This window comes from Centroberyx affinis, unplaced genomic scaffold (assembly GCF_046629955.1).
Source record: "Centroberyx affinis isolate AG114_WGS23_722 - 3 ecotype Tasmania unplaced genomic scaffold, CSIRO-AGI_Caff_v1 ptg000131l_1, whole genome shotgun sequence".
NCBI classification, from domain to species: domain Eukaryota; kingdom Metazoa; phylum Chordata; class Actinopteri; order Beryciformes; family Berycidae; genus Centroberyx; species Centroberyx affinis.
The window spans coordinates 151,143-295,321 of record NW_027278831.1 but is presented as its reverse complement, the minus strand read 5'-3'; the positions used below and the strand labels follow the sequence as shown (position 1 = coordinate 295,321).

Sequence of the window (144,179 nt, the reverse complement as noted above, 5' to 3'; positions counted from 1 at the left end):
GTTTTTCTCTGTAGCCTTTAACAGTTGTTGATTGCTTCCTGCTTGTCCTTCTCATGTAGGGGTCTTTCACCACAAGTTTGGTTTTGTGATGCTGTGCAAACTGTGTGCTTCAGAAGACTTGATGTCATGTCTTCTGCACTCAGAGGATTTGTTGCACCTGCAAACAATTTACAATTGAGAACAATGTTCTTGTCATCCATTCACTCAATAAAATCAACACAGTGGGATTACCACCCGGAGAAAGTTAACTTTTCTGCCATTTTGCATCCAAGCTAGCTCAGTGCATGTCCACATCAACTGAGAAGATAACAACTAAGTGTGACTGAAACTATTTGGAGGATGGGGTGGGATATAGTTTTGGGATGATTCAACTTAAAGGCCCATTCGCATCTAGAACGACACCTATAAAGATAATTATAAGAATAAAAAGATTTAAATTATTCTAAGTAACAATAACTATAAACAGTAGAGACTTTGAGATGGCAATTTCAACTTTTTCCCTTAAAAGATCCTATCTTCATGTAACTACTGCGTGTAACTATGATTGATGAGGATTTCATATCATAAAGATTTATGTCAGCCTACAGAAGTTTGAAACTCTATTCTGTAAATAAAAATGTGGATAAACTGAGGTCAGGTGGGTTTATCCTCCATTCCATCCCTCACTGTCGCCCTGTCCCATGTCCATCTATTTGCAACTGTAAATTGTGCCATTTACTGTATATAATTTAGTCCATGCAAACTGTACTATTATCACTTGTTTTGCAGAATGTCATGATTGACAAAAATGATAAGTTACTTGAGATCCTTTACAATGACTCACTGTTCTCATGATATTGAGGGTATGAATGTGATGAATTGTTCTCATCATGACCGTCTCCTCTTGGCCTTTCTATCCTTACCTTCTCTCTTAGTATGTGAAACAAACCTGTCTGTGCTGTCACGCTGTCTGTGCCTTTGGCCATTTCACTGCTTACTATTGGTTGGTTGCAATATTGTAATGTTGTTGTTAATGGTGATCTGGGAATTTTAGCTTGTTACATCAGTCTGCTAAATGCTGTAGATTGCAAATAGTGTAATTATGCTTTTTTCATTTTTAGTAATAAAACACATTTCTTGCAAATAGGGCACAAAGTGCACTTCTGAACTCAAAAAACGAAACTTCTAAATATGAGTCACATGGATATCTTTTTTTCATTACACTGTGTGAATTGTGCTTTCACCACCAACTGCCTCCCCTTGTGAGTGAGGGGAGGTAGTTGGTGGTGAAAGTGGAAGAGCTGGCTTGTTTCATTCAGACAGGGCTGTTGCTCATTCTGACACACTGTTCCTCCTCTGCACACATGCATGCACATGCACATGCACATGCACATGCACATGCACATGCACATGCACATGCACATGCACGCATGCACACACACACACACACACACACACACACACACACCTGTCACCCCTTGTAGCCTCCTGTACCTTATACCCATCACTGTACTTTCAGGTTAGCCCACATGATTATGGCAGACCATGACGTGTTCCTCTAACCTGCCAACTAACTTCATTTCAAAAAGCTTCAGTGGGGCAAATGGGGGGGCAGAATCACAACTGTAGAAAAGATCAAATTTACACACACCTCGAGGCTTGAGAATTTCCAGCACTGCTCAAACTTGAGACTTGTAGGAATCCCGGATGGTGCAGAAGGCAGAGATGAGGTGGCTTTTTCGAAGGAATGGCTGCCAGAGGCCCTGAGCAAAGAGCACGTTCCAACAAAAACTGTGCTGGAGAGATCCCACAGACTTCTAGGGGGCCCCCACCAGACTCCTCCAATGCCAAACCAAGAATTCTCATTGTAAAAATTTCTAAATCACACAGACAAAATCTGTGTCATGACAGCTGCCCACTCCAAAGCCAAAGTGATGCTTGGAAACCCCCAAGTTCGCTTCTATGCTGACTTCTCCACCGAGGTGGAAAAACAGAGAAAGCAATATGACAACATGACAAAACAGCTCCACAAGTGAAGGATAAAGTTTGACTTCTATTCCCCATAACAATGCACATCGCCTAGAAGGGGAAAACCATTTTCTGTGAAATGGGGAGGTACAAGATTTCATACAGATTTCATCCTCAGTAAGACCCATAGTCAAAACTGGGCTGATATATAGAAACAATGGCTCCAATAGTATCATACATGGAGAAATGGGCACCGGAAGGTAAATGGGACATTTTATTGGCTAACTGTGGACCAATGAGGTAAAGCCCCCATTTGTCTTATTTTCTACTTTTTACTTTAGTTAAATGATAACATGTTCTCCAATGTATATTAACTTATACTAAGCTATATTATTGTTAATATAATGGTTTGTTAGATAATTCCAGTGCGAGAAAATGTTATGTTTATTAGTTTGGTTCATGGACTATATCACACGTATTTTTCTTTGAATCTGTGGTGCACCAGCAACCTGAGTACATGCTGATAGGCTACAATTTACTGCCATATGCACAACTACAACTTTTTAGTTCATAACTGACATTATACAACAGGTAGTTCCGACCAAGCAATCTGATTGGTCAACTAGACATTTAGAACGTGATCAAATCAGCATGACAGCACACCTAGCTCATCACTAAAAATATTACTCCGCCATATATTATTATACAATATATTTAAATATAACTCTGTTCAGCCTTGATGTTACTAGACGCTCTGGCATCCTCCATCAGCTGTGAGTCGGTGACACAGCGACATGGCGCTACTATCTTAAAAATCCATGTGAAGTTCGCGGATGTAGTAGCTAAATCTGTCTATGGAAAATTTTTTTTTTTCAGCAGATATTTTAGTTACAACAAGATTGAGCTAGCAAGGCAGCTTTGTGTTTATATGTGTGGTATTTATTCAGTTTGGGAAATCCCACGATCTCTAGAAAGCATTAGCTCAAGTTGGCTGGCTGACTCAACAGGGACTAGAAATCGTCTCTGTTGCTAGGTCTTTACTAAGGGTCGGCCTACTTGCTGGAGTAGTAAACTAGGTTCCATTACATAGGAGTCTACTGACGTGACTGATTGTTTTCCAGTTATTAGTCAGACCCCATTTCCAGGGAAACGGAGATAACACTAGCAAAAGGTTTTTTTTATTTTGAGAGCGAATTGCCCCACAATATGAATACATTTTGATTATATCGTTTATTTTGTTGGTAACTGTTGTATAATCGCAATATTACACGAGAGGGTGTGCTTTACTGTCATTATTGGCACGACAGTGATGCGGTCTGGACCGAGGCGCTTGTGCCGAGGTCCGTAAGCATCACTGAAGTGTAATATTGCTTAACTATAAGACACAATTTATTTCTCTTTAGTGGTTGCTAACCACAATATTCACCTATCGCAGTAACCGCAAGTTACCAGAGCCTATATCCTTAACCTGGTATGATATATGGATGTGATTTTGACATATATACATAAATAAATCCTGGCCTACAACAGTAAATGTCAGGGGTCTAGGCTAAAAAAGGTTATGACAAAACATTAATTCATTCTTTCTTCAACTTCTTTTCCTGCTTTTTCCTTTTCAAGGTCACAGGGCACTGGATCCTATCCCAGCATGCGCTGGGGAGAAAGGCAGGGAAACACCCTTGACACAAGGGACAAGGGAAAGGTAGGGAAACCCTAACCCTAACCGGACAGGTCGCCAGTCCATCACAGGCCTAACACAGATAAACAGACAATCACACTCACATTCATACCAAGGGGAAATTTAGGGCCTCCAATCCACCTGACTTGCATATCTTTGGAGTGTGGGAAGCAACCGCAGCTCCCAGAGAACATGCAGACTCCATACAGAAAAGGGACCGGGTTGATGAAAGATATCACAGAAATGGGAATAATCAATTCAGACAGCACAATTTAATGAATTGCTAGCAAGCTTGAATAGACTGAAAAGTCCTGATCGAGGGAAGAAGGGAGGGGAAGAGCAATGCGAGAGGACAGTTAATGAGAAAGCCCTCCCACAAGTCCTGGGTGAAAACATTTAAGTGGGAGGATGACCTAGAGCAATTAAGTGCTGCTGCTGACCTGATAAGCTTGCAGAAGGGCTTGACTCATGTTGGAATTGGGAGAGACTGGCAGCCATCAAATTATTGTGATGGTTGCGGAAGTTTGTCACAAGTAAGAAGGGGTGTGAGGAGATGCTACTATCTTTATTTGTATCTGTATTTGTTCAAATTATTTGCATTTGGATCTGTATTGGGATTAAAACCTGAAGTGAGTGGTGCTTACTAAACTGGAAGTTGGTGTGGTTTGAAATATTAAAATTCCCCCAAATTTTGGGGGAATTTTTTGTTGTTGTTGTTTTTGTTGTTGTTTTTCCCTTGTAATCATTGCCATTGCTGTTGAGACATTAAAGCATTAAGCTTATAGTTTTACAATGACCTATCAATAGTAACGATGTATAAAACCAGATAATTAGCCTTTTAAAACTGTAAAACAACCTAGATGTCTAGATGCTATGAAACCACAAATGTTTATTTAAAAACACAGCCATAAACAACCATGAATAACCATTAATACACCCATCTCTCTCCCTCTATCTCCCTTTTTTTCAGCTGTGCGGGTGAAAGGCATAGCAGACTGGGGATCAAGTCAGTCAAGTTATTTTCAAGTGAATATGTTTTCTCCACAACAACAGACAACACATTATTCATGCTTTGCCAAATATGGTATTAGGATTCGGGAACATCCCGACAAGTAAGTAGATTTTTTTTTTTTCTCACAGATGGTAGCTATGTCAGTTTTAGCCACTCTACCCTAACCTAAATTTACCCAAAGTTGTTTTACTTCCCTAAATTTAATCGTTAACCAACCTTTGGGACGTAATTCAATTAATGGCGGAGAAACATTTTTAAATTCATGGTGGAGGAACGTATTTCAATTTGTTGCGGGGGAATCTAATTGATTTCTTGGTGGAGAAACGTTATTTTCCCATAATACGTGTCCACAGCACGTAAATCACCGATCGTGTTCATTTCACGTATTTGTGTGACATCACGTTGGTATTTACTGTGGAACCAGGTAACTAAAAGCTATCTTGATGTTTTCTTTAGACAACGGTAGATTGTTACTTAAGGCTGTGTCCCAATAGTGATGATTAGTGATGATTTGTGTACATTAAGAGTGATGACATCAGCAGTATTTTAAAGGCATGATTTTACGTGAACGTACTCTAACGCGTTACTTTTATAAAGACTAACTTAGTAACGTAACTAGTTACTATTTACGGCAAGTAACAAAGTAAAGTAACTAGTTGATTTCAAAAGTAACTTTCCCCAGCACTGATTAACATTTTGTTTCTGATGGAATCTAGAAGAATCTCAATCTGTTTCCCTTCAAAAACCTCTGTTTCCAAACATAAGGTATTTTAGTCATTATATATGATTGTTAATCATTAAACACTTGAACATTACCTTTATGATATTATGAAAAATCCAGCAGCTGTGGGTGTGCTCTGCACAGATCAATAAGGACCCAATTTTGTGAGTTTGGGATTATAAATTACTATCTGGATGGAGTGCAGCGCTGAGATATTGGGATCAAAGATATCCCATCTGACAAAACTGTTATGTACTGCCATCAAAGTTGCAGTCTTTCTCCACTGTTATTTGTTTTAGCAATAGAACCCTTCGCAGTAGCTGTTAGAACACTTCCTGATATTAGAGAAATCAAAATAGGGAGAGCAAGCTCAACGAGCAAGCTCTCCATGTATGCAGATGATGTGGTGCTTTTTAGATGTTATCTGGAACAGTCAATCCCAGCACTATCAAGTTTATTAAGACTTGCCAAGAATTACTGGGGTATAGCAAAGCAAAGAACAATTCTCTCACTAAACTCTCCTGCTCTCCTCTTGAAAAAAATATATATATACTGTATATATATAAATTTTTTGGTCCATTCTGTAATCATTATTGTTCTTAAATTCCCAGGAGTTGTCCGACGACAAAAGTAGCTTCCTCATGGTACTGATGAGGATATATTTGAAGCATTTTTTATGTATTTATTTATTTATTGGTATGGTGGGTGGATGTAGGTGCAGTATAGGGTTCCCGATGGGTTTTCACATTCTGAAATGTCCGATGGCATTGAAGATGATCAAGTAGTTCTTCAAATAGTGATGGCTCCATAAAGCACCATTAACCTACCAAGAACCTCTTAAGAACTGACTTCTTTTGAAGGGAGCCCCACAGTAAAAGTCCCTCAGAGACACAGTTGACTTCCTGTGCCAGGCACTAGCAAATATAATGGGAGGCCTTCATGTTAACTCTATACATTATCTCCTTTTCTTCTATCTATCTATCTATCTATCTATCTATCTATCTATCTATCTATCTGTCTGTCTGTCTATCCAGCTATCTACCTTGCTCGCTCTGTTTAACATTCTATCCTTCTTTGTATCCTGTTCTTTCTTCCTCTCAACACCTAGAACACATTTTTCTTTCATTTTAAAGGAGTGCTAACAGACACACACACACACACACACACATATATGCACACATACACATGTGCACACATGCAACCACATGCACACACACAGAGTAAAAGCTCTTAACTACAAATTCCCTCACTCCCACATGCCCATTCCTCTCTCTCTGTCTCTCTGTATCTGTCTATTTCTCAGTCTGTCTGTCTCTCTCCATTTCTCTTTCTTTACTAGGTTTATGGGGTCCCTAGGGTCCATGACCTGAGCTCCTCTCACTGATAAATCAGACTCATCTGTCTAAAGAGACCACACAATATACACTTGTATCCCATGGACCCTATGTCCACACATACATATTTACAGTTCAAATTAGAAGACAAATATGACCACTATGTTCTTTGAGAGATAACTTTGGCTAGGGGAGTGGCAATAAACTAACTTGAGAAATAACATTATTGGGATCCTGAGGGTTTGCATGTTGCTAACCTCACCCAGTTCCCACTGAGACTAAAACAAACACACGTGATATGAGGACTACTCAACCTTTCACCTTGGGGATTACAGTGCTCTCCCCCAGTGGGTTGTCGGTTTGAAACCTCATTATATCGTCTCTGATTATGGTTTTAATCCCAACGCTGACACTGACTGGTCCACTGGACCGAGACAAGACATCCGCTGACTCAACAGGAGGGAACTGGATCATAGCCCACTTTCAGTAGGACTGTAGCTTCCTCTTGAATTGAGTTTCTACCTAGTCTCACACTTTACCTGTCAGGATGATAGACAACCATGCTACTGATCAAATTAATTAGTGTGCTTGCTTTAGCAAGAACACTTCAAATTCTTTAATATTATTACCATTCCATCTACACCTTTAGATGCTAATGTGGTTTTAATTTATATGGAACATTAGTTGGCCATATAAATTAATGAAAGTCTAAAGGGCCTGAAAAAAGGGATCTATCAAAATAAAACATTACTTTTGACCTTCTTGTTGCATAGGAACTTGTTATAAAATTCCACAATTCAGTTCTGAGTGTAAGGCCGCAGCCACACTGATCAGTCAGACAATGGACAGAATTACTAACGGATAGATTTCTGTCCGTTGGGCTGTTTTGGAACGTCAACGCTATTTAAAAAAAAAAAAAACGCCTCTGATTTGCGGTGACGAATCCGTCCGTCCAGAAAAAGTTCAACTGGGTTGAATCTGACAGAGATGGACGCACCATCAGCGCTGCCCGGACAACGGACAGCTCTCATTGAAAATGAATTGAAATGAATGGAGACAGACAGACACAACGGATCAGTGTGGCAGCGGCTTAAAGATGGATGCCCAGGGTTTGTAGCAAAGTCAAACTTAACGCTCCTAGGTGAAACATTCGTGGACGGAGGTTAAAGCAGGAGAGAGCATGCAGACTTGGGAACAAAGTTGCTAAAGTACCGTAAGTACCCTTGAGTGCTTGGTGGTATATTGTTTGTTAGTAGTAGGTTTGCTAGTATAGTAGTATATTGATTTAGTAGCGTAACTTTATTCTTAACTCTCCCCTGTTTGTTAGCTGAATATTTGCCTGTTGGCAGCATAGTGGATCAGCGGTTAGCACTGTCACCTCACAGCAAGAAGGACTTGGATTCAATTTGGTTTCTTCTCCATTCCCTAAACACTTAAATCAAGTAGATCGGAGACTCTAAATGGTCTATAGATATGAATGAGAGTGTGAGTGATTGTCTGTCTATGTTAGCCTTGTGATGGTGACCTGTCTGGGTTGTTTCCCTGCTTTTCAGCTGGGATAGGCTCCAGCGCCTGTGACCCTGAAAAGGAATAAGCGAGGAAGGAAAATGAATGAATGTTTTCTTGTGACTAAGACAGGAGTTATATATCATATGATAGTATTGCTACAGTAGCTGGAGTGGGTAGTCATGCTACACAAGTCTCATCTCTTGGCATAAATGTCTTACATAACTAAGCTTACTGCTGATACAATTTTTTTCCTGAACTGCTGAGTGGGCTCTTTCAAGCCAGCAGGGTCAGTTTTTGCATTGGCCTATAGCTGTTGAGGCCAATGGTGATACATGCATGTGTGAATTATTGGGTAATGTTGGGAACTATAGCTGTTATTTGGTGTTGAGAGTGGGTATCACATCCCATCTATTCGTAAATGTCTACTGTAACTGAATGGGATAAAGATGATCTTAGATGGGGCATTTGGGAAACTAGCCCTCTGATACATAAAGATGTTGACACGTGCGTCCTATAAATTGTCAGAGCCTTGAACAAAACTTGCAGACATTTTTAAAGATAGAGTTAAACACGTCTGTTTTTGAATTTTGAAAAACTAATCTTTTTGAATATTTGTTAAAATTTTCAAAATGATCTCAAGTGAGGTACTATTAAAGACAACAATGCACATCAAGTTTCATTCGAGGAGCTATTTAGGTGTAAAAACCCTTGAAAATTAAAACACTTAAAATATCAGGAGCAGCTACACAAATACATTTCTTAACATTTTCTAGGTGAGACATTTCCATTCACTTTTGAGTTGCATTTAAAATGAATGTGTTGTTAGCCTTGAGTGCAGCCCATTAAAGCCATGTAACAGCCAATGTCAGTCAAGCCTCAATTTCATTATGTATGGACTTCCAGCAGTAGACAATCTTCTGGCCATGCCAGCCCCATTAGGAAAGAGTGACGCGACATGTCACAGGGACTGGTTGACAATTTAAAATAGTGTTCCTGTCAACCCACATTATCTATCTGTCTATTTGTCGGTCTGGCTTTCTGCCTGAGTCCGTTTGTCTATCATTATTTTTCTTTCTTTCTTTCTCTATCTCTCTCTCTCTCTCTCTCTCTTTCTCTCTCTCTCTCACACACATACACACACAGATATATGCACGCAATCATCAGTTAATACCATTTTATTTGGACAATGCAAATAATATTAATAGTATTATTTGCATTATCCAATTCTAGACTCAGGTCTGTCCAAAACTCAAGTTCCCAGCATGCTAATCTGTTCCACTGTTAACCCAGCAGATGCTTGTCTTTTATGTCAGTGATCCTTGCGGTGGTAAATCCGTCAATATGTCTGACGTTATATATGTCTGTCCACACATCCAGCATATCCAGCCACTAGCGTGAAATCAAGAGGAGTCTACTTGATGTTGGGAGGTGGAAAAAGGGCAGCGGGGATATGATATACTCAGCTTGTGATGGAGGGAAGGGTGGGTTCTTTGGCCTGAGAATAGCCTGAAAACCAGCTGAAACTGGAATCCATTGTTTGTTTTACTGGTAATTACCACACACACACATTGGCAGAATGACTGCTAATGCTACATGAATATTCTCACAAAAATCAATCAGTCAAACGGGCAGCCACATGTTTCATAGCTTATATACTGTGTGAATTCAACTTTAACTTAAATCAAATTTGAAACATGTTGCAGTTGCCCCTATGGCTAATTCAATTTCTCAGGACAAAGATTCATCTAAATATTACATAAAATAGGAATTAAACTTAAAGTAGTAAGGGATGGTGGGGAAAGTGGTGGATAGTGATATACTGAGAAAAGCTTCGAGTTAGGTAAGCTTTTGGAAGTTACACTTTATGTGGGGAGGAGGGGGAGTATGGAGTGGGGCGGGGGCAGGGAAGGTGGGCTGTGATATATACAACAAGGGCTGATGTCATGAAGCCAATTTTTCTGGGAGATAAAGAGAAGAGGTGAGTCTGTTATCCAAGAAAGATGGAGAGAGAAAGAGAGGGAGAGGTTAAATGTAACAAAAATACATCTCCAATAAGAGATTCAATATAGAGCTTTAGGAGTGAACTTATGTACTGGTTAAAGTGTTTGGTTTATTATGCATTGGCTCATTTATACTATCATACAAAGAAAGTTCTTGATGGTGTTGCAATACTACAGTTCTGTTCCATTTCTTACTTTGTCACTCCCTTGCAGACCAGAGAGACCTTGTAAAAGTCCAGCTGTGAAGACGAATTCCAGAGCTTCCAGGAAAAATGCTATCAGACAGCATTAGCCCAAATAACATTGTTGATTAATCATTTACTAACAGGCTCTGACGTCGCTTCATATGAGAGACATCCAAAGGCTGAGCATTACTCACACTGCCTGGTGTTTCTGGTCACACACACACAGATGCACGCGCGCACACACACACACACACATGCAGCAGACACACACATACACAGAACCATGCATGCACACACGCACTGCTTACAATGCTTATATGTGTGCATAACTCTCTCAGGCTCCCTTGGCCTTATTACCTGACTGAAGCTTGCAGACCAACTTTGGTTTGTAACTCAAGCTCTCTCTCCTCCTCCGTACATCTGACATCCAAAGCTCCAGCAGGTGACAGAGACAGAGAACATGAAGTGGAGGAAAAGATAATTTGAGGTGTTTTTCCAGCAATAAATGAACCCTAGTCAGATAAACGCTGATTAATTTAACTGATCAGAACCACATGGTTAAACTGCTGTAGGGCCTGATGAGAGTTGAACCCAAGGGCCCGATACTCTAGATCTTATTCATTACTGTAAGTACATGTAGATGAATTGCCTCAACAACATCAATGGATCAAAGCAATATCAGCATATTGGATTACCGAACTTACAGTAATGATGATTGCTTTTTACAGAGAGCGAGAGAGAGGGAGAGAAAGAGGCAGCGAGAGAGAGAAGATAAAAAAAAGAAAATTTGATATCTATTTCTCAGTAATCCTTTGTGTGATGACAACATTATTTTCATGTTGGTGTTTCTCTCATTACAGTAAACCAGAACATATGTACATGGTGTCGTTTGTTTGCGCTTGTAATTAAAGACCCGTCATTTAAAGACAGCAAGGTCTCCCAAGGCCAAGACACACACAAAGAAAAATGTCTGTTCTGTAAAAACGAAATGAATCATTATAATTATTCTCAGATGTGGGCGAAAAGGCCAACATCAGTGTCATTTAAGCGCGGCTATAGTGGTAATTGAAAAACTGAGTATATTTGGATGTGGGTATATCAAAAATAGCAACTGAAAAAAAGCGCTCTAGATAGGAGTGTCCAGCAAATTGCAAATACAGAATAGTATGAGCTCAATAGTAACTACGCTGATAGTGGTTTCTATGAGAATCTAAATATTTGGTGGTATACTTGCTATATAATATATCACTTCAGACACCAAGAAAGCAAAGTGATAATGGTTCATAATTACACATGTTAACAGGTGAAACAGTAGTGGAAGAGTCTCTTCAAAGATGTAAAAAAAAAAAAACCAGGACAAGGCTGAGTTTGATTCAGCTAATCTTACAAATGATATTTCCACTCTTAGGTGCTTCGGCTGAATAAAATATATTTACTCAGGTCTGCTGCACAACCATCTGTCTACTCCAGGGCCCCGGGCCAGAGGAGAGTAATCAATTTCAGGTGAAATAACATGAATGGAACTTGAATCAATGGAAAAATTCAAATGATGATTGAAAATTTGTATTGGAAATTTTGAGCAATGTTTTGGACTGTTGTTCTGAGGTGGGCCTACGAGCCACCTCTCACGAAAGTGTTCTGTTTGTCTGGATTGAAGTATACTGTACTCACTAATGTGACTCGGTTTCTTGCATTCAGGAATTACCATCTGCCACTGTGCGCCATTTTCCATTGTCCCGACCTTGTAATTGCAGATTACATGTGAATGTAATCCATTTAACACATACACAATAATGTGTGTGTGTAGGTAGCAGTGGTCTGATGAATAGGAAAACATCCATAAAATATGAGTCCACCAATAACAAATCTTACTGTTAGTATGACTTTGAGAAGCCTAATTAATTAAACAGGAAATTTACTGAACAACATACAAATTCAATATAAATAAATGTTTAGTGTGTCCTCCTCTTTATACTGGCCGAAATGTAGTTTCTCTTCTGGGAGAGGGTCATGCGTACCCATGAGAGAGTGGCACATTGAAAAGACTATGAAAAATGGAGCCAATTATTCCTAATGCAGTTTTCGAGCCCCTTAATGTTTTGCTGAACCGCTGCCTAACTGGAGTTGGTGAGTATTTGCCCAGGCTGTAGATTCTGTGTCAGCATACCCGCATTAGCCAGGGAAGGTCATGCCTCTTTGAGCTTGCAAATGTCTCTGATTTTAAGGTTTTTTCAGTTGCCAATGTAAGCGGGGAAAGTGAACAAATAATGAATGAATGAATGAATGAATAAATAAAGTTTTCATTCCAACCAAACACACCTTCTTGCCAGGGACCTCTGAAAAAATAAACAAATGCATTCTTGCACAGTGCAGATTAGTAAATAAAATAACAACAATATGTAATAATTCTGGGACAGTCAAAGCCACAGTGGGTCCCTGAGCCGTACTTTCAAATCCACCATATCGTTGTCGTCGGGTGAAAACCTCATAAGCCAGTTTTGGTGATTTTCGTGTTTTAACTTAAATTGAAGGATTACATGGTCATCTATGGGTTGAGAAAGTTCCATGACCCTTGGATCTATGAAACCCTTTAAAAAGCCACTGCATCAACTGAAAAATGCATGGTCCTCAAGCTAAAAACCAGGCTGCTTTTCTTAGTTCCTGAAAAGTTGACATTTTGAAGATGTAAGGTTTTCTCCGGACGACGGCAATATCAAGAGAATGTGAACCCACTTAGAGACTCCTCTGACTCTGGAGTGTTTAGTCTGAGAGCTCCACTCCGCCATCTGTTTCACAGCTGCCCTTTAGAGGATCTAATTAGAACAATGATAATGTCCAATCATCTATGCTACATTAACCTAACATCTAACACAACCGATCAGGAGGTCAGGGAACACAGGCTCAAAGCTCATGAGAGGAACTGTTACTGTCAAAGAGTTAAACAGATAGTTGGTCAAGGTTCATAACATGTTGGTCACCATGTTGACCCCTACAAAATAATTTCACTCAGTAACATTGTTTTGTTTCTTATTTAAGAGAGTTGTTTTTGCGGTTTTTAATGTTTCCCCAGGGATTTGCTAAGCGGGTCCAGCACTGATAAATATTAATCTGGTGACCAGAATGTACTTAGTATCTTGTGTGTGATGTGTCTTGCCTGTACAAGTACTGTATCTGGTAAATTAAATTAATATTAATATATAGATATATATGTAGATAGATAGATAGATAGATCGATATACTGTATATACATCGCCTGGGTATATATCTTCTTTCATTTTTAGTGTAAGTCCTGACAACTATAATGAATATTCTAGACAGTTGCTGACAAAACAGCAACAAGATGTGAAGTGCCACCTCTTCTCTATTTTAACATCTTTATTCTCCACAACCTCTTTTGTCTCACTACGTTCCTGCTCCTCCTCCTCAACCCACCCATCCCTCAATTCACACCATTCCTAATTCTCCTTCTCATTGTTCCTGCCCCCCCCTCTCCCACACACACACACACACACACACCTTCCTCCTCCTTTTCTTTCACTTCTTCTCTCACCTCAACATGTCGCTTAACACCTCATATCTCTGACACTAGCTGCTCCTGTGTCCTGTCCTGTCTTCCTCCTCCAATCCTCTGCCTACTTTCCCCCTTCTATTCCCCTTAGCCCCAACATCAGTCATCTTTTTCTTATGCCCTCTCTTCCTCCTCCTCTTCCTCTTCATCCTTTCTCCCTCCTATGCCCCTTAGCCCTGACACCAGCCTCCCTTTGAAGTCCTCTTTTAAGAGCACAATTAACCCCCTCCTCCAGACACTGCACTCACTTCTCACCTTTTTAATAAGGCACTCATAGACAAGTGTCAGACTTTTTTTTCTTTCTCTCACACACTGTCACACACGTGCAAGCTCAAACACACATGTGCAGACATGTCCGTGTGTATACACACACACACACACACACACAGGCTTAATTCTGCAGGACCTTACCACATGCCTGTAAATTCTTTGTCACTTGGCTGCAAACTCGGAGACCCCATGAATGCGGTACTGTACACACACGTGTGTGTGTGTGTGTGTGTGTGTGAGAGAGAGAGAGAGAGAGACAGGGAGCCTTCTAGTGGTTTGACTCAGTGTGAATGTTGCTTCCGGTGCTTTTATAACAAAGTGAATCAGTGGTGACTGGGGGTGAAAGAAGCCATTAGGAAAGAAGACCACCTAATTGTTGCTTTGGCATTTCGGTCAGGCATTTAAATAGATGTTTTGTTTAGGTGAACTCTATGTGTGTGTGTGTGTGTGTGTGTGTGTGTGTGTGTGTGTGTGTGTATCCTTTATGGGAGGTGAGCATTTTGCACCAACCTGCATCTCCTGAACGGTAGACGGTGTGGATCAGAGTTCAGCAGCTTCAAGAGGAGGGGCATGGGGCTAAGCCTACTGAGTATTGAGTTAGATTGAGAGGATATTCCATATGCAAACACAGACGCGCTGCCTTCCTATAATAACTTCCTCAGAAGCGACAGCAGCTCAGTGTTGAGCTATTTAAGACCAGCAAGCCTTTGAGGAGAGAGGATTTTCCTTCTCTCTCTCTTTTTCTCTCTCTCTCCCTCTCGCACTCTCTCTCTGTCATTAATAATATGATATTGTCCCATCTGTCGGGAGAGCCAGCGTGGAGCACGTGTTTCCAGTTAGCCTCATCAGAACCTGATGTGGGGAGGCCGGAGTGAATGAGAGGGACTGGGACTGGGAAACCTGGCCTAGAATGGGAATGGCGGGATAGGGCAAGGTAATTAAATCACTGGTTCTCCACCATCTCAGTGCCTGGGTATACACTTCATTGATATATGAGAATTCAGGCAGTGCGACTGCGTGTCCATGATGTCCACGATGTCTCTGGATTGAAAACTGTTTCTGATATATTATGTAAAATCTAATGTAAACTGCAAAAAAATATTCTCCAACCTCAAGGTATTTCACAATAAATAGGCTATAATGAAATAAAGTTGGTGTTTTTCTGCTGCTGTCATCACTTTCACATGATTTAACATAAAGGCATGCAAAGAGCAAAGCGAAGAGCTCTTTTTTTTTTTTTTTTTTGCTTCACATTCATTTGTTTCATGACTTCCTGCCTAAAGTGTTTACATGTGCATGTTTTTCACTATATACAAGTGTGTGATCATATAATTCTATTAAGTTATATCAGTGGTTCCCAAAGTCAGGTCTAGGTTGTCTGAGTCCGAGAAAAAGCGGCAACTAAGTAGATTTTACTGTTAATACATTTATAAGATGGCATAATGCAATACTATAATGAGAAAATAATATGATCAAAGGCCTTGTTCTCCCTACTGCTATTACCCCACAGCAATCACTCTGTGCTAAATCAGATGCAGAAATAAACATCTCTCGGGTTTGGATACATGGCCAAAATACTGTCAGATCGTGGTCCTCCTCCAACTACACATCTATACAGAGGTCCTTGGCATGAAAGAAGTTGAGGACTTTTGATCTGTGATGCAGCATTTCTGATTGACAATGAACTATTGATTAGGGCTTGAATATTAAAATCATCCATACACCTACAGTAGTGGGTGATTTGTACACAATAAAACTTTTAGATTTCTGTTTTTCTCACATTTTCCCTAATACTGAAGATGCATTGAATAGTTTTTGTGAAGGATAAGGATACTGTTTCCCTTAATCTAACCTCAAACCGCCCCCTTAGTCTAGGTAGTAGGATTTCCCAAACACCCTGTCTTTTAGTTTGTTCATTAGTTGCAGCCTCTAATCTTCCCAGTGTCACCAAATCAATAGAAATACACAGATGTACACATTACAGATCTACAGACATGAATACAGTGTAATCATGGGCCATTGAGACAGTTTAATGTCTCCTACTTGCCCTGTCTGTGTGCAGGCTACACTGGAGAACCTCTCTGTGGTCTGCCGTATTGTGGTCTCACAGAGCCAGTGAGTGTAACTATATCTCGGTGACCTGGGTTACCGCCGCCAGCAGAGCTGCAGTCAGTGCTATGATGTCAGGGTGTGTATCACTGTGCCCAGAGATGGTGTAGTGGTTGTAGGGGAATACCACTCAATTTAGGAAATCACATCTGCTATCATTATGGCATAGGACCGTCAAATCAGTTTTTAGGAGCATGAATAGCTTTCTCCCAAAGCAAGAAACCAGAGAACCTAGACTGTAATCTGTGATGTCATCCTGTGCAGCCTGGAGCTGCTCCACTGACAATCAAGATGAGACTGAATTTTGTGAACTCATGACAAATTTGTCTGATCTTTTAGTGATGTTAGATTTAGTTCTGAACCATAAAATGCACCCTTTCCCGTAGGAAATCTTACGGTTACAGTCACCTTTTCCAACTTCCTCAATTGATTCTCTATGGACCTGTACTTCGGTCACAGATTCTTTCTCGTTTCTGACTCTGAGAGACGGCAGTGAATGTTCACTGATACGGATCAAACCATCCTAGAAATAACATATTGCAACACAGGAATTCAGTGGTGTTCCCTGTGAATTGAAGACTCTTGCCATGAGGAACACTTCCTCATGCTAGACTAAGATCAAATCATGTCATAGCCTTCTCTCCTGTGTCTCTCCTTTGCTATCTTTTTCTATCCTCATCATTCCTATTCAATAAAGCAAAGGCTTCGTAGGCTTCTACCAAGGGCCACATGTAGGTTACCCAAAAACATCTTTGCATTAATATCATCTTTTATCCGTTAGACTATGGTTCAAACATGATGCTAAGATGCCTTAAGGACACAACCCGTATTCTGAATCATTTCGATTGATTCCATTTGGTTTGGTTAAGAAAGACCTTTTGAATGTTCTCCATCAAAGGGCAGCCTTGTAGTAGAATTAAAACCTTGTTTTTCACCAGCAAACAAACAAAAAATGTGTCTATGAAGTTTGGGCCAGTGCCGCTATACAGACTAGAAATCCAGCCATGTTGTATTACAGTAATACACACAGAGCAGAGTTTGTGTTTTCTTTCCTGTATGTATGTGTACGTAAGAGATGTTTGATTGTGTGCGCGTGTGTGTGTGTTTGAGTGCGTGTGTGCACGTGTGTGTGTGATTATGTGTGTGTGTGTGTGATTATGTGTGTGTGTGTGTATGCCTTCATGTGCACGTGTGCATAATTGTCTGTGTGTGTATGCGCGTGCGCGCGCGTGTGTGTGTGTGCGTGTGTGTGTGCGTGTGTTTCTGTGTGTGTGTTTGTGGGCCACAGTAGGCTGCAGGCGAGGTTACATCTTGCAGCAATTATGCTGCATGCGTCTCTTACGCCCCTCCATTCGTCTACTGCAGGGTCTTGTTTCAAGGCCAGCCTGTATTAGACAAACTGAGAGCGTTTGATGGCTTGGTAGCTAGGGGTGGATGGATGAACACAGTAACAACATGTTGCAGACATCAGTTAATCACTTGACAATCAAATGTGGTTGTATTAGATGGAACACAAGCATGTAAACAACGCTGACAAGCCATAGAGATCTGGAGCAAAGGGAAGGGATAAAAAGAAGTGGGGAGAGGAAAAGATGGGGAGAGGGAGAGAAGGGGAAAGAGGGATAGGGAGAGTGAGGGATGGGGATGGGGTGAAGGCCACAGTGGAAGGATAGTTGCTGAGAAATAGGGACCAGGAAAAGGAGGAATGAGGAAGGAAGTGATGAGAAAAGAGATGGGCCTAGCAGGTTTTAGATGGATAATTTCACATTTTTTTACATTTAACGCCAGGAAACGGAAGTTATTCTCAGCAAAGATTTTAATTTGAAAAAATGTCAAACAATGTATTTTATTTCTCTCTTGCATTCCTCTACTTTCAGAGCGTTCATAACCATCAGACCTCCGTCAAAATACATATCTAAACATCCCTGTGGTCTCAATGTTCTGCCAAGAGGAGAGAGCCGCGGATCAGTGAGAATCACTCTGTTTTACTGCCGTAGAGTTCCCTGATGACAGCATGACTGAAACCATGCAACCGGTTATCATGCAGAGATAACTTACATACCAAAACCTTCCCCTGTTTATGTGAACCTGGCTGGATGTAGCCAATAGCCAGTTTTCCACAGCACTGCTGAGAGCTGCTTGCCACGGCCAAGCCTACAAAATACACTTAGTGCATACTATAGGTCAGCTGACAAATCATCTTTTTTGGCAAGAAGATGCAAAAGAGTCCCATAAATGTTGTTTGTCAAGACACAGAAACATACTGAAAATGCCCTGGGAAGCTCTGTTTGGCCTTGTAGTGGAAACTTGGGTGTAGCTGGATCTACACTGCCCCTAGGTGGAGGCTGCAAGAAGTTCAGTTATGAGTTATGAGAATATTATACTTAATAAAGGGTTGTTTTTCGATACTCTTAAATCCACTGAAGTCATGAAGGGAAGGTGGACAGTGAGAGTTAGAGAATGAGTCTGAAGCCTGGAGATAATTGAGATATAGATGTGCGCAGAACGTCAATTTTTTTTCCCATTAAAGTTGCATGGCCTACTGTGGGTGCAGTAGAGTGGGAGCGCATAAGTTAATACATTACACTTGTTGTACCATGAGCTGGGTTTGAATGCATGAGGACACACTATTGGATTTGGAATATATATACACCTATATACACCTTATCCACTCAGCCATCCAAGATGTCATGTTACTGCTACTCGCTTGGCATTGTCCATTATACAGTAAATGTGGGAAATTTGTAAATTTACACTGGTTGGCATGGTAACCTATTCATAGTTTTCCCATGATGTCACATGCATTTCCTACCAATATGGCGCTTTACAATACACACAGCTTTTATTACAGTAACAGATGACAATCTGTAGATTTCCCATGGTGGGTGGAAAATGCTAACCACAGTGGTGTGATGTTCTTTCACAGTCTTGATGTTACCACGTTTTGTTGTGGGTACGGCTAACCACAGTTTGATCAGTCACAGGGCAGAGTGCAACTGTGGCCCAGATATTTCTGGAGTTGCCAGCAGGCAAGAGAACATCAGTAGAGGTTGAGTTTTAAAGCTTCAGATTTTTGCTGGGTGAGACAGTTCTAAATCAACTGTCAGGACAAGTGAGGTCCTCTGTAGTCCCTGGCCCGATGTCATTAGTGGCTACCTAGAATTAATAACAAATAATTAATTAACAAAAAAAAGGAAAAAAGGACATAAGACGACATGCAGCAGAATATTGGTGACAGGACTACGCTATAACACTAGATAACACATAAGGAGACAGGCCTGCTCACGCAAGCACACAGACCATGACGCACATTAGTGAAAAGCCACAGGACAATATTTACTAAGCACACAGACCTTGATTAGTAGGATACACACAGAGTATATACAAACAGTTAGCAAAGACATGGACAGAGAAGTTGAAAGACTTTTTAAAAGTTTGTTAAAAGTCTTAAAATGGCATCAGAAACAGCTGCCCTAATTTAGTACTGGAATGTTTGATTGTTAGTGAGCCAAGATCTTAACTAACTAGGAAATCGACCTCTTGATCAATATATCTTGCTCTCCTCTCTCTTCTTTTCTTACTCAGTCTGTTCCCATTATGGAATTGGCAGCTTTCCTTTCCTTGATACAGGTTGTACTATTCCAGGAGATTCTCTTGGTTGCAGATGGCCTCGTCTGTCCAGTGATTCAACATATGCGCTCCTGATCTGCTACTCTTCCCTCTCCGCACATTTTCTCTTGGCTAGTTGCTCTTCTCCTTTCCTCCCCAAATGGCCTCTTTCAGCTGCAATCATTTTCTCTTGGTCCTTGACCTTCTGTTTCAACATCTTTTGACATCACCTACAGTCTCTGCATCTCTCTCAGCTCTCCATCTCCATAGCATCTTTTTTTGTTTGCTTCTAAAAGGCCAGCACTTCAGGCTATTCATCATTTTCTTGATGGCCCTTCTTCCCACAGTCACTCTATCATCATGTAGGGGTCGGGGATGTTTGAGAATCGGCCAGATATTTTTTTCACTTTAAATGCAGATCTTGCTTCTCAGTGTAGACAGCATTTTCGGCATATTCTATTAACACACACTACATATACAGTATATTTCTAGGTGCAGTAGCTAATATTGACATATTTTAAGTGTGTCCTGCCTTTTCCTCCTCCATTGTCTCCTCACTCTCTCCACCAGAATCACTCTCTTTTTCCACAGCCATTTCCACATTTCTTCCTGACTATTTCATATTCTATTGACCTACCCTCTCCCCTCTACTCGTGTCCGGCTGTCCCCACCTGCCCCATGGCTGTTTTAAATGAATCAGCGGCCAAGAGAAACTGTGACTCAAATCTCGTGTCAGATGACCTGTCCCACCTCCAATCTCCTTGAATCTCCTTCAAGTCAGCTAGAGTTACTCCACTTCTCAATTAGCAAACCAGCAGTTCATCTGATGTCAACAGCCTACACACCAGTAGCACTCCTTTCATTGTTTTTTCCCAAAACTCTTGAACATGGCACCTTTAACCTACTCTCAATATTTCTCAGAGCACAACTTAATGGACACCATCAGTCTGGCTTCAGGGCAGCCCACTCTACTGAGACTGTGCTCCTTCCTGTCACCACTAGAGGTCCTTTTCTCTCCTCAGATCTTCCTGGACCTCTCTACTTCCTTCAGCACTGTGAAGTGTGAACCACCAGATGCTCTTTACTTCTCTTCCAAACCTTGGGATTTCAGAATCTGCTCTTTCATGCTTTACATCCTACTGGAATAACATTCTCCTGTAAGAAATGGAAAAAAAGAGGGTCTCTTTCTTGTGTGTTGTTGTGGAGACAATGTAACTTATCCACTGGGGTTCCTCAGGGCTCAGTTCTGGGTCCCCTCTTCTTTCTCTGCACTAAATCTTCCAGCTCTCTCATCATATCCCACAACTTTTTCAACCAATGCTATACTCTGAGTATAATCTACCTTCTTTTCTTTCTTGGCTGTCTTGCTGCCACTTCACCACCACATCAGTTGTCTAGGTGCTGTGATTTTGGTCCCAAAAACATGAGCTAAATGCATAAAATCTAAAAGGTCCTGCTCGGATGATAAACAAATAGAATCCAATCCAATTATCTTCAATATGTGACTGATTAGATATTTAATCACAGCAAAAACATAGAAGTTCATCCAAATTATGGAGGGATTAGACAAGATGTGTCTTCTGTGAGCTGTATATTATAGTACAGTCTAGCTTGCCTGAAATCTGAATATATTGCCATACCTCTGTGTGATACAAAACTGAATGAAAAATATTCAAAAAGAGCAATTCCTTCAATTTCCAAACCACTATTCACCATAATTTGGATCAAATTACTGATCTGATGCTGTACAGTATGGACAAAACTTATCCATCCATCCATTTTTCATAGCCGCTTATTCCTCTTCAGGGTCAGGGGGAAACACAGAAAGGACCGGGGCCAAAAATTTGAACCCAGAACCTCTTTGCTGTGAAGTGACAATGCAAACTACTGATCCACCGTATACTGCACTGACAAAATGCACTTCAAAATTCTTTCAATATCAGAACATGTGCACTATTGAATGCTAAATGAATGAGTCTATTCATACTCAGTATACAGTAACACAACATCCTGGATTGCTGGGTGAGTCCAGGGGTTAAAAAAAAAAAGCTGAGTTCAGCCTGCCACTCAAAGACTCCAGACTTTGCGATTTAACTGTAGCCTGGGATGCTTGACAAATATGGGCCCTAGCTGGATTAGGATCACAGCACTAGATCTCTCTCTTTTGACCCCCATGGCCTGAAGGCAGAACATGTGGGAATGTAAGATTGGAGGGAAGTTGTCGTGTAAAGGCAGAAGTGGAAGGTTTGTGTGTGTGTGTGTGTGTGTGTGTGTGTGTGTGTGTGTTTGCCCAGTGGGCAGAACATAGGGCCAGCGGAGGAAACTAAATGGTTGTGCCACCGGTTAGAGGAAACAGAACAGCAGATAAATTACCCAGAGTTGGGCTGGCAGGACATCTGAAAGCCTGACAGAGTGGACATGGGGGAAGACAGAGTGTTGACATGGAAGACGGTGTGCCTGGCCCGGCACACCAGGACAGGAAAACAAACAATGCATTTACAATTTTTCCCAGTATTGCAAATATTGAGGTCCACTTGATTTAAACTGAAGGTGCACTGGATTAACTTTCTCACTCTGAACCCGGAAGGTTACACATTATATAATTAAAAATCAGGAAAAAAGGTTTAGGACGGCAACATGTTCCTGAACCTTTTTTCCTGTTTTCAGGACTGAGCACCCCTTTAGCGGTCAACTGTGTGTTTTTTTAAATATCTGTGATGGATGGTGGAAGCGCTAGCACATCATAATATATTATATAATTTTGCAAACTCTGACAAACAAAACTGCTGTCCTCAGTATACTGTACAGTTCACTGGAAGGACTAAATGCATGTGCCTAGAAAATGAGGAGAGAAACACTGAGAGAGAGAATGGAAGATATATAATGTTATGTATATGTATATAATGCACTATACGTATGTGTGTAAGCAAGGAAGAGAATGAGGGAGCAAGGGGTCCATTTTAGGTTCAGGTTGCCATCTAGTGGTCTGTTATTGCCTCTTAGATCATACCTTGGACCTCCTACTAGCGACAAATTAGGTAAACTTGAGTGAACAAAGAAACCTCCTGGCCTATTTTCGGCTACCAGAGGAGCAGCTCCTGCCTCTGCTTCAAAGGGTATAATGACTTAAATTCATGAATTTAAAAGTTTAAGAGTCCTGTCATCATCTCTATCTCTCATAGCACTTCTAATTGCATATATCTAACAATGCTATTAAGCTTCTAAAAATGTTTAAATAACATCACCTTTCCACCATTACTATGCGTGTTTGTGATAGAATATGGGAATATGGGAAACAAGAAACCAAAGAGACGCAAAGAAATAGCTTCAAAATTTATTTAACGTGGGCAAAAAAGCAATTGGCAAACAAACAATTTTCCATTTCACTACAAAACCATTGATAAAGAAACAACCAACAGCAGACAGAGAGTTGTTTCCTTCTTATCCCTTTCTTGATAGAAGATATTTCAGACAAGGCCTATTTATCTCTCTGCATCTCTGAGAGAGAAGTCAGCATTTGATATACTACAACCTATTTAAAAAAAAAAGGACAGGCTCAAAGACAGGCTAAGCCTCTACTCAGGATCTAATGAATCTTAGGTGTCATTTATGTTCAGTAATTAGTTCCTGAGTGAGAAATAAGGGGAGGGGGGTAAAAATCAATCAGATACAAATTCATTTAATCTGACCGATTTAATCCGGGTCCAGTTTAAGAGCTTTAGTGTCATGCGCATTCTGAATAATCTCAAATACTGTTCAGAAGAAAAGTGGGTTCTGGATATACTGAACATCTCAAAGTAGTAAGGCAAAGGAGGTTGGAGTGAAAACAGTTCAGAAGCCTCTAGAACACTCACATGTTAAAAGAAATGCATTTGTAATGTATTCCCAAATATTGTACAGTGTAATTCAGTACCTATACAAATTGACATTGAAACAGGTGGAAGTATCCCAGAAATAAGACAGGAAAACCATTAGTGGTATAAATGAATAGGTTGGTATGAGAAAGCCTGGTGAAATGACAGGCCATGTCCACTGCGAACTTAAAACAGACACCGTCAGTGACAATGATATCGTATTTTAAACATGCTAGAGCCAGAAAAATACTGTCTGGTCACTAATTGTACTCAGTGCAGGCACATGATAGGAGACAGAATGATGGTTTTCAAGAGAGCATTATGCAAAACACTGTGTTTTGCTTTCAACAGACAAGTGTTGTTTGCTTTTCAAGTAACTAACTGCTGAACAAAAGACCAAAATGAAAGACTGGACAAGGAGATGAAATGTAAGAACTAAGATTCTTGCCACCGACTGTCCTGATAGTGAGTCAAAAAGAAAAAAAAAAAAAAGATGCTGAGCCCATACGGTTAGGTACTGTTAGAACTGAAATGTATTTTTTTTTTTTATTATTATTATGTTAAATCAGTTATATTCAGCCCTGTATATAAATGTGAATATGGTGGACAATAAAGGAAAAACAAACTAAACATTCAGGTGACACTTGACATCATAGTGCGTTAATATACTTAAGGAAAAGCATCTCATTCATACAAAAAAACAAACAAACAAACAAACCACAAAACAAGGCCATCAAAAATACAGCTATCAAACCTCTTCATTGTTCTTTTCTTACAAGTACAGTAACTTGGAAAAACGACATGGTAATACAATTCAATAAAATACATTTTTATAAATGTTTGTGCTATAGGAAAATATTGATAAAAACAGTATCATGCTTTTCTTCATAGAAGTGCGGCCAAAAAAAACATTTCTTTGTGATTTTTGGGCTGGCTTTGAGCAAAGTCACATGCAGTGTTATCAGGTCGCAAATAATTTAGATTGTATCAGGAAAATGTGGACAACAATGAAACATTTTGACAACAAGTAAAATAAAACTAACACTGTTGATTCATAAAAATAGATACTATTACCAGCAGCGGCATGTGAGTCTTTTATTGCTCCAGACGGACTTTGTAACAGAGACAAACCAAATCAAACTCACTCGTTTTCACTGTTGACTGATCAGTGTGCGTTTATGTGTTTATGTCTGAGTGCACATGTATGTTTGCATTATCTGCCTGTGGTTTAGGGATACTGCACATTTACAGTGTAGTGTTAATGTGAACATACTTGGCCTAATCAGATTACGATACGTTTGGCTGGTACACCCAAGATGGCCGCCTGGATCACCCATTCATTACCTGTTACCTGAATGGTCAGTTGACTGATGTACAGTATCTGTATGTTGGCTGACGGTGCTGGGCTGGGGTTTCCCAAAAGCATCTTAGTGTTAAGACCATCTTTGTCCCATTGTAAATTAATGGATGACTTACATCAGCAAGTCAATGAACAGCAATGCGCTCATATGACGGACGGGCATTTGATTGTAAACCTACCAGCCCACAGGTTTTTCCAGAGCATAATTTGTTGTCAGACTTGCTTGTAATCGGCACCAGGGACTTGTGAGTTTGGGTGAAAGAACACAGCTGACTGGAGCAGATCACTTCTGCTTCAGTGATAACATGTTTTTGGGAAACCGGGCCCAGTGCGTCTCAGCAGGCTTCCTTGGCTTGGCTTGGCATCTTGCACATCATCAGGATCTGCTTCAAGGCTTTCTGGACGTCCTCATCCATCTGACCCTGTGGCACACAGAACAGGTTTAGCTGATTTAACTTCAACAAAATACATGAATCCACTGATTTTAATCTACTGCAAATAAAATTCAAAATTCCATGTTAACTTTAAGTAATTTAAAACTCAAATAATTATAGAAAATAAAGTGATAGAGTGGATGGATGTACCTGGACAGCATAGAGGAGGTGCATCCTGTAGACTGAGACTATCTCATGGTGCTGCTTCTTGGACTCCTAGACAAACAAATAAGTAAGGTAAATAAGAATCTCTATTATTAAAGTATATCAAAGGTGTTCAAACAGAAGCACTCTCTTTCCTGTCAAAACATTCAAGTACATAGTATTTTAATACCATATCCTGTGTATCAGAATGGGAATTATTGTGTATTCTATTCTATTTAAAAATAAGGCACGCTGTTTAAGGATGTTGCATTTAAAACACATCTTACTGCTAGCTGGTACTGTAGTTGTTTGATTTGTTGCTGCATCGTCTCCAACTGCTGGCTTTGCTGCTGCCTCTTGGAGGCAGAACCAGAACTGTAGGACAGCTGTGATAGGCTGTTTAAGGCATCCTTCAACTTCCCCACCTCCCGCGACAGGTCGTCTATCTGATAGGGGAAAGATAGAAGAAGAAGATGACGAAGACAAAGAAGAGAGTAGTTTTTTTCTCCAAAAAGGGATGAGATTTCTAATTTCGATTGGACTTGTGGGGAATTTTCTGATGTACAGATATTGTTGTAAAGTACTGAGTACTAAAGTAAGTAGGCAGGGTGATGGGACATCTACAGTGGCTACCAGCGCATCACCCACCCTCTTGTTCTTCTCTCTCTCTGAGCTAACGTGATTCTCCACCAGCTGTTTGAGCTGAGAGACGGCGTCCTGGGACTCAGCCAGCCTGGAGGTCAGCGTCTGGTTCTCCTTCTCCTTGGACATCAGCAGCTCCTGCAACGCCTCCCGCTCTGCACGACTCTCCCGCGCCTGACGGGTGGATAGGAGGATGGAAAAGTAAGGATTGAGGAATTCATGATATAACAGGATAAATGGGGATAGAGGAATAATAGAGAGTCAACAGTTGAGAGTTCTTTATCCTCCACTTTGGACATCATCTGCTGCTGCCAGCACCTCCCACTCATGTTTCCCCTATAATTTCTTTTGTGGTGGTGAGTGAAGGTAATTTGGTTTGTCTAGTTTAACATCTGGCCATATTTTTCCCCAGTTTTGGCTATAATGGTGGATCTTTGGTGGATCTTAATGACATTGCAAACATAAGCCCTGTCTTTGTTTTGGAGGCGTAGGGTATTTTATTTATTTCCTTTAGCAACAGATAAGAGATGCTACTCTTGCTTGACCTCTTGAATCACTAAACTATCTACGCCTTTAGCAGCAGATTGGTGGCAATCTGCTGTTGAATAAAAAGCCCTCACACTCCTGTGAGAACACAGACAATAATAAAATATGGGCTGCGGGATTTGACAGAATAATGGGATTTCACCAAAAAAGTGCTAAAAAAGAAGTAAGAATAAGGAAGACATGAAATATTCAACTGTATAGGAACTCCTTCAACTACTTCCTCTTTCCATCTTCTTATCTCTTCTCTCTCCTCTCATCCCTTCCTAATCTCTTCATACCCTATATTATAAAATCCTACTGGTCCTTCTCTCCTCCTCTTTCTCCTCATCTCCTGCTCCTCTTTTCCGTATCACATCCCTGCTCCCACTTACCTTCTGCCATGCATCAGCAGCCTCCAGAGCCATCTCGTCCTGCTTCCTGAGGGCCCCCTGGAGGAGCTGCGTCAGGTGGTTCACCTCGCCCTCCAGTCCCTCTCTCATGGTCTCATGCTCCAGACGGGACACTGAATCATCCGGGGGGGTGATGTCTTTCTCCGCTGTCAGCCTTTTTGCGGAATAAGCACAAGAACCGCATGGTGACTACCAGTGATTTACAGCAAAAGACATAAGCTTTAAAGTAAAACCGCCAAACAACTTAGCATAATCAGTTTTGAAGGTCAAGAAAATTATACATCAATCTAGAGAGAGCTTCTCATAGTGATCAAACGGCTTTTCCATTTCTGAGACTATTTGATTGTCTTCTTTATAGATGCTACAAGTTGGAAGCCAGGAGAAGTGGCAATTATCACAGAGAGATCACTTTTCCATCCCTTACTAAAAACTTTTGGTTGCAACAGAATTCTCGTAAAGACTCTCATGAAAACTCCCAGAACAATGTGGGTGGACATCACAGTTTCCTGGATTACAAACTGCCTCACGAACATGCTGATGTTTTCCTGCCTCTAGAGCCGTGTGTCGGCTGTGCTGTAGATTAGCACGGGGGAACCCAAGAGACTGCACTATTCATTTTTTTGTTCACTCTACACCTCTGACTTTGAATTCAACTCTGGGTCATGCCGCCTCTAGAAGTTCTCTGATGACTCCTCTATTGTGGGATGCACCAGTGAGAGAAAGATGGAGGACTATAGGACCCTGGTGTAGTGTTTGGTCAGGTGGTACAAGGAGAACCATCTGCAGCTCAACGTCAGTAAGATGGAGGTGGAAGTAGATTTGACAGAGCAAGTCCCATATTGTTTCTAGATTTTGCTGATTGGGCGTTAATGAACAAGATGTATTAGTTGTCCCATTGAGTGGTTCAAATTCATGGTGTACTTAGCAGTCTCTAAACTGTATCTAGACTGTTGGGTGTGAAGCCTATAGTGTTATCAATTTGTGTATTGCATTGTTGTGACAATATTACCATGACATAGTGTTGTCCTATATCTATTCATATATGCAGACTTTAAGGGACTTAATAATATTACTAATAGCAGAGGTAATGGTGGTAGTAGTACTAATAAAATAAAAGTGGGAGTAGCAGCATCTACCAAGCACATCTTATTTTCCAGACTTGTATTATCTATCTGATTTCTTTTTCTCACCTGTTCTGAAGAGCATCCACCTGCATGGTCTTCTGGGATAGCTGCTGTTTCAGCACTTCTGATTGGCTCTCCAGCTCTTTGATGGCATTTCCTAGTGATGACACCACCTGAGTGTGATCGGCCAGGGCCACAGAACCCTGCGCCTGTGCTTCTGCCTCCTGCCTCAGGTCTGAAATCTCCTGCTGAGCGGCAGAGTGCTTCTTCTCCGTCTCAGCTAACAGTGTCTGTAGCTCCTCCACGCTGCTCTTTAGCAGCTGTACCTGCTGTTGCTGCTGCTGCTGCTCTGAGGAAGGAGAGGAGGCTGCACTGCTCTCATCTCGGGCCTCAGCCAGCTGCTTTTGCGTGGCGCTGAGCTGGCTCTTGGTGTCACTGTAGGAGTGTGAGAGTTCCAGCAGGCGGCGCTGCAGCCCAGCAGTTACCTCGTTCATCTCAGCCTTCATCTCCTCAAAGTCTTTGGCTGCCGCTTCCACAGGTACTGTACCCCTCAGAGCCTCCTACAGCAGGAAGGAATAAATTAAGATGTGAGTGCGTGAAATTAAAGGAAAGAAATTAAAAGTGAATGAGAAAAAGTAGGGAACATGTAAATGGATGGAACAAGTTGTTTGCACAAGTTAACTGAAGTAAATAAATGAGTGATTTAATCACTCTTTCACTAGGGATGGGACGATAAGCTTATGTCATGATACGATGCGATACATTATATGGTTCACGATTCAATAAAACCAAGATACAACGTAATAAATAGAAGTTTAACGACAACAAAGTCTGACTGTGCAGAATTATGTTTATTTCTGAGACACAAATCTTTCTAGCATTGGCATTGGCTTGCCAGAATGTAAACAACAATTTAAAAATGTCATTACAAAGTGCAAATAATATTTGCACTTTGTAATGACATGACTGTGATTACCACAGCAGAATAAAATGTTGCTAATATCATGATTCATTGTTCTGCCCCACAATACGTATTGTCATTCTTTTGCATTGCAATATATTGAATTTCGATATATTGTCCCATCCCCATGACAAAGTTGGGCAAAAATTAAGAAAGTCAATACATAAACAGAGAGAGAATGAATGTTGAAGCTGTTTATGTGTGTTTTTCTTATTCAGTCATACAGTAATTCAGAGATTTTGTGAAGGAAGGAGCCATTATTTACCTGGAGCATCCTAATCTCCTCCTGTGCCTCCTTGTATAGCTCCTCAACTTGTGCCGTCCTTCGCTCCTGTTCTTTCCCCTTTACACTCTCTCTTTCCTCCTCTGCCCTCCTCAGCGCCTCCTCCAGCTGTTTGATTCGCTGAGTTGCTTTCTCTTGCTCAGATCCTGATTGGACAAGCTGGGCCTTCAACTGTTTTACTTCATGTTCACTTCCTCGCTCTCCTCCTCCTCCTACCCTCCCGATCTGCGTTCTGAACTCCTGCACCTCCTCCACAGCTTGGTGGTATCTCTCCTGAGTCTCTGTCAGCTTAGCCTGAAGCTCTGCTAGACTCTCCAGCAACTCTTCCTCTCTTCCCCTCTCCCTTGCTCTTTCATCTTCTTCTCTTTCTCTACCTCTCTCAGAGACAACGCCAGGTTTCAGCTGAGCTTGTAGTGAACGGTTTTCCTTTCGGCTTTCTAGTAGTTTAGTCTGAACACTCTCTAGGGCCTGTCTCAATAGTCTGATCTCCTCTTTGCTCCCTTCCCTCCCTCCTTCACTCTCTTCCTCCTCAACTATGTCTTCCTGTCTGAGGGAAACACTTCCCGAAACATCTGATCCTTCTACTTCCACTGGCCTGGTGGAAGGGGCTTGTGTCAGCAAATCAAAATCATCCTGGGTGGAGTGGAAAGAGGAGTTGGAGGCCATGCTGTTTGGACGACTGGTCTCCCTCAGGTCCTCACTTCCCTGGAGGGACGGCCGTTTCTACGAGGTGAGGGAAAAATTGAGCGGGGGAGCAGGATGAAAGTGGGTAAGGATGAAAAAAAAAAAAGCACATACCACTTATATGAGTAACTAATTTGCAGCCCTACCACAAAGTCTCTATCCATGAATTTGCTAAATGCTACTGTGCTGTAGGTTCCTTAGTAAGATAGTAAGACAGATGTTTGAGTACTTAGCTTCTCACATGGAGCATGTACAGTAGTTGCTTGAAATGAAGTGTGCTCTCTCCTGTGTAGTGCCCTTACTTTGAGTATGTATGTTTGTTTGTGGATTAACTTGTTTATCTTAAGCGTGTATATGGGCAGTGCTGTTTGGTTAGCTAGCTTGTGCACCGGGTGGTGACCTCACCTTGAGTATGTTACTGAGTTGCTGGTTCTCCAAAAGAGAGAGCAGTAACCTTGGCTTGCAGGGCAGAAACCAGAGCTGAAGCTGCTGTAAAGCTGTGCTCAATCTATTCACACATATACACATACACCACACACACATATTCACAGTCGCACGCACAGGCACACACAGAGGCATAAAAGCAATGATCAGGACCACTAGCTACCTACTGAAAAACAAAACGAGTTGTAACATGTCTTAAGCTTAGGTTAGACCTCCTTCAAGAATGCCTAAGGTGAAGAAGTTCAGCGGTACTGAGCTGTCTGTTGTCAGCGCATAGCACTGATTTTAGGAAAGCAGTGTTGATTTGAACACCAGAAGAGACCTTAAGCAAACTTGTGGTGCTGTAAAGTGTAAGTTGAATCAAAAGTCCAGGGAGGAACCATATCACAATGTGTATTATTCTATTCTGCACTGTTGCTCTTATGCACAATGTTTTAGATCCATCTCATCTATGTACTGCTTCACTGACAGTCTTTCACATCTTAAAAATGTATTAAATCAAAATCCAAAAAAAAGAATCTCACATAAATATCTCAGATAAGAGTAACCAGCCTGGCCCCTATTTGAATGAATCAGTGATTTTTCTGTAAACAGTTCATCCAATTCAGAAATCTGATTTGGGTAGATGATCCATTTGCAGCCTGCAAGTAAACAGATTCAATACCTCTGCTATACTTCACTGTCTTTTAATGCTCTACTTTTCTAAGTTTGTGTCTCTGACTTTACTTATTTAGATTTTGTCTTATTTTGTGGCCAAGTCACCACAGTCTACTCTAAAACCCTCATCACACAGAAGTAGCTCACCTTTGTATCTGGCTCAGGACCAGGCAAGGCCGCCTGCTCCACGATCTGCTTCAAGTCTTCGATTGTCTCAAGCAACATGCTTTTCTCCTCCTGCAGCTTCTCAACCTCCTCTCTCAGTGCCGCTCCTCTAACCTCATCCTCCTTGGAAATAAGGAAGGGGAGGAGAGAGGAGTGGGTGGGTGGGTGGCAGGAGAGGAATGGGAGGAGAGCAGAAGAGGGACAAGGGACAAGAGAGGGAAGAGAGAGTGAGGGTGAGGGTGGGAGGAGATAGGGGGCAGAAGAGGGGAATGAAAAAGAGGGAAAACAGAAAGGGGAGGGCAAAATTGAGCGGAAGAGAGTGCCAAAGAGGGTGAAGGTGGAAGGCAGGGGTTTAGCTCATTGGTGCTTGGCATGCTACTGTATGTTAAAGTTAACTTCATATATAAATTGTTTTTTTTTGCACATTGGCCCAGCAGCGGCATTTCTGTACTATCTTCATTACAAGTTTTCAAACAAACTCCAGCAAGCGAGGACACATTTGCACTAACCTGGACAGAAAAATATTAGCCAAGGGCTACATGAAAATGTTTCTCCCCTAACTTTTATGTGGCAGTTAAATTGCCCATATAGAATGGTGGCTATGTGTTAAGTGCTTTACTTTAGTATAGTCAACAGATATAATAGTGTTTAAAATCTTATTCTATTTTTATTATATTACCCTTTACCATTAATTCTTATTCTTTTAGATCTATATTGTTCTTTATATTTTGAGTAATCAATAAAGTTGTTTTTAATTATATTGATGTGGTCAGTACATGAATTTAGGCAACATGGTTTAGACTGCTTTGCGCCTTCTAGAAAGTCAGTATGGGTAGAAAAGGGTTAAAGCCCTGAGCTATCCCTCCAGGCTCAAGAACATTTAGTTTTAGTTTAATTTAGTAAGTTGAGTGGGTAACAGCTTGTTGTGAGGCTGGGGAAGCATTTAAATGACTTAAGTTTATGCTCTGAGTTTGATATTTGTAGTAGCCTGGGACTGAATCTTTATTTTTTTCATAAACCACATTTTTTGTTAATAAAACCACAACCTGTTTTTGCATCAGACCTCTGCCTCAAGACTCCCTTCTTCAATACACCAACATCCTTTTGAAGTTTTTCCAGTGCCAATCAGCCACACTAGCATCCCTATTAATTAGTGATACAGGCAGTAACACTATAGGCTAGTACAGTTTCCACCCATGCTGTTAATGCTTGTAAGGTGACTTTTTATCTTTTAATTACCTTGTAGTTGAATCTCTTGGGGGTGTCACTCTTACTGGACACAGGGGTCCCAGTGGGGATAATGTATGAAGGAGAGGAATGCCCAGAATTCTGCAGAGGAGGATAGAGATATTGTATTTTATATTTTATATTTTAGTAGTTTTCTTCACAATGCATTGCCACATTTGAGGGGAAAAATCCACAGTTGGTTAGCAATGTTAAGATTATTACTCAAAACCAAGGGGTGCAGAATGCAAACAAGCTGTTGGTACACAAACGTTTTACCAATAATGTGAAAAGTCTGACGAAGAAGAGGAATAACAGATGAAGATTATAAATGTTGATGTATGGTAAGGTAAGGCAAACTAAGGTAAGGTAGGTAAGGTAATAGGACATTACTGCCCCAGACGCTTACATGAAGTACAATTTTTAACTCTTCACATTGGGAAACAAAAGATAGATGAATACATACATTAATATATAGAATAAATGAATGTACAGAAATACAGCACTATTATTTATATTGTGTCAAACCATAAACCGACTTGCAGATAGGCCTGGTGAGAAAAGACTGACTGACAGACATGCTGAGAGAAATGAGACAGAAAATGACTGCCAGACACACACATACACACACACACACACACACACAAACACACACACACACACACACACAAACACACACACACTGTTGATATACTGCAGATAGACAGACATGCTCTATAGAACAGCACACCGAGACAAGCAGACAGACAGGCACACAGACAGACATGCATTTACCTGCAGTGGGCTAATAGGAGGTGGAGGTGCTTTTCGTTTTTTGGGAGTTGTGATCCGTTCATCACTTAGCTTAGCTACTTGATCATGCTGAGGAGCCAGCAAAGGAGACAGAGAAGGAAGGAGGTAAAAAAAAAAACAGAGAGAAGAATAGAGAAAGAAAGGTAGATTTTAGTTTTGGTTAGTAAAAGGGAAGGATAGTCAACCAGTGAGTGCTGAGACCAAAGTTTTGTTTTCCAAATATTAGCAGTTGAAAGATTTTTTTCCAAGCTGAGAGATCTGATATTGACACAGTAGAAATGCTGATGACATATTGTAATGCTTGAGATGCAGCTAAACAACACAAATTTACACGTAATTTTAAGCTTTTGTCCAATATTGTTATCATTTCCACACTGGTGTTAATGATTGATTGAGTCCTGTGTCAAATTGGTGAAATACGTTATAGAAGTTTCACATTGGGTGTTTAGATGTTTTAGTAGTTTAGAGTGCCTAATGATCAATTTTATGGGCCCAGGTACTAACTACCTCTATGTAAGTAGGGCCGGTTTATAAGAATACTTAAAATATTTGTAAGGGAAGTTGAGTTCTTACCTGAGGACTTCTAGGAGACTTGGCATCTGTCAGTGGAAACAGAAAGAAAATCAAAAACAGATAGCATGTCAGAAAAAAAACAACTTCTTTTCAACGGGGAGTGAGAATTTCACCCTCATTCTGCATTATTTTAACATTTTTCTACTATTGTTAAAGATGGAGATCATCTCATTCACAGACAATAACTTACAAATAATACAAAAAACTTATAACAGGGAAACTCCTACAGATGGCAGTGTTGACTGTGATGAAACACTGGACCGGTGTACTACAACTCTCCACCACACAAAGGAGATAAATAAACTGGATTAGTAAAGGTGAAACAGACACCCACAGGTTCTCAGGGCAATCCCGAATCCAGATTGTGTATGTGTGTGTGTGTGTGTGTGTGTGTGTGTGTGTGTGTGTGTGTATGTGTGATCAACAGAGACCAATATAGTGACAGAGAAAAAGAAAGACAGTTGTACAGCGTGAGAATCAGAGAAGCAGAGAAAGAGAGAGGGGAAGAGAAGGAGTGCAAAAAAAAAGTCCAATGCTGCCTGTGTGTGTGTGTGTGTGTGTGTGTGTGAGTGATTGTGTGGGTATGACTTAAGTCACTTTCAGGGTAGGGCTGGGCAATATATCAATATTATATCGATATTGTGATATGAGACTAGATATCTTCTTAGATTTTGGATATCGTAATATCGTGATATGGCATAAGTGTTGTCTTTTCCTGGTTTTAAAGGCTGCATTACAGTAAAGTGATGTAATTTTCTGAACTTACCAGACTGTTCTAGCTGTTCTATTATTTGCCTTTACCCACTTAGTCATTATACCCCCATTACTGATGATTATTTATCAAAAATCTCATTGTGTAAATATTTTGTGAAAGCACCAATAGTCATCCCTACAATATTGTCGCAATATCGATATTGAGGTATTTGTGTGTGTGTGTGTGTGATTGCATAAATCTCACCTGGGTCTTGCTGTCTGGGCAGGGCGGCAGTGAGGGCGGTTTTGACCTCAGAGCTGCCTGACAGCTTGGCGTAGTGCAGGGCATCGTGGCCTTGGGAGTCCACAGCCCACAGGTCTGCTCCTCTGCGAACCAGGACTTCAACCACAGACACACTGTTGGACTCGCTGGCCAGCATCAAGGGCGTCCTGTAACACAGACCCACCACAAGCTTGTCAGGAGTGAACACAGTGGCACGCAAGGAAGCAGACAGTTATACACAGAAACTTACCAATAATCATCATCGCAACATCTATTCGTGTGTTATCACCACTCTCCCACATACAGCTGCTAAAATAATTGGTCTCCCTACCCGCGATCTGCACAACCTCACCTCCTCAGCCCGAACACAGACAATTATAAACGACCCTGAGCGCCCCCTCCGCTACTCCCGCACCCTCCTTCCCTCAGGGCGCAGGTACAGGACGCTCAGACGCAGAAGGGCTCGCTTCGGCAAAAGCTTTGTTCCCTCTGCCATACACGCACTAAACCAGTGGTTCTCAACCTTTTTCATATCAAGGACCCCTAATTTAGTCCACATTAGGGCCACAGACCCCCATTTGATGAGATTGTGTCTCTAGAACCCAAATCTGAGAATAGTTTTATTGTTAAATACAACTTTGTCCAGAATCCCATGACTATCTGTATTGTAGGTAGAGAAAACAGTGAAACTATGATCAAAATAGTCTTTCTTCTACATTCTCTAATTGCGTTAACTTATTGTAAATGAAATAATGGTGATGTTTAACAATTCATCAATTTGCTGGGAACCCCCTCAAGGACCCCTAGTGGTTCTGGGATCCCACGTTGAGAACCATTACACTAAACAACTGTTGGAAATGTTGGAAGTGTTTGTATGTTTGTAATTTATGTTTGTATTTCTCTGTTTGTATGGAATGGTGTGTTATATTTTCTTAAATGTACATGTGTTCGCTGCACCTGACTGTCATGTTTAAAATATAATTTGCGCTACACTTATTCTTAGAAACCTTGTATGTACATGTACTTCTTACAGTTTCATTCTGCTGATCTTTTAATTTCCAAGCAGTCCAGCTAATTATTGCAAGCATGAATTAATAAAATCAAAGTCAAAGAATTTGCTACCTATTCTCAGTCACACATACCATTCCTGAATTTTGTGTGTGTGCGTTTATGTGTGTGTGTGTGTGTGTGTGTGTGTGTGCGCCTGCGCCTGTGTCCTTACCTGCCATTGTTATCAGACACATTGATTTCAGCACCCCAGTCCAGCAAAGTGCTACATACTTCAGCATGAGCATGTCTGGCTGACAGCAGCAGGGGACTGAGGCCGTCCTGTGGGACAAAACAAAGACAGGGTAAACATTAGATATGACTGAAAATCACTCTATGGCGGGACCACAGGTCACACACACACAAATAGTAACTACTGGAGAGAGAAGCTCATTTATCTGAGCACACACACACACAGACAATGAACAAACACACACACACACAGACACCTAACTTGTGTCTTGCGTGACATCATGACATACAGCTAGACGTATGGTCAGTGTCTGTGTGGTGAGAGAAATCACAGACGGGTGAGAAAAACAAAGTGAAGTCTCTCAGCAGATAAACAGAACAACTGGGCTTGCTTCACTTCCCGGTGTGGTATATGGTTTATGTTGAGTGAAATATGAGCGAGGGAATAACCCAAAAATGTCATGATTTATTTATAGTTCTGAATGAATGGGTTCCGACTGTTTGTGGGGAATTAGCAGGAATGTTAATGAGCTGTGTGAGCTGACAGAGAGCTATGAATGTAAAAGTATGTTCAAATTTGAAGCTAAATACAGTAAATCAGCACAAGCAAAGAAAAAAAACCCTCCAAAACTAAAGATGGGGAGTTCAGGATTAAACTCTGAGAATAGAGACATCTCCATGGACAGACATTTATGCTGTTAAACACGAAACAAGAAGTCATGTTCACGAAAAACAGAAACCCACTTGAAAATGCAGAGGAATCTCACGGCACAGTAAAACGTGTCAGCATAACTCTGTGTTTTATATTACAAGGCTACTGCTGCCACACACCACAGAGTACAAAACTATGTTGTGGGTTCCTCTGAGCTCTGCTAAAGACTTTAGCAGACTTCAGTCTGTCTGCTGAGTAGTTTTTATTTAGAGTCTGAAAGACAGAAATAAATTTCTCTTCTCAGGCTCGTTTGACTAACTGACTGACTGAGTGTGTGTGTTGTGTGTGTGTGTGTGTGTGTGTGTGTGTGTGTATGTACATACATGTGCACAGATATGTGAGTGAACATGAACAGATACACATGTTCATATGTTCATGTGTATCTGTGTGTGTGCATATAGAGACAGATGCATACCCGCAGGCCCATGTGTGTGTGTGTGTGTGTGGGGGGGGGGGGGGGGGGGGGGGGGTCATGTGAATGAATGTTTAATAGGTAGAGCATATGACAGACAACTTTAGAGAGTGTGTGTTTTCATACCACCTCTGTGTGGTGAAAAATGACAGAAGAAGTATGTGAATTAGTCATTGTATCTAAACAACTTTATAGGTGTTGTTGCAACTAAGAGAATCGCTGAGCAAAACATTTAATTCATGCGTTGGCTTAGCCACTACAGTTAGAAAACCTACTTCCTGGTATGTGGACATACAGGGCACCAACGTAGAGCTGGCTCGTGCTTGTATGACTCCTACCGTACCACCTAGTGTACGAGCGCACACTATATTTCCCTTGTGTCGGCTCTGCTCTGCACAGCCTCAAGAGCGCATATTGTAATTCCCCTTAGCACTGCGCATTGTAAAAAGCATTCTGCACGAACGAACAAATGAACCAACAAACACACAGAGCCTGGCTCGTATAGAGGTGCTCCTCTCAAATATCTAATAAAGCTACAGTGTAACTTTCATCATATCATTTCTAAGCAAAAAGCAAAGCAGCACTCAAGGTGCTCAACATTCTGAGTAGTGTTTAGTGTCTTCAGTCTGACTGTATAGTAGCAGTTTAAATGATGCTATATTACAGAGTTTCAGCAGTTTAGATGGTTCTATTTTATACCTATTCTATTCAGTTTATTGCGATATTGTATTGTGTTGTACTGTATTGCATTGTATTCTAGGTTCTGTAGCATTTGGCTGTAGCAGTTGCATGATTCTCTATAGTAGGGTAAAGTTGTATATTCCAATTTGTCCCATCTGTAGAAGTGTTCCATGACCCTTGGACCTACTCAAACTGAAAGCATGGATGCCAGTGAAATACCAAGCCACATCTGTGAATCCAGACTATATTGTGTAAAGGTTGGCTTTAGGGAGGTGTAATTTAAGTTGTTGGGAGTATGATTTTTTTCTCTAAGTAAGCTTTTATGGTACATAGTACCGCTGTTTCTGATCAGAATTTAAATTGACATGTACCTGATATTACGTAAACATTCTCCTTTATCCAACTGTGCAAATGCAAAACCTGGCAATCACAGATGGTCCTCTCTTTGTTTCTATATCTGTGTGTTTATTTAAGTCAGATACATAGATATAGTATGTTGTAGGCATGACGTATGCCTGGGGCTAACAAGCTGGTTTTTCCTCTCTTGTTCTGCTCTGCACAGTCAGAAACACAGCAATGTGTACCAGATGGCTTTGTGGTTCACTGTCTACATGTCAACTAACCGCTGCAGCCGACAAGACTCCTCAATTGTGTATCCAGCTATCAAGCTTGTACATGTGTAAGCACACACATGCACACGTGTTCACACATACAAAACTCACACGCACTTGGAGATGAGGACAGCTGGCAAAGTATATGCTGTTCGATGGAACAGACATCACACATCATACTCATGTCAACACAAAACATCAGCACCGCCTTTCAACAGACTCCAGTATTGTATATAATATTGTCTGACTCTTTGTCAAACATTCCTTTATAAAACCTGAGATGTGGATGGGCAGGAAATTCCCAATTTCTTTTAAGGGTGGAAAGAAATTGGAATTTTGCAGTTATATTTTCAGTGAAATGTCTAAATTGCCCATGTTGTATACCCAGTTTCCCAAAAGTGTCGTACCAAGAAGATCCTTTTTGTTTTGGCTTAATGATATTGGAATTGAAATGGAATTTTTGGACAACCCAACTTGGCTAATTGAGTTTTGCTATGCCACCGTAATAGTCTTACAAAGAAATGGCTATTTCAGCTGCCTCTCCACATGCAAAAAAAGAACACTTTATTTAACATTTGACGTTCACGTTTATCCCAATGTGCCATAGAAAATAAAATACATACAGTATCTGGTGGGGTCTGCACCCACAGTGCCAAGATTCATTAGAGAAACCTGATACTGTAGAGCTTAAAGTTCCTATACCCAGTGGCAAATTGGCAGCTTGTTACTGGTTTAGAAAACCACAAGATACAACTCCTCCCACACTTAAACAAGCATGAGGCTGTAATAAATGTTAATTGGAAATAACATAACATCTTTATATGTAGGGTGAGAGACCTTTTGTATGTGTTTGTCTCCAATAGGGCAGCTGTGGCGTGACACTATATATGAAAAGGAAAATAAAAGGGAATCACTTTTTCTCTTTTTCTTTTACTTTTCTCTCTTTCTCTCTCGCTACTTTCTTTTACACACACCCATACACACACATACACACACACACGCTCATACACCCCAGTTGGGTAGAAACCACAGGCATGGAACGTCACTCCAATGGAGACCACATGTCTGCGGCTGGAGAGCAGAGTTCCCACAGTATAGTGACCCTCCACCACACATACACACACACACACACACACACACACACACACACACACACACACACACACACACACACACACACACACACACACACACACACACACACACTATTAATCAATATTAAAACAGGGAAGGACAAGCGAGAGGAAATTCCTGTATTAATGAAATTCCTTCATATCATAAGAGCTTTACAGCTGTGAATGACTACTATGAATTTAAGTCTCATAGCAAAGTTATCATTGCTTTTCCTCTGCTCTCTTCATAGACTTGAAGAGAAGTAACACTCATAAAGGGATGCAGACAGCATTATAATGAGGGATGGGAGATATTTGACAGGAGATAAATGCAGATGGTATCCCCTTGTGAATACAGAGGAGAAAGACAGGTAAATCTAACGTGTGCAAACAACAATTTACCTGCCTTCAATCCCCCTGAACAAATAACCCTTTGGAAATAACACAGAAGAAAGCAATATGATTGGGACTTAATGGAGCATTTTTGTGGTCTTAATTCTGTTTCAGAGGCCTTTCCACGCTGCCAGGAAAAACATAAGTCTGGGGGAAAAACAGTAGAAGTAAACGTCAAAGTACATACTGCATCTCTCAGGTTGATGGGACTCTTGTGTTCACACAGCAGTTGGACAGTCTGGATGTTCCCGCTGACAGCTGAGGACACAACAAAACAACAGTCAAACAATGTCACAGAGCACAGGCAGGTGCCCACAGATAGCAGCGCGGCAAAGTTTGGTGGATCTGGCGACACGTGTGCTCCTTCTGGCTCAGGATTGGTCAGCCAATTTTCTCTCCTTTGTCCATCTGTCTGTTTTTCAACTGTCCAAATATATAAAAAACTGTAGAACAGAACAGCACAAAACACAGTCGACCCCAAAATACAATAGTAAAAATTGAAAAATAGTTTTGTTCTATTCATAACTTAATATAACTTGATATTTACAGTAAACACTTACCCGCATGATGCAGCGCAGTCTTCCCTGAGCTGTCTACAGCATCAACTGCACATTTACTCTGGAGAGGAAACAGAAAAAACTTAGAGGTGCAAATTCATCATGTTAGACACAAATTATGAGTTTCATTTAAGGGAAATTCTACCCTTGGATACTCTCTATCATCAATCTGTCATGTGCAATGCATTCCAGGAGTTATTCTGTGATGAAGTGTTGTAATTTACCATTTTGGTGAACTCACTTTCCCTCAACCTGCCTTGTCTACTTCTACTTCAGGTAGTGATTTCCTAAATTTCCCAGAATGCCTCTTGACAACCCCCAGAGAACGTGCCTGAGTTTTTCCAGTCTACAAAAACTTGTGTCAGGTCCCTTCCTTAAAACACAACATGTTTTGTGGTTGCATTGTATTCTGGTCTACTGAGGCTACTGTCTGTGGAGCAATTGGTCTCTCTGCCTCTTCTACGGTGGATTTCTCCCTGTATGATTGTTGAAAGTTGGTACAAAATGGCAGCTTGAGAAAGAAGCCCTTGCTCTTTGATTCTGAAGGACTGACACCAAAACCTGACAGTTTACAGCTGATGTTTTAGATAAGATAGTTAAAATTGTTCTGCTAATAAAACTCCATTCTAGCTGCATTGGAAATATCTTGGCATAACGTCCTCTTACAAAACTGAGATGTTTGCAGCAAACTTAATACAAATTTGTCACGCATTTGCAGCAAATTATATCATTTGCCACAAAATTGGCAAACTTTGGCAGTGTTTGCCAGTTGTGGTGAAGCTGCTGCATACTTCTGGCAACAATGTCATTATTTGCTGCTAGTGGTAAACAGTTGGCCAGAATTGTAAGTCTGGTGACCAATATTACAAAATATTGTCAGAACCTAACCATGCAGATAATATCTGGGAACTACATGAATCCAAAAAGGTCAAGAGCATTACCATTGTGTCTTTCACTATGGGTATATGCAAACTTGCATGCATGTGTGTTCAGGCAGGTGTGTATTGCCGAGATGCTGCTGACTGTCAGGAGTTAGTTAGGTCAGCAGATTAGAGCAGCAAGTGTGTGTGTGTGTGTGTGTGTGTGTGTGTGTGGGTCAGCAGATCTCAGTGGGAGCAGAGAATCAGCAGACTGAATAAATGAAGCAGCAAGACAGATTGATTTCAGGCATCTCACAGAATAGTGAGACTATTCAGACTATTACTTACAGCACATGCTTCTGCTTTCACACATTATTTACTTGCTACACCAACTAAAGGTCACTTAGGTCAGTAAAGCACCCAAGACTAAGTTCTGCCGGGTGATTCGTGGATTTGCTGCCATAAAAAAATATTAATTCTAAATGTTTCATGATGCATTATACACATTTCTTGTGTATAATGCATCATGAAAACATTTCACTAAAAATACCACCATAGTATCTTATCACCACTAAAACACCATAGGACCATATTATTTATCAATGGCTACACCTTGTGTAAATAAATACCTAGCTTGATATGGTTCAGCATGTTGTTAAATTATTAGGCCTGGATTGATTTACTGGGTTGAAATACAACTCAAGTGAACTCAGTGATCAAGCTTGCCTGGCCAAAGCTTTAAATTTAAAACTTTAGACAGATAGGTCAGCGCTAAAGTGTGTCTGGCAGTGCAGGTAGAAAAAGTAATGCACTTTTGGGGACATAAATCACAATTCATCACTTTTCTAAGCCTCCTCCACTCTCTCCACTTTACCTGAATGAGCTTTTTGGAACACTCCACATGGTTGTTTTTGGCAGCCAGGTGTAAAGCAGTGAAACCTGAACAGAAATCAAGAAATAGTCTAGTTAAGATCTTAGTAAAATCAAAGATCTTAATCACTAACTGTGGTATTTTAGTCTATGTATCTTTCTATATGCTGCTTAATCAAATATAACTGAAACAATGTACACTTTACTGTTGTTGCATAAACTAAAGGGTAGGAAATGAAAGAAAGCTTGTTTCAAGGAATGGGACTACAGAGGGTAAAAAAGACAACATTTTTAGGCATAACAGTATCTACATACCTGCAGCATCAGTGACTGACAGGTCAGCTCCATGGGCCATGATGACAGATAGGCAGTCTGTCTGGCCGCGTGTGGCTGCTACATGAAGACTACACACACAAGACACACACACAAACATACAACAAGAACAAAACATTTAAAACAGATTAAATATTAAACATTAAAAAAACACATTAAACATAAAAAAGCAACAGACAGACGAAAACTATTCTTTCCATACTAGTTTTCAGAGTAAGGTCTAGGATGTTCCCAAAGGATTGTGGGTAGCACCATTGGATAGCTGCACACAGTATAGACATATTATAGACATATTTTATATCTTCAGGTTTCAGAATTCAACTTGTCCATGAAACAGTTTTATTCTAAGTGTCTATGGCATAGGAGGATTTCAGGTAAAGTATTTCCTTTGTGTGCAAAAGAATGCCATAAGCCAACATCTCACATCTCAACCTGTATGCAAAAAAAAAAGCCCATTCTCTCCTTTTTGTTTGTGTTTGTGTTTGTGTCTGTGGTAGGCAATCAATACAACCCTTTTCAGCTCGCCAAGCAGAATAAAAAAAAGGCACAGACACGCACAACCTTCTCTTAGTATGTGAGTAGGACACACACACACTCTGACACACACACACACACACACACGCAACCATGCCCACATGCCTTTCTATCAGGTTTTATCACCATAGAGACACTGTAGACTCCTCCTTTGTGGGTCCTGAAAAGATTGGAGCGTTGAGATCCCAAACCACCACATCCATCATGATTTACAAAGGCTGTGTGCGTGTGTGTGTGTGTGTGTTTGTGTGTGTGTGTGTGTGTATGAGCCCACGCATGCATGTGTGTGTGCGTGTATGTGTCCACACCAAGGGAAGGTCAAGGATGTGAACTACTGGTGAAATAAAAAGCCTGTGTGTGCCAATGTGTGTGTGTGTTCCCGTGTGTGAGCACACACACGCATACATTTGTCCCTGCATGTGTGCATGTGAGTGGATGTTATTGGCTCGGCGTGAGCTGCTGAACACATTGAGGTCAGTGGGTGTTGTGTTTCAGAAAAGAAAGAGGTCAAATATTAACACTGAGCCTCTGTGTTATCAACAATCTCAACCAGTGGGGCAAAGAGCTCTGCTGCCTCCAGACACAAAGAACCTGGCTCTCAAAACAGAGGATCTCACAGAGGCTGCTCAATGACTTTAAAGGGTTGCAAAATGATTGAAATTATAATAAAACTAATACATTATCATGTTTATGAGCTTTGTGCTTTTTTTTCTCATGAAATCGTCAATATTTGCTGCCTCTAGGCTTTTTTTTTTCAGTAATTAATCAAGCCAGAAGGGTAAGCTGTCCCATGAGCCTACTATTGTTCAGACCAGTAGCAAGCTTAGAAATGACTGGGAAATGTGAAGTAGGCTAAAGTGTAGATATAGGGTAGCATAAAGGTGTTTAGGTGTTTTCCCAAAATGGTACAAAGGATAATCGCATCATATCCTGTGTATTGGTATGTGAAGCCTATCCTGAAAGAGGAAATACAAATCATCGTCTGCACGCCTATGAGAATTACATGCCATAAAAACTGAGAACCACACTGTTCTGTGTTCGGCTTTGCCTCATGGCCTGGAACCCACTGGAATGATGTGAAGGCACAGCAAATCCTACATTTAATAAAGCCTCTATTGTTGGGAAAGTTGTTTGCTTCATAAGCATGCATGACTAGAGCACTGTATAACTAGAAAAAGCACGCCTTAACCTCTCGACAAGCAAAAACTGTCGTTGTGTGCTGCATGCTCACTGCAAGGTGGAGTGCCGATAATTAAAGAGAATGGACAGGTGGACGAGGAGGAAGATGAACAGGACTTTGTACCTCTAGACTGGTGATGCAAGGCACAGAAAGGGAGAGGGAATTCAGGATTTTTTTCCTCATGACCACTTTTTGACAATGACCTACTCCAAAATGGAAAAATAATGTATACTTCTCTTATTCCCAATAAAGAAATAGCCACGGCTCTTAAAATTGAACTTTGGTCAAAACACTGATTTCCCAGTAGAGATGTTGCCCTTTTTTATGATGACAAGTTGTAATGAAACTTCAGCTTGGCAGTCTATGATATATTTTGGGTATTTTTTTTATAACTTAACCTCCTTTAAGTTATTTTATTGAGTATGTCAGGCACATTTTTAGAACTTCAGCCAATAAAACTGAGCACCTTCCATTTTATAAAACGCATACAGTCAGCCTTTGGTGTGATATCATATACTTTTTCTACTTGTCATGAGGAAGCCAATGCAGACTATTCTCTCTATTATTCTAAAATAATAATTCCTCTGCAGGAATGATTTGCAGCAGTAGGCACGCACTAAAAAGTGAGATTTCTGTGTTGGCTAAATGTGTTCAAAACCCACTTGTTTTGTCCTTTTGTACTTACGCTGATTTGCCCTCACTGTCAAGCTTGACAGCGCTGGCACCTTTCTTGGCGAGGAGCGATGCCACCTTCTCCACCTCGCCATGCTCCACCGCAGCGAGCAGACGCTCATCATTCTTGTTCCACTCATGGGCCTACAGGGGGTGGTAGGGAAGAGGGAGAGACAGAGAGAGAGAGGGAGAGGGAGAGGGAGAGAGAGAGAGAGAGAGAGAGAGAGAGAAGCAAGGAATAGATATGAAAAATGATCAAAAAGAATGGGGAGAGAGAAGGGGAAGAAAATAAGAGAATGTGTTATTTATGTATTGCATAAAAAATGTATGTATTTCAAATTAAGAATCACAGATTAAAAGCATCAAAGTGCAATGAGAACAATGAAATTACTCCTCAGCAGTCGGAATAGTTTTACAGATACTTATATTATTACTGTGTGTATCTATGATTCTTATTACAAAGAAAATATTTTACATCAGCCCCTCCCCCTCTCTCTAATCATGATGTATACATTCCTTCCAATAAAACCCAGTAAAAATGGCTGAGATGCTCTGAATGTGAGTAATGTTCCTCAGGAGGAGAGAGTGTTATTTTGGCTCTGCTATGGTCCACACAAAAACAAGTGTGCCTTTTTTGCACGCACACGCACACGCACACGCACACACACACACACACACACACACACACACACACACACAGACAAACACACACCAGCACACGCACATATTCCCATGTGGACACACACACATACACACACGCAGTCAAACACACATACATATTCATGCTAACACACGTGGAAATTTAAATGCAAAGTTGTAAATTGGTCGCATATGTGTGTGTTAGCGCGCACAGACACAGGCACACACAGAGCAAATGGCCCCACATTAGTTTTGTTGACAGCTTGTTCAGATAGAGAGAAGTCAGCTATTGGAGAGCTTCAAGCATGACCTCATACAAAGGCAATCTTGCTACATTGCAGTCTGATGGCACACAACACAGCACAGCAAAGCTTTAAGAGCTGTCCGCCACAGCACTTTGTCTTGCCAAAAACACAACTAAACACTGAAAACCATAAGGAAAACACATCTACTGTAACCATATGGAAAAGCACAGGAATGGACACACAAATTATAACAAACCATAATCAGGCATGCCAAACCAGGAAAGAACAACCATGACCATAACCTAAACATATGGCCGACCATTTAGGCTTTTTGAAGGAGAGTGGACAGCTCATCTTCCTTCAGCGTTTTATCTGTTTTTCATACATTGCAGTGAAGATAGATAGGAAAGGGATGGAAAATGCACTGGATGTAAATAAATTCTATTCCTTAACCTGACAGCATAGTATGAGGGAGATTTGAAATCATGCAGTCAAAACATATGGGCAGTTTAAAGTCCATTAGTCGACTCAGTCATCAGGGAAACCCCCTTCTACCACAACCTGTACATATTAGGATGTGGTACAGTATTAGATTTGACCTGATAGCCCACTGACCTACACATGATAAGGGGGTGAACTCTCTGACTCCCTAAATAGTTGTGGTGGCAAACTGTATCCTATTTTAAGGAAGCAATAAGCCAACATAGCGATACATGGTGTAAATAGCCTCTGTGGCATACACCCAAATGCTATCACTGCAGTACATTTTGCACAGCTGGTGGAAAAATGCTAGGCTATAAAAATCCCTTCCAGCCGCTAGCAAGAGCACTGAGCTATGGAGCAATAGAACCAGGAAGTAGGACCAATGAGGGAGTAAAGAGAATAAATTATTGGTGGCGTTCTGGATGTGAAATATAGAAGAAACTGTACGCCTAAGCAGTGTAATTTTTTTCACCCTTTTCATACAAAAGGCGATGGAATTTTGTTTCTCATCCTTATATTCTATACCAATGTCCCACACAAATTATATCAATGGCTCCTCATTTTCTAGTTTTCATATCACTAAACCAGGAGGTAAGATACTATTTAGGAGGTGCTGTAAGAGGAGACAGTTGACAGGCTGGGAATAACACACTGGGTATAAACACACTCAGCTGAGCACATCTGACACCCAGGGAGAACTTATGGAAAAAGACATTTGAAACGGCAATCGTGCCCGCAGAATATATATCACAGTCATGCACACATACATGTCAGATGGCAACACAAGCATGCGTGCACATGCAACAGCACAGAGCGGAAAAGAAGAGGGAAGGTTACATTTCAGCGTTTGAGAAGTGGACCTTAGCTGCTGTAGGTGTTGTTTTCTATGTTTTTCCATTGTACTGCTCTACTGTATACTGTGTGTGTGTGTGTGTGTGTGTGTGTGTGTGTGTGTACATGGGGGCAAGTGAAAGTGGAACAGAGAAGTGAGACAACGTGAGGCTCTTAGTGTCTGTCACTATGATTGGCTTGCAGTGAAATATGACACAGCAGCAGATAGCTGAAGCTAGAATAGACACATCGCATATGGTCTGGCGGTTAGGATTCCCTGTTTTCACTTAGGTGGCCTGGGTTCGCCGACCGGCATTCCGGTATGGGAATGGGATGATGGTCTCATGATTTTCATAAGTCATGCGTCAGAGCAAGGCAGTGAATAAACCACCGCAATCAAATACTAAAAGATGGATATACTCAAGAGATGATAGAAGGAAGGAAAAGAAAACAGAGAGAGAGAGAAACGGGACATAGCAGAAGAAAATGGAAAAGAAAATGTCTAAGAAATTAAACAAAGCACTCAAAGTTGTGACTTGCTTCTTTCCAAGTGTGTTGAGTGAGCAGGAATTAAAGCTGAGACAGAGGTAATTTTGAATGTTCCCTGTGCTTCGGCCACCCTAGTTTTACCATTTTTTTTAAAGACAACATGAAATGGCACTTTGAGAGTGGTTTGCTTCCATTATTCAACGTACTTCCAGTTGAAACAGTGACTGAACTTGTTTAAGGGCACCCAGTACCTTTCCTGGGGCCTCATTTACAAACACTGCATATGCACAAATCGGGGCTAGAAAGATGCGTACACCACTTTCCACACAAAAGTGTGGATTTATAAAAACCAAACTCGATGTGACAATGTGCTTACCTGTATGGAAACTTTGACCCATTTGTTCACACATTTTGGAATGGCGACTCTGATGTCAAAGCAGTGAAATAAAATAAAATGCCCTAATAACACTTTCAATCACTTCTTTAGGCTCGATATTAAATTACACAGACTTCTAGTAATCATATCTCCACTGGCACTGACACTGATGTGCAGCACGATTCTTGGCGTCAGCCTTTATATTGGACCATTTCTTTTTAAAAGGATCCGGTTCTCAGAGCTGGCAGCATTAACTGCTGCTGTGACATGTTGCCACTCAAACTTTTTATGGTTGGTGATACTCGAACTGAGGCCACCAAACACTTCTGGCCTCTTCTCAACCTCCCAACAAGCATTTAATTTCACTCTCTGTGAAAGTTCTCTTTTTAGTCTTCCGCACCATTTTCTCACACAAAGAGAACAGAATGACAAGTACATTTATTTGCATATCAGTATTCATGAAGGCCGTTTCATTAACCACTTATGGGTAATTGTGGAAGTCAACATGGTGGGACGTGAGGCTCGGTCACAGGATTTATAAAGCGTACACATAGGGCTGGGTGATATGGTTGAAATCAATATCATGATAATCATAAGGATTTTTCTCGATATCAATATATATCACAATATGGTTCATGTATGCAAAATCACGTTAAATAATCAAATTAATGTTCATCTCATTGAACCGAATGGTAATGTTAGGTGTGATGTCAAACAAAACTGAAATTTTCAAATAATATTCCTACCATACCTCATTTTATCAGAGTTTTTAAGTAAAATTTTCTTGTCATCATCAATTTAGACAGCAGAAATGTGTGTCACAATATTAAAATATCTTCATATCATCACGATACGATTCCACTGAAAGACGATAAACAATAATATTGAATTATCGCCCAGCCCTACGTACTGTACACACAGTTTTATAAATCAGATATTTTTTTGTTGTACGCACCTGTCCTCTTTAGTACATACGTAACCTTTTAGTGTGGGATATACGCACAGTTTTATAAATGAGGCCCCTGGTCACGTGACAGGTGGACACCAGGACAGGTGGAATATACTGCCACGCAGTTTTGCCATGGCAGCAGTGGCAAAACAAACACGCCCCTAAACATGACAGATCAAGTAAGAGAGGCAGTCATATTTTCAATCATTGATGGTGCGCTGTCATTGAATGTGGTTTAATTCAGTTGTCAGTCTAGTTTAGACTCCCAAAAAGTCTGGGGAACTGGTTTAAAGTGGTCGCAAACAGCTCTGTAATGTACAGTTGTAGGTAACGTGTATTGATATGTTTGGCTTTGGCATTCGGTTTGTGCTGCATGCCTAAACCAGGAAGAAACATGTAATGCAAAAGAGTAAAGTCACACAGAATTCCATCTAAGCTAAAATAGCCCCATGCAAACCAGACACCTTCTGTTTTGACTGGGTGCATTCATTTGGAGTGAATGCACCCATGGTACTGGAAGGTGCTTTGGATTAAGGGTGTTCATCAAATGGCATAGGTAGAGTGTCAAATATTTTGTTGAGTGTCTTTCTTTTTTCAATAAGCTTTTGTTGCCCTAGTAAGCTACTTTCATTCAAATAAGCTACTGACCACACATGACTGTCTTAATGTTAGCCAAAAACAATGTTGCATATGTTTCCACGTTTCCATATTTTGCATATGCAAAACTAATATGGAACCTTATGCAACGTGTCAGACATTGTTGTGACATTTCTTATTGACTATCTAGCTAAAACATATACAATGAACATATAATGGACTTAGTGGGCAGTTATATACTTTGTCAATTGTGATCCATTGTTGTATCAAATAAAACACTGGCAATCAACTTTTGTTACTGTTCATGGTGTCTGCATGTACAAGTTCTTACCCTCTAGCTGATGCATATTCCTGTAGGAATAGATGGACTTGTATCTACTCATTTCCAATATCTTTGCCAAAGCAAATTTATTGGTTGTGTTAACAAGCCAGACCCGCTACCTTTACTGGAAACGAAACAATTTATGCCTGCAGCAAGTTCATATACTGAATGTGCTCCTTGTGCTGTATCAACACTGTACTTTTGTTGAAGAAGACTCCCACACAATAAATCAAGGGAGACAACAGGACAGGAATAAGAATATTCACTATGATCTAACCGTTTGTGTTCTTGGTGTTCACTCATGCAGCAAAGGTGCAACCTGCGGTATGAAATGCTCATGACTTTCAGAGTTGTTCAATCAGCAGAGCGTGTCAAACATGACACGGATGGATATCAAAAAAGACCTAATCCTGGTACAACGCAGCCGGATGGAAGTGCACTCAGTTCAGCTTTAGGAAGGATGATGGGAATAATGTAGGTTGCACATAGTTGTTCACAGATAAAAGATGAAGGCTTTTGCAACAGGCCTTACAACGAAACCACTAGCACAGCTCAACCTTGAAATTCACCCACCCAAGATTTGCATAGAGAAACCTAGAGGAGACAGAGCAGAACTGAATGTGGTCAACCACACAACCCTGTCAGATCGTCTGTAGGGCAGTAAGAGGACAAACCTGGTAATTAGAAATTAGTGCAGTTTTAGTGAGAAGGGCAATCACACATATTTTATGAAAGCAGAAATAAGGTATGGACTAGTGCAGTGTTTTGAAACTAAAATCCAGGGATATGGGTAAATGTTTTGGTTCAGAGCTGTGTACTACAATTAAAAAAAGCTCAATATAAAAGCACACAGTAACATCCTGGGTGCCCACAAAGTCAGACTCCCATTTGTCAACTATTGGGTCTCATACTAGCTTTGGGAAAGAGTTGTTCATGTTGTCATTGCCTTGTCAGCTGCCCTCTATAAGAAACTGAAGGATACTTAGGCCAAAAGAAAAGGGCAGGAAGGCAGCCACTGACCCTGCCCATCCTCACAGCCATGTCTTCTAAAAACTGTCCTGTGGGAAACCATATCAGTCCAAGACCACCCATCTCCTCAAAGGCTTCTTCCCAAGTGCTGTCACCCCTCCTAAGACTCACCCCCTGCAACCCTCCTCCACAAACTCTGGACTCCTCCTCACTATCAAACAGAAATGTCTACTGTTACAATTTGTTACCATGCAATTTGTCATGTTTTGTGTAACAGGGAAGTCATTACTTACAGTGTCTGCACAACTCTGTGTACTTCAGACCCTTTGACACTTTTGTGTGTCAGGATGGAATGCAGGTTCTCCAGTGGTCAAGATAAATGTAATTAATGTCATTATATTCAGTAGAGCTTTCTCTTGGTACACTGAAGCATCACACTACTGAACACGCAATGCATTTCACTCTACAGCAGCAAGAATCAAAAGTAGAACAACTTGCACACCTTCTAACTTGTTCAAAAAAGCCTCAGTGAATCAATCCTTATGCTGGGATAGATGCTAAATCCATATTTTAATTAGACATAGGTGCACAAACTTGAGTTAAAAAGCGGCAAACATTTCAGTCCTCAGACTATCATCGGTGCTACTGATTCATTGAGGCTTTTTGCCCATGGCGGATAGTGTGTGGGTTTCTCTACAGTATTCTGCACAGTATTCCTCAACTGATGCACCCAAGGAAACCCTCTGAATTCTTACTCCTACCATAGGTGCAGTATTAAAGTGTTTTAGCTACTATTCTACAGCAGCTGTACAGTATATACTTGTCATATCTTTGCACAAATGTCCCCAAAACAAAATACTCTTCATTTATTGTACTTTGCAATTAAAGCGATTCTGAGTCTGAGATTCACAAATAATGAATGAAATATCCAAGATCATAGGAATAACGTGAATTCTGCTTCTGAGGGTTTTCCTTATAAAAATACTGGTTTCAACAATTAAAAATAGAATGAGAGATAGATGAGATAAGACTACCTGACTATAATGTAAGGTAAGAATCCCCTCCTCTGGAACTTGGAGTATCACACATGTCGAGTGCCTTTTACCATAACCTGACAGATACTTACAATTTAGTGATAAAATGTGTAACCTTTAAAAAAAAAAAACATGAACAAACATTTATGCATATAAAGAAAACAGCCACTATTGATATAGAAAATGTGAAATAAAAGTATCCCAATAACAACAATTTTAACACTTCAACAAAACTACTAAGTGGGAAAAAAATGGAAAGAAAAAACCCCCCCAAAAATTGGAATGGACTTGGACCCCAAAACAAAACACCCCCAACCACGAAGCTGCAAGAAGAAATTACAGGAGAGACACTGATGTACTGTATAGCATGATCCTGCCTAATGGCCTATGTGATTTTAATAGGCTGACCTAAACTGAAGGGCCATCTCGATGGAGCGGAGTGACACTGATAGCATTAGGCTACATTCTAATGGACAGGTTTAAGTGGAGCGGAATGCGCTGCTCCAGTTTCGATCCCATACACAACATCGCAGAGAGGCTGGTGAAAAAAATCATGTGCCGACAGAGGAGGTACAAAATCAGTGCAGAAAAAGTGATTGGACAAAGTGTTTTCTGAGCCAAAAGGGGGTAGCCTATAACGCCGGAGGGGGATTTTGCCTGTTTCTGGAGAGTGCGCCAACATGTGTTAGTAGTAGACCCCTTTGTGAGTGCAGGCGTGCACTGGTGGGGAAAATAAAATCTTCAAAATGAATCATCATTTTTCAGGTGTCTCCTGATCTACATAAGAAGACATATTCAAAAAACCTACCACTAAGATTCAAAGTTCACCTACAGGTCCTCATTCTGGGGAAATAACTGATGTATTTTTTTTATTTGATTAATTTTTTATTAAATGATTTCTGTCACGGTTTACTAGCATTCATGAGTCCATGCAATGCAAAATATGCTGTATATCTGGTAGCTGCAAGATAGCAGATTAGTGCAAAAGAAACATGGTAAACTCAATTGAGTACTTGTGTCCTCACGGGAAAAGGGTTGTAAACCACTGAGCAAGGAGGAAAAAACAAGGTGGAGTCACTCACATGACAAGATTCAGAAATTGGTGCACAGTGTATGAGCGGTAAAGATTTTCATCAATTTGGTCATTTCATCTTTTGCATACTCAGAGGGTGGAAATACCTGTACACAAGCAGAAAACTTGAAAACCTGTAATGAAAATCAACATTTTGGAGCTGATGTATTCTGTTAATTTTTCATACTGTAAAACTAATATCAATACCCAAAATCAATGACACCAGCCCGAGCTCCTGGCATCTGAAAAACCCTTTAACTCCTCCTACTGCAGCATCTGGCCACAGCAGAGCACAAAGCACATCAGTTACTGTATGAGGCGATTTGGCCCCAAATCGCGGGGTGACAGCTAAGCCAGCACACAAGGCATGAACTCTAAATGCCTTTGGACAATATCTGCTTGTGCTGGGTTCTGTGGGCTTAGCCTACATTGGCTTGCACTGGACAGCATGGGTTTAGCCCACATGGGGTTGCACCAGCAATAAGTAATGGGTCACTAATCAGGAGATTATAAACCAGTAAGACCACTATCATTATGTATGTACAACTGAGCAGTTAAATGGATCTCTCTCTCTCTCTCTCTCTCTCTCTCTCTCTCTCTCTCTCTCTCCCCAACCACCCCCATTCTCTCTCTGGTTCTGTCTGTCTGCCTCTCTTTCAGTTTCTCCCTCTCTCTCCGTCTCTTGTTCAGTGATAAGAGTGTTTACAGTGGGATCAGGGTGTGGACGGTAGTGTTTGTTCCCACTCTGTCTTTAGCCTGACACTCATTAAGACACACAGAGAGACTGCTGATAACACTAAGTGTTTCCTGTTTGTCCACGCCAGAGGCTGGTTGCAAGGACAAGGACAAGAGTGCAGGGGGGGAAAAGAGAGAGAGAAAGAGGTACAAAGATAGGGAACAGGGTAAGGGACAATGAATTGGTAGAGAGACATGCAGAGAGAGAGAGGGGGGGGGGGGGTTAGGATAGATATCAATCAGCATTTCACTATATTAAAAAGTCTATTTTTAATTGCTCTAAGTATTGCTATAATTTATTAATAATATAGTGACTCTCTCACCTCTTATTCCTTCTTCCTTACTTCCTTACTTCCCTCCTAATACCAGATGGAAATTACACCCGTGTCTTACAGGTATACATTTCTTTCTTTGTATGTATGGAAATGTGTCTTCCAACTTCAAAGCATCACTACAAGCCTGGAGTAGAATCTAAAGAAAACAGATGCTCATCAAGTACATCAAGCGTTCATCAATCTAATGGTTTCTGCATAAACATGTCTCCAGAATGGCTTTCCTGTTCCTCTGAACCTCCTCAGTTCTCTGAAGGAAAAACAAACCAAGACCGGAAAACAGCAATTCCTACATTACATTCTGTATGTTTATAGAGTTTAGCCACTTAAGAGGATATGGCAGTTCAATAGAAAAACATTTACCTTAGAAAACCCTCTACATTTCCTTCCAAAGCGGACAAAATCACATCTTTGCTGATCTACAGATTAAAAGGTGTTTGTTCTTCTTTGATTTTATTCTGGACAGAGAGACTATGTGTGTGACTTCTGTCAACATCCTGCAGCTTTTGAATCCACCTGTCCCCTCTTCCACACTTCACTCTCCTGTTTGTCTTCACTACTTTCTAAAATACTAACAAAATGCTGAAAGAAGGAAAAGGGATGCTACAGAAACAAAAAGCCTATATGGAGAAACGCCTAAATACTACGTATAAAGAGGTAAACATGTTAGTACAAAACAAACAGGGAACAAGGTCACTGCCATACTTATAAACTCCATGCAATTTGTGTGCATATGCGTGTGTTTGTGTGTGTCTGTAGAGTAAGAAGAAAGTAAGGGTATTCTCTAAGAATTCGCTACGGGGGCTCTACTGAAGTATCAGACAGTGAGCTACACAGGTGGGTTGAAAGCAGACAGGAGCTGCAGACAGACAGTTGAATAGAGACAAAAGACCAACAAACATGCAGAAGGAGATTTTGCAGAGTGTGGTTGCACTAGTGTGATTGTGTAACTGCATGAACATGAACCAGGTATGTTAGCATGTATGTTAAACAAATTCTTTCCCGGGATATCTAAAGGTTAAAGAAATAAAATAAAACCTGAATACAGTGAAAGGGAACAGACATAAAGAACAGTCAGAGTGACGGAGGGTTAAAAAGATAGAGACACAGATAGAAAAACTGATAGATGGAAAGGCAGGCAAGCGACAAAAATTGGTCAGGTAGAAGAGATGAAAGAGAGAGGAAGGCAAAGACAATAAAGCAGCACAAGCAAAATACTGAGACTGTACAAAAATCTTTCTTTCTTCTACTTTTCTTCCTCTTAGCCTCAGACGAGTGCACTGACTGAACATAACACGAAGCACATAAGACCACCTACTGCCCCAGTTCACTCACACCGAATCATACCCATTGTTCCCCTACGTAAAAGAGAGTTGTAATCTCTATGGGATTACCTGCAGAGATGAGAGATAAATCTAAATAAATGCAGAAGGAAAAGTAGGTTAGGTGGGAAGGAAGACACACAAACACACAGACTTTCTTCCAATGGGGAATTCCCACTGTAAAGGTTACAAAATGGATATATTGTATATTTGAGAGAGGGATTGAGAGACAGGGGGGGGCGGTACAGAGGGGGGGGGGCGGTACAGACGGGAAGCAAAAAAGAGGATGGAAGAGTGAACATTATACAGAAAAGAGGAAAAGAAACAGTGGAAGAAAGACCGAGAGTGACACATCTACAATATATAAGCCCTTTGATCAGCAATGGCTGTAAACTTCAAACCTCTTATCTACAACAAAGCAGATGCTCAAATGTCCCCAAACAATACATCCTTTCTCTCGGGCCGCAGCTGAAACTGCTTACTGCCCTCTCCAGTACAAACACACACACACATGTACATGCGCGTACACCTAACACACACACACACACACCACAATAGTTTACTGGCCTCTGAAACTCTAACCCAGAATAAGAGCGTTAGTAGACAGGACTGTTAAACAAAGACCAGATGGTTGCTCTCATAATGAAAGGATGCTGCCGCAGAATATCACATGTATTTCACAATACTGGCGAATCTGTCCTGCACATAAAGACAAAAAAATATATATATATATATGAAAACAATTCAGCCATTTGACCAACTTTATTTTAATTTCAATCTAATTTCACCCACATTACCCTCTCCTTTAACTCCCAAAACATTCCCCCTCTACCTCTCTCATTAGCTCTTATATTATTGCTGTTGTTATTGTTATTGTTGTTATTGCACAGATTGTTCCGTGGTTACAGGAACACTGTCAGCGCACCATGGCTCTAGGATCCAAAGCCTTTTTTACTCAGTGTAAGTTGCTCTGGATAGGAGCGTCAGCTAAATGCCTACGATGAAAACAAAGTAAAAATGTTATTTCAGATATTGTGACAATATCATATAGGCCTATATAATGCTTAGTATGCTTAGTGTATTATATCTGCCCTCTCCCTTGAAGATGTGTAAATGTACATTGTCTCACAACTGGAATTGTTTCAATGAGACCTATTGCTTGAATTTTATTTGTTTTTGTTGTTTTTTTCAAATATAATCATTCGTAGTACTTGAATGCGATCCAGGGTGTTCAAATAAGTTCAAGTTCAAATAAGGCTGAATTCCTGGAGAAAAACACAGCTGAAAAGAGCACAACCCTGATTGGGGAAGTGCAGGGACTTCTATCTTAAAATTAAAATTACCCTGCCTGGTAAATGTCTGACAGTGCTTATTGGTCATTTTAAAGTTGAAGTATCGATGCAGAAGTCCAAGATAGGGCATTTATGGGGGCTTGAAGGCCTCCAGTAAAAAATAGTCCTCATGCAACACTTCCTGCTGACACAAATAGCCTTTCCTGCCCTATAAATAAACAGCGCAGGACTTGGAAAGCACCCAGCCTCGTAACACCCGAGGCCTGTTCATAAAGTCAGCGGAGTGGGGTAAAAATATACCTCTCCATCACTTCCACACAGTATATGCACATTCTGTACTCACTCATACACACACAATTCATGTGTGCACATGTCAGTGTAACATGACTCAAATTTGAAAAAATAAAGTAACACTGTCTCATTCATCATTCTATCAAGCTCCAAGGACTAAATGTTGGGTAACAAACCTGATAAAGGAAGCAGTAATAGGCCCGACTAGTCGCTTTAAAGCTATAGCCATAAAACCTGTCTGTCATTTCTGTCACTTAAATCACTGGAGGCTAAAACAGAACTAAAAAACATATTTGACAAATGTTTGCAAGTAAAAACAGTTCTCGGAAGTAAGCAGCAAATCAAACAACTTAATGCTAGAAGTCTCTCATAAAGAAACATTCTCATAGTTTTTTCAGGTGAACTAGGCCTAACCCTCCCTCCATCCATCTCCCAGCATGGATATTGTTCCAGTTGTTCAGTGCAGGCCAAACTAAACAACCCCTCTGAACCAAACTTGGGGTTGGGGGGGTTAGAGGGGGGTTGCTGACTTGGCCTTCTCCTTCGAACAGGGTTTTTCTGCTGTTCACTTTCTTCCCCATCATCCCTCTCTCTTTATATCCCTTATCCTTATCTCTTCATCCCCATCATCATTCTCTCTCTATCAATTCTCATTCCCTCACAAATTCCCTCTTCTCTGCCTCTCTCTTTTCTCTCTTCATTCTTCACACTCCGACTTAGGGCTGCACGATATATCGTTTCAGCATCGACATCGCGATGTGCGCATGTGCAATAGTCACATTGCAGGACGCGCGATGTCAAGTAAGGCAAATTAACTCATCATCATGTCAAGTCCCCTGGGGCAACTCAGACTAAATTAACTCAAACACGTCATGCTACAACTTCTTTGCTGCTTGATACAAAAGGAAAACTCGCAAGGTTCTCATTTTCCATGACTAATCTACAAGAAAATTCTGTCTGATATTAGATAATTTAGTCTGATTTAAGGGTTCTTCGGTACACAGAGTTTGATCAGTTCCCAATGTGCTCTGGTGAAGGGGTGCACTTTATCAATTTATCAAAAGCAGGCCCCACTAGTCACCTACCACAACCTGAAAATGAGCGCTGCCTGTTTTGGTTGTTTGACAACCTCATCAAGTGCATGCAGAGTCTGCGTATCACCTGCCTGTAAACACGCACACAACGTGGCTACTGTCACAGATAATGTCGCCTGGATGCTAGAGGCAGGCGTTCAGTTATGTGAGGCGGCTTTTGAGTGCGTGTATTCCCGTTATCAGCGGCACCTTGTCCCGGTGCTGGTTAAAAGTTAAAAAGTTACTGTCACGGGGCTGGTCTATGCCCTAATGTAAGAAACGCTTAACACACACAACACACACACACAAAACTTGCAGTATCCAGATCTATCTGTACTTGTCCATTTGTAAAGTTTATTAAGAAACATGTGTTGTTTTTCCCAAATACGTCTCCACCTGTTCTCTCTCCACTCCTTGTAGTGGAGGAGTCCAAGCTGATTTCTGGAGGGGTGGCAGAGGGCTGAACCAGGTGTGGTAGAAGTATGGGGGGGGTTTATTTTGTTAGAAGAGGATAGACTTTTAAAGTACCCAAATGATGAAAGTTATGATTGTCAATTGTATATCTGTACATGAATAACACACTGCATGTATCTGGTGAAATTTCCTGTATTTTTTCGATATCGCAATGTCAGTTTTTTCCAATATCGTGCAGCCCTACTCTGACTCCATCTGTCTTTCCCTCCTCCCTCCTTTCCACAACCTTTCATCTTCTTCCTACTGATCTGATCTGTCTCTCTCTCTGGGGCCGTTGTCGTTATCAGTGATTAGTGATTAGCCTTGGCCCTTGTCTAGCTCCCTGACTTTATCTAGCTGTGAACCTTGCCAACAGCCGTGCCAGTGAGGCAAGCTACACTGCAAGTACTGCCACACAAATTCCTCAGGACCTTCAAACCCACACAACCATACCTCTGCACAGAAAAATATCTGCACATAGAAGCATGTTCACACATACATACAAACATATGAGTGCATGTACAAAACACACACACACACACACACATAAACACATGCACACGCACACAAGACACACACACAAACACAGAGGCAGGCAAGCACCAACATACATGCACACACGGATGTGCGCTTACACCCACACTGCCACAACAAACAAGCACATGCACAGACACAGGCCCGCAAAGGTGCAAAGACACACACCCACACACACATACATGAACGAGCAAACACATGCACAGACACAGATCACAACCAACTCCCTTTACCATCCTCAGTCCTTCATGTGTTTGCTGACTAGCAGGTTTCCCTGGCTGTATGTCTGTAGTTCATGTAAACAGGCGATAAGGAATAAAGAGACAGCATGGGCTGTTCCTGCTTTAATTAGATCCATGTCTAAACAGGCCCTAAGCCATTTTCCTTTGCCTTTCCTTGGATTACTGTGAACGATAGTCTGTGAGTCTAGTCTGTATTTTGCACATCCTCATGGAAGCCCATGCGGTCAAAACCAGGGGTGGAAGCACAAGATTATAAGAACAGTAGCTTGTGCAATTAACAGTTAACTAACCAGTAGCTGAGCAAGCGGCATAGGTGAAGCTCCAGAGTTTTCCCTGTGGGCCAGTTGACCTACGGGCCGGCAGGGAGCTAAGCAAGACTGATACAAGAAAAAAAAAAAAGTCCCTTGCTGTTAAGTTAGCCTACATAGTACCTGTCACAGTGACAATGACTGTACTGACAAACTTTGTCCATCAATTGTGACCTAACAAATGAACATGGAGAAGCAGCAGACCGAAACCACAAAGGTGGGGCTGAAAAATTAAAGAAGAAAAAAGAGCAAATGTCACTGCTACAAATTGATTTATTTATTGTGTAGCACTACAACTAACATCAGCGTGCATCAGTTTTACTAACATCAACTCACAGGAATATTATGTTGCCACTTGGTGTTCTAGCTATTTTGAAGCCTTCAAATGCTGTCGGAAATGTCATTATTATGAGCTGAGCGCACGTGAGATACTAACAAGGTCGTAACAAGGCTGATTACATGCCTGACTCACATTCTCTCCTGTTCATTCTCCCGCTGCAGCTGGCAGTGGCTCGGTGCCATATCATTTGCCAAGTTATCGACAAAGACTGAACACACATCACGGGATCTTTCTTTGATGTTAAGATTTCATTCATTACTTTGACGGCTTGGCTAGGTCTGGTCCTATCTACACCTCAGCTGTTTTAACCCACAATGTGCCAAAACACAGTCTGAGATCCTCAAGTAAGGGCCTCTTTGCCATTCAATGGTCTATCCCACAGACCAAAGGGGATCACTGCTAGTGGAGGAGCTTAGCCTGGAAAAATCAGTGTCATCTTATAAATCACAGATTTTAATATGTTTTGTTTTTGCATAATTAATTCTCATTACATTTATTTTCTTGCTTTTCTATGCAACCCTGTTTTTAATTCAAGTCTGGCATTTCTACCGTTTATGTTATTGTTTTTTTTATTATATATATTTTTTGATTTATTGGTTTACTTGTAACACTGAATGAAAAACCCAAATATATATTTTAGTTTTAGTTTAGTTTTATTTTAGTGAATAATAATTGTGATAATCATTAGCTGAAAAACACACTGTGTCACTTTAAAGTTAAAATTAAAACATTTGCCTCCATAGCATTACACTATAAATGGTGAATTGTGTCTTCATCATTCATACTGTGCCCTCATATCACAGTATTAGGGCTAACTCATAGACACCCCTTGGACTGCTCAGCTACCTCCTGCTGTCAGCTACCAACACACATGCACACACGCACACACACACACACACACACACACACACACACACACACACACACACACACACAGAACACAGACAGCCCTCCTCAAACACACACACACTCCCTGCTCCCACCACCTCCCTCAGATTAAAGCTCTGCTGTTCCAGATGGTTTACTGTCACTCTCAGTACTAATACCCTTTTACTACGCCCGGCCAGACCAAACCATTCCATGCCAAACCAAGTCAAGCCGGGCCAAATCAAACAGAGCCAAGTGGAGATACTTCAGGCTGTGCTTCAGTTACAAGGAGACCCACTATAATTGAAGGGTTTCTATTCTAACATGCCGCGTTATCATTTTATTATTGCATGATTTTCATTTTTTACATTTTTATCTTGTGAGTGAAGATCTAATTTTCCATAATGTTTTCAACTTCCATGGCAACGTTAATTTTGTCAGAGATGGTGAAATCAAACTCTTCACCTTTTCCCTGTTGTACTGAGAATCTGGAGAAATAATACGGTTTTATGGGTTCAGCCAGTCATTTGTTTCATTATAGTTATGTGTGGTAGACATGTTTTCAGATGTAACAACATAGGAGATGGTGAGCATGTTATTTAGCTCATAGAGGCCGCATTTAATAACTACCGGAAATAATCCATTCTTGTAATATTTTCCCCACCAAATATGTAGGATATATAAAATTAAAATCCTATACATTCTGAAAGTGCCAGAATACAGTAAACAGTAATTTACACAGTTTTGTCTCCTGTGTAATGTGTTCCAGATGAATGTAAGCCATGAAAACAGCTGTGTTTGGAGTGAGAGAGGAGACAGCATAATCCACACATCAATTAGACACAGTTTGAGAGGAGACTGGATGATAAGGGGAGAGTGTGTATGTGTGTGTGTGTGTGTGTGTGTGTGTGTGTGTGTGTGTGTGTGTGTGTGTGTGTGTGTGTGTGTGTGTGTGTGGAAGCCTTTGTAATCCCTCTTAGTCTAGCAGCTGTGGAGCAGGTTTAAGTAGTGTGACCGGTGGACCAGGACCACTGTCAACAATGGAATACACAGATAATACGCTGTGCAGGATAATAGTTAGGGTCCAAGTGTATGAGTGCGCGCATGTGTGTGTGTGTCCATCCGTGTGTGTCCCAGTGTGTGTGTGTGTGTGTGTGTGTGTGTGTGCATGCAACAACAGTCCACAGGTAATGTGCTTGGGGGATGATAGTAAGGGTGGGAGAGTAGTATAATAGCCTAAGTAAATGAACTACTGAGTATGGCTCTGTGCAGATAGCAGGAACAGAGTTGATAGAGTTGATAAAAAAAAGGTTGATGTACACTAAAAGAGCTCATTAAGATTTCTTGAACTATTGAAACATCCAGGTTTTTTTCACATTAGGGTGCTTCTAGAGGCACTCAAGACAACGTTGACGGGTTTTCATAATGATTTTCTATATTTGTGTTGAATGGTTTAAATTAGGCTTACAGTAATCTTGTCAATATCTATTTTTAGCTTGTGTTCACTCCATGTAAAATTAAACAACAATTATCATGCCCGAATAAAATAGAGATTGTACTATGTTTTTCCCAAGTGACAAAGAAATATCACTGCTATTACTACAGAGGCATGACTGAGTCTTATTTACATTCTTACATAAATTTATTTTAATTTACATATGTCATTTAGCTAGATATAAGCCTGATCCATAGTGGAGTGTCCCCTTCAATCCCTTTATGGGGAATCTGAGTTCCTTCCCTCTGGCAGTCTAACAGTGTTTTATTTCAGCATTAAGTTTTTTATTTAACTAGCTTAACTGTGGTTAATTTATTTCTGAGAAGACAGCCATGTGGACATTGTTACTACTGTCTATTTTAACACTGTTCTGTGGATGATGCTGCTCTTAATTTATGTCTTGTGCTATGGTGTGTCTATTTTTGCTTATTTATGTTACATGTTTTTATGCTTGTTGTTATGCATCTGACTGCAAGGAGAATTTCCCCTTAGGGACAATCAAGTTGAATTGATTGAATTGACTGAATTGAATTTACGTGAACAAAATAAGTTATAGTTTGTACGCAACAAAGAGAACCTTTCTTATTGACATTATCTGAACAGAGAACAGCAAACCCATTCCTTATTGGTGACTGTGCCCCAGCTGACTGTGCAGACATAGCTGAAGGAGCCAGCTATATCAGAATGCCTGTAAGACTTTCTGTGGCTGTTAGCCAAACCCATTCCCAGAAACCAGATTACACCGTCTGCCTACCTTAAACACTGCTCACACACACACTCACAGCACCTCTCTCATTATACTGACTGGTTGGCCAAACAGGCTTAGCCCAAAGTGATCCACAAGTGAAGCCCAAAATGTCAACAATGTATTCCAAAGACACATTCAGGCAGACATAGACAAACACCAACAAGACTGAAGCACAGACTTACACAGAGGCAAGCAGAGACACAAAAGCATTTCAGCACACACAGGCCTCACATGCACACACCCACACACACACATGCACACACACACACACTTGAAAGAATTCCTCTGATTCACTGTGACCTTGCATTACTACACACCTGCTTATAGTGTCTGATAAAACAAGACCAGTGTTACTCTCCCTTCTAGGCAAATCCAAAAGTTCTGCAATACTACAGAACTTCTGGATATCCAAAGTGGTTTTTGCACTGTGGTTGTTGGACTCCACTCTGGTTCTTATCAATGGATCTTTATTATTTTACTGTATTACTTTATGGTATGTCTAACATGTTTTATTGCTGACTTGCTATGATGTCTTAGATGTTTTTTACTGTTGGTTACTGTTGTCTTTTATTATCTTTTAAGATGTAACGGATGTTGAGCGATGCCTACTTGTTTGGCAAATAAATTTCCCTCCTGGGACAATAAAGTTTGATTGATTCATTCATTGATTAGGTTTTGGCATGCATACAATTTCAGGGGAAAACTTTTGTGCAAAAATCAATACACTATACAACTGTGCTGATTCCGGTGCAGAATAAATGTTATTAGCACTGGAACTGCACATATTTAGTTCATCTTTTGTGCAACATCTATACAGTTTGATATTAAGGTTGGAACTGTATGAGCACCTTTAACGTAGGCGGCATTTTCACACTACTTAGCCTTACAGGGCATTCACAGTGCAGCATTTGAACAAGCCAATCCACTCAGTCTGGTGACACATTCTGCTGAGTCTACCCGGCTGTGCAATTCTAGCTAGTTTGCATGGTATTTTCTACAGCCAAACATATTTTTCAACAGCAAAACATAATGGAAAGTTCCAAAATGATCACACTAAAACTCAAACATAACATCACAGGAGACTCTAGGTTTTTGTCCTATACTTAAAAGATGAAAAAAGAATTTTGAGCTGCTCAACATCTAGTCAGAGAAGTCATAATGGATGTTGATATATTCAACTTTTACAGTAGCTCACTCAGGCACCAGCATCATCTCACTGAAAATGTATGATATATTTAAGTCTACTGTCCCAATCATCCCCTACATTACACTGACAGCAGGAATTACCTGAGTCAGCACAGTACAAGTGCAAATTGCCTGTGTGTGTCCATGTGGGTGCATGTATGCAATGAATGCGTGTGTGTGTGTGTGTGTGTGTGTGTGCGCGTGTGTGTGCGTGCATGCATGTGTGTAGTCTCAGCGGACCAGACTGATGTCACCACTATCAGTCTCAGTATATCAGTATCAATCACCTTTAGTACTGTAGTTGATACAATCCAGTACGGTAGCCTAGTCAAGAATGCAGCACCTCACAACATCATCTGGCTGAATACAGACTAACTCAGAGTGATCAGACATCACAGTGAAGTATTGCCACTTGGGATCTAGCATCTGCCGAATATCAAATTTCGAATCAAAAATCACATAATATTCTCTCCTCCAGTTGAAGTTTCTACCTTATTTAGGCCTCACGTTCTAGAGATGTTTGAGCACAGGCTCGGCTGCCTGTTGCATTCAGCCCACAAGGCTGGAGGAGGATCCTGAGAGTGAAACATTTAGCGAAGATTTGACACTACTTAATACCCCTGAAACCCAGCTAAAATAGTGATTCCATTACAAATGATCTGGCAACGGTCTGACTTCATAAAAAAGCTATTTATGTAGGCATTCTGCTTCTCTTATTTTGTTGAAGAATGGACCGCTGGCTTTGGGGGAGAACATTCCTGTGCAATCTGTCACTGACACACAAAGCCTAAAATAGAATCAAGGAGATATTTTCTTTCTATTGCCCTTGATTAGGGGGTCTATAAAAAGCAATGGAATGGCTATTGGCTCAGAGGTTAAACATGCTGTCCTGTCAGGAAAAAGATGATCCACAATTGTTTTGTATATGTTAAACATGACCATTAATTTCAATCGCTATGTGTACACTATAACATTGGCACTTTTTTTATCCAATATTATTCTGCATAACATGTGAATGTGTACTTCAATACTGTTACCATGTACTTTACACAAAGTTACTTATATGTAAAAGTATCTGTGACGCTTTTATTTAATCAAAATATGGTGTTACTGTCTACTCTAATCTCAGACAATAGTTGGTTACAACATTGTTTTTTCAAGAACACGGTTCCACAGAGTTACTGTGGGACATTGATTTCAATACATAATCAATATACACACCATGACACACATACAGTGAGGGTGTAACTAGGACAATCGGTACAGCTATGGCAACATGAAATGCACAGTTTGCAAACCTAGAATGAATTCTGTCATGTTGTTTCAGTCAAATTTACTTTAATATAAGAGAACAGTTACTCGAACAAAACACTAATGCATTACTTACTGTAATTTTCTTACATAACTAGATTTAGTTCAAAAGACAAAATTTTTGTACGTTTTTTGACAGCAAGTTTTCAATTGCAGTTCCAGTTTCAAAATTTGTACTTCAAGTGTATATGTAAACATATTATATACATATTACAACATTGTACTCTTTTCAAAATGCAGTACTGTTTTTTCTCAAACTATGCCGTATCAGAGCACAGAGAGATATGAAAGATGGGGATTATTACAGTTGAAAGACAATTGAATTAAAAAATTAAAAATATATGAAAATGATCAGATTTCAAAGCGATCAAAGCGTGAAAAGGTGTGTGGGAGTGAGGAATGTGCAGACATGTATGGCTGCAAAAGGCTTCAGTCTTGTTCCTAAGCAACATTCACATCCATCTCTCTTCCCTCTCTCACAACGCCCACGATTGGCTATTTTAGTGAAAAACAGAATTTTACTCGAAAGCATCTATTTCACACGATTGAAAACTCTTACAGCATCTATGCTGGTTATGAACTAAAACTGCTACCAACAGGATGACAGTTTAAAAAATATATATATATTATCGATAGAGGCAGAGAGTTTTGGCCCGGGAAAAGGCCTGCAGTAGTAAAGGTGAGACATTCACTTACTCAGAAACTGAGGAGGAACTATTGTGACATCCTGCACATAACCCAATCCTGCACATCATTTGTTTTCTGGAACAATACACTCTTTTGTACTCCCCCAGTGAAGTTGTGATAATTGAAAATATGCCTTTAGGCCCATGTGTAGGGGTACGTTGCAAAAGCGGAAACTTCTACAAAATAGGGAGGAGAGGTGACATCATCAGTATCCTGCACAAATCTCTGACCTCCAAGGTTTTAACTTAAAAATTTTCCCATTGGCACTGATGTTTTGGGATGTTTTACATTCCTTATCAATAGTTTAATTGCTAATTTCAAGGTTATTAAAGATGTTCTACGCGTGGGAGGTAATGTCACTGTGAAATGCTTTTCTCTCTTGGCAGGAAGGAATTGACTTTGCTCTCCACTAGTAGAAGTCCTGGTTCCCTACACTCCCATGCCATAGAGTTATGTCTGTTACAGTATGCTGAGGCTGTAATCAAGGAAAGCAGGGATGTGCTCCACCACGCTCTTCCTCTCCAGCACTGTCTATTTCAACAGATCATGTCATTTAACATCCTGCTCCACCATACTCTCTAACTTAACTCTTACTCTTCACTCCATTCACCACACACTCCACCTCTCTGACACTCCCTCCATCCCCTAAAAATTATCCCGTTCAGCCGGTACCCCGCTAGACTGACACTTCCCGTCTGGCACTTGCCTCTATGTCATTACGGTCACCGTGACAACAGATGAGTCACACACTGCTCAGGCGCCTCACTTCCTGTGAGGGTATCTTACTCCGTGACTGAATGGCTGACTGTCCCAACATTAAAAAAATTCCTCCCAAAGTACTGATTCATAGTGAACAGGATCAAATCCATGTCTGGAACAGTTCCGAGTCAGACTAACTCCAGATATAAGTGGTCTTACTAAACTCAACCAAAAGAATTCACTCTGATCTGTAGAGTGTGGAGTCACCTCCCAAAATGACTCAACATGGATAGTGTGAGTAAGTGTGTGTGTGTGTGTGTGTGTGTGTGTGTGTGTGTGTGTGTTGTCTGTCTGTGTGTCTATGTCATTAGCTGTGACTACTGCATGTGTGTTACTGTTTGTCTATGTCAGTGTGTGCATGTGTTTTAACTCAGAATACAATGGCAATAACACCATATATCGTCCCAAACAGCTCAAGCCACACACACACACACACACACACACACACACACACACACACACACACTCACACATAGACACAGACAAACTCATACATAGCCATGCACATATGTTACAGTACTTACATCGGTTTTTCTAAACTTGGCTTTGAGGCTCTTCATGTTCAGTCTGGTCCATGCAGTCTCTCACTCGCTCGCTCAGTAAAGGCTGTGAGGAAAATAACACTGATAGTTCAACTTCAGTGATCTTGGCATCCCATTCAAATTTAGCTGAGTGTTTCTGAAAAAAAAGTTTTGTGAGACTATCTCTCCACAAGTTACACTTCCAGTCAAAATGCGGTGTGGATGTGCAGCAGGGATTCAGGGTGAGAATCCACATCGGTACCTATTTCAGAATTGTGTCGTGTTACAAGAGGTGCAGGATTCAAGACCGATCTCTGGGCACCTCTGGTATCATCCAAGCCTTTCAGTTCCACCTCTAAAGTTACCAGGTCATGAGGCAGTTATTCATATTCAGGCGACCCAAGGTGAGATTTAAATGATTCCCACAAGATAAATGGCACCAAGTTGTATTAAGTGTGCTAAAAGTTACTTTAACTACAACTGTTAATAGCAAGTGTAACACTGGCATGTGATGATCATTTCTATACCATGTTAATGATACACAAAGATTACATCATTTCCAAAAATCAACCGAGATATTTTACAAATATGCTGTCTGAAGCTCCACTTACAGAGGGAACTGTGACTGAAGACCACATCAAAGTTTACTCCAGAATCCACCAGTCACCACAGGCAATACAACTATATGCTTTCTATTAAAGCACGAATCTGAAGTAAAACAGAAGTCTGGCAACGGGCAACCATTAATAAACAAGGAACGCATAGTTTATCAAGCATCACCTCTGCATATTTGCATACTTCCCCGAGAGCCACGGCCAAACAGTGGAAGCCATTCATGGAAACACAAATAAACTTGAGTGAAGTTGCAGCTCTCTTTTAGCACAAAGTAGCGAAATGCGCGCGATGTACATCAGTGTAACAACGTCCGAGAATCAGACCGAGATCCCGCTGTGTTAAACGCGTCGTTAACTGCGCCGTGGGACCGGACAGAAACTGTGCTTGTTTGATTTATCACGGGAGACTGACAAACAGCTAAAAGGCTGTTCAAACAGTAACTAGCGATCATTTCGCTCAACATCAACTTTCAGATATGAATGTACACACTTACCCTGTTAAAAGTTGGAGTCGCAGGAGGACTAGAGACATAAAGAGGCTAATACACAACCGATTTTTTTGCCCAAAAAATAGATTACCAAACCGGTAAAACAGCGAGCCGGTGTTATCTTATGGGATATGGTCGAATGGAAGAATGCATGAAGGAGAACAAAACAGTGCGTCGGTACACACTGGTCTGAGTCGGCCCGCATACATTAAAAGTTGAGCTATTCAAGAAGCCCTGTCTTTTGCTCGGGACTCGGGAGCTCAGCGACTGTTGCCCGGTTTAGGAAAGTGACGTCACTCCCCCAAATGCCCCCGTGACCGAGCCGAGCGAGCTCTCTTCTGTTCTCCATGTCCCCCCCATTCATGTTATGATTAAAGGGGTATTTCGCCCAAAACAAACCACACACACACACATGCAGTTTTACTAGAATACAACAGAGCAGAATAGAATAGAACACAATAGAATAGGAGGGAGAGGAGAGGAGGGAAAGAAGAGAAGAGAAGAGATTCCTATAGGCTACTTGTTCCCGAAATCAGACGGATTTTGTTATCCCTAAACTTTAGTGAGACAAGTCATGTTGAAATTAGATTATGTTGCAACAGCACTCCTCAAAGAAATATATAATGCAGGTAAGAACCTGTCTGGGCTGTAGTGCTGTAAGGTTGTAATGCTGATGCCATCTGGTGTGGTGAGTCGCTGATTCACCTCTGTCCATTTTTCATGCAAATACACATAAAAAGTATCTATCTATCTATCTATCTATCTATCTGTCTATCTATCTATCTATCTATCTATCTATCATTCAATGTTTAATCTGTATGTTGTAACTTTCCCTATATTCAGATATTCAGTCCCATGCCCAAAAGAATCTGTACAGCAGTTTTTTAAAGGCAATATATATGGAATTTCTGTCTTGTCAGACATTATTGAAGAGAGGGAATACAAAGATGGGAGAGAGAGAGCGAGAGAGAGAGAGAGAGAGAGAGAGAGAGAGAGAGAGAGAGAGAGAGAGAGAGAGAGAGAGAGAGAGAGAGAAGGGATGGTCTGTCTTTGTTTTGTGAGCTTTTTCATTCAGTAAATGTTACATGCACGTTAGTCTGCTTAGCCAAGGTGTGTCCCTTTATATCACCTTTTGACTCAACAGGAACTATTGAGTGTAGTTTGTAATTTCAAGCCTGTATGTGAGGAAAGGTCAAAGGAGGTAGAGTGGAGCCTGAATAAGCCTCTAGACAGTGACATCTACTGGAGAACTGTGATTTATCACTCCAAAGTTGGCGGTTGTTTTGTGAATGTGTGTGTGTTCATGAATATGTGCATGCAGTTTGTGCTGAAACACAATGGATATTGCAAGCACACACAGAATGACACAGATTTTCTTACAAATGTCACATTGTGTGCATTTGGGTTTCAGTCTTCATTAATGGAAATTACAGTGTTTTGCTGTGCAATGAGAGAGTTAAGATTTAAATTATAACTTGTATGGCATCACCCAGAGCTAGAGCTCTTAGCTCATTCATTCACTGGGCGGAGAGCGGGGAAACACCCTGGAGAGGCTGCCAGTCCATCACATGGCAAACACAGAAAGACAGACAGTCACACTTGCCATTCTGTTCTACTTATCATTCACATTGGTATTTTTAGAGTCTCCAAACCACCTGAGTGCCGCCGTCATCAGAGTGTCCTGATGACTGCTACCAAGGTTACCTGTAGGAAATCAAAGTGTCCTTTGAACTTTAATGGCATGACTTGGGATCAGCTTCCTTGCCAAATCTTAGCCTCACCCATTAATGGAGGAAACTGCAAGACAGACCCTAGACAACTGTTAAGGGACAACTCCACACTACACCAATTAACACTTTTAACATGAGTGGCAGGAGATACAATATCAGTCCAGTTGCACTGGACCTCATGTCTGAACTGGAACTGTGTTCAATATGAAGACTCTTCAGCACAAAATCATGGTTCTTTCCATTCTTCAGTCTCTGGTCTGCACCCTTCAGGCAGGATAATGATGCCTCTAACATTATCTTAGATTTTAAAAGGGTTTTCTCTATCAACTTGTTACTAATAGTGTGTGACACGGGTTTTGGATCTTACTGAAGTTACAATATGTTATTATCATCATGTAGCAGCAGATCACAAAGTTACTGCATAAGTATGGGTGATAACACAATTAGTTTGCATCACTCTGCCTAGGTTTAGGGATTGGTCTATGAAACTATGAAATTTGACTTCACATGTTATGAGACAATTACACAACTTACTCTGGACCACAGGTCAAGGAATATGCACCACAAATGTTGAATACTTATTTAGTGCGTCTTCATCCATGTCACTAAAGTTACATTAAATTGCACCTGCAATGTACCTGTATAGCAACAGTGAAGACCATGTATGACACCTAGGCAATGGGAAAAGGGTTATTTTGCCAAGAAATAGAATGACCCACAGTTTGTAATGATAGATTTGATCTTTAGAGTTGCCATGCTAGCCATTGATTCTGACCCTGTTACCAATTATTATCCTTGATGCTTGCAATATGGCCCATCTCCATTAATTAAAAAAGAATACTTGGTACTCTGTGGATCAGTGGGCTGACGGCACGTGCACATGGCATCGTGGATTTAAGTATGGCTCTCAAAAAGTCATCCTGCCCTGTCAAAATGTAAGTAAAATATACCTCTGCATGGGATAAAATGCAGTAAAAAGTCACTTATGTAATAAATTGATGGATAATGAAATAACATCACATTATTACATAAACTGATTGTTACTTTACAAAGGATGTAACATGCATTTAATTGATGATGTAATAATAATATTGACCAATAATGTACTAATTAAGTATTAACTTTGCAGCAAAAATATGTGTTCCTCTTGTGTATTCTCTAGTTACACACACACACACACACACACATAACAAATACCGGTAGTCTTTAGTTTTAGTTGCAAGTGTAACAAAGACAACATCAAGGCTAACTGTCAAAGTTGTGCATTTTTATTGAGGAAGATTATATCAATTACATGTTATTATATTATTATATGTTAAAAATGACATACCTTTTTTGTTTTTGTTTTAGGTATTAAGAGGTGTCGGCCAGGAAGAGTGTATTCATATTTCTTCAGGGTCAGTGATCTTCAGCTTTCTCTGTTTCCTGCTGACGAGCACAGCCACGTATCCATTCTTTTTTTGCTGTGGGAGAGAGAAAGAGATTATCACCACAACTTAAATACAAATATAAGTTAGAAATCTTAAAGCTTAAAATATCCCATCTGTCTGTAACTGAAGCTGTGCCGCTGCTCTTTTCTCCTCCTTCAGCAGTAAGATGTTTTCGTTCATCTCTGCCTCCTGTTTCTTCCACTCAGCCTTCATCTCATCCATCTTCAGCTGGCTGGCTTCTTTCCACTGGAGAAGGGTGTTGATTTAATTTTTCTCAGAGTTGTCCCTTTTGGACAGTTTTTCCTTGAGGAGTTCAGCGTCTCGGGCCAGGAGATTGGTTTCTGCATTCCACTGGATGTGGTAGTTGGCCAGCTGATCTTTAATCTCATTTCTGCTTTTCTCCACATCCTGAAGAGCAGCTTTGACTTTGGTCAACTCTTTGGTCAGCTGAGCCTGGCCCTCAAGAGCATTGTCCTTCTTGAGCCTGAGAGAACGTAGAACTCTTTTTTGCTCATGCCATAAAGGCTAATGATGTCATAATACTGCCAAAGAACTCTTAACCATACAGCTATATCTATCTATCTATCTATCTATCTATCTATCTATCTATCTATCTATCTATCTATCTATCTATCTATCCTTCTATTAATATGATAAATAAATGGATTTTATATTTGGAATGATACAATAGCTATTTTGAAACACGTTATACATTTGGATTTTCTATGGGCTCAAGGGTTCAGGTTTGCAAATGGTGGGTTCACAACCACAAAATGAAAAGGTGTTAAGGGTGCCCACAAATCAATTACATAGACCTGGGTTAGTCCTGCATACTCCCCATCCCCAGTTGCATCACAGGGGACAGTTATGATCCCGGCCTGCACCTTGCCTTCAGTCCAAACTACATGAATTAGGCAGCAGAGTGGCATAGTGATTCAACTGGAAAGCCCAGGGTCAAACCCCCATAACACCTTTGATCAAGATGCTGAATGCCTTCAAGCTCCTGCAGTGCTGTTCTGTAGATAATCTCAATGTGGAGGAGGGCAAGCAAAAAGAGAATACCTCCTTAGGGAATAAATACAGTGTCACACAATACAGGTACCAAGAGGGTTCTCCAGCAGGCAGGACCAGCCAATGAGATAGCACTGGCGCCCTCTGAAGCTGGTTTAGTTGTAGGAAAATGGGAGGAAACCAGGGGGCGTGTCTTTGAAGCCAAGTCTCAGGCATGACAATGTTGAAGGAGTGTGAAGGCCCAACACATGCTAATGGAAATGTAATGCCAGTAGAGGTGTAAATGAGTGAGTTACTTTGGCTATCATTTGCAAATTCAGTTAGAGACTTGAGCCTGAGATACCCCCAGCGCTTTAGTCAGTCAATTAAAATTCTAATCTTTTTAAACCCTAGTGGAGCATTTGGCACAGTACATCTATTGTCTCAAATGCTCCACTAGGGTATAAAAAGATTAGAATTGATCTACAGCATCAGATGTTAAGAAGGGCTGGCTCTCTGCTATTTAATGGTCTTGTGTTTTTAAAACAAATAGAATTAAAAGTAGCTATGGCTATACTTTTCTAAAACTTTATAAAATGGCAGTTTGATAGTCCTAAACTTACTAAGAATTTAGGAATCTAGGCTTGGAGAGGTTGAACTATTGCATGCTTATAAATATAAAACAATGAATTGCTATGGTCTAATTGTATCAAATAGATGTTTGAGGAATTTTGTGGGGATAACATCTATTGGTCAAGTAGAGCACCTCATATTTGAGACCGTTTGCTTTAAAAACAAGCAGCTCACAGTAGCCTAAAATTTTCTGACATAAAGGATCAGGCTGGTGGATTAAGTTTCATATTTTTTTTTACCTTTTTACATTTGCCATTACACAGGATATGATGTAACTATCCTTTGTGTTATTTTGGGAGAGTGTGTATGTCACTGGGGTAAGGTGGCACCTCCCATTACAGATGTTTTGTTGAATCAGGCCCGCGGCTCCTTAGAAGGTTCAACAGTACAAAGAATAAGCTTGTCAGTTTCTGGAGTGAAACTATACATGAAGCAACACTGATTTGTCATTGTAGTCTACAATAGATAAGCTGTTGATAAGAATTCTTGTCGTCTTGAAACCAATGCTGCTGTTCCGAATGACCAAAATGTTTTATTCCTAAGATTACTGAATGATATCAATCAGATTTACTCTGAATTTGAATCTGTCAAAAAGAAGTATAATTCATGGTTAAAAAGATCATTCTTCAGGAAAGGGTGCTTTCACTATAGATCACTTTCCTTTCTTGACTATTGATATTTTAAGTCAATATGCAATGACATGGATAAGATATTGTTTAACTCACTCTGGACAAATTAATCTGTAAGATTAGAAAAGATGTTGCCAATAAACTCTGTGATTTCCACTCTTTATTCCACTCCATTTAAATAAACCATATTAAAAGATACCTTAAAATTACCTTACTTTACATTTAAGAGGTTTTAGCTTTTTTTTATTACAGTAATATACTATGGGCAAACTTCCTGTAAAACTTAAATCCTTACAACTTACACACAAATACTTGACATGGAGCAATAGGAACTTACAGCACTGGTAGGTTCAGAATTTAGCAACCATATAGTTCTTTTAGTCAGCCAGCTCATCAGGCCATCTCCATGGGCATTTTCGTCTTATTAAAGAAGTGCTCATTGAGAGAGACTTTCCTCTATTAATAACAATAATAAGGTTCACATAATTAAGGTTTTAGATGAATCTTAGAAGATGAAAATTATGAAAAAGAAACCCCTGTTAACAGTTGTCGAATTTTTTTTGTATGATATGAAGCTCAAAGGTGAAAATGGCCAATGTCTGTGTTATTTTTCTGCTTATAGTTCATGTCTGCAAACCCCCTGCTTGTCTGTGAACTGAATATTCTTATTGTTTTGTCTGTACACTAAAAGGAAAGAAAGAAAGAATACAAACTTCACCAGGGATGGCAATGTCTACACCAACAGGTCTTACATGAATGACGCGTGTGCCATGTGATTACTAACAAAGAGTGTTCATCTACTAAGATTGAAACTTTTCTCTGCGTTTCGATTTCAGCCACTAATGACGGCAAAATGATGCCCACTACCTAATGAATGACAGTGCCAGCGCCCCAGCACTGTCAGTACTCTAGTAATGTCAAATTTAACACAATTCTATCTGTTTTAATCCGATAATTTTTAACTACGTTAGTATTTAATCGTTGGGGCGGGTCTATGACTCTGTCGACGTTGGGCGAAAACGGAAGTGGGAGTGGTGCATATCTTATTCAAGTTGTGTTGCTCTTGGTTTCCATCTAGTCGGTTCTCGAGATATCAAAACAAACAGGGCAGACACAAGTTAGCTAATGTCACCGTAAGCTGCCGCTGCTAACGTACGCAAACGTTAGTTGTTTATCTGTCGTGTAAACATGCTGTTGAAATCATGTTGCATCTACAGCATTGGAATATTTTCTATATTAATTTTAATTGCGGGAATCTCGTTGGTCTTGTCTAATGTTTTTCCAAATTTCCTGCACTCCATGGTTAAAAAGGTAAGCAAAAGCCAATTTCCCTCTCAAACTAACTTACTCACTGCTAAATGTTTTGGCGATAGCTAATGTTAGCTAGCTTGATTTGACAGAACAACAGCAGAGCCTGACACGTTCTGCCACCGAATTAGCTTGTTTAGATCGTAGTTGACAGCTGTTCGCTTTTTTACGTAAAGCTGACTCTCTGAAGTTGCATGATGACTCAGCTGATGATTGATTAAAATGAGGTTGTTGAAAATGTGCTATTTCCACTGAGTCATAGGTCTTGTACGCTGCTTGTATGTTGTAACGTCATTATCTGCCAGTTCTTGGAAAAATATTGCGTTTTCGTAGAATAATCATGTAGTGCAAAATAATCTGGAACAATTTATAATTAGTCAGCTTTCTGAACTAACTCGTCCACTGTTGTTCAGGTTCATTTAACGTGAAAAGAAAGGGAGAGGACATAACATGAGTGGTTATTTCACCATTGCATTGGCAGAAGGCATCTGCAGAACTGGGAGTGTTTGTCATATGATGTGACTGAGGCCAGCTCACTCATCTGTGTGGGATGAGTAACCGCTGCCCTTTGTCCCCAATAGGAAATGGTTTTGAAGAATGACACAGAGGCATTTAGGGTCTGGGAGAATCCACCCCCACCTGTCTACATGCAGTTCTACTTCTTCAATCTGACCAATCCGCTGGAGGTGATGGATGGGGACAGGCCCGCTGTGGTGGAGATTGGACCGTACACCTACAGGTGACAGGAGTAGGAGAAGGGCAAAACAAACAATAGCCTACATTATTTAAATCCATTAAGCTACCACAAATCCCTGCAGAATGTTTAAATATTTCTTTTTTTTTTAACTATAATCTTGACATGACAGATCAATGACCCTTGTCTTTGAGAAAGTTACTAAGTTAGTTGAAAGAAAAGGTAGTTAAGACACTATAAACAAAATTCCAATAGTACATTTAGGCCTATATAATCAAAATACCTACAGTACTATGTTGTTTGGAAAACTTCCAAACGGACCAGGCTTTTTGATAGAGTATACCTCTAAAAGCATTAAAGCTGCCAGTCAGACTCTTGACAGCATTCCAAAGTGTGTTTGGTTGCACATTTATTTTGAAAAAGCTATGATCTAAAATTAAATTCACTTAAATATTCCAAGCACTTCACTCTGCAGAATGACATCTGCTCCCAGGGAATTAATATAAATAAAATTCCTAACATATATTCTAACAAAAAAACTGTTGTTTCAGTCCAGAAATCAGTAGGGTCTTCCCTGTTAGTTATGGATTCACGTGGACTGCATGAACCTGAATGAAATGTACAGAAGTCTTAAACAACAGAAAAGGGGTTGATGTAAACCCGCCATAGAATAGGACAGAGGTGCACTGATACCAGTTTTTGAGAACCTGAGTACTGAGTACTTTATTATGGTAGACTGGTGGATATGAGTACCAATCCGAGTACCACTCAACTAACCTTCATTCATGGTACCTAGCACTGGCCTGTTATAAAACAATTACAGGAACAAGTGTGTCATTTGCACTGAACGTTGTATAACAGTCCTCAACCAAATAAATAATAATAAAATAGAAAATTAGCAGAATGTTCTTTTTCTCAAACGACATTTCAGGTTTTTTCCATTGTTTCGCCTAACAATGTCAAGCCAGCCAGAATAAAAAATAATGCCTTCTGATCAAAATATCAGAATAAAACCCATATTAATTAACATGTTTTGCAGTTTTCAGTAATACAAAGTACCTAAGTGAATATATTTAAGTGGGACACTATAGTCAGTTAAAATTTAAATCCTGTTCACACCATATATTTATACCAACATTACCTTATTATTGTGTTTCAGAAGTGGGTTTTTCAAATTTCATGCTTTTCTTATGAAGGCAGCTTCAGGGAGCTGCTTTGCCTCTCCACTCTCAGCACTGCCAGACACCTCAGCTTGGCACGACTGGCAGTTTGCTTCACTGAGATCAAAGAATCGCCCCACTGCAGACATTTTTCCTCCCGCCGTAAAAGTATTCTAATGCGGCCAAGCACAGCTCATTAAAGTATTGGTAGAGGGACAGCTTCATTTGCCGATCTGAGTAGGAGTACTTAGCTGGATTGGCTCTGATACTACAGATGCTGTTGGTGCAGAGTAGGAGTTCTCAAACCTTTTTTGGTCCGGGATGCAAAGGAGAAATTGAATGCCTCACCCTGACTGGGCTTATGAAAACATTTTGCTACTCTTGTTACATGGAGAGCCCACTAGAAATAAGCCTGTGATCCATTTATTGTCCCAATTCATAGTTGTAGAAATTACCCTGTAGAAGCTCATAGAGATGGTTCTCTCAGTTGGAAATTTGGTCTGTTTTAAAAGAAGCACCAAAGAGAGCACAAAGTTACTGTGTTAAGCTTACATTAAGTCAATATATTTTACAATTATTTTAAGTTTTATCTTTGGGGATAGAGAAGACACGTAAGAGTTAGAACTTTCAGAATTCCTGGTAAGTGGCTCAAAACAGCTGTAGGCATTGCACAACAACCGCAATGATGTGGTTTTTGTCACGTTATTCAGTGAGGAAGGAAAATGAACTCAAATAGAACTCACACAGCCACTGTACTTTATTCTTTGAACCCCTCTTACACTTTAAAATTCATGAAGCCTAATGTGACTTTTTATCAGAGATTATAAAATAACAGCCATCATTTCCTCAGTCAGAGGTGTAAATGTATAATTGCAAGGTTCTGGGGATAGGGTTAGGGTTAGTTTCCATGAAGTTTCCATGGGAAACTGCGTAAAGGCTGTGCGTTCTGAAAAACAGTGATTTTCATCCTAACAATAATAGCCCAACTATAAACAAGTGGACTTTTGAGCTTTTAAAAATTTCAATAACTATGTAATCCTTGACCAAACTAGCTTGACATTTTGAGTGGGACCTGTGGTAGCTGATGGGATATAATGTAAGTTTGTAATTTTAACCACTGTGCCCCAAAGTTACGATATCACACTAACCTTAGGTACCCGCACGTTCACCCATATAATGAAGACTCATAGGAGTATACCTATCTGTCACTGATATAGTCTGGTTTATAAAATAGAAAGAGGCTTTTGTCAATCCATGGTTCCATGATCTCATACTAGGAGTGGGCAGATGCAACAAAATTGTGATCAAATTTAGAACCTATTAAGTCATCCTACACAAACTCACTTAGGTTAACCTCCTATCTCACATCATATTTTTTCTCTAAAAATGTTTCTCAGCACTCTGACCTAGAAAACGTGTGTGGGTTGGTTTGAAAAATCTTGTCACCTCTAAACTATCCAAAATTAACTTGATTCAACTTTACTCCAGTTGACTGTCATGTTTTCTTTCACAGGGAGTACCGGCCTATGGAGCAAGTCAACTTCCTGGATAATGGCACCAAAGTAGCAGCTGTCAACACTAAAACCTACATATTCCAGCCTAACATGTCCCGAGGCCCAGAGAGCGACCTCATCAGGACAGTTAACATCCCCGCCATGGTGCGTCACAGAAAGTGATCAACAAATAACCAGGGCTGAGTGGTAGACTGTTACTGAATCACAGTGATATTGCCCAGTAACAAGTAGTGTAACGCATTACTGTTGAAATTTTAGTAATAATATAACTATTTCCAATCAAAAAAAAAAGTATTCGTAAATGTTTGTTAACGACTTACCCTGATTTGTCATAGTTAGTCATGGTCTTCTCAGTCTTCGCAGGCGCACACTGAGGTAGCCCAGATGATAAATGGCAGAAAAGTTTACTTTGTTCAGACTGAATTATTCTCCCTACTTTGATCTTATTGAGCAACAACATTGGATATCACCGATATTTGGTTTCCCTGAGTATTCACTCACTCATTATGAGATGATTTTTGGCAAGACACGAGACAATAAAAGGAATGTCAAAAATAATATGTCTAATATATTATGTTCATTATGTTTAGCTATCTGACATATTTATCATCTTTGTGATGCATGTTTTTAATATTTTCAACCAGGATTCCACCAGTAATTAATGAAATAACCTGAAAAGGGAAAATAAGTCATTTAATGTTACAGTTCATAATTTTGTTGTTATCTAATAATCCTCTGTTCATCGTAGTATTTATATTTGTTGTACATTATGCAATCTGTACAACTCCCTTTTTACTGCTATAATAATCTATCAATAACAAATCTAGCACAACATTGTTTCTACTTCTGTAATATGTGTGCTGTCATATAGGTTTTTTTCGATGGTACTATGAAAGTAAATGATTTCTCTTATTCCCTGATCCCTTTAAGGAACTCATGAGATATATTGCTTTACACAGGGTTTTTATTTATTTATTTTTTGTTTGCTTTTGTCTAACATCCCTTCCTTCCTCCTTCCTGGTAGACGGTGATGGAGAGATTCAAGGACCAGCCTTTTATGGCCAATCTGATCTCTGCCTACATGAGGTCCAGTGATGAAGGCCTGTTCACCACCCGGACAGCGGGAGAGCTGCTGTGGGGATACGAGGACGCCCTCCTCAAGGCTCTTAAAGTCCTCCAACCTGACCTAGATGATGTCTTTGGGCTCTTCTACAAGGTCTCATTTACACAAATACATGCAAATACATGCAAATACATGCAAATACATGCAAATACTGTGAACAGGCTGGAAGATTCAGAGTCATGATGGCATGATGTTTGTGCTGGTCAAAAGATTGTATGACTAAAATAAGTAGAAATTTGGGGGTACATTTTATTTTACCAGTCCATTCAGATTTCTGCAGTTTTGTTGTAAATCTTGATTTTGTAAAAACACTATTTTATCATTTACTGTATTAAATTTTTTGAATTAGACCTTATCTTTAATTGACTGCGGATTTATGGTTTATAAGCCAAAATGTACTTTACACAGAAAATGGTACAAAAGAAACAGTCAGGTAAATTTTATAGAAACCATTCTAAAATAAAAGAAAGTTTCAGAGAGAGTTTCAGATTTAATGTATCAGGTTGGGCATACACCACAATTTTCTTTTGCTTTGTTATGAGAGAGCTGTTTGTTCACATTGTTTCTGTTCTTGTTTCTTACAGGCCAACGCTACCAACGATGGAAATTATGTGTTCTTCACTGGCCAGCAAAACTACAAGGACTTTGCTAGAGTGGATACATGGAATGGTGAAAGGTAATTGTGTCAGAGACTTTTGAAATCTCCACTCCCCCCCCCCCCCCACCAACACAAAGTGATATCACCGATCTCTTGTTTTGTAAATCCAATCAGTGGGAATCATTGATCAATCAATTTAAATGGATAAGGGCTGGCTAACACAAACGATTCTAGGGAGTGGGTAATGTGAAGTAGTAATATGATCAGCGCTTGTTTCATCATGCTTGATAACCTTGATCAAGGTGTTGAAGATGTAGGACAATGGCTAAGGGAAAATGATTACGGGGGCGTTCGGGCTTCTAAATGCCTGACACGGAGGTAGTAAATCACTGGACCAGGGTAATGAATGATAAATTAATGTAAAATATATGCATTCATATTGTCTGTATCTTTTTTTCTTTATGCATGCAGGTCAGTGAACTGGTGGACGACTGATGAGTGTAATATGATCAATGGAACCAACGGAGCTTCTTTCCATCCGGTCATCAACAAGAACGAGACGCTCTACATGTTCTCCTCTGATCTATGCAGGTGGGTGGAGGAGCGAACTGTTCCCCTGAGGGCTGAGACCCACGCTGCGGGATGATAAAATGAGTCCACAAAGTTTTCTAGAGAAGCAGCAAATGTATATGTTTATGTTCAGAATTAGATTTATTTTCACCAGGTACATTTTCACATACTAGGAATTTGACTTGGTGAGGTTGGTGCAGTGCAATATACAGACATTTAGACAGACAAACAAGCAGCAATCAAGCTTTACAAGTTGAATTTAAATATAAGAAGTAAAGAAAGAAGAGATTCCTGAAAATATATACAGCATATACAATACAGTATTATTATTGTTATTATATTATTGTTATAAATATGTTTATATGAAGCTACAGGCAGTGTCATGCTGATATAACATTTACAAATCTGCCTGATAGACTAGTAGTTTAACAACTCAAAAAAACGGTGGCACATGAGCCTCTATATTTGTCCACAGAATTAGTTTGGGTCTTGTGTAAGTTCTTTTTACAATGTGGGTCACCAGAGAAAAGACACTGCAAACTGCTGGTGTGGGGTCAAGCCCCTTTAAGCTGATGTGGGGTTGTTTTGCATTTCCATTCACTAATGTCTAAGGTTAAGAATTTAGCTCTGAAAACTGTATTCTATTCAATGGCAACTTTGCACAACAGCATATTAACTAGGTAAAATCAGCTATATAAAAGTTGTTCTGGACACACTTTTGTTTGGTTTGCTTGTTGAACACAGTTGGTAAACACATGAAACTACTATAGTTGCAGTTTGGTGTGATTTGCTGCTTCCTCTTTCACTGACCATTGTTTTTTTCCGGTCTGAGCTACATGGCTTGAGTTGGCTGGAGAAACCGATATCCCCTTAATCATCATAAGAATGTCTTCCTAAGCCTTTCCCTCAGCATTATTCAGGTCTGGATAGGATACCGATTTAGCCTGGCTGGTTACATGACTAGCTAGTGTTAGCCTCTTGAATGAGGCCAATGTTAGCTTACTACTTGTTTAGTGCTTCAAACAACTTCAGTTCTCTGGTTGTTCATACATCAGAACAGATCATAAAACTTTAAGCTAAAGTCCAAGTAAATGCTGAGTGATGTAGTGAAAAGGTTGAAAGCAAACGTTTATGAAGCGTTTATGAGGCTGTTTCATGTCAAAGTGTTTGTGCCATGCAGGTGTTCAATTAATAAGCTTACCACTAAGCTCATGTACAAGATTGATGTGAACCCTCCATCTCACAGACTGCTTTTTAAACTTTACAGTTTTGTTACACATTCAGCTTTACAGAATTGATTTGTCCCCTGGCTCCACTAAATGAAACCCTAGCAATAAGAGAAAATGTGCAACCCTTAGGATCCTTTAGATAAGAGAGCCAGGGAAAAAAGGCTCCACCATCTCAATATTAAAACCATGATTTATTACAAAATAGTTTAAAGTGCAGCACATTGGTCTGATAAGAGTCTTAACTCTTTCAAAAAAACCTGTGTTCATTTAAGGTTATTGCACTCGTCTTTCCCCATTTTCCACTTGCAGAACAGATTGGTGTTAACACTGACCGCAATAAGACATCTCTGTAAAGTTAAGGGGCTTGCAATAAAATGTAATTACATTTTTAGGAATGGGAATAGGCTGACTAGGCCTAGAACTAGGTGAGTAGGGTATGTGTGTCGTTTGCAACATGGCTTGATCTAGGCCATGCCATTGACTCAGTGACCCCATGAATTGCAAAATGTCCCACTGTACTTTACTAGATCAGCCACATGCAAGGGGCAGCACCGTAGTGCCATGACAATATGCCTGTGACCTTAGAATGATCATTTAAGATAGAAATATAAGAAAAAGAAATGGTAAGTAACAGTTAAGAAGAGGAAGTTTTGTTTTAAATTCAGGATGAGAGCACATTGGTGGGACTAGAGGAGAAATATATGGGAGTAGGGACAAGGCAAGGTGAGGAAGAGATGGGTTTAGAGACATTGTGGGTTGTGTTGACCAAGCCTAGCAATCCAATATAAAGAAAGAACAGAACAGGCTCCAGACTGACACCCTGGGGACCCCAGTGGAGAGGGTGCACAATGATCACTGTGTCCTCTTCCATGAAGAGTGCAGCCTGAGAGATCTCCAGGTCAGCGGTGGCATAGAGCATCAGGTGGTAAAGGCAGAAGACAGTTGTAGGAGAATGAAGACTGAAGAGAGACAAGCAGCTCTAGTGGAACAGAGTGCTTCCATGACAACGACCATGCAAAGTCTCAGTAGAACGGGACTGTCCTGAAGCCAGACTGGTTGGTGTCCAACAGTCTATTTTGAAAGAATTGATACAGCTAGTTAGAGGCAGCAAGAGTTTTTGGAATAAAAGGAAGGCATAATACTGGTCTTCTTTGTGTTTTGACATCAGATTGGTCGAAGGTAGGTTTCTTGAGAAATGGAATAGCTACAACTGACTTAAAGGCAGAGGGTAGTCAGGAAACAGTGATGGTCTAGAAGAGGGGCTAGCGTATGGGGTTGAGTGGACAGGAGGTAGATGTCTAGTAGGTGTCCAGATTTTTCTGTCTGATTTAGCAGAGATTAACCTGCATATCCAACTCTATTTCCAAGGTCGCTGTATGCGCTGTATGAGGAGGATGTGAGTGTGAAGGGCATCCCCGGCTACCGCTTCGTTCCCCCCAGCAAGGTGTTTGCCAATCTGACTGTGAACCCAGACAACGCAGGCTTCTGTGTCCCTGCTGGAAACTGCCTGGGGTCTGGCCTGCTCAACGTCAGTGGATGCAAACAAGGTGGGCAGTTGATTAAGCAGTTGCTACTTATTAAGACACATTTTTTAAATCAGTTTTGTATTGTATCACAATTGCAAATGGTCTTTGGCAGTGTTGGGAATACCGTTACAAAGTAACGCGTTACTGTAATTCCACTACTTTTGGCGGTAACTAGTAATGTAACTAATTACTTTTTCAAATTAAATAACACAATTACAATTACTGAAATTTAAATGGGCTCATTACTCGTTACTTTACGTGAAAATAGTGGACAAGTTCAGAGGATTATCCGGTTTATGATCATCCGACCTTACGGTGGTGCAAGTGAATCGAAAGACTACCAGTCCGGTAACTTAGCCCAAACAATGGCCGACAGTTCAGGCGCAAGCTTACTGCGATACTGCGATAGCAAATCCATCAATGATATCCTCCTCCTGAGAGCTGGACTCGCGTCTCTTCCTCCAGGGGGGACGCGGGGCTCTGGCGGCGGCTGCGGGGTGCAGAGCCTTTGCTGGGCAGGGAGGTGGCGTCCCTCCCCGGACTGTGTCCCTCCCTGTCGGAGCAGGAGGAGTTGGGGTCGGGGCTGCGGGCGTCTCTGCTCCCTGCCTCCCGCAACCTCCGCACCCTCTCCCGCTTGGACGGGCATCTCCGACCCTGCTTAAATTTCCCATCCATGTTGTTATAAAAGGGTTGCAATGTCAGAAAAGATGTGTGTATATGTGTGTGTGTGTGTGTGTGTGTATCACTCCACAGTGTATGCTCGCCTAAATGGTCGCTGCACCCTGTAATAACAAATACACACTGGACTGAGAATTGTAGCCTGCGCTATAACGAGAAGATAGGGGTGTGTGTGTGTGTGCGTGCGTGCGTGCGTGCGCGTGTGTGTGTGACATTTAAAAGTAACGCAAAAGTTACTTTCCCTAGTAACTAATTACTTTTATTATGCAGTAATTGGTAAAGTAATTAAATTACTTTTTGAGAGAAGTAACTAGTAACTGTAACTAATTACTAATTTTCAGTTTTTCTCTTTATGAACCTGCTCTGCGTAATATCTTCCATAGTATTATCTTAACTGTATCTTTTGTCTGTTTAGGTGCGCCCATCATAATGTCCTCACCACATTTCTACCAGGCAGATGAGAAATATGTTCAGGATATATTTGGCATGAAGCCTAACAAGGAGCAGCACCAGACTACCATTGACATCAACCCGGTAGGACTTATGAATTTTATGCTTAAACATACTGTAGTTCTGTGGTGACTGTATTGGTGGGTGTGGCACTCTCAAGCCTTCCTTAGAATACTCTCTTCCCTCTTCTCTTCTCATGTATCTTAGCTATTTTTGTAGACAAAGTATATTGAACAGATGTGTTCTCAGTAGTTTTCTTCCCCCAGATAGTTTGCCAACTGATGTTTTCTCTTCTGATCATTTTAGGATAAAATTTAGACTACATTTAATTTTAATGTTATCATTTTACTGTTAAGTTTTACTTTATTCCCTCATTTGGTTTGTATTTTCAATACTTAACATGTAGAAAATTGAGTGACCATGTGGGGAGCAGTTTTTAAGACAAAGTGTATAACCTTTCTGGTCAGGGAGACAGTTGGCTTTCACGTTTACCACTAGATGGTGAACTATCCCAACATTGCAACAGCTAGCTTAATGGTAATAGATGAAGGCAGAGGGTTTTTTACACCGTAGTTAAAAGTTAAAGCAGTGGTATGTAGTACAGAGCAGACACCAAAGATAACAGCTCTAAGAGCTGTTATCATGTAATAATATCTTGTAACCTGGGTTGAGCCTGGGGTCAACTTGTGATAAAGAGGAGCATAGTGAAAAACTACTGATTTCAGAGACACAATTAAGGCCCAGATATCTGTACACCCCATAGGAATTAGTGGATAGTTGAGAATTTTTATATGTAATTCTGTGAATATCAGGATGTGTGGTTACCATTTGGAGAGTAATTCCTGCAGATATAGGCTACCTGTTATTAAGTAGCAAATTTGTACTGCAAAAGAGCCGTAGAGCCATTTTTTCTTGATTCAGCATCTACTTTAATAGACGACCCACCTCTGGTTTTGTTAAGTTATGTAATGTTTTGTGTTGGTAGTGGTTGCATTTCTGCATTGCCTATTTGCATTCCAAAAGCATAGACCTAATTACATGCAAAAACATAAAACTACTCAGGCATTTTTCAAGTTTATGGAAGATGTTTTTCATACCACACGAAAATTAATGGCAGTGAATGGCTTCTAGAACAACAAAAGAGAGTGTGCAGATACCGATAAGAATTATGTAAAAGACAGTTAGAAACAATTAGCACAAACTTAAATATATCGAAATATGTGTTAACTTGGAAGTGCTGAACATCGTCACTGGTAAAAAAAATAATATAAAATACCAAAATTTACCATGACAAGGAGATTTTGGACATTGTGATATATTATAGTAAAAATGCATGTAAATATATGTAAAAATGTATGGCCAATAATATTTTGTCCACCCGGACGTGCAACTTGTCACACACACCACTTACTTCACTTACACCATATACTGGTGGTGGCATCATAAGTTGAAAGCAGTCTTTGAACCCAGTAGACGGTACTGTTTTTGTCTTTGCACCTTCCTTCTATAATTTATTGTCACCTCCACATCTCCACTGTCTGAGATTATTGATACTGGTCGAAGTCCTTTGACTTCTTACCATCATAAAACCTGCTGCAGGTTACTGTGGTCTTTTATAACTCGGGATGGATAGAGAGCCACTAAAACTGCCAGGGTCTGTTTTGATTCTCACTTGGGCCACCCATACTAAAAATGCATGCATTTATGTTTTCTAAGAGTGTCCAATAAAAGGTATGTGTAGGTTGGTATGAGAAGCTTTCAGATCATTTCTGCAAACCAGGCTCATACATACTTTTACTGCACAGTGACTGAGTTTGAATGATCAAAATACATTGGAGCATGCAGATCTTGAACATATCATGCAGAGTCTTGATATCATATGATGCTGGTGCTGAATATGCCAAATAATCATTGTAGGCTAAAATGGGCTAATCATGTTATTAAGTGAGGTGTCAACACTGTTAGTTTATAGACTGTTCCTAACATAGTTGTATTTCTGTGTTCCAGCTGACAGGGATAGTTCTGCAAGCAGCCAAGAGGCTCCAGGTCAATGTCTATGTCGAGCAAATCCCCACCTTCAGGTAATCAGCTCTTGACCTAATCAGTCGCTTATTAAAGACTATTCATTGTTTAGAGCTACTGTTCAGTCACTGATGTTCTTCGATTGAAAATGTCTCCTCTGTGTATTGAAAAAATGCTCATTTCATTTTGTTTATAATATATGATTCTTTTTTTTTTGTTGTTTTAGGTTAAATAGGGTAAACAATCTTTCCTTTACTGCCACTACGCTGCAATGTCATTATGCTGCAACAGCATTTGCAGTAAATGCTATTGTGACTTTTTTTGTTTTTTGGAAACCATAATATGTCATCACACTGGGTTACTGGTAAAATTAAGCTGCAATTACTGTAAGACTACTGAACTCTGAGGTGGATGACTGTAACAGAATTGTAAATCAGTTATGCTGTCGTCACCATTATTGCTGGACTTTTGGACAGTCCAGCTCCCTTGTTATGTTTATAGTGGGCATTCTAAATGATAAATATAACAAGCTAATCTTAGGTCTGGATCTAACAATACAGCTGTCACTACCTGTCCTTGCTACCAGTGTGACTTGGAACTATTTGTACACACGGTCATTTAAAGAAAAACAAAAACAAAAAAATATTCTACAAATGCTACTTATTCCTGTTAAAAGCTGAGCTGATGAAGACTGTGATATACAGTTTGTTTGACTGCTGTTGACAAAATGCACTTATTGTAAGTCACTTTGGACAAAAGCGTTTGCTAAATGATGTAATGTAATGTAATGTAATGTAATGTACACTGCATGAAACCACTCCACCATATGCCCAAAATGTTTTAGGTGTTACACAGATGATCTGTTTTAAACTGGTGATAACCGGTGCTGTTATTACTGTATGAACATTCCTCTGTCTCTCTTTGCCATTTATTCACTGATTCATAATAATAATCAACATAAGAATGAAATAAGAAAATCAGTATGAATAATTCTGTTTCCTTTCAGCCAAACAGGAAACGTGAGGACAGTGGTCTTCCCTGTGCTTTATCTCAATGAGGTACATACGTTTTACACACACACACCATTGTTGTCCAGCTTGTCACAACTTGCTACGTTATCAGTAATCTTCTGAACTCTGGCTTGCAGATCATAAACTCCCCTCAGTGCACCGCATCCAAAGCCAGATCACTTGCCATAATAAAACGGGGAAAGAAGATTATTCATTTTTGAAGGGGTTTCCTGTACTTAAAGGAGAGGATCAGTGTCATTTAGAGTTAGAGCCCATTTACTTCTGTCAACGTCTAGTTTAAGTTTCCCCCAATCATTTTTCAATGCATGCTGTATGTAATTAGAGTTTTGGAACATTTATACATTTTGTCTTTTTGGAAATATAAACTTTACAGCGTCAAACCTAGCTTGAAATTAACTGCTGTCCCAGCTAACAAAGACGGCCCAAATAAAAAAAACATGGATGTGAAAGTAAAGTTTGTAAGGTGACATGGTTTGAAGGATTATTTCCTGGCAGGGACTTTCATTTCTTCCTGTAGGCGTCAGTTTATTGACAGTAAGCAAAGCGAAACATAATGTGCGCATTGATATGAAAACACTCAACTCGGACCCAATGAAATGATGATGACACAGAAACTTCATGTTTACTGTGATGGATTATCTAGCTTGGGCGATTTTCCGGTCTGTGGAAGTTGTTTTTCATACTCTACAAGTACGAATGACAGCAAATGGCTTCTTCTGAAAGGAGGAAAACAAGCCCTGTTATCTCCAACTATACTGAGTGTAGACAGCAGCAGGAATAATGTAAAGCAGAGGATAGACCAGTGGCACAAAAGTAAAACAACACCGGTATTATCCTTTTAAATTCTGTGTTTGAACAGCACCTCTAACCTCGCTCTCCTGCCGTCTTTTCAGAGCGTTGTCATCGACGACGAGTCGGTCAAGAAGCTGCAGGTGGTCGTTGCTGAGGCGAACATCGTGGTGAACATTCCGTTCATGCTGATTGGTCTAGGCATCCTTCTAGGAGGAGTCTTCATGCTTCTGATGTGTCGACAGAAGGTCCCTGAGGTGAGAGCTCGAGATGTAACTGAATGGGTTCGTCTGGTCATGGAAAATGCGGAAGAGTCGTGATGTTTTTCAGTCATGGAAAAGTTATGAAAAATACACGTCCAGACAGTTTTGCACATAGCTTGGAAATTTGTTGATTAATGTAACTGGTTAAAAGTTAAACACTAAGCTTCTTCTGGTAGATGTACTGTAGGTATAGGTATTTTCAGTACATCTTTAGAATACCTTAGCATTTATTTACATGCTTATTAGATGATATTTCAATCTGGATATTTTGTTTTTCACAAACAGGTTCATACTGAGTGTTAATTTGCGGTCAGTGACAAGACCAAACAGAATCAGTTGTGTTAATCTTTTGTTTATATAAAAGCACGTATTGTAGGAGTCTGCAAATTCCTTTTGAGCCATTAGGCCACTGAACACACAGCTGGGTCAGGCTCTTTATCTTGTATAACGTGTGCTGGGGTTTATCAGTTTCTTAACACTAGCATTGTTTGTTCTATCGTAAATTGATGACAACAACAAACAAAGGGCATAATAAAGATCATTTTATTGCCCAATTGATATTGGGAAACAAAGACCATTTGTCAGCTGGCAACTCACCTCTGGGTTTTTGTTGAATAAACTCTATGCATCTATTTTTAGAGTTGTTTTTAAAGAATGTTTTGATTTAACATTTATGTTGTGTCTGGTCTCGTTTCTCAGAGCACCGCTGCTGAACGACAGCCGCTGCTCAGATCGTAGCACCGAACAGCATGTGGAATTCTGGGAGAAGAGGAAGAGGACCGCCATGCACGCATCGTAACTCATACAAATTCAGTGTGTCAAGGGTTCAATGAATCAGCAACTCTAACCTCCAACTCCAAGTACCAGTTTCCTTTCATAATCACATTTGCACCTTTTAATCTGGCTTTTAATCCACTGTTTTAGGAAGAAAAGTGCAAAGGACGGTGTCTTCTCTTTATTTTGTTTGTTACAGGGTTGAGGTTAGTGCTCTCTATTCAAGTCAGATGTAATGAGGTTGGAATTCCTGTTTTTATTACTAATGGTTTAACAGGATTTTAATTTCTGAAATATGGGGTTTTGAATCAAAATAACCGCCTGAATTGAGTTAAAGCTGTAACTTAACTGGCCTAACAAAACTTTTTTGGATTGTTGGACTTTGGATTTTGGAGAGTCAGCTCTGAACTAGTGTGACTGTGTGAGTGAGTGAGTGAGTGAGTGAGTGAGTGAGTGAGTGAGTGAGTGAGTGAGTGAGTGTGAGTGTGAGTGTGAGTGTGAGTGTGAGTGTGAGTGTGAGTGTGAGTGTGAGTGTGAGTGTGTGTGTGTGTGTGTGTGTGTGTGTGTGTAGGCGTGAGAGTGGGCGTAAAACTTATCACTAAGACTGTCCACACAGACCCCAACAAGTGATGAAGGAATGAATGATTGTAAAACTAACTAACCCAACTAGCCCGATTAATTGTATTTGGTGTGGTTTGATGCATAAGACTGAGATATATCAGTGCATCAATAAGAAGAAACCAAACCATTTTATAGCCAAATTTCCTCTATAGTCATCAGCTTTTTACATATTTTCTCCCAGTGTGAAGAATGAGTTGCTTGAATGATATTTGTGTGTAATGATGAGACCGTACTACTTTAATGTTATGTAATTCAGGTGTTTTCACCACTCATGATGAATATTTTGCTTTTATCACCAGGACAGTTAAAATATTCTTTCAAGTAAATCATGAGCGCATATTATATGCAGATTAACAGAAATGAATCAAATGGCCCTATTGTGTCAACAACATATCAGCAGCTGATCATATTATTTGTTCCTATGAGACAACAGATATGGTTTGAGGACTGTCACTTTTAGAATTAATTTCAGGAATAAGAAATGAGTGAGATTATTTTAACAGGTGTTGACAACATTAATAACAAAATCAGGTTGTGCGAAATGACTGCAGGTAGAATGTTTTTTTTTTCTGTCAATGTAATTAGTGTTATTGATTTCTTATTCACATCCAACAGTTCTGTTCATTCACTTCTAAAGGTTCTTTATAACCTTTTAGTGTCATAATCTGCAAGAAAGGAGCATTTAGACCCATTTCCACTGGCTAAAATTTGTCATTTTTTGTCTAGAAATGTTGCTCAGAAAAATGTTTTTTAAAGGTTTTGATATCTAGCAACAATTTCACAATTTCAAGTCTACACACAGTTTTCAGAATGTCACATTTGATTGCTTTTGTTTAGACTTTACTCTCAATCTCTCGGGTTAGATGCGGCTCTGAGTCAATGGTGTAATGGAATAGCCTCATTTTAAACAGCCAAATAGTATTTGTGTATTTTCTCCCTTTTTAGTCAGTTCTGTAATGTAAATTTTAGCTAACTGGCAAACTCAACAGTAGCAGTATAAAGGGAAACTTTTTACAGAGTGAGGCACAGACCACAGTGCAGTATTAGCTTGTTTTATATTTGAAAGCACAGATCTTGCCCAAATGTAGTCTGTCTGCACTAATGATGATACTTTACCTTTAATCTGTGATTTTTATTGACCTCTGCAATTCTCATCAAGTCTAATCAAGTCACACTTTTCAGTCTATGTATACTATTATGTTTTTGACACTATTGATACATATTATCCCAAATAGAAAGTTGTGAAACACTGTTATTCAATCTACCACTAGGATTGCTGTTATACATTATGTTTTGTATAAATTCTGCAACTCTAAACAGCATTTCACCAGCTTATTGTAGCAGTTAAAAAAAGGTTTCTGGAAAATAACTTTTTATTGGGATAGAGCTGATTATATTACTGATTCTTAAAATGCTATGGATTTCTTACTCAGCAATATACATAATGTCATTATGTCATGTCATTTTGCTTTTTCAGTATGCAATGTTCTTCAGATATCACTGTTTTCCCATATGTTATTGTTCTGGCCATTGTTTTATATGTAAAAGAGAATAATATGTGTGCAGTACCACTTCCAGAAAGTAAAAACAGCACTGCATATTTAAACACTGTTTACAAACTCTCCAATAGGTCACATATTTATAAATAACTGCATAATTTTTAAATGCACACTACATTCTCATTTGCTACTGCTTATCAATAAACTTGGTGTGCTTAACATTATTTGAAGGCGTGTTTGTATTTCCTTCATCACACATTTGTGAACAAATTGATAAAGTATCTCCAATAAACTATCTAAAACACTCTCCCCATGACTCAGAGAAGTCATAATTGCCTTATGACCGTAAATTAAGTGGTTGATGTCAGTTACTTTATTGTTACCAGAAGTGTCCAGAGGTTTTGAAACTTCTCTATTAACAGCTGCGCCCCTCTTGATTTCAACAGATTGTTAATTATTATCTAGTAAATCAAATAGTTGTGGTGCAATCTAGGTATCTTGAAAACGCAATAAATTGTGAAACCTTGTTATGTGTGTTTTATAAAACTATTTGAATAAAGATTTTTTTAAAACCTCCCTAAATTTTGACCTTGTAGCAATCACCTTAATGTGGCTTGAACTGTGATTGCACTCCCCATGCTTGCCCATTTTCAGCACAGCATAGATATAGTTAGGTAGAAATTTAAAATTCAGATTATGATCTTGCTATATGGTGGGCCGCTACGGTAGAATACATCATAAAAACACTGGTGGCTATAATTTGAAAGCGCAAAATTAGTTTTTTGTTTGTTTTTCAACCTTTATTTATTCAGGAGAGGGTTTTGTTAAGTATGTATGCTCTTTTTTCACAGCAGTGTAACCACTGTCTTCTACTGTTGGCCAATGAGCAGCAGAAGGGGAAGTACTACTGCAGTGATGAAGCTCTGTTGAAATGGCTCTTTAGTGAAGAAGAAGTGTGTGTGTGTGTGTGTGTGTGTAAGTAAATATAGGGATTTCTTTCAGTATGATAGTGCTGGAACATATTGCAGTTTGTTGTGTAATAAATCTTATATGCTTTCAATGTGCTGAATGCTTGCCAGATGAATAGTGTCCTGTGATACTTTATGGGCTGGGCATCCTGAAAGGTGCACGACACTTTAATAAAATAAGAATGGAATGGACTGTTGAAGGAGGGATGAGCATCATTCACTTTTAGTTCCCAGATTTTCCTGCCAATATGGGGATCCAAACCAGCTAATGGCCTACAGACGTATAGAAGCATGTACAATTGTTGCCAGCTGTGCTTGCTTAACTATTTTAAATTATGTTTTGTAGTCTGCATTTTTCTTAGGAATGCTGTGCAAACTATGTGCAGGTGGAAATTATATTTATAGCCCATCATCAAGTTCCTTTTAATGGTGATGCTGCACTCTTAGCTTAGAAAATAACCCTTCATAAGTCACTCTGTCAAGACCACAAGCTTTAGTCTTTGATGTTGTAAGCAGCAACTGTTAACAACAGAATTCTCAGGCTTTACTCGAACTATATCATTTGCCATAATAGAGATTTGGACAAATGGATAATCAACACTGAAAATGTAGGGGGTTTATATGGATTCACTTATTTGTGGCTACTAAAACATATTCATTCTTAGTGTTTTTATAGAACATGTTACACATTTTTGGATTGTATATTCTGTATTTCCATTTGAAACAAATATGACTCCTCATGACAACACACATCTACGTGTCAACATGACTAACACATAAGGTGTCACTGCCTCTTACGTGGAATTGTCCTCATTTACAAGGGTAAAGTGTTATTTGAATTCTTGTGGGTAACCTTTGACCTCGGTAGGCATTATCAAACTGATAAGCAACACTGCAAGAAGAGGTTTTGTTTGTTGGCGCTGACTTCAGATCAGCTTAGCCGCCAAACGTTAAGGTCAGTCATTAATTGAGGAAATTGCCAACTTACTCCTAGATAACCGTTGAGGAGCAGCTCCACCCAACCCCAATTAAGACCTTTAAGTGTCAGGGGAAAGCACAGCAGCCCAGTTGCACTCCCATATTCTGTCTCGAACTGCAATATTGTGTTCAGCATGAGGACTCTTCAGCAAAAAATCATTGTTCTTTCCATTTTTCTGTCTCTGATCTGTATCTTCCAGGTAAGATAATATTACCTCTGCCATTGTCTTGCATGTGAGATAGAGTTTGCTGTGTCTTATGTGCTAATAGAGAATGACATGGGGTTTTTAATCTTGTTGGATTTACGGTATTTTATTTTACCACCATGTATCAGCAGATTACAAAGTTACTTCCTAAGGATGTTAGTAGCAGGATTACTTTGCGTCCCTCTGCTAGGGTTGAGGGGTTTGTGATCTTGTTATGTTTGAGGGACACTTTGAAGATAATAACATGTAACAACATGTGCACCAGTGTGGATTTAGGTCCAGCTCTCAGTATGTGTAGCATGTCATCCCATGCTCTCATACAATATTGTAAATCTCTCTGTAATTACCTTTCCAGGTCCATTCGTTGCCTTTACCTGGAGAGTGGAATGGTCTGATCCAGCGGACCAAGCGCTCTCTGCTGTGGCGCTGGAACACCCTGAAGCCTGTAGGTGCCAGCTGCAGGGAGCATGCAGAGTGTGGCACTAAATACTGCAGGTACAGTATAGCTTGTCAGAGGGTTTGAATCTTAATTCTTCAATGAAATTCTAATTTAGGAATCCCACAATTTACCTTGCAATTTACCTCCAGTAGTAGGGAATGGTAGGGAGAGCATGTTTGAAGAATAAACATAAGCACAGGACTAGCCAAATGTTTCAATGTTGCAAGCCTGGAACACAGTCTGAAGATCTAATGTAAATTAATAAAACCATTTGCATTCCTTCAAATCATATTATATAATGTTAGATATATACTGTATAATGTTCCTTTTATTCCCCACGTGTCATTTCAACTATGCATTTGTGTGTAGTGCTGTGCATGTGCATTTTGCATTCCTTGAACAAAGTCATTGTGTAATGCACTGCAATAAATTTGCTCCTTATCTTTACAGGAAAAATATGTGTTCCTTCTGGGTATCCACCACCTGATTATAGACAAGATATTCACAAACACCCTGCAGCTGCGTGACTCACTACAACAAAAACATCTGCTTTATAAGCTCTCTCTCTCAAAATAGAATCTACCCAACATGAAATCCCTTCTCTGATAATCTGACTCGAACTGAAGACCTGCTGGAAGTTTATCAGACTCTTACTCTATACTGGAATTAGATAACAAAGTAATCTGATAATCTGGCGCTGTACTGCAGCAAAACAGCTATAAATGTTATAGGTAAACATGTTGAGGTTCAGTAACTGCCATGAACTAATCAAATGACTCCATTTGTGGATAATTGGTTAAAAATCTTGATCTGACGAGTTAGCCCCAATAAGGCCATCTCAAACAATTTGTAAGATTAGGCTGAAAACTGGTTGACTGCTCAACAATTTTACCACTTAATTTCCTTAAAATGCAAGACATAATGTAGTGTCTCCCCTCCCCAACCTTAGACAGACAATGTGTGAATGTGATCATCAATGTCTGATGAAAGAAATACAAATATGCATGCAAAGAATGTGAGGTGCACTGAGTTTATTGATAAGCACTGGTAGATGACAAATCAGTGAATATGTTTATGGATCATGTATTTATTTGTACATATTGTAAACAATGTAAATATTCAAATATACATTTTTTTTCAAGAAGTGGTATTGCACACATTTTGTCTGCTTTAAAATGTAAATCAAGGCCAGAACAAAGAAAAACATTTCTTACAACTACTGCTGTTCTTTTTATGCAACGAAAAAACATGAAAAAACTGTAATGTTTGTAAAACATTTGACTGTTAAACTGAGCTGCAGTGACATGTGTAGTACTGGGTAAGAAACCCATTGGGTTCCATAAGAAATACTTGGTATAATAAGCACTATCCTCAGATAAAGTACTTAAAATCTTAAATTGAAGTGATAAAAAACTGTCATCATGGTCCAGTATTATTGCCTTTAAAAAAATCCAATATTTTAATCTGTGCACAGGTATACTGGCATATTAATGTCACACATCCTTAATTAACCAACAAGTTATGGGAAAATCAGAAGATTCCCTTGTTAGAGGCCCCTTGAAGCCTTTAGAAACTGAATGAGAAGTATTTTATTTGTCAAGCGCATGACAATTACAAGAAATCTGATTTGGTGTAGTTGGTGGTTAAAAACAAGTTAACAAGGGTTAACTTGGGTTGGAACAAGGGCTGTCACACATCAAGACCATCAGCAACAGACTGGAGTTAACATATGGTGCAAAACATGAATGAAATAATCTAATATTTGGCAGAGGGAATAAGTATGTGTCCATTGTCTTATTATTTTTTACATAAAATAGAGAAACAGACAGAGCAGTTTGACTTTTCTTTAGAAAAAGTGAAATATACCTTAAGAGGTTCAAGTGAATGTTTTTACAAGAGATGGAATCTTATTTTCTCTTACAGATGTTTTTACCTTCCAAGGTTGTGATTTGTTTTCCCATTCCTTCCAGAGGAACTGATGGCAGCAGTGGATGATAAGCACCAAAACATGTACAGTATTTTATTAGATTTGTACTGGCTCTTTTGGGATTCTCCTTATGGTTTGGTTTGCCAAGATAAAAACAATAGCACTTTGTAAATCCAGGAGACATTTTCAGTACCAATATTCAGTGCAAAGTAAATATTCACCTCAGTGCAGCAACATAAACCATTTAAATGTACCAATGAACCATTTAGCTCTGCTGTGGTAAACTAATTGTGAGGACATCCATTATTGGACTAATAGGGCTTGGGAGAAGATGAGAAGAAGCACTTACAAAGATAATTCAATTTCCTTTGATCTATGCTGGCTGCAATTTCCTTTAGTCTTATTTTGGTTTGGCTCCTATAATTTTTTTTGAAAAAGAGACTGGACTGCATGTGGCAATATTAAAATAAAAATAAGTTATTTAAAAGTTACTAAGTTGTTATTGTTGTTAAATTCTTCTTCCCACTGTCTGAACACAAGATGGCAGTGGTGAGTGCATTAAGTTGCCTGAGTCTAAACACAATCTTCGCCAGACAAATAAATTACACACACACACACACACACACACACACACACACATTGCATATGCACATGTGCATGCATGCAAGTGTGCACGTGTGTACACACACACACAAAAATTATACACATAATTATCTTGGTGTATATTGTATTAATTTCAAAGTGAACATGTTGGCCCGTGTGTGCGTAGTGTAGTATTGGTACAATTCATTTTGTGCTGACTGGACCGTTTGAAACCAGCAAGGTCAACCATCCCTTTAGCCCATTGTTGCTGAGATTCATGATGAGGTCAGACATTATGGGACCGGGTGTTATGTAAGTGTGGGAAGCAATGTCACGTAGTGCAGGTGCACTGTAGTTCAGGTCTGTGTTGAGAGTGGGTGTTCAGTTGGGTGGTTCTGGCACCAGAACATATTATTCAGCCCTCTGGGGGTGTTACAGGTCTAATTCAAACAAACATCTGTGATGGGAGGTGCTCCCTTGATAACCTCATTACACAATAACTTTCCTGCTCTCACCTACCTTCCATTCCTTTAACATCCAAGTTAGGTTTCTGGGATAGTTACATCAGATCCTGTGCATTGGTTCATGTGCACCTGAAAGTCAGCTACTAGTTTAATTTGTCAGTATCTTCATTTATTTTCATATGCAAAAGGCTTGTTTATTTCTTCTTCATTGCAGCATTGCAATATATGCATAACATATCTCGGATTCAGAGTAGGTGAGCAGTTCTACATCTGTGACGATTCATCTTGCCTTTTGCATTGAGTGTGTGTTTTCTGAGCTGAAAATATGGTGTATTATCACTGAGGGGGGGAACCTCTATTGCAAATCAGGTGATTGACGTGGTGAATATGAACAAGATTCCAGTCAAAGCATCAGACTCCAGAGGAGAGATATCTTAATTCAAACTGATATTTATCTGCATGAAGTGCAATGGGCAGTTAGGAGCAGTACATCTGCAGTTTGGTTGTGAAGTGCCAAGTGTGGCTAGCTATGAGGATATATGTGTTTGTGGTCTGTAAGAAATAAAAGAACAATAACTAGAAAATAAATACGGATGGCAATAGCTTACAGTTGCCAAACCACACTTCCATATCTTTTTTGAAGATTAAAGGAATAGTTCACCCAAAAATGAAAAATCTGTCATATTCTACTCCCTCTCATGCCAGTTGAAACACAGGTGAAGTTTGTTAGCCCATAAAACAAAGGGAGGCTGCAGCACAACTCCTGTTGCAGCCTTCTCCAAAACAACTAAATTAACACAAATATAGGCTTGGTTTGGCAGCTACTCAGTTAAACAACGCTTAACCGAGCCTATGTGTTCATTTATTGCTTTGAATAGCAAATAAACTATTTGATTTGTGCATTATACGGTTTCCAATCTTTTCGATTTTATGTTCTCTGATTCATTGGGAACCGATTTTTCCACTGCCTTTTTGTGTGTATTCCTTAACATAAGTTATACCATAGTTTATACTGCCAGGTGTTTGGAAGCTTTGAGCGGCACGCACTGCTCTCCTCCCATAGGTTAAAACCATCGTGACGCAATAGCTCCGGCTGACCCGTCCAGCCAGCCTCAGCGGTGCTGAAGGAGCGGCGCGTGGACCACCTGTCCGGACCTCAGCACCGGAGCGGTCTGACCATCAGATTATACTTACAAATTGCCACGTTAGCCAATTAATTATAGTGTCATAAAGCGAATTACAGAGCTGACATGTTTAGCCTTTTTAATGTGCCTTTGACGTCAGAATACTGCGCTGAACACTCGCATGATTTTTTAATTCAGTTGATTTTGTGATTTTGGACTGAAATGCCTATTTCTAAGAACGCTGCAAATGAAAATATCTCCTCTAGAAGCCGCATGGAAGAAGACGATGGGTATTCAGCTTTGACTGTCGGTTCTTCTCAAGTAGGTGTTATTGTAGGGTGTTTGGAGATGCGCTAGTGATGCCGCAAATGCACGCGCTCTTGTTTGTCTGTGCTTTATATTGCCCAATGCTCAATTATTCAATTCCGTCTTAATTATAGCATTCTTTGGATTACTTTATCTGGCGTTATTGTGTCTTTCGTGTGTGTGTGTGTGTGTGTGTGTGTGTGTGTGTGTGTGTGTGTGTGTGTGTGTGTGTGTGTGTGTGTGAATCTGTGTCTGTGTCTGTATCTGTGTCTGTGTCTGAGAGAGAGGGAGAGAGAGAGAGAGAGAGAGAGAGAGAGAGATATTGCTTTGTCATGGATTGATCTTTTAGCATGCCTGCACACCTAAAACTTAAAATCAATTCCACTGTCGGTCAACTTGACCTAGTTCCATCACTTTCAGCAGTTCAGTGTCATTATGAGAACCAATGCTCGCTCCTGCTTAGGAGACTGACCACACTGTCCAGCTCCCATCTATGACCTTCTTCTCCTTCTACTGTCTTATTTTTTTTTACTGAGATTCACTCTAACATCACATGATTATTTGAGTCATTACAAAAAGTTCTCCTAACATGATTATAGGCCAATAGTAGTTGTAATGATGTTGTCTATCCATCCCTCTGCTCATTAGGGGAGGGAAGTTTCTGATAACAAGCAGCATCATGATCTGAGTCTGTTGCCAATGCAGCAGCAAGCGGGCAACATTGGGCTTTTTAGTCTTGCTTCACTTTACCACAATCACCTCTGTCATGTGAGCTGGCTGACTTGATCTGACAGAAATGCCCAATGCACTCGTTGGGCTAATCACATTCATACCGATGTGCTCCAGTGTTCGGAGCACAGAGATGTTTGGCATATATGTATCTGTGTATTAGAAGTTGTAGGGGCTTGGCAGGGGAGCCACCACAGACGAGTCATATCTCCTGTGTAGTGCAATGGTTAGTCATCTGCAAAGACACCCAGTCCGTCACACTGGCCTACTTTCCTCTGGTATTGAACTCAAGACAAGACAAGACAAGATAAGATAAGATAAGAAAACATAAGATAAGATAAGAAAATGACTTTTCTCACAGACAGCACAGGGTTCCACTGCTCCCCACACCCACTTTTAATATTGATCAAACCTATACTAACCTATGTTATACCTACACTACCCTGAAATCACACAGGTCTATGTTTCTTACCCTTAGCCCAAAGCATCTCAACCAATAATTTCCAAACTCATCATCAGTCTGACCAACAGTGGGTTAATGGGTTAGGCAGTATTAGATGGCTGACCATAATGGCTTGACACAGCCCGTGTAACGGTTCAGAAAGTGCACTGTACCATCAATCAGAGAGTGAAGGAAAGGCTGCTCCTTCTGGTTTGAAAGAGCGACCACGACAGCTACGTTGTACCAACAATCAGAGACTATGGGACGATGGCGCTCTGGCTTAAAGCAGCCTGTTCAGCAGTTCAGAAACCAAATTCTACCAGCATTCACTGGCAAGAGGGATCTCCTGGCTTGAAATGTGAATTGTATCAGCACATAATAAATATCCCAAAAAATGTGTAATTACACTGTAAAATTCTAAATTGCCCCTTGATTCTGTTGTTTTTAGTGGTAACATTCTGCCACAAATATGGATTAACGAACCCAATTTATTAGGGAGCTCTAATGATATTTGTGATCAGCAGGTAATGGATGTTACTGCAGTTGGGCATGTTAATGGCATGTTTATTTTGCAGTGGTAAGGATGTTGTTTATTGTAGCATTGTGAGGATAAAGAGGATTACCCCTGCCTCTTCCTGGTCATCTGCAGCAGATGTCGCTTAGATTGTTTACAGATTACGCCCAGACAGAGTAGTTCAACAGCTGAACTGATGTCTGTGTGATGTATCACACAAAGGCCCAAACACTGCCTTCAGTTTGACATATGGCAGTGCAGAATGCTGGAGCCATTTACATACCATCTATTTTTGTGTAGCCTAATAATAAAAAACAAGAAAGGCATATTTGGATGGTTTGAATATTTTATTGCAGATGGGTTTTAATTGTGAAATGATGCCATATGCAGCTATTTCAAGCATAGACAACAACAATATTATGAATTTACAGCATGCTCTCTCCACAGTTTGTATCTTCTCATCCACACCCATACATACCCATACACCCAGACTTACACACATGCATGGTAGATGCATACTTAATGTGAATGTGTGCCCAGTCATACCTACCCCAATCCACACACACACACACACGCACACGCACACGCACACGCACACGCACACACACACACACACACACGCACACAAACACATACACACACACACACACACACACACAGAAAGCTTGTGAAGGTTGTTAAAAAAAAAAAAAAAAATTGATTTCATGAACAGGAAGGATTTTTCAGTTGAATTTCCCTTCACAACAGCACAAACACCACATTACTGTACTGTCCATTGCTGATATTTCAAATTAATGATTTTTTTTTTATATCTCTAATCAGTTTTGTCTGTCTTCTGTATGCTTCAGTATCATGGTATTGTTATCTGCTTGCTGATATTTTAATTTCTTATATGCTGAATTTGCAGATCCTTTGCAATTATTTTTCTACTTAGTAAAAATAGCACTAACAGTAGGCTACTTGTAATGGTACTTCATGAAGGGATGATGATCATTATCCTTGTGTACAATTCATGTGTTTCAAGCTCTATGACACTGAATAATCAAGGGAAAATTGTGTTAATGAATAATTTGCATTAAATAAAGTGATATGGAAATGTATTTACACTCAGCAGTGCCAACAGAGCATCTCTGCAGTGCAGCTGCCCTAGTTACAGTGCAGACAGCTGAGTAACTGTGAATGACTGTGGTTGGCCTAGGCAGGGAGAGGAGGGGGTGGTTAACGGTTGATTGAATTATGGAGGATAGGCCATGCTGAGGGCTGGAAGCAGACAATACAGTAGGACTTTGACTAGAGGGCCAGTGCTAGTGTGAAGTGGGGGAAACTGTCTGACTGTATTAGCAGGCTGTTTTCCATTTGATGTTTTTAGTGTCTCCACCTATTCTGCTTAGATGCTTTTACTCCTACATTAAAGATGTAGATTTTTTTTCCTGAGACCCACTTGGCAATTCTGAGCATGCATTTATTTAAAGGATGCCAACCTACAGACAGAAATTGAAGTCAGCCAGACATATCCATACCACAATCTGTAGGTGGACCTCCAAGGCAGTTGACGAGCTCAGCACTACAGATTGGGAGGACATCCGATAAATTTAACACCTACACAGACAATGTCTGCTCCTATATGTCTACATATGAGGATGTCTGCTTTGAGAAGAAAACCAGTGAACCCAGGAACCTGAGGAAAGTCAGGCCCGCAGGGAAATCAACATAACTAGTTATTGTGCAGTAACCAGCTGAACAAAGCTATTAGAGGAAAGTTCCTATCTGATTCAAATCTTGGTGACATGCTTCTTTTGGACACTTTTATCTAAAGCATCTTTGCCCCCTTTTACACCACGTGTTGACATGTATCTCATATCCACATTATAACTAGATTTAGACAGATTTACACCTGGCATTATAATTAGTCTCCAGTGTCCAATTGTGCAAAAATATGTTTTCACTCAAAAACTGCAGATTGCCACACATCTTGTTACCTAGCTCTTGATATTTATATCCTTTAGAAAGATTGCAAGCCCTCGGGAACTCAGATTAGTACTGCACATCTCAAAACATTCCAAAACAGAGGGAGAACTTGTTTTAGGGATACCATAGGCAATAGCTTACAAGAAGGGAGTTTTATGCAGCTGTTGTCATTACTATTTATAGTTTCATCAGACCAAATTGACAGCTGATGTTGAGTCTCATTTGTTCCCTCTCCATGCATATCTAGACGATACATTTTGATTTGTTACTATTTAAATTTCTATCACCTGCTTACTGCCTCTGTGCCTTCTTTGTTGAATCCACATGTGAATGTGTATTTCTGTTATTGTTGCTGTTTGTGGATTGGAGACATAACTGAATTTACACTTTCACCCTCTTTACACCTGGCAGTAACATGTTATATTAAAATGCATGTACTCACGATACATTAAGAGTATGCATTTTCAGGAAACTGTCTGAACGTTGCCCCTTCAATCTGTGAGTGGTCAACAGACAACCAACGACCTGTTCCAAAAACTCTGGGAGATTTTATTTGTCCATTAAAACCAAGACAACCAGCCATCCTACAGCTTCTCACCCTACTCAGTGAGCTGTCTAAGACTCAACCCCCATACTCCCCCTTACCTTCCCTTATGGAACTGACTCTACTGTTACAGTATTGTTTGCATAATTTTGTACTATTGATAATGTCTGCACATCTTTGCACACTACACCACTTTACCCTGAGGGATTATGTCTATGTTCCATAGTACTCATAATTTATTTAGTGTATTCCATCCTAATTATATACTCATGGAGCACATTCAATGCATTTTAGGAGACAAATCATCCCTCCCTACAGCCAAACTCTATGCAGACTGAATACACATTGCGATTGAATGTTGAACGCATTTTGTAGATTGATATGTGTAATCTACTGTTTCTTGTATGTGTGGCACTGCCCCCCTTGCAATTAATGTCAGGGCCTGCTGACATTTAATAATGTGTACCAGGATTGTGTGTATTTGTGTTACTAAATTAGTTGCCAAAATGTTTGTATTGCATATTTATTGTACTTAGAAATGATTCAATTCCATTCTATTCTATTCTATTCTATTCTATTCTATCTATGCTATGTTATGCTATGCTATGCTATGCTATGCTATTCTCTTTACTACTATAATGCACTTAAAATTGTCTTTTCCTTGCCTTTCAGGATTTCTTTTTCGAGTAACATGGAGACAGTTGCCATCATCCAACCTCGTGCTAGAAAATGATCAGGGCCTCCAGTCTGTCGGGGGACACCCTGATAGCATGCCACTTCCCCGTGGTCCAGCTTCCTCCTTGGCAGCTTCCTGTCCAGGCCCTGTGCAGTTCTGCCAAGAGGCCTGGTCGCCTGTGCTCTGTGGGACTGACCCGAGCTGTCTCCCTCCCAGAGCAAGACTCGCTCCACAGAGAGCCTGCCTTCACCAGCGGCCGAAGACATATCTCCAGCAGCTACAGTAGTCTCAAAGAGGACCGAGCGGAGGAGGAGGGGGCCAGTGACAGCAGCGGGAGGTATGACTCCACCTCCTCGCCAGAGGAGGCGCCTCCGCAGACCAGTTCCCATATGAAGGAGGAGGGCTCTGGAACTAGAGGTAGTCTACGGTCACACAACTCATTCCTTCCCAGCACAGAACTAGATGAGGATGAGGATGATGAAGATGGTGATGGAGATAATCTACACAGGTATCATGAGGACTCCTCCTTTGTGTTGCATGGGAATTCCAACTGGCCACTAAGTAATGGTGTCAAAAATTCTAAAATGCCCCATGGGGACATGGACAGTGTGTGGGGCAAGGAGGGGGCCATATTGGATACCGAGAGTGACAGAGAATGGCTCTCCAACCAGCCCAACCAGCTGGACTCACTGCAGATGGAATGCCAATGCTTTAACATCAGCAGATCTAGCATCATGTTGATGGACTGTGGAGAGCAGGACTCCGCCAGACAGAAGGATAACATGTCCTGCTTCACCCACAGCCAGCCCAAATGTTCCCCAGAGGTGTCCTCCAATGGTCAGGTGGAGTTTGTCAGTGACTCGTCCTGTAACAGTTCTGATGGCGTCCTGGTTAACTTCTGCACGATCTATAACAGGAGCAACAACCCTGCCACGCCTCATGACCTCAGCAGCCCCACAGTTCAACCTTCTCAGTCAGCAGAGGGATCTGTGTTCCTCCACCTCCAGCCTGTTCCCCAGACTCCCACGAGGGACCTCCAACATGAGGACCCGACAGTTTCCTCTCCCCCACAAGACGAGGTCGAGGTGACGCCCTCCGCTCCCCGCTGGTCTCCTCAGGGCCTCGACTCCAATTGCAATCTTTACTCCCTGGAGCCGCTGTCCCAGGGTCTGTCCTCTCTGGAGGTATCAGACCTGACGGCCTGTCTCCAGAGCCAGGCCACGCTGGTCATAGGGACCAACCAGAAGTACTACAAGCTTGTGACCTGTGACCTTCCCTCCCAGACTCCCAGCCCAGCCTGGTCCAGCCTCACCAGCTGCCCCGAGGGTCAGAGCAGAAGCAGCCCCTTCCTCCCTCTGAGCACCTCTTTTTCAGTAATAGGAAAGAAGTGCAGCAAAAAGAGGACAAGAAGGTAATGTTAGTATAAAACAGTAGAACAATGTCCTCCTTTATTTTAATACTGAATTCTTAGATGATGGGTATGCTAATTCAATACATTTTCACTCGTATCGGTAAAATGCATAAAAAAGTAATAAGATTCTCCTTATGGAAGCAAAAAATTAAAATAAGATAAACATTTAGAACGAACAAGCAGAAAAAAGAAAAACAATAAATAAAATACACCAACAAAGGCATGGTACATCAAAATAATAAAAACTGTTAAAATTCATATGCAGTATTAATATGGCAACTCTTACAAGCTTAGAATATCCCTTGTAAAACTGCATGTGTATTTTTTGTGTGTGATTTGGGTGTGTAAACTGAAGTAGTCCTATCTTTCCTTTATCCCCAGCAGGAAAAAGAGGATCAGCAAAAGGAAAGGAGGAGGTCTTCCCCAGCACAGTGCAGCACTGGGTTTGACTGCCCTCGGTGTTGGAGCCGTGATTTCCAGGCTGCCTGCTCCTCCACTGAGAAAGCACATACAGAAAACATTCAATACCACTCCCGCACTTCCAGTTCCCTGTGTCCCATCCAGGATTCAGTTTCTCTGAGCCAGTGTAGCACACAAAGCAGTAAATGCCAAGGTACAAGCGCTGTGTCCATCCAGCCATCTGTGATTTTGGACCAGGAGCACTGTGACACTGATGCCGAGGAGATGGGTAAGGCAATGGGTTAGAGACAAATAGAGTTATTCATTTTGTTTATTTTTTTTAGCTAGCTTTAATAGTTGCAAAAGTAAAATGGCAAAAGAGAAGACACAATACCAGAAAAAATGAAAGAACAGGAAAAGAATAAGATAAGTTATGTAAGAAGATGGAAATTTCGTAAGCTGAATCTAACATCTCTTCCTCCTCTTCTCCCTCATCCTCTGCCTCCATCTCAGGAGCATGTTCATTGGCAACTCCAGTGGTGCGCTACAGCAAGGCGCAGAGGCCCACCTCACTGCCCATCCAGCCCTTTGTTCTGCTGCCCCCAGGCAAACCCCAGTCCCAGCACTTGGGCTGTCTTCTGGAGCAGTACATAAGTCACAGGAGCAGCAAGTCCAGTAGCTCCCAACTAGGCGCCAAGTTTAAGGGCAAAGGCAGCCAATGCCTTACCAACCTTCAGCCCTCCCCACTGGGCAGCCATGGACCCATCCTCCTAGAGGCTCCTTCCAGCTCTGATACCTGCTCCACCTGCACGCCCAGCCCAGAGTGCTTCAGCCGCAGACGCATGTGGAGCCACACCAGCACAGGCCAAGGACACATCAGTCCATGCAGATCCCAAACCACCCTAGGTCCAACTCACACCAGCCCAAAGCTCAAATTGGTTCCGGCACAAGATAAAACAAGCCCATACTCTGACAAATCTCAGACCAACACTTTTTTTAATCCAATCAGCATCAACCCCAACCTGACTACATTTACTCCAGCCCAAAATCAGTCCAGCCTCGTGAGAGTTGTCACCTGCCAGGACCTCATCAACCTAACTCCCCAGCAGAGCCATGCCAGCACTGAACCCAAAAATCTAAGTTCAATCCAGTCCGAGACCCATAATACCTACCATTCAATATTGTCTCATACACCACCCACTTTACCCCCAACCAGTCACACCCATCATCCAACCCTACAGGTATCCGTCTCTCCTCCCACACCCCCACAACCTCAGAAGAGGTTACCACAATATCCAGCTGCACCTGCAGCTGAGTCTGGCTTCTTCCACAGTAGTCTTACAGCTGCCCTCTCTTCAGTTGGCCCTCTCTCCTCTTTGACTTCTCTGCTGTCTTTGGCCGGCTCTGGGCTGCATCCACAGCAGACACAGGACTCTGCAGGGCTCAGTGGGAAGCAGAGCCAGAGTCAACAGAGTGAATCTCTGATCCTGAGTGACAGGCCACCCATGGAGTTCTGCCTCTCACCCGATGCCTCCTACGAGTCCATGTCTATCAGCCATCTTCAGAGAAGAGGTGAGGGTCAGCTGATGAGTGGAGGGATGAATGTATAAATATATATATTAAGGTTCTCATAGGCTGTATTGATTTTGTATAAAACATGGCACGCAAATATATGCCAAATATTGAAATCTGAATCAAAATGGAGAACAAAACAATTATAAATGACTGCATTCCTCCACTGTTAGATTCTCTATCCAGTGATGAGCTGTTTTAAAGAGCAGCAGTAAGAACTCACTGTACTGTAGCAGCGCCTTCAATACCCTGAAGGGGCTTTCTCTCAAACATGACCTATTTTTAACTCTCCCTGCACAGGATTGGCTGAGCCTTCTGCTCTGTAGCCTATGTGAGTGTGCCTGCAAGCTCCAATGAGACCGAGAGAGAGGAAGAGAGAGAATGTTGCAGTAGATACAGCGCTTATGATTTATAATACACCTAATCATGTTATTTTAGTGCTACGGCACGGGCCATATGGTTGAAAATTAACAATATAAAAGTCCACCTATTGGGATGGATAATCAGCAGTGGAGACATTTGCAGCAGCAGTGAACACTGGGGTGCAGCACTGCAGGCGGCTTCAATACGCATAAAGAATTTACCATGACATTTGCAGAGGGAAGCTGGTATGAGATGGGGAAAGAAAGGCAGGGAAGAGAAGTCAGTGAGGAACACTGCTGCAATGGAGCACTCTTTCATCTTCAGTTCTCATTCACCTTTGCATCCTACAATATGAAAATGAACTGTGAAAGCATTCCCATATGTTTCTATGTATTGATCCAATCTGTGTGGTGAAGTATTAATAATCTATATAAATATAGCAACAGTGTTTTCTTTCATCCCAAAGAGTATATGAAGCATTGATTACAAGTTGAGTATTAAATCACTCATTAGCTCACACATCTGTCTAAACTGTTTGCCTGTCCATTGTCTCTAGGTTTGCTGAGGTCTGTGAGCATGGCAGTGGATTTGATCATGGCTCATTTTGGCAGTAGCAGAGACCCTGAAGAAAAGGTATTGAATCCCATGGCTAAGTAGGACAGTCAGCTGAAAAGACACCTTGAAAGATCTTTCTGTCAAAATGGAAAAGTGCCAAAATGAAGTCCCTTACTTGCATCCTGGGACTGGAGTCAAATTACTCACTTTAGCTGGGGAAAAAAGCATGTAATTAATACAGATACAATATTTTATTCTTCCTATTCCCACAGATGCGTCTGGGTAACAGCTCTCGCAGTCCCACGATCGCCGGTCTGGTCCTGGAACACTTTTGTCCAACAATCCAGAACATTTTAGAGGACGGTCTTAGGGATCACAAACTGGATCTCATCATCGGACAGCGCCGCAACCACTCCTGGAACGTGGTGGAAGTCTCTACTAAGACAGGTAAATGTAAATAATACAGTATAATTTAGTGATCATGATTAAGAGGAACTGTTATGAATGTACTTCTGAATCAGTTCACCTAGCATTGTACTGTGGGACATTGTAGGCTTGTTGGTGAACTCTTTGTCTTTGTCCAACTCCACTATAGGTCCATCTACCAGAGTCCTTCACAGCCTGGTCTCCAAAATCAGGCAATGTCCCCAGCTCACCAGCCACTGCATGAGACTGAGAGCCTTCATCATGGGCCTGCTCAAGTGAGTACCAACCAATATAAATGACCTTTTCTGACTACTAATACTAATGCAATTACTGCAAGTAGAAGCAACACCAGTTGAACAACTAATCCTTTTACTCTCTTTCAGTTTGAGAGCTTTGGAATTCTGGTTAAGTCACCTTCAGAGCCAAAAAGGTGATTGGATAGTCAATTTGATGTACTTTTTTTTTCGAAATAATTGTTAAATATCATCCATTAATGTCAACAAAACATAGTTTATTTTGGATCTAAAGTATTTATCCTCTTACCTTCTCCATAGATGTGGTGACAGCATACTACCATTCTTGGGGTTTCTTGTCCATGTCCCAGGGACGGTGTCAGCCACTGTTCCAGGAGCTGCTACTTCTGCTGCAGCCGCTCTCTGTGTTGCCCTTTGACCTCAACCTGCTGCTGGAGCCCCGACTGTTACATAACAGACAGCTGTGTTCTGAGGAGCAGGGAATCCCTCCACTTCCACCTTGCTCTGCCCTCTTAATGACCAGCTGGCCGCTACTGCAAGCCGACAGAAAGGTGGATGCTAGTCACAACAGCAAGCAAACTAGGGTTTCACACCAGACGGATCTGCATCTGCACCCAGTGTCTTCTCAGAAGTCAAGTTGCCACCAGCAGGAATGCACAGAGAAGCATGCTGAGTCGGCCAACAGGAGTCCATGGTCAGCCCCTGTTCAAGGGTGGCGGCCGAAACAACCCACCCTTGTGGATGGTGTCGTTGAAGGGGAGGACTGTAGCCGGAATTATGCAGACGCTTGGTCTCAAAGAGGTATGGACAGGAGGCAGGAAGAGAGGAGGGGAGAGAGAGAGACAGGGAACCCAAGGGCATCATCACAGCTTCATGTCCAGGATGAGAGTCCTCCTCAGGGTGGGCTGCGCTGGGCCAAACTGTTTGGAGCAGCTGTATATGCTTCCACCAGGACACAGAGGGTATCTCAGAGCCACAGTAGGACACAACCCAAAAGGTAAGCACAGTACAGTAGATTTCATTCTTTGATTTTTACAGTTCTTTAAACTGTGTGTCTCCTTAACCGCAGGTCTAGCTTTCATTTAGTGTCAGTGTTTACTGTAACTCTCTTTCCCTTACAGGTGTAGGCGACCATCACAGTGGCTGCATTTGGACAGATCACAGCTTGGACTGTTGGCCCAATCCGTGTGGTCAGTGAAGCTAGGTGAAGCTCACACCGACAAAGACTAGGATCACAGTAACCTAAGGGTGGAAGACCGAGTAGAGACTATTTACTCTGCCCAAAAAAAATAAAAAATCTTAATTGCATGACAATTAGTTTATATTACTGCAAAGCACAGTGCTCAATCACATTGGCTTACTGGTCAGAAAGCACATACAGTAAAATACATGTAGGAGGTTTTCATATTAACAGCTGAGCATGAGTGAAAGCTTTCACTGTGTCCCTATATGCATTTACACTCTCTGGAATAACCAAGTGGAAGTGCTTATTTCTCTCCTCTGCATTTCTCCTATAGGCACATTTCAATCAAACAATGTCAGTGAAAATTGACCTGCCTTAGACTGTGACCTACCATTCTTGTGGTGCAAAACTATCCATATCTTACATATATCTGTCAGTCTCTTCCACTGCTGTACCTTTCGTCTAGTTGATATAAGAAAAAAGCAAGCAATACGCTCTTACTAGTGCCAAATATGCCATGCACCAGCCTCTTGTAGTGGATTGTGGTTGATGTATTCCGTTCTAGTAACTTGTTTTTGAGCTAATTCCCAGCATGGTTTTATGTGCATGAGTTAAAAAATAGTAGGTGCTACAATATTTACTCGAGTAAGTGCTGGAATTCACCTCTTAAGTTCCATGTTTTTATGCCTGTATAGTTAGGTTTTGGAAATTTTCTGGCAGTTGAATTTTAGATGTGTGGACAGATGTGTACAGTATGTCTCCCGGTGAAGTATGTTCAATTGCACAAATATAAGCCATCATGTGGTTGTTTCAGGTATATAGATGTGTGTCAGGTATATTTTGATAGACTGGTAGTAAGCTACAAAAGGAAAGGGGAAAGAAAAATAATTCTTTGCCTTTGTTTAATAGGGGTTTTTAATGTACTGCAATAATGTGAAGTCTGTGAAATTATTACACCCAGCTTCATTTTCCCTTCAACCTTTGAATGCTTCCTCCAATGCCCAGTGACAATCAACCTCTGTGAATAAAGACTTAACATATTGAATTGTCTTGTTTCAATATTGTAGAATCTACAGCAAGTACAAGTGTTTACTGGTGTACCACATCATTTAATATAAATCAGCCCACAAAAGCATGCAACTATTATTGTTACAGAGGGATCTGCAATACATGTAGTCCATGTGATATGCTTTCGTCAAACAGTCATTCGATGAATTCATTTGGAGCCCAGCACAAATGATTTCCATAGGGATGCAAGGACTTTCTGATAACTTCATAAATATGACTCATTTCATAACTTCATGCCAGTAATTACATGGACCTTTAATTGATCTGTACGATGGTCTGCTGGCCTTTTTCCTCTATGATTTTCCCCCAAGCTTCCTCTTGATGTCGCTCATCTCTAGTGCATTGTGGGTAAGTTGGCCAAAGGTATGTCCGTACCTAAATTTATATCCTGTAGGATGGTACAGAGTTAGACATGCTTCAACTTTAAGTTTTCCTGTGATAGAGTGATTGTTGAGTTTCTGTGTGAAATATTAAGTCAGTTCAGTGACTATTATAAGTAATCTGATCAAGAGGCACTAGATTGTGTGATGTGCTGCTTAGATCGAGACGGACCTGGGACGTGTCCTGTGTATGACGGCATCAGGCCCCGGTTTGAGGGGTAGATAGTGGGGATGGGAGGCAGAGTGCTGCCCGTCTCCCCCGGGACACCTCGGGGAGTGGCGTCACTCTGCACCTGCTTCCCAAACTGGATCAGAGCCTTATTGGTAGTGACCGGGTAACTTGTGCCAATTAGGTAACGAGATTTCGGCACATACCCTGTGAAACCTGGACAAAGACATCAACTGGTGAGCTACTAGAACATCTTACTAATACTTTGGCATGCTCATGTAAGAAAAAAAGCTTTTAAAGCCTACTGTCTGCACCCAACAGAAAACAACTATCCAAGTCCTCTGTATTGTACCTGAGATAAAGTACTTGTGTGGGCTTTCATCGTCCATGAAGTATGGTGATTCCAAGGGCTTCCAGGAGTCCAAGGACTTGTAGGAGGTCAGTTTTTTGGAGATGGCTGTCAGAGGGGTGTTCAGTTTCTGGGCCTTAAGTGGATAGAGACCCACAAACACATAATGCTTGATGCAGAGAATACAACCTACTGACCATTCTTACAATTTACAATTTACAATTTCCCATTTGGCAGACGCTTTTATCCAAAGCGACGTACACATGAGATTTTAATACAACACAAGCAAGGATACAAGCAAGGATCTTCCAGCAAACCTGTTCACAAATCTGAACAGCAGAAAGGTTATAAAGGAACATAAAAATATAGATGTTATACAAAAAGCACAGGTTATGCAAACATGGTTTAAAGTTACAAAAGCATATTTAAAACCTATACAGTAAAAATGACATAGGCAACTTTGTCTCTGGAGGTAAATTAAAAATTGTCTTCTAAGAAAATTGATTACGCATCTAAGATGGTATACACATGTTGTTGAGATTTCCACTCAGTCTCCCAACAAGAAAGGATAATGAGTGTGACTTTCAGAGATATAATTGATCAATCTGTGGGTGGTTTTATTGGAAAACTCTCCATGACTGCTGCTTTTTACGTAAAGTGGAGTGCATTACAATGAACTGACACTGGATCTCCAACATGGATTATTAAACATGGGTGACCCTGTTCAGGGGTGTCAAGTCAACACGTGTGTATTTGTGGCCGTGTGTGTGTGCGCGTGTGTGTGTGTGATAGAGATTGAGAAAGACACTGATAGAGACAGAGCGTGTGTGAGTGTGTGTGTGTGAGAGAGGGAAAGAGAGAGGGAGAGAGAGGTTACTTTAAACTGTGTGTTAGTGTAGTTGCTGACAACTGGCAGGTCTGTTGATTGCAGATGAACCCTCATACTCTGGTCTCGGTCAAACTCACAGAGTGCTTCATGACACGTTTCAGTGTAGGTACGTGCAAAATAGTTCTGCCTTTTGGGAATAAAGCCTGTAAAAGCAACAAGCAATGAACATTAAAATGCATTGTAAAGGTGTAGTCAATGATTGTGCAGCGAGACACTTGTGAGACATATGTGTGCGTGATACCTGTGTATCCTGGTATCATCCTCTCCAAGCTCCTCTGCTTGCCATGGCTGCTCCTCCAGATCACGTCCCGTGGCCCGGTGTCAGACTCTGTGGAGGGGAACCGACCCGTGTGGAGCACCATGCGCTTGGCGTGTATCACCTCCGGACTGGTGAGCAGCTGGGCGGTGAGCTGGCCGTAGGTCTTACCCAGGTGGTACTTCAGCTGTGGGCAGTATCCTGCGTATCTGACAGCAGAGAGTTAGTGGTGATAATGACAGAGTCCAGCATCTACACAAAAAAATAAAGGGGCCAAGTGGAACTGAAAATGGTTCTTGGGAGTGATGCCACAACCATTTCTGGTTCCACAAAGCACCTTTCAGACCAAGGTTCTTTAAAGAACCATGTCTGCACTCCTTTTAGACACCTGCAGTGTGTTTTTGTTCAACTGTATAGCCTTGTATAGGCTCAATATGTATCGGCTAGTCAACAGTTAATGGTTATTTTCCAAACGTATGCCATCACCCAATTTCCAATAACTAAGAATTATGAAGCTTTTAATATCCCAAAGAACCATATGAGGAACGTGACGACCTATCCATTGAATGAAGTGTTTCTTCAGTAGGTGATGGTTCTTCGTGGAACCACACAGCCTTTTACAGAACCAGTTAAGAGCCATTATTTTTCTGTGTGTCTCAATAGTGGCACTCTGATCAGAAATATGTCAAGAAATTGTAGGCTATCATTTCAAGAGCTTCAGATTCACAGACGCCTCCTAAGATAAGGAGGATTCTCTAAATCAGCTTAATTTACATATATTTTGCTAATTTACATATATTTTAATGTTTCAGCATTAATAACGAGCTGAGGCCACTGACATTTGGGTCGTTGAACACTGCGCTTTAAATACCCTTTTTTTTCTTTTAAATATAAATAGACTGTTATTATTTCTTAGAGTTTCAGGAGGCAGACTTACCCTGGTATGTAATGTGGATCAGGTGTCACCAGAACTTTGCTAAATTTAGGGGGGAATTCCTCCATACTGACCCACGCAAAAGGCTGAACCAGCTCGCCCTGCTGCACTGTTTACTGGTTGCTAGAGGGAATCAAGCACAAACACATCTGACATATCGAAGCTCCATTATTGGGTCACAGTTCTATAACTTATGCAGCCTAAACACCGAAACGTTCTCCCATACGAAAAATACTACAATATTCCTATAATATTCCTATAGGGACTTAAAGTGTGTTTGTGGTAGTGAGTTTATAGCTGTATCATACTTTATGGTATTTCTTTCTTCCTATTGTCTCACCATAATATTCCAATAATATTCCCACAGGGATTTTAAGTGTGGCTGCGGTACTCCTCCAAGTGACTCCATCGCACTTTATGGTATTTCTTTTTATCTCCCGCGGTGTTGCTGTAATATCCCTATAATATTACCATAGGGACTTATTGTTTTGATGTTTTATTTGTATAGTTTCTTTCTAAAACGTATTGTAGCTACGGTTTTTATAGGCTAGTTCTTTTCGTAGAGGTCCCAAGAGGAAGCAGAGGCTCTTCCGCAGCCCTTTGAAGCCCTGTAAAGAGACTTTACTATAGCCATAACACCTGGGATGAGCGACAGTCGGAGATATATTGCTTGATATGTAGATTCAAAATCAAACGATTCACCTGCAACATCTTTTTGTATAGTAGCAAACTGTTTAAAAGATAGTATCTAGCTAAACTGTGAAATAGAAAAATTAAGCCATGACGCTGCGCAACAATACTCAGATCAACTTTGGAATTTATTGTCTTATTAATTGGGTCTTATATATAGAAATAAATGAATCAATGTAGCCTACATAGTGAGAGAATCTTAAGAAATGTCAATGACGACACCTAGCGACATCCAGCGGTAGCTTAGTAGCCTAATTGACTTAACATACAAACATAAACAAAAGGCAAATAAATCAATCAATCTATGTCTAGCTCTGTTTGCACAGTTTCGCAACTGAAGATAATTTAACTTATTAAAATAGCAAATAAAATAAAACAACTGGAAACAGGAGATTCAAACCTCTACCATGCATGGAGGAATAGTTAAATGACACCCAATAGGGCAATGACAATAACTGCTTTTGCAACGGGCAGACTATGTACTAGCTCAAAATAACTAGGAGGCAAAGTGACAGCTACTCTTCTTTTGTGCCATGAATGAATCTGTGTTGCTTTGCTGACCTGGTGAGCCATGCCTTCACTATTCACCTGGGGAATGTAGATCCTTATCAGCAGACAGGAATGTCCATTCTACACATTCCACAAAGTCCAGGAACCTCAGATATCTCTTGGTCTTACAGTGACGAAATAAAGTTTAGTGTTTCAGTCTCTACTTGCAATTCCACTATACTCACACAGATATCACTATCCTTACTTATATCCATACAATAAGTCCAGCATCTATGTTACCTGTCTCATATTTGTACTCATTCTGAATAAATGGGTCATGCTAAGAAATATGGGTCATAGAAGTGATTTCCTTGTTTCTGTCTGAATGTTGTTGTTGTTTTATCAGCAGTCCTCAGATTTACTGCACAAAGTGGAATCTATCTGTATGGCCATGTCATGACTTGTACCTGTTATGGCTGGATTTTATAACGTTGAGGTGTGGAGGGGGACTCAAACTTTTCAAATGGTGTTCCAGGTGAGTCATTTTCTCCCCGGAATTACAGCAACAGGAAAGAGCAAGTATCAACAAGCAGCTCCATGCCGTCTGTGACAGGACAGGTGATGGGGAGGTGTGGTGAACGAACATAGAGGCAGAACAGTGGGGATGTTTTGCATTCTACATCACCAGCTAACCTCAGTTAATCATTGTGTGGGTTGTCTAAAGGAGTGACTTGGTTCTCTGTGCGGTTGTCATTGCCATTCAGCAGCAGCAGAGGTGTGAGGAGAAGCGGGGACCTTTGACGATGAATCTATACAGGAGCTTTGGGAACCTTTTGGAGACTTGGGTAACTGAAGGAGTCCCATGCTCAGACCCGGAGCAGGACAAGTGGCTCGGCGGTGACTGTGGAAATTCTCTTACAGCTCCTCCTGACATGGGACCGAATCTGCGCTCAGAGTCTGTGGACTCTGGAGTGGAGATGGCCAGTTTCGACACGTCTCTTCCCTCTCCGCGCTGCTCTGTGTCAGTGGGGAATACAGAAATAGACACAGTCACAACAGAAAGAGAGGAGGACAGGCTCACCCCTGCCTCGACATTGCAGTCTTCTGTCCTCTCTGCGCCATCTTCAGCCCCCTCTTCCTCCCTGTACCTCTGTCCCAGGACGGCTCAGACGCCTCAGGAGGGCTCTATGGGATTGCACCTAAAAGTTGAGCGAGCACTCCAGAGGACCGAGCCTAGATGTCAGAGTCTAAGGAACGACCCCGAGTCCCATACAGACGATGTGGTGCTCAGGCGGCGGACTCACTCTTCTCTAGCCAAACAGCGCGCATCGACCCTGGTAAAAGGTCAAAGGCCAGAGAGTTTTGGAATGAGGAAGACAGTCAGCTCCTCAGTGCCAAGCAGGCAAATGTCAGAACCACGCAGACGACCACTGTCCCTGTATCATGATAACCTGCCAGCTCAGACAAAGACAGAGGTAAGTTACTGTTGTATAGGACAATTTTGAAATAGCTGTATGCTGCAATGATCTGAACAGATTGTGTTTAAACCTCTATAGGAATCGAGCATTTTGGAAAAGCAGGAGACATGTAAACTATACTGTCAGGTTTCTATATCAGTGCTGTTTGTGGAAAAACCCCCAAAAAATATTACACAACTTTCACAGTGACATGTACGATCACGCACAGCTCCGTCCCGTAAACAGTTATGTTTTACGATGGAGGCCTGGAAGAAAGTCACAGAGGTGTAACAAAGCATCTACCTTTGCCACAGTTAATGGGTTGCAACACACACACACACACACACACACACACACAAACTTGCTTTCAAATTTAAAGGAAGACAGGCATGTAATTACGCATACGGGATCCCTTTCATGCCAGTGAGTTGTCGTGAGTCCCTCTTTGGTGTTGGGGATCATAAACCAGTCTGTCCAGGTGAGCATTAGCCCACAGGCATGAGAGGAATGGAGCAATCAGGGTGCTCGGCAGATGGAGCATGTGTGTGTGTGTGTGTGTGTGTGTGTGTGTGTGTGTGTGTGTGTGTGTGTGTGGGTGGGTGATGAGAAGTCCGTTGTATTGCTGATAAGAGTGTGACAGACATGTCTTCCCACAGATGGTGGGAAAAAAAAGTCCCTAACCCTATAAAAGAACACCATTGCATAAATTGTTTCTTCTCTTTGCATTTGCGATAATGCTGTACAAGCTGTGGGAATTAGGTACACACATGAAGGTGTTGACATCACTGGATGTAATTGAGCAGAACCATCCTTTGGATCACTTCTGTTTCATTAAGATCTAAATGTTTTTTTAGTCCCTGGGTGTGTGCATGTCTTTGCTCTCGATAGGCACCAGAGCTGCTTTGATGAAGCTGTCTGAAGTTATTATAATTATTATAATTATTCTCTATGGCTTCTAAATTAACTTCTCTCTCCAAGTGACTATACACACAATGCTTACCTGTTATTAAATTATATGGTCCACTGCCCTAAAACAGGTGACATTCTATTCTATTCTATTCTATTCTATTCTATTCTATTCTATTCTATTATTGTGTGCAATAGAGGAGAGGGTGGTTGATGTTCAGGGGAATAATCCATCAGAGCTTAGATTTTTCGCCTATTTTAATTTCACCTACCCCATGTCTACTGCAGCAGTTCTGCACGATTTCTCAAACACTTTTCCTAGAGAATGGAGTGACAGGGAGGCACCGCAAGCATGAAAAACTGGACTTCTATGTTGGCTAAATCTGTACACATGTTGTTCTGCTCTGTATCTTGCAAGGTAACATTCTCTATACTCAATGATCTGTGCAGGACCGTGGTGAAGAGGAGAGGGAGGTACTGAGTCCTGGGCTTAGCTACTTGGAACAGGTGTGCCGAATGTTGGAAGAAATCGCCAGGCTGCAGATGCGTAACCGTGGGTTACAGACGGAGATGGATGCCCTCCGGGAACATCAGGCCAAGCAGGCAAACCAGGTAAAGTATGGTATGGATTTTTTTTAGCTTGCTAGTTATTCAGTAAAGGCAAATGAGAAATCATCTGCCACAATTGCTACAATTTGCAGGCTGATGAACATGATGTGGGCTTGACAGGCTGGTACCAATTTCAATACATTCTGTCTGATGACAACATGTGGTCCTGCAGCCTATAGGGGGTCATATGAATTATATCATCACAAAATGCTCTTTCTCACCATTTGACTCTCTTTTAGGCTCCAGAAACCCTTCTGTGTGACTGCAAAGCTGTTGCGGAGGACGTCTCTTCTTGTCAAAGACTTGAAATTGCAGGTGTAGAGCATATTTCCAGTGGAACACAGTGTCTGAATCATCATGCTTACCGTGATTTCCGTCAGAGGTCAGCATCAGATACAAGAATCCTGGCAGGACATTTAAGTGAGTCATCTTCTACCATATACTTTTTTCCATTTTCAGTTGACCTTTTGTGGAAATGTATGTTTGTATATTTAATGTATGTTTATATGGAAACATTTGCCAATCTTTAAAAAAATGATATCCATAGCATTGAGGGTTGTGTGTGTGTTTGTTGCAGGAAAGTTGAAGCCAGACTCTAGAGGGCAGCATCGGAGTAAAAATGACCTGCTTGAACAAGCAACAGAAGACTATGAAACACAGGTAAAATACATTAACATACAACACATATCTTTTACTTAGACAATCTCATAGCAGTAATAAATAAAATAAAAGCAATAAAAATGGCAACTATACAATTACATTTTGTATCTAATGATTTGCCAGCATTTTGATCTACAGATCTTTCAATGTGTCTCCTCAGGAATTGAAGAAGGAAGAGGTGAATAAAACCAAGACCTGGAAGTTAAAGGTTGCATCTTTGAGAAGAGAGGAGTCGACCCTTAAGCCAGATTCAGAGATAAGCGGGTGAGATACTGTATTTATAACAGTTACCTCTATGGAAGAATCTCATACGATGCATGATGCTCTCAGGAAATGTCCATGCTGCTCCAACATGGCAGCTGGCCATACTGATGCAGTGGTCCAAAGCTAATGCACAGTAGGTGTAGAGGCATTGGTGGGAGTTAATTTTCAGTCTGTGCATCTGTTCCTCTCGAACACTCCGTCTCTGTCCCATCAAAAATCGCCTCTCAGCTTACATACTGGTTCCAGTGTTGTAAAATGACCCACTCCATCTCCATTTAATGACTCCTTGTTTACCCGTGTCTATACAGCCAACAGATGCGCCAGAAAAACAGCAGCAGACGTCGGTTGAGCCAGCTGTTCAGGAGGCGAAGGAAAACTCTGCCTGCATGAATGGACCACGCTGTTTCTGTCATGATTGTTTGACTTTTGGTTGCAGTTCCGATGAACAGAAAGCATTCCTTTAAAAGTGATGAGCAGAGCGCTGTCAGTTTTGCTTTGACACTGCCTTTTTATTTCATCCATGTGATGTAACTCACCATCATGTTTATTTATTGTTCATTGCATGTTTACCTTCATTATTTATACTCGTATATAGCACTATTTCCCATAAAACTGTGACTGAGAATGATAAATGCATATATAAATATATATAATTATGTCATATACTGTGTCGTCGTTTTTTCTCTGTCATGTAATTCATAATCCATGATTCCTATGGCGGAACAAAGCTTCATATGCAGAACTTCAAACTTGCATTTTTGTCCTTTTCTTCTTGGTTAGCTGCAAAATGGTACAGAATATGCACTGTATATTATAACTATTAAAATCTAATAACAGTCTATAATGCACATAATATCACTACCTCTTTCTGGATTATTTCTTTCTTATTAATTATCAAAAAATAATTTTGTCTTACTGTACCTCTGCTGCAAGATAACAGAAACATGCTTCATATCCATCACATATTGCTGTGCATGTAGGTAGGAAGATCAGATATGACTGCTCACCATAGATTGTCTTTCTAATTGCTGTGCATAGTGGTCTTATTTAGGCTCCCCTGCAAAAATCTGAAATTGTGCCTATCCCAGAAGAGGCAGATTTGCCTTTATCAGATGATGGAAGTCAACATACTGTAACGTAATCCTTTCTGTCTATTGACAGACAATCCAATACCAGTCCAGGCCAAACAGAGGTAGTTTTATCATTTGTTTAATCTTTATTCACCTAGGTTGAAGGGATAGACCTCCCCTGGCATTCCCATGTAAAGAGATGTCAATGACAAACACGTCCAAACAAGAGAGGGTGAATAGGATTTCAGTCCATACATAAAATACATTTATTTACTATATTTCTCCCTGTTTTATCTGCAAGTGTCCATCAGGATCCATTAGTCCCACACAGCATCCATCTGTGCTATTAAATATATAGAGATACATCTGTGGAGGGATTTATGTATGTGAGAGATAGAGGGATTGGCAGAAAGGGTAGCGGGTAGAAGAAAAGAGTGGGGCAGCGTCGAGTCATGCCAGTGTCACCCTTGCCTACATGATGCCACAGGAGGACAGGGGGTTGGCGATCTGGCAGGTGCAGGCTGACTGGCAGTATTGGCGCACAGTCTGGTAGCAGCTGCGGTCGGCGTCCCCGCCCCACTGCACAGGCCCGTTGGGGTCAGAGGGCAAACGGCTCAGGATGCTGGTGTTGATGGCCAGAGCAGCCAGGCCATAGTCAGTGAACAGCACTGTCTCACGCCGGCATGTGGGGCAGGAGATGAACTTGTATTTGGGACAAGACTCATAGAGGATTTGCAGGCACTCCTCACACACCGAGTGCAGGCAGGAGAGGATGCGTGGACGCTTGCCTGCAAAGTTGTAGGTGTGACCGCAGGTTGGGCAGTCCAAGGGCTCGCAGGGCATGACGGGTCCCGAAGAGGAGGAGGAGGAGGTGGAGGAGGATGTGGAAGAGGATCGCAGCACATACTGGTTGACGATGACGTCCTCCATCTTGTAGTGGAACTGGTGGTAGCAGATTTCGTTGGCACTGGTTTTGCGCTGGGCCAGGAAGCTCTGCTCCCTGCGAGTCACAGGGGCGGGGGGCGTCACCATGGGCCGGGGAGGGGCGAGGGCGGTGCCCGTCATCTCCAGGGTCAGGTCGCTGCAGGCCTGGTTGACGATGATTTCGCCCTCACCTCCGCCATCCCATGCAACTCTGGGGGGCGGGGCATAGCGCGGCTGGGTGACGGGCACAGGGCACTCTCTGGGGAACTTCTCCGACTGGATGATCTTGACGGTGTCCATGGGGATGGTGACGGTCTGACGCCTGAGGCAGGACATTCGCTCGTTTGGAGGTCTGTGTCTGAGAGAGAGGGGCTGTGGCTGGAATCAGCGCTGGGCGCCCCTGCCTAGGTCTGGGCGCGGGGATAAGGTTGCGCTCTGCGGTGTTCTGAAGCACTTGAAGTCAGCCATTGGAGGGGACGTGAGGACGGATGGCTCTGTCCATGTTTCCCTCAGAGATCTTCCCTGCTGGGTGCTTCTGTCAGCCTGAGTCTTTGTGAGGGGCAGACAGGTAGAGGAGCACAGCCACAGCACCACTGTCTGTATCTCTCAGTATCTCTTATTCCAACACTGTCAGCTGATAAGCACAGATGATTTAACAGTCCAGCTTCATGGTTACAGTAGTTAATCAGTGGTAGTTAACCAGTGTTGACTACTTAAAGGTAGTTTTTTGTTGTTTTTACTGACATACGCTGACGTTTCTGTGCTGTCTCTAATGTTCTACTCAGACTAATTGTAGAAATGTATATTCATACACATTGACTGATTATTAGCACACAAAGATATGTTCTCACTCAGTGATAACACCAATAAATAATCTCAAATGTACATAGATGTTCACATATACACATACAGTACAGTAGAGTTTGGTGGATTTCTGCATTCACAAAGTAGAGGGATTGAGTACAGGCAGTTCAGAGAAGTTCAAGAGGTATTGTCTTACACTGTATCCTGTGGCCTGCCAAGGGAAACTCTTGCCTTCTCAAACTAGGCTTTGGGTTTGTTTCTTGCTGAAACCAGCACTTCCTTCCTGTTTTAGGCGAATGGTGTGTTAAGCCTGGCCTTGAGTGTGTGAGAAAGAAAGAACAACCTCCAGCCTCCTCTCTCTGCTCTTGGTCCAATATGGTCAGGTGACCTGTGACCCTCTTGGTGGCTTGCTGATAAGAAGGAGGTCTTTTTTGGGAGGTGTTCTATAATGTTCCAGAGGTAAGGGAAAGCTGGAATGACTCCCTTGCTCCAAGTCTCCTGAATTCCTCGATGGTGGGAGTGAAGGGGCGCTTGACTTTCAGACACAGAGTCCTCCCTCTTGAGCCAAAGAGCTGATAACAGTCTGAAGGATGCCTCTGTGCTTGTCTCTCTTCTTCAGTGATTCAGACTCACAGTTGCTGTCCTCAAGATGCCTTTGGTCCAGCTACCTGGGAATAGAGAAAATAGGGGCTGACTGAACATCCTGCTATCTGAGCATAAAATACATGCATCTCTGCTCAGACAGCACATCTGATAGCACAGCTTTTAACATAACATTGCTTTCGGGTGAAAACCGTGTATCTCCAAAATGTCAAGTTTCCAGGAACTATGAAAAACAGCCTTGTTTTTAGCTTTATGACAATGCATTTTGACTTCATCCGGTGGGTTTTGAAGGGTTTCATAAGCCCAAGATGTCAGAGAATTTTCTCAACCATTAGAGGAGCATGTAATCCTTCAATTGAAATGAAAACATGAAAATCTGCAAAATTGGAGATACAAGGTTTTTGCCCAACAGCGACGATAAGATGAAACAAATAGAAATAGAAACAAAGATGAAGAGGAGTGATATACATTGTGAATATATATATATATATGTGTGTGTGTGTGTGTGTGTGTGTGTGTGTGTGTGTATATGTTATATTGAGGCATTCTATTAGTTTAAGGAAAAATACTTCTACTGATCTATGTTGGCCTTTGTATACACAATTTTCATCATGTGAAATCCATGAAAGAATGTTGGCTGCAAGACAGTAGTTTGGCTAGGAAATCATTTAATTTCTATCATTAGAAAACATGAATGGTTTGTCTACATACATCTAAGAAATGTTATGTTTCCCGTGATTTTAGAATATTTCAGATATTATCGGCTAATTAAAAACTGGAAAGTATCGGGCCTCATCTCAAATTTTGCTGTACATGAAGATAGGTTTGTTTATGTCTCATGTTTTGTCTATTTCCTTTTGACTTTTGGAAAAGTGGACAGAAATCTTGGCTTTGGGAGGCGTTTCTTTGTGAGTGAGAAAATTATCTTGTTGCCACTTGCTCTATGGCACAGTACAGAGAATACTTTTTTTTTTTTAACTAACCACTCACCACTGGGCTCCCAACTTCAAAAATTTGAAGTTGGAGTTAGTTTGCTAACTCAGGTTAGCAAACTACACGTTTGCTAACCTGAGTCTTGAATTGGTGGACTAATGTAGACAACTTAAGTAATAGTTGTTGCACAGTCTCCACAGGCTATGTGATGTTTTCATAATTTTCCTCCATTTTACTTTCACTTCTCTATCATAAATAAAAGGGTCACATAAAATGGTACCAGGAATATTTGTCACATCCATTGCCTGGGCACTGTGGTTTTGACCCTTGCATTTCTTACTATTAGTTGCTTATAATGTTGGCAATATAGGAATTTAAGTTTATTCTATTGTCACTCTGCATAACAGTCAGCTAAATGCCTATGGGTTAGGTTTAGGGTTAGGGTTGTATATTTCGATTTGCCTATAATGTAAATCGAAATATAAAAATTCACTATTTATTTTGAGACTTTCCACCTTAGCACATATTCAGATAAACTGTAACTGTGACTGAAATGAGCTGTACATCAAAGCCTGACCTGGCAGTTGAACACTGACTGGTTAGAGCAGGTGATTATGACGCTGTTGAGTTTCTGTTCCTATTCTTCTCATCCCGCAAGCGTCCTGTCAACACTCATTCCTCTGATGCATAGAGATGGCGGCTGTTTAGCCACAGACTGACGTGCGTGGGAATAGGTTACAATTTGAGTGGATGTTTGCATGGAGGGTTTGTGTCATACTGCATGTGGGTTCAAAACAGTGTATGGACGTCCATTTTTAGCAAGACCAACACAACAGAGCACAAAAAACACCAGAGAGGGAAGATGACACATCTTTGTTCCACTGTGCGTGGTTGTCAACAGAGATGATGCAGGGAGAGAAAAAAGAGAGCAGAGGAGGTGACCTACATGACGAGGAAGAGAGAGGGATAGAGAAGAGAGGGAGCACAGCGCTGGTCCTGGTTTCTATTTATGGTTTGTTTATCTATGCACTTCTCAGTGGTTTCCTGCCCCCAACCTCTGTTGAAGATTCACACTGAATAAGAGAGATGTACCTAACGGGCGGAAGTGCTGTAGCCCCCACCCCCAACTACTCCCACTTTCAACATCACAAGCACCCTTGCACATGATGCAATGGGGCATATTGAGCAAAGCAAGTAGATATTCTGTTCTCCCCTGTATCCTTCCCTGATGACGGTGTGCATCGGTTCTTCTCTCTATCTACTCCATGCTCCTTCCCCCGTCAAAGACAGTGCTGCTGGCTGGTGTCACTCACAATTGCTCTAAATGCGTCCCTCCAGCACTGCAGTGCCGCAACGCTTCTCCCAAAATAACCTCTCTCTCTCGCCATCTCTTCTTCTTGCACATATGCATTCACCCACATACACACATACACACATTCAAACCTATACAAGAGCGAGAATGTGACCTTTATATCAACTGAGGCTCTGAATCAAAGAGAAAATCGATTCTCCTCATCTGTCCCTTCAAGTCAAAGTTCAAGTGAGCGGCTCTGCTTGTTATTGCTTAGAGATTTTCTCACAGATATTCCATGTCACATACAGACACATACCTGGGCAAGCTATAAACTATGTCAGGCTGTAACAGTAGAGCTGCCTGACAATGGGAGCTGGAGAAGCAACCAGGCTGCCCAAGGAGCCTTTGAGCCTGGGGGAAATGAATCATCTAAAATTACCTTCTAATTTGGTGACAGTTGCTATGAAAAGGGCTGATAACAGTTGGAGGCTGCCTGCCGAAGGGCCAGCTTTGGCGCAGCCTCTTCCTAATCGACGGAGCCCTCTCTAGTTATGTAAGAGGCTCATCTCTGACCTAGGCACCGTATTAACACAGCATAAACTGCTGCAGCACTCCCATAGTCCCAACAATGTGTGTGTGTGTGTGTGTGTGTGTTTGTGTGTGTGTGTGTGTGTGTGTGTTTCAAAGCTCCAACCTCTACATAGCTCTGGATCCTCTCCCTGCCCAGGAATTACACTAATGAAATCATGAGAGGCATTTGACCTCGTCATCACAAACAAGAGCAGAAAAAGGAGAGAGAGTTGCCATAGACATCTAAGAGTCCATCTCAGCAGCAGATTTTGGCAGCCAAATTCCTCCTTCACTCCTTCCATCAACATACACAAACACACACAAACACACACACCAACAAGACACACACATGCACACACACCTCCCAGAATATTCTCACCCTGAGACGACTCCCCATCACATACCACACTTTACATTCCAGTAGACACACACTCACAGTAAACACACAGGTATGAGCCAATGAGAAGAAAATCTAGAGTACGCCTGCTTTCTATGTATACCTTCACACATGATAGACATATTCATGACCAATTAAACAAACATATACACCTACACACACACACACACACACACAGAGAGAGAGAGAGAGAGAGAGAGAGAAACAGAGAGAGAGAAACACACATAACGCCTAGAACATTCCTATCTACTCAGACTCCCACTCTCTTCCTCCCTCTTTCTCTCTCACACACATGCATGCATGTCTGGGGCACACACATACACACACACACACACACACACACACTGCCCAGGTCCTCCTGTTCACACTGGATACATTCCACCTGTGCAGAGCGGAGAGCAGGAGAAGGGCATCATGTTCTGAATGAGTCAGAGACACCATGCACATCAGTCTGTCTCCCTGTCTGTCTGTCTGTCTCCCTGTCTGTCTGTCTGTCTGTCTGTCTGTCTGTCTCCCTGTCTATCTCTTCACCTGTCTGTTTATCTGCACAGCAATCTTTATGGATATCTATAGATCCATTGATCAATCAATCAATCTGTCTCTCTGTCTGTCTGTTTGCCTGTCTGTCTGTCTCCCTGTCTGTCTCTTCACCTGTCTGTTTATCTGCACAGCAATCTTTATGGATATCTATAGATCCATTGATCAATCAATCAATCAATCAATCAATCAGTCTGTCTGTCTGTCTGTCTGTCTGTCTGTCTGTCTGTCTGTCTGTCTGTCTGCCTATCTATCTATCTATCTATCTATCTATCTATCTATCTATCTATCTGTCTGTCTGTCTGTCTGTCTGTCTATATTGCAGCACCTCCTCCTCCACAGAAGATGATCAATTTGTTGACCATACCTGAAAGGACAGAGTGTCTGGGGCCGGTGCCCCTATACCACACTGCAAGTATACCATACTCAAGTATGCAGGCTATGCTGTGATTGGTATCCACATTCATGTCTGGGCTGGTAAAAAGCATCACCATATCTCCACTTGGGCCCGTCTGGGTTATGATGTATTTTGATTACATAAAATGTTATGACCTTAGAGCTGGCTGGGGACAAATCCCCAGATTTACTGTATGTTTGCTGGCTTCGGTTCCTCTCTGGAGATCAGTGAGCTTGCAAGGATTGTAAGGATAAATTCAATCACACACTGGCACTGTACATTGATAAAATTGTCTTAAATCAAACTGTATCATTCATATCAGTGTCATATTTTGACAAATTGAAAGTATACAGAATGTAGTATAAATGCAGATGACAGATACAACTCAATGTTTTGCCTGTTTTTTTCATGTTGTATGTTTTTTTGTTTATTATTTAGATTGGTTGTAAGATTATCAAGTCTGTGCTACCACTGATGAAATTATATTGCCATACTGCATAATACTTGACAAAAATGACAAAAATGTAAATACATTTTGCTAATTCTTCGCAGGATTCATGTCCTGATGTTAAGATAGTTGCCTGTGATGTCTGCTTGTAATATTTACAGTAAATCCATCTGAGCTGTGATTGCATGCCATTATTTTATAGGCCACAGTGTGATGGAAGTCTGATGGTTGTGTTTTTGCATGGGCAGAGTGAGTGCTTAGTGAGTATGTGAGGAGGCGTTGTTTTTAATAATTCAGCCTGCTGTCATTCATAGCAGATATCGGCCATTTTGCCTCGCAATTCATGACAGCCAAGTGCTCTTTGTTCTCGTCTGTGTGGCTCGAGCAGCAACATGGCAGGGCACAGAGCTCCACAAAATAACAGCAATAACAATAATCGCTGCTCCTGACACAGACCTCATGGTAGATTTATGAGGGAAATGTTGAGCTAAATGTCCAGCTAGTCAATAACAACAGCGGCTTGATTGATTGAGGCGATTGATTTTTTTTTTTTAAGGAGGCTGTCTCAGCACAGGAGCAAGGCAGAAGGCATTGTCGCTGTGGTGTGAATGGAGATCCAGTGACGCAAGAAGGAGATAAAGGTGAGGTGGCTGAATATTTGGCTGTGGCTGTGTGAGATGGAGCGGTTTTAGCATGCTGCTTCGCATGTGGGAGGGGTGCGTCAGGAGCAGCAGTTATGCAATCGCAGCATGGTGTAGCCAGCGCTTTGACTGCAGCGCCAATGTATGGTCAATATGGAGATGCCTTAGTGCTGCTGACAGCTACAGAACAGGCCGTTCCTGCTCTGTCCCTATCAACCCCCTCCCTCCTCCTTCCCTTTCTGTCCGTCTGCCTCTCTGTCTGCGGAGAGGTCTGTCATATGTCATAACCTCTGGAGATATGATACCCTCAAGATACCCTCTACCCTCAAGCTCACACTCCATTAGAGTCTATTTACAGTTTCTAACCCTTGTTTGTGGTCAATGCAGATAGGTATGCAGGTGTGTGTGTGTTTGCATCCATGTGTGTGTTTGTGTGTGTGTGTGTGTGTGTGTGCGTGTGTGTGTGTGTGTGTGTGTGTGTGTGTGTGTGTGCAAAATGGTTGGCCATGATGCAACAACCATGTAAATCCCAGCCTAACATGTAACAAAGCACAAAGGCAAAGGTATTCTCTAAAACACGAACAAAAGTCAATTAGCATGAAAACCAGATAGAGAAACCACACCTGAAGATGTGTCAGATACACAAACAGCACTCAGTACACAGTGCATACAGTACATACAGTACAGCCTCGGTATCTGCACACACAACACACACAGGTATGGGACTGATGCAAAGCCCTTTCTCATGCTCACCTGGGCGCCTACGCACTTGTCTTGTTCCAGTCCTTCTTCACCTCCTCGCTCCTGTTCTCGTTCCTGTGCCTGGCTCCTGCTGAGATATAAGCTGTTGGCAATGTTGTTGATGCTCTCCTGCGAAGATAACCAAGCCACTCTATAGTCTCTGTGTTGGATGCTTTCACGAGGAAAGGAGGGAGGGAAGATGCTCACTCCAGTCCGTGCGATTTCAGGGAGGATGAAGGACAGAAGGCAGGGGTGGAGGGAGGAAAAGATGGTGGAGATGTAAGATGGAGGAAGCCGTTACAAGGTGGATGCGTCACGTCTTGAGCCTCTCTGATCGAGCACCGCATCCTTCTCTTCTTCTCTCCTCCTCTCCTCTCTGCTACCTTTGTCCTTCACTCTCCCACCCTCGCTCCCTCTCCTCCGTTCTGTGGCTGAGCAGCTCCCTCTGGTATCTCTTTCTCCATCCCTCTTTCTCTCGCCCTCTTCCTCAGCGAGCCAAATTATTCAGCTTATACTGTGAGCCTCTTGTGCGCCTTTTCTCTCTGCGTGTATGTCCACTCTCACTCTCTCTCTCTCTCTCTCTCTCTCTTCCTGTCTGTGTCCTTCTTTTGGTCTCCAAGCCTCACGTCTTCAGCTAAACCTGCACCTCCTTTTCCTTCTTATTCCTTCTCCTCTGTTGTTATCGCTGCTCTGTCTCAGCTGCCGTTCATTACCCCTGGTCTTTCTCCTCCTCCGTCTGCTCCAGTCAATGCGCCTCTGTGCGCGCACACACAGTCACACATGCGCAGCGTGTTCATGCAAACATGCACACACACTCTCTCTCTCTCGCTCTCTCTCTCTCTCTCTCTCTCTCTCTCTCTCTCTCTCTCTCTCTCACTCTCTCTCTGTGTGCTTCTGGCTCCCTCCTTATGCATGTGGCTTTTTTTGCCCCCCTCCTCCTTCCCTCCTTCCCTCCCTCTCTCTCTCTCTCTCTCTCTCTTTATCTCTCTTGCACACTCTCTCTCCCTCTCTTTCTCTCTCTCTCCTGCTCTCTCTCTCTGCAGTATACACTGCAGTGCCTCTGCAGGCTGGATCACGTTTTCTAGTTGCCAGTGAAAATATTTCAGCCAATGAGGAACCTTAACAATGCTCCCCACCCCACCCCCTTTTCCCGGGCACGCACATATATACGTACAAAGACACACACACACACACACACACACACACAACCTACTGAGAGATGAGGGCTGTGTACAGAGAGCCATGAATCATGCTCAATATACAATATTACTGTAATACACACACACTCACACGCGCACGCTCGTGCTCATGTATCCTCAGCACACCGGCCAGGCACACAGGAAATACAGGAAGCTGGTGCAAATAGATCTAATCTACAGAGTGCAGCACATCTGAAAAGGGAAAACAAAGCATAAATCCACCACACAAATTAATTTTCTAACTGACTATTGACTGGAAGCCTTGGAAAAAACAAATCCATCATATTCAACACTTCCCACATGAATCTCATTTAATGTTTGCAGATCCCCACATGCAGATCCTCACAGCAAAAATGTTGACAGCAAGCATCATCTGTATCCATTCCACTTCAAGACTTGACTGACAAAACCTTATATCTAAAGGACACCAAAGATTTACAGTGTTTAAATAAGTTCACAGAGAAAATGAAAGGCGGTGTCCTAAGCACACTCCACAGCTCTGCAATATAAGACATATTGCATAGTTTTTGCATTACTGGGATTTTAATCAGTATCGTATCTGCTCAAACCTTAATGCTGACCAATAAATAATCCCCAGATCAGAGTGAAAAAAATGTGATGTGATTTCATATTTCAATCAGTGTAAGAGGGTTACTCTTATATAATGTGCGCATCACATCAGTTTGCATGACATGCACTATTTAATGAAAGGGGAATGAGCAATAAAAGAAAAAAAAGAAAAGAAAAAAATCTGGGCCAGAAGAATAGAAGTGGACAATATAAGAGGTCCACTCATGCCCCTTATGGGTTCAAGTCTTCAAAATTTCACCTTTAGTAAATGTTTGAAAAATAGAAATAACTAGGGAAGACGTCTCTTAAATTATCTCTATGTGAAAGTGTATACCATAATAATCCTAAAAGTATCATATTGAAAATATTGGTGTAAAAACCTTTGGAAAAGCCAGATGTATACAGAGATATGAAAAACACAGTTGCCTCCAGTGTTGCAGCAGGGCAGATTGTACGTAAGAATATGACCACTGAAGGGAAATGAGGTTCAGGACTCGCTATAAGGGACTGAGGACCTATTCAATTATAGCTGCAAGGACAATGAGACCTGTCACATGCAGGGAGGACTCGCCTGCCCCTGTGGCATACTTGTCTCTATAAAACCCGGTTTCTCCATTTCTAGATTCTTAATTTCTGCAAGCCAATTGTGGAGTGTCGGACGGGCTGAGGAGAGCTGGACCTCATTTTTCTCATTAAGGGAACAGTGGTTACACTGAGATATACTTGGTATCTCCCATAACTATATGGAGGATATACAGTCATGGGTGGCAGGGTGGCCTAGAGGTTTGAAAGACCATCCAGGCTTCTACCCCTGGTGGGGATTCAGTCTGCTTGAGCAAGACCAGCTCCAGGTCCAAAGGGGGTCGAGACCAAGTCAAGCATAGGCTAAATCATGTACATTTCTTTCCAAATGCAAAAAATAATGATTAAGGAGTTTCTAAAGGTTGAAGAGAGATAAAAGTCTAACTGCAGGAGCTCTGTTCATCAACATCCAATCAATCAAGGCATAGGAATTGACTAATCAATGAATAGGAGTTTGGGGACTATTATATACACAGGGAGTTACAGTTGAAATCCTTCAAACTGTTTGTGGTGCTAGGGAGAAAATAAACACTAACAAAATGACTCATGTTTCAGATAGGCAGGAAAAAGTCAATATACAAGAGTGGTCCAACATGTGAACAAGTAATAAATGTCCTGTCCTGTGTAATGTGTATACTGTACCATATAGGTGACTACTTTACCACACTCAAACTGTTATCTGACTGGCACCATTATTTACACATTTGAAAAAAAAAAAAAAAAAAAAAAAAGGTTGTAAATGTAAAACTGCATACAGATCAATGCACCATTTGACCATTTGTCTGAATTTCAATGCCCTTTCATCACTACTTAGGCTATATTATTTAGCAGAATTCATTCCCAGAATAATTTATTAAATCAATATTGGGTGCCTTGAAGATGTCATGAAATGGGGTTTCTACTGAAAGTAGCACACTCGCCCACAAAATCATGTACTGGGGGCAAGACAGTGTAGTGGTCAGAATGCTGTAGTGCTATATGGGATGCTTGGATTCAAATGTTGTTGGATCAAAGAATCATTTTTGTTTCTTTTAAATAGAATTTGGCAGTTTAGTTACAGTCGGGTGGTGTGCCCTATATGTAGCTAGTTTATTATTTATCTGTGGATAACTCTTCCAGTGGGGGCCAAACCATTTTGTGTCCATTCTGCTTCTGCCTAATTATGGGACGTGACAGCTGAAGGCAGGACAGGGACAGGCGTCTCAGGACAGAGATAGCACAGCACAGAGCAGAACAGGACAACAAATAACAGGAAACAAAAGCATCAAAATGTTGTACATGAAAACATTCAGTTAATCATGGTGCATGCTGCTGTCTTTTTTTAATCAGTCCTACTTCACTTTTAAAGGGATATTCCGCTAAAACACCTCTGCTTCTAATGCAATTGAAACTTTCACAAGTACACTGAAACACTTGTGCTTATATTTTGTAGTTTTATGTTGTTGTTGTTGTTGTTTTTTCTTTCCTTTCGTAAAGTGGTTTGTAAGTTGGTGTCACATGCTGTAAAGAAGATATCCCATTAAATAATGCCCATGACATGGCCATCCCCCTTGTGCATCCTACCCATGACTGGGCTAGCAAAGCATTCAAAGAGCTGCTTACATAACAGAAAGGCCCATAATGAGTATTTCTTCATTTAACAATGTATATTTATTTCCAGTAGATTGGATTACTGCAATGGTCTGTTCACAGGGCTTTCAAAAAAAGCTCTTCGGCAACTCCAACTTATTCAGAACGCCGCTGCCAGGGTCCTGACGAAAACTAAGAAATACAACCACATTACACCAGTTCTAAAATCCTTACACTGGCTACCAGTCACTCAGAGAATTGATTTCAAAATCTTGCTGCTTGTCTACAAATCACTCTGTGGCTCTGGGCCCAAATACATCTCTGACATGCTTGTGCCATATGAAACTTCTAGGAACCTTAGGACATCTGGGGCTGGCCTACTGGCTGTCCCAAGAGTTAGAACAAAACACGGTGAAGCAGCGTTTTGTCATCATGCAACACAGACCTGGAATAACCTCCCAGATGATATTAGACAGGCCCCGACTCTGACCACTTTTAAGTCAAAGCTAAAAACTTTCTTATTTTACATTGCCTACTCTACCCTGTAATGGCTAAAAACGTATCTTTTCAGCTCAGCTTTTAAATAACCTTAATTTTAACTCTTTCTGTTCAGGATCCCAACAGAGCTGACACGGGCAAGTACGAATTTTCATTCGTCTTGTCCAGGTAATGCTTACTTGCGCATGAGTGAACACTATATGTGGGGGGGACAGAGCTTTACCCTGTATGATTCTCATCCATCTCTGGATGGTGAGGTTTTTGACCAAGAGGAGAATCTATGATTCTCGTCTGCCTTAGGCAGTGAGATCTGACGTAAATATCAGATCAAGAGTAGAATCAGGAAGGACAGGGGAAAAGAAAATTACAGAAAAACATATGGGTTCACTCACAATGTGCATCTAAAAGTGGGAGTATTTGTTGTGTTTGTTGTGTTCTTTCATCTTTCTATCTCATTTGATTTGAACTGCACTAGTTTATTTTAAGTCTTTTATCTTTTGTATCTCTTGTCTGTACTTTTGCACTTTTTAATTGTAAATCTTTTACCTTTACTGTATTTTTATCACCCTGTAAAGCACTTTGAATTCCCCCAGTGTATGAAATGTGCTATACAAATAAAGCTGCCTTGCCTTGCCTTGCCTATATGAGAATTTTATCATTATTTAAATGTAGCCAGTATACTCATTTTATTTTGGCTCCTCTTCTGGCTCCAAGACTTAAATGTGTTAATATCTGTCACAGTCAGTGTCCCCCAACCACAAACAATGACCTACTGTCATGCCAGGCTATGTATCACATTCAACTCAGTCTTTTTTCCCCCCATTCTGGAGGAATTCAAAACATGTCTGGTCTCCTCATTACTCATCACAGTGGGTAAGGTGGCTAACAGATGGTGTTGGGGAAGCAGCACTAAAACAAAATGTCTCTTCTGGCTGCTGAGAGAGAGGGTGCTATAGTGACTTTTGACTGTTTTTTGTTACAGTTAGTCACAACACAGACTAAGAGAATCATTGTCAGACACATGATTCAGACAGATATAAAGTAATATGTAGCGGGGTGGGGGAAATACAGGCAAGGGAGAGATAAAGCTGCAGTAAATGAACCATGCAACTCCAAGCCAGAAATAAATCATTCAGCAGTGGTGTGCATATTCAAGGCCTGCATTAGTGGTGTATGCTGTTCACCCAGTGGACATTAACCGCAATGCAAATGACAAAGGTGAAATAATGTGTCATAATGGGATTCATGTTCAACAATTCTGAAGGGAAATTAAAAAGCAATAATCCAGCCTGTGTTTGTTGTTCAAATGTTTATTTTAACAAGTAAGTAATAATTTACAATTCTCAACAATTAGTGACAATTTTACCAAGAAATATGTGATAAAATGCACAGTGGTCGCTCTAGCAGTTGTAACATTGAACCACTAGAGGGAAGTGAAGAGAGTAAAACAGTGCTGTGTGTAATACCAGTAGAAGCACAGCCCTTCATCCTTGAGATATTATTCATTAACACTTAGAACAAATTAGGAAGTGGCAGCGCTGACGGACTTTGAGCGCACATGAGAAAACTTGGCTTAGGTAGGATGAGGTAGCATGTAATTGTCTGGAATTTGAAATTGTCGTCATCGTTTTTCAGTCAGTATTTCAAAAACAAAGATCATTCTGTCTTCAGAAACCCACAGCTATTATGTAATAGGTCAATTTCTGCGTAACTGTTTGGGATAGTTTTTATCATGTGGTCTACCTCTCTTTTTATGACTTAAGTGGTGGCAACACACTGAATCAAAAGAGTGTTGCACACAGTAACACTGAATATTGCCAGTCAAGGTCAGTTCACTTTAAATTCACTGAAATCAGGAAGTCCAGGAGGCAATTAGGAAGTATTAATGAAATAACTGAGAATAATTACTCTAGCATTCATTTGGAATTTGAATTGATTTAATTGATTTGTGTGAGTATTTACATATTAACCATCATTATCTTATTTTACACATATCACTAGTATCACTAGTAAAAAAACAAAAAACAATCATCATATTATTTTATCCAGTCCATGAAACTAGAGTTAAGGGTGGCCCAGTGGACTAGTTTGCCTATATACAGAGGTAAAAACATAGCTGAAATGCAGTATGGTAGTAATGTCACAGCTGAAAATTTCTATTACCATGGCGATTGTGAGTGCAGACAGACTTTTCAGGCGACAACATAAACACAGCGAAACACACTGCTGATCTCTTCTGTTGTAATTTATATAGCCATCCTTTCCCTTGTATGCTTATATTCACCATAACCAAAGCAAAGCTGGAGGAGTAAACTCCTGGGTAAAGTTGACAATGTACAATGTTCAATGTACAAATAAAACATTAATGTGTGCAATGTGTAGTATGTGCTTTTGCAGTGCAATACATGCAGTAAACTGATGTTTTCGCACAAAATTTTATTAATATTGTAATATCACTGTATACTTTCACTGTGATGACCATCAACATTTTATACCAGCAATGTGTACAGTAATGAAATAACTTACTATTTATTACACAATATTACTATATATTATTTTTTATTTTTTTTATGTCTCTGGAGAGTTCAGTGGCCAAGCGCTACTTACATAATAAAGATACTATGGAGTGTTGAGAAGTATTATCTTAGTTTAGGAGGTAACTGAGCTATCTATTTGGCCATAAATTACATTTATATAAAATTCAGTCACTTATAAATCAGCCATTTAGCCATAAACCAAGCGCAGTTTAGGGTTACTGAACTGTAGCAGCAATCCTGATTCAGTCCAGCATTTTAACCGTAGAAACCATGGAAGAAAATACACACACACAGGAGGATGATGGCGTTAGCATTGACAACATTCCTCCATAGAGGCACCTCTGTGGTGTCTGTGAGTTTCCTCTGCAGCTCAGCCTGCTCCTCTGGACTCAGCTCCGGGCCTTTGTTCTGCTCCAGGCCGCAGAAGCACATCACCGCCTTCTTGCACCAGCTTTGCTCCTCAGTGGGCTCTGCGATGAAAGAGAAACACGGGGGTTGAAGAAAATCTGTGTGTGTGTGTGTGTGTGTGGGTGTGTGAACGCCTGCAAGCGTGTCTGTGCGCGTATTTGAGTGTGTATGCATGTGTGAGTGCATCCAAGTGTGTTTGTTTTTATACAAGGCTTTATATGTTTGCTGATTACCTTCTATATCCATAGAGTTGGATTGTTGATTATCCACCCAATCATCTGCTTCAAGGTCCACTCTCTCCTCCTTAGAGTTCCTCAGGCTCCAACACAACCGATACAACTAGACAATAAGACATGGAGGTGGAAACAAATTATTATCAAGTTAGCGTGACGGCAGTGTCTTCACTCACTTCCAGTGATGAGGGGTAACAGTCAAATTTGGGTAAGGTGATATGGATATGCATACTGACTGAGCTACTAATAAGTTGGTAACATACATGTTTGTCAGCGATGGGCTTGGTCATGAGAGAGATTCCCAGGATGAGGATACAGGAGATGACAAATAGGATAATGGAGAAGTAGAGGTAGTGAACTCCACATATGATTGTAGGACAGTTGCTAGGGTTAACGCAGCTGCCTGTCCCATAGGCAAACTCAGCAATCATCCTGGACAGGCCGATACATAGGCCTATCAGGAGGCCATAAAATGCACCCTGAGGAAAGAAGGGACACGAGAGAAAAAGGTTGATTCTTCAGCAGCCCATGTTGCTCAACAGCCTTATTGTCACAGACCATCTAATTACACAAGCACTTGTAGGAGGAAGCAGTAAAAATAAGTGTTACTACAGACCTTTGGCCAGTAATTGCTAAAGATCCTTATACATTTAGATAAACTGCATTTGTCCCCACATTAAAAGTTGAATAACTGAGAGCAGATCATTTTGCTATTAAACTGGTATTGTCCTTTGAAACTGGTAAACGTCACACTTAATTTGGATGGTCCAATGTTGATGCTCAACTTCCTATAGAGTGACTATAATGTGTCACTAAAAAGTCTACTGAGTTTCAAGTGATACTCAATCATGTGAAAGTAGTACATAAGTATTCAGTGTCTGGACTAGGGTTGATCTTAGGGTTAATGTTAGAAATAAGGTCAGGTTAGGGTTGGGGTTAGTATTAGGCTAAGGTCAAGGGTTATAGTCTTTATTGAACATCTACTTTTTGTCACCTGATAGTTGAGTATCAACATCCAAATAAAGTGTTACCCAGGTAAATTAAGAGACAATTGAAGCGGCAACTCACAGATTCGTTGACGCGTTTGCAGAAGATGGCAAGCATGAAGACAGCAGCAATGGGCGGCGTCAGGTAGCTGGTAATGGACTGGATGTAGTCAAACAGCTGGCCACTCTGGGCCGACTGCACTATAGGGATCCATGCTATGCTCACTCCAATCAGGGCCAAGATAAACACTCTACACACACAAATAACAATCATAAGAAATCATACTAAACACCTCCACACACAGAAACAGAGACAGTGACACACACGCGCACAACTGCCATTTACCTGCCAGCAATCATGAGTTCCTTCTCGGTGGCGGAGCGGCGAATCTTGGTGTAGATGTCCATGGTAAAGAGAGTGCTGGCACTGTTGAAGATGGAGGTCAGGGAGCTCATCAGAGAGGCCAGCATCACAGACAGCATAAGACCTCGCAGACCTGGAGCAGACATAATTAAAAGATAAAGAGGAGGAAGGGAGGAGAAGGGCTCGGAGGAAAATGTGTCTGCGTTAATGGGGGGCATATTGCATTAGCTAACTGGCAATTTTTCTTAAACCTAAAAGCACTGTGAAGGCTGGCATTCTCAGCTGACTGACTAGAGTCTTTAGCCTCTCACTCACCATCAGGCATGAGATCCACCACCAGTTTGGGATAAGCAATGTTGGTGCAGCCCACACTGGCGTCACAGTACTTTAAACATTCTTTCGGTTCCACACATGCCACTTCATCTAGAAAAGAGTGGCACAGATCAGCAGGATGCCAGGACATGTATAGTTCCACCATAATGTGTGAAGTCAGGTACTTGGGCATCAACAGCGACACCAGTGACACAGTTAACTGCAAAAGCGAGGTACTTTTCTCATTTCTCTCCACATCTCAACTACATTTCTACCAAGAACCTCTCCAACACACTCACCAGTGTAGAGGATCCTGCTCATCATGCCGGGGAAAACCATGAGGAACATAGGCAGCAGCTTCAGGTAGCCGCATAAGATACAGCCAGCCTTAACATGAGAGAGGTTCTTGGCTGAGAGGCAGCGCTGGACGATCACCTGCAGGAGAGGCCATGGCACAGGAGGAGAAGGTTAATGCCTTCATGATACAGTGTATGGTGGAGTGGATGGGTGAACGGATGGAAAGATGGACAGAGGGAGAGTAGGAGGCAGAATGGAGAAAGAGAGGAAGGGATTTGTGTCGATGGTGCTTTGTGGCATGATTACCTTAGGTCAGGTCATCCCATGAATAGCAAAAAACCTGTAGCAGCTTTGAAGGAAAAGGTATATTTTGCTTGCCATCATTTCTCAGATATATCGGCATGCATCAATATTTGTTACCAAATAAAATGTTTTTCGATTTCGGGCTCAACCCAAATATTGTGGCAGAGGAGATGTAACATGTGAGCCAAGGAAGCCAATTAGATATGATTGATAGACACTGACATACTGATAAGTATTGCACTCTGTTAATTGAATAGGGAATATTAGCTTATACTAGGTCTAAGAATAGTATGTGTGCACTGTATATGGAAATGGAAATTAACATCTAGTTCTTCCTGAGAGTCATTTGGAGAGTCTGGCTGTTAATCTTATCTAGTTCTGTGGTGCATTTAGGTCTAACTAAAAGCATGCCTCTCCTCTTACAGCACTTTCTCAAACTGAGGCCAGTTGAGTGCCGTCTGGCAAGATAAAGACACACAAATGTGTGTGCAAACGTGTGTATATGCATGTGTGTGTGTGTGTGTGTGTGTTTATCATCATGGGTTGTCTGTAGTATTGCTGCCGCCGAGTCAGCACATCTAAAGTATCCTAACAATGCAGCACATTTACAGTAGGAACATCACAGCTCATACATAATACCCTAGCATTGGAGCCCATAAGCCTGTGTAAACTATCCTAATAGTACAGCCCATTTGCTTGCCCTACCTGATCAGTGCACCAGTACCAGGTGGCCTGAATGGTGAGTCCAAACACCAGGCCCGGCCACGGGAGGTCTCCTGTCACCGCATTCCTAAAGATGTGGAAGGAATCTGCCCGAGGCTCGTAGCACTCTTTACTGATGTTAGTAGTGGCAGCAGGGACAGCTATCATGTAGCGCTCCTGAAAGCTCTCATAGCCCCCCACCTCATTGAAGGCTGAGGAAATGAGTGGAAGATAGACTAAGTTATCATGACCAGTTAAGTTGGAGTAGTATTGATGTCCTGTCAGTTTGCGCTTCATAAAGACAATGCTTACAATAAATAATCAAACAAATTTTAAAAGCCACTGAGGAGGATAAAAGCAAAAGACTTAAAAGATTAAAAAAAAAGGTGATGGAAAATACCGTATTACCAAAGCCCATAAGGATGAATGATCCAACAACCATGATGACGGTCTGTAAGGTATCTGTGTAGATCACTGCAGCCAATCCACCTGAGTTGCATTATATGGTGTTATTATCAAATTAACATAGATATTCAGTATCAATACATTCTATAACCACTAATGTACACACATGAAAACATTTTTCATGTGTGTTTCTTAGCCTTCTTGTCTTTTAAAAGAGGAACACACTGGAGATAGGTTTTGGAAACTTTATGCGTTATCTTCGATGACTTTATTTAATGCATGACTGATGTGTACATGATCCTATTAATTATATCAAAATAAAAAAAGAAACAGTGTTACATAAGTGCTCTCTCTCTGGTCATCCAGTAAAGCTAAAGTTCAGGTATGGATGCATCATTACAGAACAGCAGAAGGCACGCTCCTTATCACAGTGCATGGGTAATTAACCATAATGATACAGAGCAGATAAACTAGCAAAGTGGAGCATGTGTGTGTGTGTGTGTGTGTGTGTGTGTGTGTGTGTGTGTGTGTGTGTGTGTGTGTGTGTTGTCGATCTTGGAAGACTTTAGAGATCCACATATGGCCATATACTCTGGGAAGACTTTACCCCTTAGGCATGGTACCATTCATAATGTAGATAAGACTTCTTGCATTGGTTTACAAGGAAAACGTCAATCTGTGACTCTTCCATAGAAAACAGGAAGCGAATGCACTGTATGTACATAAGAGAAGCAGTCAAACCTGTGACGGTGTACAGAGCAGTGATCAGTAGCAGCAGGACAACAGCAAGGTAGATATTCAACCCGAGAGCCTGGTTGATAAAAATGGCGCCAGAGAACATATCTGCCTGAAAGGAGGGGGGAGGAAAAAAAGGGTCAATCAATAATAATCACTACTGTCACCTGGATGAAATATTCTGAAATACAAAATAAGTTGTAGGCAGTTCGCTTTCGGAGTGACTTACTGAGATCTTGGTGAAAACATACAAGAAAAGTGAAAGCACAGAGAGATAGATCCGAATGCGCTGTCCTCCAAACCTCTTCTTCAGGTACTCAGGCATGGTGACCACCTAAACACACCCAGAGCTCATGAGTAAACTGTAGATTAAGAAATAAGGTTACAAAGGCCATAAATGCACATTTGGACAATAGGGGAAAGGGACATGTATAAAGAGGATGGTCTGTTGTATATCAAGCATGTGGACAGGTGTGTTGTCTTTACCCCAGCTTTAATATAGATGGGCACAAAGAGCCATCCCAGAATGACGACCACTATGAGGGCCTGAAACATACAACACAAACATACAAGAACACAGTTAATACACAATCAATGCCAAATGCCGCTCTGTTCCTGTTAAATTGAAGTCCCTCTATTGTCAATCTGTTTCCTTCCGTCCAGCAAATGCACACAATAATCTACAGACTTATCGGCCCTCCTGACAGAGGCGAGTGATGCTATCTGTGTCAGAGGTTAGGACTACATTTGTGTAAGAAGTGATAGTGGTACAACCGGTACATCAGATTACTGCTACTCACATTCCATTCAAATCCTCCGATGGCTATTCCAGAAGCAGCAGCAGTGCCAGCGATTCCTACAAAGTGCCCGCTGCCAATGTTGCTGGCAAAGAGCGACGCTCCTATCTGGAGAAGGCAAGAATATATTTATCATGAATGTGCATGCATAATCTTTCAAATGATCATAGCATTTTTGTTGTTCATTTGAAAACAAGATAAAAAAGAACTGAGATTATAGTTCCAAAGAAAAGCCCAGCTGATGACTCAAAAAGTGTATTGTTTTATGGTACCTCATATAGTCATATTAATAAATAAATATGTATTGGATGACTTATTTTTGAATGTTAATAAAAACTTGATGTCACACAAAGGACATGACTACTCCCAGACATTTTTATTGCTTCATAATTTATACCATCAATTACCAGCATGTTATCAAATAATTTGTCAGTGCAAACCATGTGGCACATCAAGCTTCCGATAAAGTCCAGATAGATTGGAAGAGTAAGAAAGAACTTAATCTTAATCAGCATTATAATGACTGTGTATCTTGTTGTGGGCGGCTGGATACCCACCGGCCACCACACCATGCTGCGCCCTGCCAGAAAGAAGCCACCGACTGTGGCTCGATTGGTGCGGACCATGGCCTGCAATGGGTGAAGGGGGCATTTTGTTAATTCTCATAAATACATACATACCATATAGCAAGGAAGGCCTCTCACACCTGTATTTCAACTGTCACTCGATATACCTTGTTAATGATTACATTTTATTCACACATTTCAGCAGCTGCAAGTGAACAAATCGGAAGAGTGAAAGAACACAGCAGAGTCACTGCATACGAATGATCCTCTGGCAATGTAATCTCAATTTAGAAAGAGCACACTTTGATCCTCTGATATGCCATAAAACGGTGAACCAAATGTGTATTGACTAAGGTGCTGTGATTACAAAGTGCATTCCATTACAACTCATTTACTCTTTAGGTAAAGTGCTGCTATGTTGTGAAGTGTAAAGGTGTGGAAAATAGTATGCTTTTGTTGCTGTGTGGTGTCTATCTCTTACAACTTATCAGTACATTATTTTGTTTTCTCCCAGATTGGAGGCACTATTAGTGCCACAATGGACATTTTACTCTAAATCCATTGAGAATTGCTGTATAACATTGACAATTGATATCTAACATTGAACAAACAATGACTCTCTGTATGACTGATGAGGAGTTAGCTATTCACAGGAACTTTTTTTTATGGATTTACACAATGTTTAACCAAAAGACTGAGCAACTCACCCATACTCCGACAGCCAAGACAACCAGAAAGTAAATCACAATAACAGATATATCTGCTGCATTGTTGAGGGCGACTGTTGAATTGTTTCTCCCATTGCTCCTTATTAAGGAGAATCCAAAATAATCCTGAGTCATTTTTGTGAGAGGGTGGACAGAGGACAGGAGTGCTGCAGAAGTATCTCCTCTCTGAATGGATCACCTGCATGGACACTTATGTACCTCTGGTCAACAAGCAGGTGGAGGTGTGTGTTTGGGTGTGTGTGTGTGTGTGTGTGAGAGAGAGAGAGAGAGAGAGAGAGAGAGAGAGAGAGAGAGAGAGAGAGAGAGAGAGTGACTCAGAAGGCTGGGTGGGCTGGGAGGATGTGTGTGTGTGTGTGGGGGGGGGGGGGATAAGTGAAGTTAAGTGAAGATAAGTGAAGTTTTGTTATTCTATACATTTCCAGATATCATGTTTGGTTGACACTGCATCTGGATGTTCCAATAATCTTGCTGTTTCATGAATGTAAAAAGTAATATGTAAAAATGTGTAAGCTTTTCGCAAATAATGTTGTTAATAATCAACCCACAAGGAAATACCTGGAGAAAAAGACCAAGTGTTCCTGTTAAACAAAGGACTGACAGATAAACTACATCATCAACTCAATTAATTTAGTTAGTTTTACTGCCTAACAAATGACAGTTTACAATACATGCAGAAAAGTTACAATACAGAAAATTATCAAACTATCCAGTGTAATGATTAGGTTACTATTGAATCAACAACAACTGAATATAGTTGACAACAATTATTCTTACTGATAGAAGCAAGAATATTTTGCATTAAGTCATGAAAACTCTGTAACATAGTCATTATCTGAACTCCTCTTTTGTCCTGACACTCTGACTGTGAGAACTCTGTCAGTGGGTAAACAGGCATAACAGATAAGTGAAGTTTTTGATAACAAATCTGTTACTGTTGCAGGTCAATCAAGGGCTACGAGAGGAAGCACAAACCAATTAACTGAAACAATTAGCTGCTTAATTGAATGCTACATCTTTGATTTAAAACAATAGGTCCTGTAGGCGCATTAAATATCGTTTCTCATTCTTCTTTATAGAGAGAATATTATTTGAATCAAATCCATGACCTTCACTTTCAGTCAACAAGGAACTATACATTTATTAAAGTCCAAGGCAAATATGAGGCACTTTAACCCCCACCTCGCCACACCCATAGTGAATACTAAGCATTATCTTTCTCCTTAATGCACTTGAGTGTGTTAATTATTACTCACTTCACTTAAAACTGAGTGCCTGAGGTTTGAAGGACGGTGCAACAGAGAAATATGACGATTACCATATCTGATTTTCAATGCATATAATAGTGATCTCTTAAAACTTTTATTTTTCTAAATTACTGATCATACATCAATTCTCCATAAAGGTGGCTCATAATACCTCATCCCATCATTGTTTTGTTTTTTTGGAGGTTTTTTTGTTGTTGTTGTTTTGTAGCAAATGGAGAGCCAGACCAGTCTTCAACTTTGTATATTCACTCATATCAGGATGACAAAAGCACCAACAAGCTTGCAGTGATGCAAATAATTGTTCTCATCGTGTAAGACTTCATCATCATGTTACACCCCTGCTCCAAATAAAGGCATGTTTGATTTGTGCTAGTTGTGTGAGAAATATAA

The 144,179-nt window shown here is 40.9% G+C and overlaps 8 protein-coding genes across 10 annotated transcripts; 4 read left to right on the top strand and 4 right to left on the bottom strand.

Moving 5' to 3' along the window:
* Nucleotides 1-23,272: 23,272 nt before the first annotated feature.
* On the bottom strand, nt 23,273-69,211 carry rai14 (retinoic acid induced 14). The gene is given in 23 exon segments (XM_071530316.1): nt 23,273-25,578; nt 25,741-25,806; nt 26,022-26,180; nt 26,383-26,550; nt 27,294-27,465; nt 28,502-28,995; nt 29,662-29,877; nt 29,974-30,402; nt 30,769-30,801; nt 30,803-30,865; nt 31,612-31,752; nt 32,869-32,958; nt 33,628-33,714; nt 34,219-34,244; nt 35,177-35,361; nt 36,417-36,523; nt 40,542-40,612; nt 40,915-40,972; nt 42,646-42,710; nt 42,957-43,045; nt 45,374-45,504; nt 67,865-67,946; nt 68,970-69,211. Coding segments are annotated over 22 exon segments (2,973 nt in total). The 5' UTR covers nt 67,901-67,946; nt 68,970-69,211; the 3' UTR covers nt 23,273-25,491.
* A 6,276-nt stretch (nt 69,212-75,487) lies between these two features.
* Nucleotides 75,488-92,642, top strand: scarb2c (scavenger receptor class B, member 2c). Its single transcript, XM_071530310.1, has 12 exons — nt 75,488-75,686; nt 76,265-76,422; nt 79,051-79,195; nt 80,076-80,267; nt 80,759-80,850; nt 81,244-81,363; nt 83,940-84,118; nt 85,191-85,309; nt 87,233-87,306; nt 88,254-88,305; nt 89,172-89,324; nt 90,030-92,642. Exons 1-12 carry the CDS (start codon nt 75,564-75,566, stop codon nt 90,066-90,068), a joined length of 1,446 nt encoding a protein of 481 aa, XP_071386411.1. The 5' UTR covers nt 75,488-75,563; the 3' UTR covers nt 90,069-92,642.
* Nucleotides 92,643-94,304: 1,662 nt separating this feature from the next.
* Nucleotides 94,305-95,302, top strand: LOC139653493 (liver-expressed antimicrobial peptide 2). Its single transcript, XM_071530344.1, has 3 exons — nt 94,305-94,370; nt 94,732-94,871; nt 95,266-95,302. The coding sequence occupies exons 1-3, from the start codon at nt 94,305-94,307 to the stop codon at nt 95,300-95,302; spliced, it is 243 nt and encodes an 80-aa protein (XP_071386445.1).
* An 8,842-nt stretch (nt 95,303-104,144) lies between these two features.
* On the top strand, nt 104,145-110,301 carry LOC139653484 (AP-4 complex accessory subunit RUSC2). Its single transcript, XM_071530332.1, is given in 11 exon segments — nt 104,145-105,080; nt 105,171-105,432; nt 105,435-105,502; nt 106,067-106,190; nt 106,415-107,473; nt 108,393-108,469; nt 108,664-108,838; nt 108,987-109,092; nt 109,201-109,247; nt 109,372-110,068; nt 110,193-110,301. Coding segments are annotated over 11 exon segments (3,660 nt in total).
* A 1,099-nt stretch (nt 110,302-111,400) lies between these two features.
* Nucleotides 111,401-114,367, bottom strand: cimip2b (ciliary microtubule inner protein 2B). Its single transcript, XM_071530439.1, has 6 exons — nt 114,303-114,367; nt 113,351-113,574; nt 113,098-113,252; nt 112,224-112,350; nt 111,875-112,087; nt 111,401-111,710 (listed from the first exon to the last, which is right to left on the bottom strand). The coding sequence occupies exons 1-6, from the start codon at nt 114,365-114,367 to the stop codon at nt 111,616-111,618; spliced, it is 879 nt and encodes a 292-aa protein (XP_071386540.1). The 3' UTR covers nt 111,401-111,615.
* A 1,797-nt stretch (nt 114,368-116,164) lies between these two features.
* On the top strand, nt 116,165-120,019 carry LOC139653574 (uncharacterized). The gene is made up of 6 exons (XM_071530464.1): nt 116,165-116,953; nt 118,292-118,453; nt 118,690-118,870; nt 119,028-119,110; nt 119,271-119,374; nt 119,683-120,019. Exons 1-6 carry the CDS (start codon nt 116,282-116,284, stop codon nt 119,762-119,764), a joined length of 1,284 nt encoding a protein of 427 aa, XP_071386565.1. The 5' UTR covers nt 116,165-116,281; the 3' UTR covers nt 119,765-120,019.
* A 552-nt stretch (nt 120,020-120,571) lies between these two features.
* Nucleotides 120,572-129,587, bottom strand: rnf208 (ring finger protein 208). Of its 3 annotated transcripts, none has more exons than XM_071530474.1 (2): nt 128,746-129,587; nt 120,572-122,840 (listed from the first exon to the last, which is right to left on the bottom strand). In XM_071530474.1, the coding sequence occupies exon 2, from the start codon at nt 121,702-121,704 to the stop codon at nt 120,916-120,918; it is 789 nt and encodes a 262-aa protein (XP_071386575.1). In that variant the 5' UTR covers nt 121,705-122,840; nt 128,746-129,587; the 3' UTR covers nt 120,572-120,915. The 3 variants fall into 3 exon arrangements, with proteins under 3 accessions (XP_071386575.1, XP_071386583.1, XP_071386591.1); XM_071530482.1 differs by having other exon boundaries at nt 120,572-122,836; XM_071530490.1 differs by having other exon boundaries at nt 128,762-129,587.
* Nucleotides 129,588-135,943: 6,356 nt separating this feature from the next.
* Nucleotides 135,944-142,638, bottom strand: slc5a1 (solute carrier family 5 member 1). The gene is made up of 15 exons (XM_071530452.1): nt 142,504-142,638; nt 141,788-141,859; nt 141,234-141,338; nt 140,920-140,979; nt 140,663-140,767; nt 140,440-140,545; nt 139,702-139,782; nt 139,297-139,505; nt 138,291-138,426; nt 137,995-138,102; nt 137,662-137,812; nt 137,398-137,566; nt 136,593-136,808; nt 136,330-136,435; nt 135,944-136,158 (listed from the first exon to the last, which is right to left on the bottom strand). The coding sequence occupies exons 1-15, from the start codon at nt 142,636-142,638 to the stop codon at nt 135,944-135,946; spliced, it is 1,974 nt and encodes a 657-aa protein (XP_071386553.1).
* Between the last annotated feature and the right edge of the window lie 1,541 nt (nt 142,639-144,179).

What these genes read in the sequence shown, in the direction of transcription:
- scarb2c (XM_071530310.1), top strand. Translation starts at nt 75,564, where the DNA reads ATGCTGTTGAAATCATGTTGCATCTACAGCATTGGAATATTTTCTATA. An exon ending in TGCACTCCATGGTTAAAAAG is followed by an intron (nt 75,687 to 76,264) that starts GTAAGCAAAAGC and finishes TGTCCCCAATAG; the next exon opens with GAAATGGTTTTGAAGAATGA. An exon ending in TCTTTGGGCTCTTCTACAAG is followed by an intron (nt 80,268 to 80,758) that starts GTCTCATTTACA and finishes TGTTTCTTACAG; the next exon opens with GCCAACGCTACCAACGATGG.
- LOC139653493 (XM_071530344.1), top strand. Translation starts at nt 94,305, where the DNA reads ATGAGGACTCTTCAGCAAAAAATCATTGTTCTTTCCATTTTTCTGTCT. An exon ending in CTCTGATCTGTATCTTCCAG is followed by an intron (nt 94,371 to 94,731) that starts GTAAGATAATAT and finishes TTACCTTTCCAG; the next exon opens with GTCCATTCGTTGCCTTTACC. An exon ending in TGTGGCACTAAATACTGCAG is followed by an intron (nt 94,872 to 95,265) that starts GTACAGTATAGC and finishes TTATCTTTACAG; the next exon opens with GAAAAATATGTGTTCCTTCT.
- cimip2b (XM_071530439.1), bottom strand. Translation starts at nt 114,367, where the DNA reads ATGGAGGAATTCCCCCCTAAATTTAGCAAAGTTCTGGTGACACCTGAT. An exon ending in GATGATACCAGGATACACAG is followed by an intron (nt 113,253 to 113,350) that starts GTATCACGCACA and finishes TTGCTTTTACAG; the next exon opens with GCTTTATTCCCAAAAGGCAG. An exon ending in ACACTAACACACAGTTTAAA is followed by an intron (nt 112,351 to 113,097) that starts GTAACCTCTCTC and finishes CTTAAGGCCCAG; the next exon opens with AAACTGAACACCCCTCTGAC.
- LOC139653574 (XM_071530464.1), top strand. Translation starts at nt 116,282, where the DNA reads ATGAATCTATACAGGAGCTTTGGGAACCTTTTGGAGACTTGGGTAACT. An exon ending in AATCCTGGCAGGACATTTAA is followed by an intron (nt 118,871 to 119,027) that starts GTGAGTCATCTT and finishes TGTTTGTTGCAG; the next exon opens with GAAAGTTGAAGCCAGACTCT. An exon ending in CAGAAGACTATGAAACACAG is followed by an intron (nt 119,111 to 119,270) that starts GTAAAATACATT and finishes GTGTCTCCTCAG; the next exon opens with GAATTGAAGAAGGAAGAGGT.
- rnf208 (XM_071530474.1), bottom strand. Translation starts at nt 121,704, where the DNA reads ATGTCCTGCCTCAGGCGTCAGACCGTCACCATCCCCATGGACACCGTC.
- slc5a1 (XM_071530452.1), bottom strand. Translation starts at nt 142,638, where the DNA reads ATGACTCAGGATTATTTTGGATTCTCCTTAATAAGGAGCAATGGGAGA. An exon ending in TCTTGGCTGTCGGAGTATGG is followed by an intron (nt 141,860 to 142,503) that starts GTGAGTTGCTCA and finishes CACCCATTGCAG; the next exon opens with GCCATGGTCCGCACCAATCG. An exon ending in CCATCTATATTAAAGCTGGG is followed by an intron (nt 140,768 to 140,919) that starts GTAAAGACAACA and finishes GGGTGTGTTTAG; the next exon opens with GTGGTCACCATGCCTGAGTA.